A 144,179-nucleotide genomic window follows, 5' to 3' on the forward strand; every position below is an offset into this window, starting at 1 on the left:
GAAGGAGAGGGAGAGAGAGAAGGAGAGGGAAAGAGAGAGAGACAAGAGGTGGGCCTTGTTGGGAGTGGGATGGGGGTCTAAACGCTGCGATGGGGGGGGTTGAGTTTCATCCACCCAGAGAGAGGGGGCGATGGGCCAGGAGATTACCCCATTTACCTGCAACCTTTGAGGGGGAACTGTAGAGGAGGACAGGGTGTTTTATTGCGGAGGTTAGGTTGCGAGGGGGACACAGGGGATTCCACTCCAAAGGTATATCCGTACATATAGTGGTGGGATGGGTGGAAGCCCACCTGCTTTTAGCTGTAAGTGGATTCAGTGTGGCTCAAGTGGCTTACTGTAATGCAGCACGTACTCACTGTTGTTCAAAGAGAGACGGCAGGATTGTGCACCGGGCTATACAAGGATACTAATAATAGGACTGGGGTGATATACCTTTAGACAGGATGAAACAGAAAAAAAGTTTAATTTATTGAACTTTATTGTTTATTGCACATGTTGCGTGTTACCCTACAGAACATGTTGTTCTTGCTTTTATGTAGAATATGAAACAGTGTCACATTTCAGTCAACTATTAGTGTCATGCAGTAACACGACAAGGACTCAAGTCAGACTCAAGTCGTGAACCTGATGAGTTTGACGTGACAGAATTGAAAAAAGACTTTACTTCAACTTTTCATCTAGCGCCAACATCACGTCAAAATTGTATTTCGTCCAAAACTTTGCTGTATGAACAAATAATGAAAAACTAATAGCATTCCCATCAGCCTCAGTTGTACTTTGTGTTAATCGACTGTTAGCATGCTAACACGCTAAACTGTGATGAGGATTTGGCCATGCAGACTCTTAGTCTTGTTATACTGCATCTATCATTTCCACAATCTTCTACATTGAGTTAGGGTTATGTCCTAAATTATTTAATCTGTAAAAGCCTCATTTAGTGCCACTTTAATTGTTTTTGCACATTTGAAAGGTTAATAGACACGTGTTGAATCAAAAAATCTGACTGCAAAAGAACCAAAAAATCCTGATCATATGTAGATGGTACCGCTGCTGTTTGTCAATATTAACATCAGAGATATTCTTTCACATAACAGTTATAAAAAAATAAATTATTTTATGGAGATCATCTCTTGAAATATAATCTCTCCTCACTTTCTCTTCATTTTATTAAGCCATTCCTAACGGAAGTGTGAAAAGCACAATTTTCAAAAACAAAACCCTAATTTTTCTACTAAATGTATGGATCTCCCCTCCATGATCTCCTTCAACACATCTACTGTAGTCTTTCTGCCTCCCAATTCCACAAGACTGAAATGACTTGAAATACCTTCTGTCTTCACAAATGCGCATACATCCCTGTGCAGATAAACCACCCTGGCACACACATACATACTGTCATTCTTTTCCAAATTGGATAGAGACACTACCATGCGATATTTACATAAGTAATAACAGGCGGCTGCTCCGGGGGCCTGCAGCTCCTATCTCACAGCACAGGATGGGTAATTGCTATTTTGGCACAGAGGTGCTACCTGTGTGTGTGCTTAAGTGTGACTGTATGTGTGTGTTTGTGTGTGTGTGTGTGTGTGTGCGTGCTTGCGTGCGTGCGTGCGTGCGTGTATGCGTGTATGCGTGTATGCGTGTATTTGCAAGGAGGGATTATCTGAATAAGAATCAAAGTAAGAGTGGTGAATTTATTAGGGATTTCTGTGTGAATGTTTGCAAACGTGCATATTTGGATTCTGACAGAATAAACCTCTTCTTCTTCTCTTTTTATTTGCAGCACATGTCTGGATGACTGTTTGTGTTAGTTTGGGTCCAGTGGGAGACAGCAGGCTGCATCGGCAGCCCACAGCTCCTCAGCTTGATATTTGGGGTTGGGCTGGCGCAGTTTGTTATCAGCACATATTGTCCCATGCTGCAAGTGTGCTGCTGTGTGTTTTAGATGGTTAGTGTGACTGGATCTGACTTCCTCCCTCGCTTGTTCACTTTCTCCCTCTACCCGTCTGTGTGTTTGAATATGCTTATTTCAAGCAAATATGTGAGCAGCTGTCAGTTGCTCTGGATGACTCTGTTTCTCGGTGAGTATGTTTATTTTGAATAAGTTTGCTTTTGTCTTTGATGCGTTTTTTGGACAGTGTGCCTTGCGTGTCTACTTCTACTTAGTGTGCACATTCTCAGTGTTTATGAAAGTGTGTGTATGTGTCATTATTGTGCTTCTATCCTTATGAGAACCATTTTGATTTAAACACTAATAGACATTTTTAAGAAAAGATACATATTGTGAAGTAATTCAAGGGACTAATTATTAGGTTTAGGGTTAGAAGTCATGTCGGAAGAGTATTCAAACTAATAGAAGGTCTTCACTGCTATAGTAAGTCAAACTGTGTGTATGTGTGTGTGAATATGTGTGTGCGTAATCCTCAGTGGTCTCGACAGCTCGACAGCTCTGGCCTCCTCTGGCCTCCTCTGCGCAACTCAATAAGCTCTCGCTGCTGTCGCTGTTCAGCGGCAGGACGCCATAGCAACCAGCCCACCTTTAGGTGATTACCATGCTCAACCCTACCTCACCCACCACCTCCATCAACACCCATGGTGCAAATACAGCCCAACCCCAGGAGGCGAAAGAGGAGGAGGGGGAGTGAGGAGAGGAAAAGAATAGCTGGTCTAAACAAACATATTTCACTTTAGCATTGCTCCATCTCTGTAGAAGATTAGAGAGGCTCTTGCAATGTGGCTGATACCTTGTAAGATTTAATGATTCTTCTGCTTTCACTGGAAAATAGCGAGCGTAAATCTGTAAGTCTGCAAAGTGCATGAATCCCATTGTAGTGAACTAATAGAGAACATTTAATTGGCTTATCTTGGTAAATAGCAGAGGTTGTAGCATTGACTCACTGTTGCAGGTAATCTCAGTTAAAGGATATTATACACATTTGACAATAAATAAATTCTAATCATATGGCACGGTTGTAAAAAGGAGTTATTAAAAGCTGTAGGGAGGGTGTTACCCAAAACAGAGCATAATATTTTATTGAACATGAGCCCAGAGGTAGCTATATTTAGTATAATGTGATGCTCTAAGCACAACAAACACTACCAAAAGCAAGCACATAGTGTGGCGGTCTTGATGGGGTCTGCGTCCAATAATTTTTTTAACTATCTGAAAGAATAATCCCACAATCATGTTCTCTTTATGCAGCGATTGACCAGGTGTCCAGAGGTGTAAAAGTAATACTAATAGTAAAGTACAGAGATGCCTTATGTTGTGTTCTCTAACAATAGTAAAGTTTTCAATATAGTCCAACACACAGATGGATATGTGTGATTTATTAATTAATGATAAAGCATGATCATTACCAGTGATAACACTGAAGTACATATTTATTTCCTTTTTGTTGTCATTTATTGGTTTGCTTAAAGACTAAGAAGGGTGGGAGTCATATAAAAAAACATCAAACATCACAACCACAAATCAGTTGTGTTAATCCATACATCCAAACATACCACAGTGTTGCTGTTGTGGTCTCAGGTTGTGGATGAAATGTCTTTCCATCCCTCACATTTCTGTCACCTTTATTTTTTTTCCATCATTGGCATCAATCTATGTAATGAATAAGCAGATTTATGAATTCAATCAGTTAAAGACAGCACAGTATGTGTCACCATTTAACATCACTAAATCATTACCTGATTCATTTGCTGGCCTCTTGCCAGTTTTGCTCGCTACTTGTTGTGACACTGGGTTCTATCTGGCAGTAAAGTTAGATTTTTGGTTAGCAACAATGTCTGTACGCCACTGGAAAATGTGGTCTTGTAAACCACTAGTTTAATACCAACAGTGCCATAGGTATGAGATAAATCGACTAACTGACCATGATTTGATTTGTTTACGATAATCACATATTATAACCACAGTTATTTGTACCAGTTTGTCTGAAAGTAATAACAGCTAAAGGGCTAAATGTTCATTGGGTGCTGATAAACTCCCACTACCTTCTGTTCCTTCTCTTGATTCTCACTAAGTTAGGAGATGAGATCAGTTGGAAAACAAACTCCGTCCTCAACTCACAAGTTCGATGGTTCAGCCAAATGTCAGCTTGTGTGTGACTGTGACGCTTGTGTCTACATCTGTGCTCTGAATCGTAAACTCACAATTAAAATGGTATCTCAGACTCAGAGAGGGAATGTCTGTGCACAGCTTTGTTTAATGCAATGTGACCTAAATGTATGCAAGTAAGTACATAAATAATCCATATTTGCATTCGCACATGTGCATTTATACACATACGCCATTAGTAACACACCAAGGTTTAAGGTAATGTCCCTCATACTTACAGTATGTATGCTTGTCGTCACTGCACCACCTCAGTTGTCTTCCTCTAAGTATGATGATTAGGAGGCACTCCGAAGTGCTTGACACCACACCATAAATTAACTTCGAGACACCTTAAATCATCTCCCCTCGAGTGCTTATTCCCTTTTGCTGCTGCCAAATGTCTTTCGTGTGTAATCTTTTACATAACAAATTCTAAAGCTGCCTAAAGTTGGAGCTGATTTGTAGCTTGTGTTGATGCTTTAAGCGTTGAGTGACTGTGCTGCCACAGACATCTACAGTAAATGCATCTAACGGCAGCAGCTTAATCTGGCAGCCAGATGAGAGTTTGCTGGATCGTTACCCAGCCCTGTAACAACTGAAAATGATGCTTCTACAAAAAAACAGTGGGATAAGCGAGTTTTCATGTGGTTACAAAGTGTAATTTGTGACTTTGATATAACTTCGCTACCTTTACGCCTCATAAAAAAAACAACAGTAACTTGTAAATCATACACCTTAGTCACAGCCTGCAAAATAAAGGTTTCCATAAAATGTACATTTTAGTTGCCCTTTCTATTCATTTCTTTTAGACTTGCCAGAGAAAGCCATGCAATCTCGATATGTCTTGATCAGGGAAGTAATATTACAGTGTGGCATTAGAGAAACTCTCTCTGTGTGAGCACATACCTCCTGCTGTCAAGTCTCAAACCAGTGGCATTTCCCAGAATAACAACTCAGGACTGGAAAATGAAGGGTGGTAAACAACAGGGTAGACACAGCAACGGTCCGCTTTGAAAACCCACAGGTAATTCTGAAATGAGACAAAGGGTCTCTTGCAGCTTGGTTCCTTTTCTACTACCACAGAGAGAGCTCGCACCTGCTGGGCTCCACTGGCGGAACTGCCGTGATGCTTATTGACTGACACACTAGCATCAGGGGGTAAAGAGCTGGGTGGCAGGGGCACAAATAGGTCAAATAACAGCCAGCGACGTGGTGCGGGGCATAGAGATAGAGTCAGCATGGTGGACGGAAGGTGGAGGGTTTCAGAGTTAACATGGCTATGCTGAAGAATGCTTTTCCTTTTGAGTGGTGGTATTCTTTTGACTTTTTATTCAGTTGTATCACACTGGCAGAAACATTGCTTGTGTGGTGCTTCATGTAAAACGTCTTCACTATATCTGTAAATGGCAACATTATTCAGAGTGCCAACTGACCATTCACTAATCCTTGCCCCGAATCATAGCTTAGCAACTATAACTACAGAGTAGGCCTGTCAAGCTTTTGGATTATGTTGAGGCGGTGTACACAGTGCTCTAGTAAGAGCGATACTTGGTACAGAGTTTGGAGGGTGGTGTCTTTTCTTTATCACCATTTGAAAGGCAAAAACAGAAGAGCAAATGTGTAAGGAATGGCTTAAACTGTGTGATTATCTGATTTAAACTACAAACATCAACAAGAAACAGAACGTAAATCTTAAATGATAAATTTGCCACCGTTATTATTGTATCATTATGTGCCGTGTGAGAAGGGAAAGCTACAGCAACAGTAACTAAGCATATCGAGCGGTCGGTTGTTGTCCCCCCTGCTCAGACAGCCATGCCTACTGTATTAGTTTATTAGAAATGTCACAGGAAGAGACTGGAGTGAAAGAAGAAACATATTAGACATATTTCTTTATCTTCAAGTCCAAACAGCACACGGTATACTCAGAGAGCAGTACTCTGATTGCCACCAAATGTCTACCTTTAGTTGAACTGATGGTGTCTTAATCATGAGCAGGTTTGTAAATCGCTGTGGGTGACAGTGTCCGCCAAATGCCTTACATTTAAATGTAAATGTAAATAGAAAAGGAAAGTGATGCAGTTCAGTAGCTACACAGACATGATGAGAGTCAGACTTTATGTTTCGGGACCATTTCCAACGGCTGTCCCGTGGAGATAAAGAGTAGACAGTGGACTAAAGTTATGAGTGCTGTAACTGTAAAATAGTTGACAGAGCGTAAAAATAAATGCTAAAAATAGTACAATGTAAGGTATGTATTGCCATGGAGATGAGGATATAGAACTGCATGCAATTGATAGAGAATTCTGGAGATAATATAGTTACACTGATTTAAATGTTTTAAATTGAACATCCACAATTCCTGTTGTCATTTATGGACTTTGAATTAGGTGGCAGAATTAACAGGTGATTTCTGTGACTGCAAAACATCCTCAGGAGATTCTGAAGATCATTGGCAAAGATAAAAACAAGTCCCATCATGTTGCAACACACAAAATAAGTGCATATTGCTTGTGTGCACAAGTGCATCCGTGTGTTTGTGTGAGCAATATTTCCAGTCCAGTGGATTTTATCTCATCTCTGACATTCCTGTTCAGAGCTGCTCTCCTGCTGCTCCTTTGATCTCCTCTTCCCTTTCTGCTCTGGTCTCCTCCGACTCCCACTCATTCTGACCTCCGGGGACTGTCTTCCTGACCGCAGGGCCGAGGAACACTGCATGAAGCTGGGGATCCGAAGGTGGTGGGCAGGGCCTGTAGCCTGGGGGGGTCACAGGCCAGCAGGAGGGACTTTAGGGGCTTTAGTTGAAACAATGGCCCGAACTGTAGTCAGGGAGGTGGGAGAAGATGAGATGGGGACAGGGGTCAGAGTTTTTTTGCTTTGTTGACAATAAATGAGTGCTGCACTTCCTGAAGAGATGTGACAGATTGAGCATGGTTGCCTGAACGGTCTGATGGGGTTTTGACAATAATGTGTGCTGATATTCAAATTATGTTTGTCTCTAAACTTCCAGTCGCCATCGCAAGGTACTGTAAACACAAGCCAAAAGTCTCTGCCCTGATTGGTTCCAATAGCCCATCATAAATGTATCGAAGTTGGGAAAACATGCAACGACACCTGCACTTCCACCACAGACATGGGAGTAAACAAACAATCTTTAGCTTGATGGTTCTGTCATCAAGTGCACTGACACTTAACTTATGTTGCATATAATGGAAATACTTAAACAAAGTTCAAGTACCTCAAATTTGTACTTAAGATCAGTACTTGAGTAATATCCTTATACTTGTATAAGATACTTAGTTACATTTCACCACTGTATATACAATTAACAATTCACTGAGTATACAATTACATCAATCCCAGGAATGTGGACGTGCATTTTTTTTCAAATAGGCTAAATCAAGTTATATTGATGGAATATTCTTATATTGAATGATATTGTCAACACTACGTCTATTTGCAAAATCTCAGTTTACAATCATTTTTATTTCATATTCCTGAATTAGTCTTCTTAGTGTCATAGTCTGAAGTGTAAAGGTGTAAAAACTCTCCCTTTTGGAGAAGAAGGGTATTAATGTCACCTCCTGTTCTTGTTCTAAAATGTTCAATGCCAGTGTCCCTCAGGGAGGACTCCCCTGGACCCCCCTGAAATGCACCGCCACTGGGCTGCGCTGGTTATGGAGCGAATACACAGTATACACACATTAGAAAAACACAAATAATATCACATTATGGCTAGTCACCATGACTATTAACTATAATAACTGGACTTTCTGATCTGGAGAACTGATCTAATTAGCACAGCAACAACTTCTAATAGCAGTGGATGATTGTAGGGCTGCTGTGGAAAGAAAGCCTCTCACTTTCCTTCAGCTAGCAGTCCTCAACGCTAAACATTATAAAATTGGTCAAATATTTGCTAAAGCGCAAACGAAAGGTGATCAAAAGCAGCAATACTTCACAGACTGATACTATGAGTGCAAAAGTTAGAACGTCCGCCATGTCAGAGCAGGACATATAGAAGTCAGAAAATATCAGCAAATCGGTTTATAACAGAAGTTTGTGTGAGTGTATCCTAGTGAGCTTGTGTGTGTGTTTGCATGCACAAGCAAAAGCTTTGGAGTCGGTGTGCATGATTGGCACACAATGCAGATGTGTGGGCAGCAGATGCCATCTGGAGATAGCAGAGTGGGCTGGTAGAGGAAGGGAATGGGGGTGGTGTTGGGGGGGGGGGGGTTGTTCCACCACTTCCCCCTTGGAAAAAAAGCTGATGGTTTGACAGGAAGATAAAGGAAACGATGGGAGTGTAATCAATCAAAAACACTGTGACACAAATAAAGGAAGACAAGAGACACAATCCGCCCACTCGCACCCTGTCCCGACCACCTTCACAGTCCGCCATTGTCGGTCTGCAAAACTTTTTTTTTGCCATTGCTTGAAAAGATCAAAAGCAGCCTTCCAGGTGCCTCTCTGGCTTGTTAAGGTTGCCAGGCTTGTTGTCATGGGAGAAAACAGGGGAAAGTGCCCTTCATCTGGGGATGTGGTATTGCACAATCAATGTTCAGAGGTTAATTAGCCAATTTCGGTGGTGCACCAGTTGCTTTATCTGCTTCATTACGCCGGGTGAGATACTTCTGCAGGAGAGACCCCCAAGGCACAGGCACAGTATCCCATCCCCAGGAGACTCTCATAAACCCACACACACATCTACATCTATTTCCCAAATCAATCTCATTTTTTTTGACCTAACATAATGTCTTTGAGCAATCCAAGATCCGGACTTTGTAGCTGCCCTCTCTAGTTAGAGCCTACATAAAAACACTATACTCTCTTTCTTTGAATGGCATCTGCAAGAATACACAAACAAAGCCACACTATGTCTGTAGAAGCATTTGAGACAATGGCAGGTCTATTTACAGTGAGATCACCCCTATGAGAAAACTCCTAGATGCTTCCTTGTATGGGCAGAAATAAATATATAGTAGCCAAGTCTTGGAAGGTTGGTTTGACAGCTACAAAAGGCATGGGAACTAGAGCACTTGGGATCTGCCAAACATGGATGCTAGAGGCTACAGACAATATTTCCACACAAAGACACATTCATGTTTGTCTTTGTATACAGTATATGTATGACTCTGTAATGAGATGAGAAGAAGAAAATGGGCAATGGAGTTCTGTTTTGACTTACAACCATTTAGAAATGAGCAGGAAGCAGTGCCCTATGGGACTATAAAGAAGATACTATTATAAAGGTGCTGGTTGTGGTTGTGGAGAGCTATGTATTCACTGGCTGCAGTGTGTGGTGATGCAGAACGCCCCAACCTGCCCACACGATGACAATCTCCTCTGCTGATCATTAAAAGGTTGCCTGCCTGTCGCTGCAACGGGCACATCTCATGGGAGCAATAGAAGACCTGTGTAGGAGGGCATAAAAGAGTGAGAGCACCCTAGGCAAAACCCCAAACCTGGACACAGTTGGCTTTTTCTCAAACATGAACAATGCAGCCTTTGTTTGAAGAAAAACTGCAGAAGATACATCAATTCCTGCACATTTAACTTTGCAGCACCACAACACCATGTCTGCTATGTACCCTGTACTGATGGATGAATCCCTGTGCACATTTCATCATAAATGCCCATAAAGCCTTGGTAATATTCGAATAATGGCAACAATAATCCAATACAAGCTTGCCACTTATCACAAAACAGGCATTGTCAATATCACAAAGTGCAATACCATGTAATGGTAGGGAGGTCATGCTCATGCTTGTTCTTTAATCCAATTTTGGAGGCAGAACAGGCGTCACTATGTCCGCTAGGTGGCGACCTTGGTCTGATGCGGCTCACCTCGGACAGCGCTGCGCTTGACTGGAGCCAGACTACATGCAGGATCAGCAGCAGCACAGTGTGAGTGCTGAGGAACACTGAGGACAAAAACTGACGCATCGCATTATACTCATATTAATATATAAATGAGGAGCAGTTTCTCTTTTTCATTTAAAGTTAAGGAAGCAGGGATTGAAGCAGACTTCAACTTCATTTCCTAAACGAACTCAATGCTCTGTCTGAAATCAAGGCAGCGCGCACACACAGACACACTAATCATTTGTTTTAACTGTTGGCCAAAATGACTTTCCCCCCGCAGTTTATTCGTGTAATGTCAATCGGTGACTTACAGAGTCATAAGGACCTTTAATGGGCCTTTGTACCTGCATGGCAAATGTCGTGGAGAAATGCCCACCTCACACTATCACCATCTCCTCGTATCTCTGACTAGATTGCCCACTGGCAAATGAGAGAGTGAGTTGTTTGGGGTGTGCAGTGGGGGTGGTTAATGATTATTCTCCCCATAACACCCCCCCACCACAGTCCACTAAGTTTCCTATGGATTGACGGGGTCCGCGTCAGACCGCACAGAGTAGACCCGCCTCCTGGCTTTGGTGCGCTCGTTGCGTCTCTTTCGCCCTGTCCGCTTCAAACCCATATTCCACTGGGAGAGAGAGACAGAGAGAGAGCGAGAGAGAGAGAGAGAGAGAGAGAGAGACAGACAGAGAGAGAGAGAGAGGTAGAGAGAGAGAGAGAGAGAGAGAGAGAGAGCGCAGGACCTGGGAGAAGAGCAACGAAAGAAAAACAGGAGAGAAAAACGGAACAACGACACAAATGGCACTCATGGCAGGGATTTTGTTCACGGCCGTCTTTCTTGTTTTTGGGATTTCTACATTTGTTTCGCCTGCACGGATATACCCCCCAAATGAAGGTAAGGTTGTTTGGGAGAAAATAACTGCCGGGGACTTCTGACTTTATCCCCGCTCCGTCTCCCTGTGTGTTTGCGCTGCGGAGCCCTTACTTCGTGGCCCCTAGTTGCGAGTGCGTGGAGCCGCGATGAGTTTAATGGTGGGAAACACCGACGGTCACCTTTACGCAGCGACTTTTGCTGGGTTTTGTGAGAACGCAACTGGAATGAGGAGTTGCTGTCCAAATGCGCATCGGCTGTCTTCGCTCGGTCTTGGGTCGTGCCAGCTGCTGAAAGCCTGCGAGCAGGAACACTTGCAGCCCCGATACGTGCTATTCTCTGTTAAGAGAGGTCAAGCCGCTCTCTGCTTAAAACGAAGTTTAATTTAGCGAAGCATCTCGTGAACGGACATGTCTTGTAGAACATAAACGAAGTAGACTATTAACGAGTCAGTGGGAGACTCGCAAAATCCTGCACACATCCGACCGGCCAGGCAGCTCCTTATTTATCCATTTCAGAGTCGCTCACAGTGATCGCTCCTGCTGTAACAGTGGATTTGGGTGGAAGGTGAACATGGGAATGACAAGAAAACCAATTGTAAAAGTTAAACTGTGTCGCTGCTCGGTTTATTATAACCTACATGTCGAATAGTTCCCAGCGATTAATAAGAGGTATTCGATTATTCGGCTCTTACAGGTTTACGTTTACTAAACATCGAAGTGCAAGAATTGAGCATGGTGTATCCGACACAAAACAAGAGCTCGGAAGGTTTCGGGGCAATTGCCTGCTAGGGGTCCCGGTGCGCAGCGTTTCAAAATGTTTGGCCCAATACAGATTCTAGCCTACATTCCACTCCAAACACTAATAAATGATGTACTTTGTTTTATTTTAGACCATCCCATCGGATCGAGTCTGTCCTGCAGAATTATGTTTCCATATCAGACCTGCTCGGCAGAGCAGATCTGTTTGACACAAGTCCACAGCGATGCGTCCCGGGCTCCGGGAAGTTAAATATGAAACAAAATGTTTAACATTTAAAATTGATCAGTCTGTATTGTACCTAATAATTTACACCGCGGACTTAAATAACGGACTTATTTATTAATATATACTGAGCAGCGGATTAAGAATTTTACTCACACAAAATTCAGAACCCTTAAAAATAAATAGTTCTACTCTGCCATTTAATTCAATCGAACATATTTTTTTAAATGAATGCTTCACAGACATACTGTTGTACTTTTTTCTCGAGAAAATGTCGCGCAAGAAAGCCTCTCTGTCCGTCGGAGGCATTTTAAATGCGTTTTGTTCTTCAACGACCAAGTTTATGCACACGGCTCCTTAATTGATTCCAATCATCAAACATGCTTCGGGCCGACGCTGCATGAGCAGAATTAGATAGTATTACTTTAAAGACACTGGGGAAATACATTTGTCGTTTGTAGAAAAGCTTTATCTTAACGAAAATCAATCATAACGACATGCGTTAAGCACAGAAGGGACTTACGCATAACATAACATTTACAAGACTCGTTGGTCTACAGTTTTTATTCTCTCTGTGTACTGACATTCATCATGAAAATATCACTTCGCTTTAACAGTTATTTCTATTCATTAAGCCTTTTTTAAATACCCATTTTCGTTCTTCAGACCGTAGTGGATTATGCTGATGCTGTATGGACGGACTGAGACTTTAAGATCACTTCGCCTATTCTTGTTTTCCAGTCACGTTATTGGACTCCAGATCTGTACAGGGGGAGCTGGGATGGGTCGCCAACCCGACAGAAGGAGGGGTAAGTACTGCAAAGAAGTGTCCCCTTGTTAGGCGCACGGTCCCCTATTGAGCAAAAATGGAGAGATAATATCCATTATTGGCAGGAGCTCTGGAGTGGACCGCCAAACAGATACACAGCCCTCTTTGATAAGATTCAGTCCTGGTGAGCCCTTTGTGGAAATATCATTGTTGATGATTTATTGTGCAGCTATCTGTGCTGTAGGGATATTAGGCTCAGGGTGAGATCAAGGCATCATTTTCAGTATCTTACACTAAATATTGGTAAATTAGAATTTGCCATTTTGTTGTGTATAAAGACCCTTAGGAACAACCTCCAGGCCCCCATGGGGTCCCCGGAATCCACTTTGAGAAATACCGGTCTATAGGCACCCCCCCTCATCCCCTGCTCCCCTTTCTCCTCGCTTCCCTTCTCTCTAACCACTCTGTAATGGTCAGATGCAGGGGCCGATACTGCAGCGGGCGTCAGGTTTCCTGAATAGACGGTGGATTGAATCGGTCTTTGTGGAGAAACTTTATATCCCTTTCCACCATTGAGTCGAGAAGAGAGAGAGAGAGAGAGAGAGAGAGAGAGAGAGAGAGAGAGAGAGAGAGAGAGAGAGATGAACTTGGCAGCTGAGAGAGGGTCCTCTGGAATGGATGAATAAGGGGGAAAGTGCAAAGGGGTTTAGCTCTTGCCGCAGGATGACTGGATCTCACTATAGAGCAACGGGGAATAGGGTCGACCAAATGCGTGATCCCTCAGTCTAACTGGGATATCTACAGTGGCTCTGATAACTGATAAGAGAAAGAATAGGGGCCACACAGTGGCCACGGCGTGCCAAGGGCATTAGATGGTTAAGGAAAGGTAAGGCGCATACCATAACTTAACAGAGTCTCAATTTCATTATACAGAAATGGCCAAAAATGTATTTCACTGGCATATCTTTGAATATCAGTGATGACCTAATTGTTCACATTAAACAAATTACAGTGTTTTGTGAGTCAGCAGTAACTCCTCCATTTGTTCTACTTAGAAATGTGATAATGAGCACATGCTAGAATGTTTTATGAAAATTAATACACATCAGCAACAATCATGTTAACTAATGAATAGCCACCCACGGGAACAGAATTTCACCTAGTGCAGCTGTTGCACGCTCTGCTCGCAAGCTTTTCTCAGTAAACTTGCTGCGCTCAGATCCTCCCCTCAGCCAGTTTATCACAAACAAGTGATTGACAGGGTCCTGGCAGCCCCCGGCAAGCCTGCATTCACCCTCTCATTATGACCAATTGGCCTTATTCTCCCTCTTCCCTGCTATCAGCGAAAGGTGCACCCTTATCTCAGTGCCGCTTAATTTCCACAACAAAAGGGGGCTAAAGGAAGAGAGCAGTGTGGAATGGAACAGCAGGAAATGATAGACATTTTCTCAAATCATACAGCCACAGCTATGTTTAGCATTATCCCACCCTCCTCCAGGGTAATAAGGCTTTAAACCAGATTGTTTATGATAAGGCGTCAAATCAAATCTGGCAGCATAACCCATATCTTCCATTGTTCCATTAAGACTTTTTTTTTATACAGTTTTCTAAATGGTTGAAGCAACGGCAGCCAAAGACCTGTCTGCTCTTGTTTACAGCCCAGCTCAGTCAAAGACTATTTAAAACACACGGTGAAAAACCAAAGGGAACACACCGCTTTCAGCCTCTCAAGACATGCTCGTATTTGCTCAACGGTGATCTGTCGAGAGAGAAACTTTATCATAAGTAAAACAAACATTCCCTCCTGGCAAAAATAAGCTTGGATAACGTAATCCATGCGCCCCACGTCAGCGTCTCTCTCTATTCTATGAGTTTATACTAACAACACAGTGGTGAACATGTGTGCCTTTGTCTCCTAGTCCCTATAATGTATGCTGATGTAAAGCAGGCGCACATTAGATCATTAGCATTGATTCCAGACCCTTAGTTTTTGAATTCACATAATCCCGTTTTCCTTTTTTTCTGATAGCCTGAGTCATACAGGTCTCTCAGTGTGTGTGTGTGTGTGTGTGTGTGTGTCTCTGTGTCTGTGTGTGTTTGTGTTTGTGTGTGTGTGTGTGTGTGTGTGTGTGTGTGTTTGTGTGTGTGTGTGTGAAGACAATTTTGTATACCACTCCCCAAGTTATTTTTTCTTTATTTAAGCTGTTATTGAAGTGTAGGCATTACAGAGGCATATAACTAATAACACATTTCCTTTCTCACAGTTGAGGGGAAGCCATGAATATTAATATCTGTATGATTCTATATTAGGACCTAACAAGTCTATTAGGTGCCATTCATAAAATATGCATTAAGTTTAGCCATCAATTAATTGCGCTGCTGAGACTCTAATATTGACTAATCTTTCTTGCATGTTCTTTTGCACAGTATCTCTCATTCTTGGCACTTGACTCCAGTCATGTGCAATACTTACATAGTCCATTTTAATTAGGAGACAATTTAGTTTTTATATTTCTCTGATGTTCTTAACCTTTAACAATTCTGCCATGATAACGTTATAGCATTTTACTACTGTTTTTTTAATTGTCTTAAACTATGGTTCGGAACTCATCATTAGTAATTCATTTGCAGATTGAAACTAAGAGTTTTAAGAACACCTTTGTAATAATGTTATTGTTTTGTTCTTTCCCCAGTGGGAGGAAGTGAGCATTATGGATGAAAAGAACATTCCCATCCGGACGTATCAGGTGTGTAACGTCATGGAGCCAAACCAGAACAACTGGCTCCGCACTGACTGGATCCCCCGAGGCGGTGCCCAGCGTGTCTACATTGAGATCAAGTTCACCCTCCGGGACTGCAACAGCCTCCCGGGTGTCATGGGAACCTGCAAGGAAACCTTCAATCTTTACTACTACGAGTCCAACAACGACAAGGAGCGCTACATCCGCGAGAACCAGTTTGGGAAGATCGATACCATCGCTGCGGATGAGAGCTTCACTCAGGTGGACATCGGCGATCGCATCATGAAGCTGAACACAGAGGTCCGTGATGTGGGCGCCTTGACCCGCAAGGGCTTCTATTTGGCCTTCCAGGATGTTGGAGCGTGCATTGCGCTTGTGTCCGTCAGGGTCTTCTACAAGAAATGTCCTTTAGCAGTGCGTAACTTGGCCCAGTTTCCTGATACCATCACTGGAGCCGATACCTCCTCACTCGTGGAAATTCGTGGATCATGCGTGGATAATTCAGAGGAGAAAGAGGTTCCAAAGATGTACTGCGGGGCTGATGGAGAGTGGCTGGTGCCCATCGGGAATTGCCTGTGTAACCCTGGATACGAGGAGCGCAATGCAGAATGCCAAGGTAAAGAACTGACATTTGTCTTGTGTTTTCTGGGGCTGGCTGTTTTTTCTCACTATTTATACAGTAGATCCCTTTCTGCCTTCTAACTCTGCCAGTCCCTTCAGTGACCCACCTCTATAATTTCTCCCCATCCTCTTGCTCTGCCTCTTTGTCTTTATCCCCAGTGTTCGTTCTCTTTGTCCTTCCCTCACTTCACCCACCTCGCACTCTGTTGGATATTTTTGACTCTTCTTTCCAGTGTCTCGTTGGGAGATAGAAACAATGATGATTGGATATGGAGTAATTAGCAGGCCCACTGGGAGGTGTTGTGCAATGGGATGCATCCCAGGAGAATTGGTGACACCGGGAGAGGAGGTTCGCACTACCGCTGTGTCTTTCACCCCCACCTGTTCGTTCTTTTATTCCCAATGGAGCTCGAAGCTGGGAAAAAGAGATAGACAGCTTTAGAGGGAGGGAAGTAGAGAAAAAGAGTTTATCATTCCGAGCAGGTATGAGAAGAGTGAAAATAAACAGCAGTGAGATGGGGTTGAAATAGTGCTATTTGGTAGGGGGCGAACAGCCCTTCATGGGGGATTATTGTAGTCTTAGCTTGCAGTGATCCTATACCATGTTGTTTGATGAGGTTTTAAGGTCAGTGTAGAGTGCATCCTTTCAGATAAAAAAATAAAAAAATAAATCGGAAGCAAGATAGAGCTTTTAGCATGTTGCTGAATTCTGACCATGGCCTAGAAATGCCCATTTAACATTGCCAATTGAACTTTGAATTTAGCTCTTACGAGAAATGGCTTTTTTGACTCTTCCCTAATTTAACTTGCTTGTTTCATTGCACACAGTAGATTGTAGTTTATGGTATACAGTGTATTGTGGTTAGCATCTAGTAGTATTCAGTAGCTGTTTTTTGGACCATATGCAGCATTTTGCCAAGCCGAGGCCCAGTTATCAGCTGGCCAGACGAACGTATGCCAATTCTGCCACAATGGTTTATTGGTATACCCCACCCGCCACCCACCACCATTACACAAAAAAAGCAGCGAGTCACAGCAGTGAGGGGTCAAAGGCTGGGCATGGGTGATTAACAAGGGGAACGGACCACTACACCTCTCCTAATTTATGAGGGAGCCTTTATCTTGGAGGACTAATTGCATGGCAAACAGGTCTGGTGATTTAGGGGTACTGTTGGCTGCTTGGGTGGGAAGACTAAGGGTTACAACTGAGCTGAGGGGTTGAGAGAAGGAGACCAGAAAGTAGTAAGTTACAGGCCTTATGTAAATCTGCCTTGGATTTGCTTTTTATCATGCAATTTACTATAATTAACTCTTGTTTCAAATCAGAATGAGACCCTGATCTCATACTGTATATCATAACTTTCATTATCCTGCAACATTGAAATGGACTACTTATCTCTTCTCTTTAATTTCAGTTGAAATAAACAGCTGTTACTCTCTAAAGAACGCAATAAAGGATTTTGAAACTTTGATTTTATATGACTAATGCAGTCTCGTAGTGTCTGCCAGCCTCTGAGCTGGCAGTATTGCTTTTCAAGCCAATAAATCCATTTAGTTCACATATCATTGCATCTGCTTTAGGTTGTTTAAGTTTACAGTGCCAATACATTCACTCTTTTCACTTTAAGCTTCAATTACACTGTTTGAAAACCTTTTTTTCTGGAAACTGGATAACATGCATCATGCATAACAGATCCAGAGACTGAAGGGTTAAAAGGTGCTGGCCACTGTCACTCTTCAAGTGCACTGATGAGCTGGTTAATATTCCCCAATGTGACAGGCTCTGTGGGAGAGAGGTTTCTCTCCTATATGACCATGTTGACCAAGGGAATTAGACAGGAGCTGGTTTTGGGGGAGGGAGGGTGGATATTGAGGTAGAGTCGTGGGGTAAGGTGTGTGTGTTGTTAGTTTTTTTCAGTCATATTAAAAAGTGTATGCGAGTATGTCAGCCTTTGGTCACACTATATGGCTTGATTTGGTTTAAAACCTTTCTTTTTAAAGCTGTTCTATGGTGCACACAAGCCCAATTGTAAGGGTGTGTGTGTGTGTGTTCGCATACTTGTGTGTCTGTGCGTGTCTTGAGTACGTGCAGGGTTACAAGGGCACCTTGGCCCCTGGTTCCCAGCCCAGGATGAATGGGCTCTCCTCCATCATTGTTTGGGGCAGCAGCGGAGCCGACTGAGGCGGGCGATGTTTGGGGGGGAAAAGTGGTAGAGGGGGGGCCGATGGGGCACGTTGGAATTGTATTCTCCACCCCTGTCAAAGGTCGGGGGTCACCCCCTTCTGCATCCATCTTACTGCTGCGTCTGACAGGGTCGTGGATTTAGGATTGATTAAGACGTCAGGATTTTGACAGCTGTGGCAGGGTGTGTGTGTGTATGTGTGTCTGTTCTCGATGTGGGCCAAGGGTGGCCAGGGTGTACACCAAGGGCCAAGGCAAGAGGGCCAACCAGGGCACTGAGGGCCAAGGGGCCCCCTGATCTAAGGAGAGGGGACTCTGTCTGTTTGTATTTGGGATCTCTTTCCCTGTTAACCAACTCCCCCCCCCCCACACTCTGTTGATGAAGGGTGGGGATCAGGGAGTCCCCTCGCTCCTCATCTGGTGAGGGGGTCCCTACTGTTAGAGGAGGGGGGGATGTTGATCAGGACGTGGTAGGGAGAGATTAGTGAGAACTACGTATGTCATTATGGGTAAATGATAATTACCTTAACTGTTGTTTTTTTTTTGTCGAGAAACTTTGAACGGCGGTGTGCTCTGGCAACAGTTTTTCCTGCAGAGCAATCATATGTGTTTTCAGGAAAATCAGCAAATCTCAAGTTGTGTGTTTGTTCCCTTCAAGTTATATTTGTTGGCTTGCGTGGTTGTTGAGGATATGGCTTGTTTGAGGCGTGAAGGTGACAGACACTTTTCACACTGACGAATGCAAGTTCACGGTTGAGCTGTTAACCGGCACCCTGCAACCTATCAACCCCATCAGCAGTCACACACACGCACACACACAACACACACACACACACACACACACACACACACACACACACACACACACACACACACACACACACACACACACACACACACACACACACACACAGGAATTAGGTTAACACCTTTACATTTATAATCACTTTTTAAATTCAAATGGATTTCTTATGGGCTTTTGCACATTTTATTTTTTCATTTTTGTTCTGCTCCTATTACTTTATTACAAAGACAAAATGCATCTCTTCTTTCCGATAAATGCTGTATTAAGCAGTCCTTCCAGAAAAATGCGGAGTTTTTTTGTGAGTGTTGCAGAGGCAAAAATCCTTGATTATGCGGCACGTTTTCTTAAAAAATGCGATGGAATGTGCGGGATATTTATACAATTTTATGCTATGAAATTGCGGGAACTTGCAAAAATTGCGGTTTGATGAAAAAGAGAAAAAAAAGTGATTCCCCCAACACCCTGCTTTTTGATAATGTTCACGTTGCGTAATTACGTCACTTCATAACGTTCCCATGGCAACAGGGGAAAATGGCTGCTCTTGTGTGAAGTAAACGCAACATTTTTCAACTTTCTGCTAAGATATATGTGACTTTTTTGCAACTAAAATGCGGGGATTATGAAATCATGCAAGCCCCGCATATTTTGCGCGGAAATCGATAATTTTTGCGGCGAAAGTGCGGCGTATTTGAAAAAACGCGGCTCCCGCATAAATATGCGGACTTTGGCTGATTATGCATTGAATTATGCGATCGCATAATCACGTTTTTCTGGAGGGACTGATTGAGGCAACACTGAGAAGTGCAAGATCTACAATTGACTACATTATCTTAAACTTCATTTTCACCACTTTGTGTGTTCCCTAAATCTGTTTGCATATGTGTGTGTGTGTGTGTGTGTGTGTGTGTGTGTGTATGGGCTTAGGGTCCCGGTTGCGATGTCAGTGTGTGATCGGAGCATTTTCTCACCTGAGACCCCCACCACCAACCTCTATTCCCAGCAGTCTTTGCTGAGCTGGAAACTCATTCATATTGGATTAAGAGGTTTTAGAGATGAAGTTTCTCTCCTGTGCGTCACTCATTGTGTGTGTGTATCTGGGTTTTCCATTCTCTTTCTCTCCCTCTGTTGACAGTGTTGAATATTTTTCACTTGGGAGCATCATTCTAAATTCACCACGTAATTCTATTTAGCCTGCCAGTCCCCGATGGCTTTAAATACACAGACTCGGTCCCTTACTCCTCCTCTTCCCCCTCGTCCTTCTCCTCCCTCACTTCTGCACACATACAAATTAAGTGTTTGCATCTTCTTCTGGGCCGACTCGTTCGTTTGCTTGTTTTTTCTGTCCATGTCTTCTGTCTCTTCACACTTCCTGTTGCTTTAATGTCTCTTTATGACTACATCTTTTTTCTCTATCTCTTTCCCTCTATTTTCCCACTGTGTTTCTGTTAGCAATTTTCTTGTCTTTTTTATCCTCCTTTCTTTATTTCTCCCTCCCTCTGCTCGTCCGTCGAGGTGGTTAGTGTTCGTCAGCCTGTCTCTGGTGGCAGCAGCAGGAAGTGGGCTGAATAATGAGATTACCTTCACTGTTGGGGAAGGAAGGCAGCTAGGAGCAGCACACAGAACATCATCACCTTTGTTCCCACACACATGCACACTCACTCACATGCACAAGTGTGTGAGTGTGAGCACAATCCTGAATAATAAAAATCCAGACACATGCATGGAAGGATGTCTTAGGTGACAGGAACCAATATTTGCATGAGTACACCCCACGTGTACAGCCGTGCACGCATGCTCACGCTTATACAAACTAACCAGGCAATCCAGGCACACACTCATGTATAAAAGGACATGTTAAGTAATAGACTGAAGTACACACAGACACATTCATAAATATGTATAGCAGATGCACACACACACACACACACACACACACACACACACACACACACACACACACACACACACACACTCAGAGCTGAGCAGAGCGCAGCAGAATAGAGGTGAATGCACTCATCACTCTCCCTGCCACCAGAGAGGTTCATTTTGTACTGCTGAATAGAGACGAGGAATCTATTACCAACGGAGAGCAGGAAAGAACAACAGCTAGAAAGAGAACGAGAGGACTCAATCTCTCAAAATGTCTCATGAGCAATCCTCCGCCACCCTCTCTTCCTGCTGAAATAATAGCTTAAAGCATTTTTAAAATATTCTGTTCTTGTTTTGCTCCTCAAATGATGAAAAAAAGTACTCTCAACACACACAAATCCTCCCTTGACCGAATGGAGGAAGGAGGTCGGGGGGAGGGGGGTAGTGGTAATTCAGCCGTCATTAGCTGAGGTGCTGAAATACTTTTCCTGCTTGGGCTGCCATCCCGCTTCAGTGTTTGCTCCTTTCACAGTTCTCTACACTCATCACCCAACTCTCTTTCCCCTCGCGGGCAGGAAGCCACCGGTGATCGCGCATGACCCGGGGCTGACGGCCGCAGTGCTCCCACAGCGCCAGCGTGTAGGTATACGCTGTCACGAATATCCGAAAATAGTAATTTGTCTCCTAAATGACCGAACTCTGAGTGGCGTGAGACCATTTCACTGGTTTTAGAAGGAGTTAAATGGCAACAAGTGTTATTTAAATTCTTGAAATAGATTGTGAATGATCTTAAATAAAATGTCTTAATTAAAGTTGGCTTTTGTTTTTTTAAAAGAGAATACAAATCCAGCTTCTACTCCCCCTACAAAACCGTTTTTTAGTTTATATAGGTTATTGGGAAAATGAAACATACTCAAAGATGCCAGTATGCAAATGAGCTAGCCTCCGTTTTGTTTGACAATACTTTGAACGTCAACAAGAAGTGACGTCACCCAACATTGCTTAGAGCACCTTTAAAGTAACAATTTGTAAATATAAAAAAACAGTATGACTTCAAGAACAATGTATTCAATACATTTGTTCCAAAAACACAGAAAGGAAAACACCGATTACTAAACATTGAAGTTTTCCAATGTATTATTCTGAGTGGAAAGTTTAACTCAGGAGACAGAGTTATTAATTCCCAATCTGTGTAAATATTTTTTCGCTACCTAGAGGCCATCAGTCCTGGTCATTGTACAACAATTAATTTAGATGAACATGTACACTAAATCAACGATGCACAACTAAAACCCAGGTAACATGAATGCACACCCAAAACATTAACAAAACACACTTTAACTAGGACAGAAACCGTTCAGAACATACGTATAACTTTTACCCATGAGCCTTTGCACTGCTTCATCACAGAACAGTTCAAACGACCCCGCCCCCCCCATACAGAAACTTAAAATCCTTAGTTATCTCTGCTTAATACGATCTGTACTGCTTACTTAAGATGATAATTACAAACAACTAACAGGATTTAGTAATGAATATGGTTTTTAACAAAACATGAACAAATAAGTAGTGGCCACTAAAAAGTTGAATTACAACTAAATCTGGGTTTACAGTGATGGAGCTGGAAAAAAACAAACAACACATTTGAAAAGTGGTGGGAAAGCACCAATACCATCTTAAAAAATCAAAAAACTAATAGTTAAATATTATATCGGTGATATTGTTCTTTCTGTTTCCAAATGTAAAGCTTATCTTAAAAATTCCAACATCACAAAAATTGGTAATATGAACAGTGTGGATACATTACATTCTCACCAGTATAATATGCAGATAATCGCAAAAGTTAGTCTACTATAATTTGGTTATGTGGAGTAAGGACAGCTTATGTGATCTGTTATAGTGCTGCAAACATGGTTGTCAACTGGCATCAGGAACATACTGTATAGCAGTGGAAGTGTCTGAAAGTGGTTAAAGGGATGATAAAATGTCCCTCTCCTCTCCTCTCCTCTCCTCTCCTCTCCTCTCCTCTCCTCTCCTCTCCTCTCCTCTCCTCTCCTCTCCTCTCCTCTCTCATCTTTTTGAAAAAGCATCCTCTCTTTGAAGCCTGCGATGGGAAGAGGGAGCGATTAAAGCAGTCAGCAAGCAAATTAGCATGTCAAAAGGCCCTGAATCAATACCCCAGCTCTCTACCAATACAACCCTGTAGTCCTTTCACCCACCCCCCTTCATTCTATCCATCCCTGACGTTCCCCCATTCTGCCGGCTGTTTCCCTTCTTCTCCCTCCATTTTCTCCTGCACTCATGCACACTCTCCCTCTTGCTCTCTTGCCCCTCTCTTTCTCTACCGCTCACTTAAAATTTTTCTTCCCCCTCTTCCTCCAAAACTCCTTGTTTTCTCCCTCAGCTGACGGACCGAGAGAAGAGGCAGAGTTTGTAAAGAGAGATAGACGGATGTATAGGCAGAGAAAGACAGGCAGAGGGAGAAGTGGACAGCGATCAAGTGGGCATGGGTGGACTGTTTCAGAGAGAGAGGATATGAAAGCGAAAGAGGGCCTCTGCCACCGTCTTTGTGCTGACAGAGAGGGAGAACAGACCTCTCTCGCCAAGAAGAGAGGAGGAGATGGAGATGAGGAGGCAGGGAGGGAGGTAGAGAGAGAAAAAGACACAAAAAACATGGGGAGAAGTGAAGTGGAAAGAGATTTAGTTCCAGTCTGGCAACCGTGCTTTTTCTACACTTCATCGGTCAGTTCACCATTACACGGAAATCTCTTTGATCTTGGGCAATGTGTTACTGATCGCAAGGACTGTGTGTGTGTGTGCGGACAGAAATAGATGGGAGTGTGTGTGTGTGTAGACAGACAGGGTGTGTGTGAGTGTTTGTCTAAACCACTATCTGTCCTATATTTATTCTATGCATCTGTCGTGGCAGACATATCACATGCTGTATCATAAACTTCCATTAACGTTCCAATCGCGTTGCACAATCTGCGCCCGGAGACACAGCAGCCCAGCAGCTCTACAGATGAACGGCCAACTCTCTCTCGGTATCCGACAATGAGAGGCTGATTGCAAACACCTTGCAAATGTTTTATCTCTCCCATTCTCTCTCTCCTGCTGATTTCTATCTCTCTCTCTATCCTGCCAGGTCCATAGTAGGTGGTCGTCTCTTCTCTTTTCTCGTCATCCTTTTTCTCAGGGGCCACAGAGTTCAGTGTCCAAATCAAAGGGTGCTCCGTGGCAATCAGTTAGGGGTTATGACAAAAAAGCCTTGCAATAAAGGGCCACTATGTAATCTGATGTGCCCTGAGACTGGACACAGTGCCCATTTTAATGAGCTGAGATCCCCTTTTCTAATCACGGTGGTGGAGGAAATGGCACACAGGCTCATTCTCCCTGGAAAAACACACACACACACACACACACACACACACACACACACACACACACACTTTGAATGTGTGAATTGTATGCAGGAAGAAGATTGCAAATATAGGCATGTTGTTGCAAACACCCATAGTTTTGTCGACAACATCTGTCAGTTCAATAGAGCTGTGAAGTAGGAGGAGATATTTTGGGTATCCAGGGTTCTAGAAGAAACGTCCTGTTCATTACCTCCATGACAGTGTTAGATGAGTTTGCAGCACTTCCATGGATTAAATGGCCAAAAACCTCTCCATTTAGCATACAGACAAGAGTTTGAAATATTCCCTTAAACGACGTCTTTGAAATGGGAATTTACAGTGGAAACTGCTTGGCAACTCTATTTTTCATTTTACATAAACTCTAACATACATGTACCTATACTGGGTTTCAGCCAAGAATTTTAAGATCAGGTAGCTGACCTCTTGCTGTGAATACATGTGTATGCACACTGGCATGCAAACTACAAATGTATCAAGCACACCATGGGGTTGCCTGGGAGGTGTAGCCTCTCTGTGGGAGAGCTGAAAGGTAATTTGGGCATGTGGAGGTCTCGCAGCACCAGGGATCTGAAGCTGCAGATCTAAAGCCAAAGGCGGAGGTGTGTCCATGCTGGGGCACGTCTCTGGGATTAGAAACCTTGATCTCCCCTTATCCGCGGCGAGCTGTCAAATACTGCTAGAAGGAGGGGAAGAAAAAAAAAAGAGATGCAATCCCTTGAAGGCTCACAATGTGAGGGGATGAAGAAACAGGAGGAGAGACAAAACAAAGAAAGACAGATATGACAGTGATTGAAATGAAGAGAAGGTGCGTAGATATCCAAGTAGAGGGTGAATGTGTGTGACAGAGGGAGTGTGTGTGTAGAGTAGAGCAGAGAGGAAGATGAATTGACTCCTGTCTAGTGGTCCTGATAAACGGCTGGAGATGTGAAAGGTGAAGTGGGGGGTTACGGGTACAGACGGTGATCGCTCTTTGAACAGGCCTAGCGTGGTACTGTCGCGACCTCTGGCAGCTGCGGTTGATGTTACCTTCAATATCATTACCTGTGTGTATTGTAGGGTTGTTCCACCTGAATTTGAACTGTTTTCATTGGAGCTACTTTCTACTGAAGAAATAGCCCCTATGAATGAGCAATTTAAATGTCAAAAAGAGCGCTGGTGTAATGTTGACCCTTAGTGTGTAAAGATACATTATTGGCAGTGTTAAGCAAGAGAATACAGGAAGTCAGAAACCTGTTTTTGGCAGCTCTGCAGGGCATCGTATGCTGCTCGAATCACTGACAAAGCTGCTGCCAAGTATGGAGCATCACTAAGTGGTGAAGGACACCATAAAGATAAGGAGAGATAACAGATAAGTCAGGAAGAGAGCAGTAGACATACTTGGCGTGAAAGAAGGCGAGGAGTCCAAGAAATACAAAACATAACCCAGAAACTCGACTCTGGTGGTGCCCACACACTTACTTCAAAGCTTGCTTTGCATTTGAATCTCTGTGCCCTCTGTTTGCCTCTTCCTATCATCGCTGTGCCTGTGTGTCTGTCCTCACATCAAAGCTAATGGCTAAAACGTTACACATTAGCAGAGTAACCCTGTCTAAGCAGCAGCCATTAACCCCAGGCTCCTGTTACACTCCCTGTAGCCCCCCTATGCAAGGCCAGGTTCAACTAGCCTGGGGTTAGGGAGGGCAAAGCATACACCCAACTGCAAAGTTTGTGGACACGTATATATTCTACTAACTTTGGAATGCACACACACATCATGCAAAGCCATACCGTGCGAACAGGAGCTGACGCAGTTTCAAGTCAGAGGGGGTATCACTTCCATGACAGCAATGACCTGGATTCTGTTTTGAGAGAGAGCGAGAGAGCAAGAGAGAGGAGGGGAAAGTGGTCTGGAGAGAGTGAGGCCTGAGTGACACCAGGAGAGGTCAAAGGTTAAAGCAGTGACAGCCACAGTGGAGACCAGCAGACCGTAATTGGGCTGACATTAGCTGTTGAAAAGCTAGTGACCCAGGAAAGTTTTTATGTTCCCTGACTGAGCACACACACACACACACACACACACACACACACACACACACACACACACAAACAGTGCATATAGCTGCATATATTCACACACACACACACACACACACACGCACACACACACACACACACACACACACACACACACACACACACACACACACACACACACACGCACACACACAGTTCATATAACTGCATGTATTCACACACAATGCAGAGACACGATGGTATGTGCAGTGTTCCTTGGTACACACACCCTCACGCACACACACATGCACAATAGAAGGTGCTTTGAGGCCCCAGACAGGCTGTCGACTGGGAGCTACAAGTAGATTACCTAAACAAACAACCTAAAAATACCTTCCTTTTCACCCATAAGTCAAGCCTTTCCAACCCCTCCTCATAACCCACTAAGCAACTTCTAAGAAACCGGCAAGATGGATGTTAACCTTGCCCCCGAGACTACAGCCAACTAATAGTAATTAAAGTTGTGTGTTTCTGCACACTTGAATGTTGACACGTGTGTGCACCGCAATTTGACGTGCCGTATCTCACCTGTATGTGAGGTCTGTTTGAATGTGTTTTGAATTTATTATTTCATTGACTACAGGGATGTAGCAGCTACACCAAAACTGACTTTGACCAGCAGGCATGCTCTCCAAACTGGTTGTCTTTTGAAAATCCCCATCTGCAGGCAATGGTTTACCCTTTTGTTTCCACATTTTTCTGGATACCAGGCTATGTGATATGGAAGCAAAGTTTTAATTTCCCTTAATGTGATATGGCTTTGTGGTAATGACATACAAAAAGGCGTTTTAGAGCTGGATAATAAACTACACTTTTTATTCAATTGAAAAATAATTATGAATCAACCAAAATTAAATTGTATTTATTATTACTCATCTAAATTTTAAATAAATATCAATAAACTGACACTGTTCAGCAAAACAGCCCAATATCATTAACAGGTCATTCTACAATTAAGTGAGGCAACATGAAAATAGAAATGAAGCATAAAAATGTATGTATACATATTAAGTTGCCAGAACTGTTTAGTTGGTCATGGGGCTGGGCTATATGGCCAAAATCTTCAATCCCAATATACCTGTAGTTCATTACATATCTGGGTAGCGATATATATCACTTTTTTGTGGTTATTCAATAAATAAATAGTCTTTCTGAAATAACCAAATAATGTCTATTTTTGTATACTCCTGTGTAAATTAAAATGAAAGGTAGTATTTAGTATACTAAATAGTATTAAGAAAATAAGTGTATTTTCAGCACAAAATAAACAAAAGGTGCAAGGATCAGAATATATTGTAATTCTAATGTCGTCCAAATGATGTATATTTTGATGTAGTGCAGTTCGGCCGCTGGCTTTTCAGCATCACGATGGAAACGATACAGAAAAATATACAGGAGACATTTTTATATCGTTTGGACGATATGTATCGTCATTATCACCCAGCCCTGGTTGGTTGCTTATCATGATAAAAACGGATAAGTCGATTAAGCCAAGACACTACAGGTGAATAATTTGCATATATTTAAAAAAAACGAAATCTGAGTATTGGATAAAGCCAGGTTAAAAATTATTTTTTCATTGTGTTCACATATTAGATGGGAAAAGAATTATAGAGGGATTTATGGATATCTACTTTTGTTATCCTGTAAATCAGAATATACTGTCAATAGCCTTAAAAAATTGATTTTCGCCATGTTCTTTGGAATAAAATGTTATATAAATCAGGCTAGGAATAATATATTTACAAATCCCTCTGTACATGTCTTCATAATATAACTAGGTACATGACTGGAAAGATTGGTGTATATAGGTGCTACAGAAGTGGAGATTTCGGACTTGGACTATGAGAGAAAAGTCATTTTGGGAAAACGGGCTTCAATCGCTTAAAATAATCAATAATTATTTTTAAATGAATAAATACTTTTCTTAACATACAGTATTATTGTTAGTAAAAACAAAATAGTTTTTTTGTCTTCAATTTGATGACATCCCTTTGGCCATTAGGATATTTCCTTTGTCATTTTTCTATATTTGATATGACATTAGTTGTAGCCCTAATCATGATGCAGATTTTAAATCATATTGTCCAGACCTACTTTACAATTAAATTAAACTTAACACATTAACTTTTGTAAACTATTTTGGGTTGCATTTTTGGGGATTTCAATGATTCGTTATGTTCTACAGTGGGACATGTGGTTTATAGTTGTTTACAAAATTGGATATGAGGCCCCATGCTTCCCTATCGCTTCCTCTTCCTCACCTATTCTTAGTGTGTGTGTTTTCCCTCACACATCCTCCACTTTCCTGCCCCATTCTCCTTGACTCGCTGCAAGTAGAATAGTTCAGCTCTCCCAATTGTTTAGCGGTGTGTGCCGATGTGAGTGTCCCCTTGCACAACATTAGCATACTCCCCCACCTCCCACCTCTCTGCCTCTTTTTCCATAATTGAATTGAAATGCAGCTCTTTTCATTGTAAACAATGTCAGGAAAACATGCTAGATACACTGCCTGCTCACGCGCACACACATGCAGACGCACCAACATGTCCAACATGAGACTCGAGCCCCTGGAGACCTTGGGGAAAAAGGACCAAGACAATACCTTGACTGAGTTTGTTTACCTCCCATTGTCGCTGCTGCTGTGCTCATGTCCCTGTGCTTACCCTGCTAACACAAACCACATTTGGTGTGTGTGTGTTTGTGTGTCTTTGTGTATGTTTGCATGCATGCATGTCATTGCAAAGTGCATCTGTGTAGTCCAGAGGGCCATTGAAGGGCTTTGTGTGCATACATAAGAGTGTGCAGGTGTGCAGAGGTTTGTGAGTCTGTCTTTGTGTATATATATCTCTGTCTTGTTTGCCTTGAATTATAGTTCATTATCCACCTGCTTTGCAAATCTTAAGTCACAAAAGGTCCTTATAGTGGGTTGGTGCCATGCCCGGCTTTAGATGGTGCCACCTTTGAGGACCTGGCATGGGTGCAAAGTTGGAATCTGAGTGGCCCCCACCCAACTTCGCCAAATTAAACAGGGTTTTACCAAACAACGATGGATGTGTTTGCTGCCTGTACCTCCCCCTGTTCTGTCCATTTCTTTAGCTTTCTTTTACTGTCTCATTCTTTTCACTACAATCACCTTCAGTACCCTGGCCTCTTTTTTTTTTAAGGAGTGGTCTTGTCCGTTCTAAAGTGGCTGGGTGGAATACTTTAGATTTCTGCGATATAACCATTGTACTAATATTCCTTCTTAAGGCCAAGCTAGAGGAATTAGGGAGGAAGTTGAGGCCTACGTGTCAATAAGAACGTGGAGACCTTAGTCTGCAGGAAGTCTTCAGAACAATATTACAATTTTCTTAGTTACGCAATCCAAACAGTGACAATATTGGTGGCAACACAGTTCACTCTTAAAAAATTGGAGCAGGAAATTGTTAAAATTGTTAAATTTGTATCAAAATAGCAAGAAATCAGCGTACAGGAACAGTTGGTTGCTCAAACGTTTTGATGGCTTTAAAATGATACTGAATATAACAAATGTCTGCTCTCTGGATCTACTTTTGCTGTAATTTTCATTTTTACAACATGCTTTGCTCATTTGCTTCTTTGACTGGTGCTCCTATGTGTCAGGTACAGACATTTTAATTAGGGCAGTGTCGTGGGTGGCTCTTGTGTGATGGATCGGTGCTGCTGAAAATACAGTTATAAATCATTTGACAGACAAACTGCTGGCAACTCTTGCACCCCCTGGCACTGGCCAACGTTAGCAAAGCTGCAGTGATTGTCAGCAAGGTTGGCTTGTGTGTTATTAACATTGTTAGCCTCGCTGGCTTTTGTTCTTGGCCTTCATTAACACTAGTAAGGATGTCAACCCAGATGTCACTACCCGACCCTTTTTGGTTTTACATTTTAAAGGACGGTACCACTAAGATAGGGACCTTTTCTCTCTAGGTCAAGGTCAAGATGTGTCACGAGTGTATGTCATCAATCATTGTGATCAGTTTCGGTGGCCGTGTGTCCCTCATCCATCATGCTGATGGGTTTCGCTGGCCGTGTGGCTGCGTGTCGCCGTCAGGGCCGGAGGTAATTAACAACCCCCAGTGACGGAATTAATGAGTTAACCTGCTCCACTCTCCTGCTGTTCCAGTGACAGATGCTAACGGCCAGCAGCTAGTTATCCATGCTAATATGCCAGTGGCTCAGGTGTATTGATGTGGCTGGTCTTTTATTATCTATATGTGTGTATGGGTAGGAATAGACAGTCTATACATCTAAGACTAAATCCAGCTGAGGGACTGCAGCTGGGAGGTAAACAAAGCACTCTTGGAATAGTAATCCTTTCTAGCAGGAGTCTCACCTGAGCAACACACTGCCTTCTACAGGGAGAAAAAGGAGATAGAAGAGACACAAAGGCAGAGGGATATGTCAGAAAGGCAGGTTGAATAGAGATCCCTGGCTCTTCAAGGTGCAGGAGAAGGAGAGACTTTCCTTGCCCTCAGGTCTTGAAAGCTGATCGCTTCGTTTTTTGAAAGAGCGCCTTTGTAAGGATGCCTCTGACTGCTCTTCTGAAGAGTGCTCACTGTTTGTTATGACTAAAAAAGAGTGGCCGAGTTTTCATCACCCAAAGAAGATAAAGCGCAGGCTTGAAAGGAGGGAAAATGATGTAGTTCGAACTTAATTCTTTTTTTTCATTATAAGAGAGGCAATTGTTCTGCCTGGGCAGGCCTAGTTATTGTGTGCCGTGTGCTGGGTGTTATATTCCTGTTTTTTTTTGGACGGCTATTGTAGCCCAAGTTTGCATTCAATCCCCGGTGTATTGGATACTTTGTTGTGTAGGCTGCAGAATAGCTTGCCTATCAGGCTTTGCATGCGGGTCACTTAAGGTGGGCTACAGCGGGTGGGTGTGTGGGTAGATGTGGTTTTATTTGGCAGCAGTGTAGGGAGCATCCACGGCTGTTTAAAGCCTTGTGTGTAGGTTGTTGCCACTCAGTGGAAAACTTAGCTGGGCTTTAGTTAGCTCGCGTGTGGGTAGCTATCATTGTATCATTAGCTTTTGTGCACTCCTATTTTTTGCAGATGGCTGCGTCGACGATTTTCCGTTTTGCCCTCCCCTCACGCGGTGCATCCAATTCAGCCAGCAGAATCCCCACCACAAAACTACTCATTAACTCCCACAGCCCTCTCCCTCCACCCTCGTTACCCCCTTTCCTACAAACGTGCTTTAGCTTAGCTGACAACAGGGATGGGGAAGGGGCGGGGGAAAGACTGACAAAAGGGAAAAAAAGACTAAAGCCAGAGAGGAGGATTGAATGAGTGAAAGAGCTACTGGGGGAGAAAAGGCGGAAGAATGTGATGTCCCGGTCTATAAGGGATTCCATTTTTTGCCTTTCCAGAATAGAACAGTAAGTCACCAGTCTCTTTGTCTGCCTTTGATCTCTCAGCTCAGGGATTTGGCACCTGACAAACCCCTCTCTGTCTGAAAGGAGGCCTGCCGAGAGAAAGCCTAGGAGAGTGGGAGAGAGAGATAGAGGGTGAATGAGAGCTAGAAAAAAATAATAGAGAGCGACGGGGCAAAAAAGGAGACAGTATAAAAAAGATGGTGGGGAAAAATTGGGTTTGAGAGCTATATGAGAGGATATGATGAGGTCTTCTCAGCTCACATCCCATAAAAACTAAATACATGTGTGTGTTCATGTGAGTCTGTTTTTGCGTCTGTGTGTGGGTTTGCCAGGGCTGGCCCGGACAGTGATAAATCCAGCAAGTCTTAAGGGAGATTCCTCTCTGAAGCCACGGTCCCTCAGACCACCCACTACTGCGGTCTCTTCCCTCACACACACACAATCACACTGCTAATAGGAAGCAAATTCTCCAGCTTTACATGGATATCAACCTCTCTTTTCCCTTGACTGTTCCTTTCTGTAGGGCAGTCACTGCTATAAACAAGCCCTTATATGTTGACATCACATTTTCAAACTCAGTTTTAAACCACAGATGAAGATGCTAGAGCTTGTCTATGGCAAACGGGGATTTGGAGTTTGGGCAAAGAATTCTGGGACATCCTGTGGGGACTCTGGGGTCAGTCTGTGACAGCTTAATAATTGACGAGCGAAAAACTCATCAACCGTTCACAGTTTGAGGTAGCCCGCTCTTAGATTGTGTGACTTTAAAGAGGCTCAGGCCCAAAGGCTGTGAAGCATGGGACTCAATTAACTCTCCCTACAGCTTTTAGCAAGGGGGCATCGTCCCAAAACAGCTGGTTGACCCCACTTTCAACTCTGGACACTTTCCTGGTCAGCGCACATGTACAAACCTGAACAGCAACTTTGTGTTTTGTCACCTGAAGCGTTCACGACCTCTTAAACAATACCCACAAATCCCAGTGTCCTTCTGTCTCGAGTGATGAGACTGGCCGTTAAAAGATTGCTTTAAAGATAGAGAGATAACACAAAGCACCTCCCGACTAATCCCTCCTTTTTATTTTTTTGCAACCATGAAGAAAAGAAATGGAGGCTTCACGCACCCCTGCAGGCTACAATCAAAGAGACCCTTAGCTTAGCGTCGGCGAGTGAAGCGGCAGGGATTTAGCCCTGATTGACTGAGTGCGAACGGGCAAAGAATGGCTCCGCAGGTAGCAGCTAGCCCGGTTAAAGCCGCACTACCCTAATCCAGCTGCTGGAGAAGAGCGGCTGCGGGGCAAAGAGCCTGACTTTATTACACCTCCAAGAGAGGGATTTCACGACATTTGTTTGTTGATTTCATTTTCTCGTTTGTACTTGTTACTGTGCTTGTGAAGACAGCAAGACTTTGTGTGTGTGCGCGCAGGGGTGGAGGTCGCTTTACCCCTGTAGACTATATCTGATTTATATTGGGTATGAAAATACCCATCTGTCTCCAATGGGTCTTTACATTATAACAAGACAGACAGACACACATATGTACACATTCACACACACTACCAAAACTCAAACCACCGACCCTCCGGCCCCAATACCATTCGCCGCCCACTGCCGAGCACATGGCAGCCTCATTGACTGACAGGTTATTTGGTCCAATCGGTGTTGTGACTGTGTGAGCCGCACCTCTCAGAGAATTGTTCTTTTGTCCTCTTCTGGTTCAGTGCTCAGAGGGTGAAACACAACCCTGCTATGCTTCCCTGGCCATTATAGAAACCGTTAGACGAGGGAGAAACTCCTTGAAACACGAGCCCTCTAATCAAACTGTCACTTAAAAGAAAGGTGAGTACTGTCGCCAAAAGTAGGAAAAGTGTCACTTCGGTTACCATTTCAGACTGAGGTGTGTGTAGCTGTATGTGTGTTAGGCGAAAACAGCCCTGTGAGAGTAACAGAGCTCCTGGTGTGCCAAGTGTGGTGGCATTCATTTGTTAAATGGTCTGAAATGCCAATGGCTCTGGTTTCATTGTGGCTCTGAATCTTGCCAATTGAGCATAGCTTAAATTTGTGAAAAAGACTAGAGGTAGTTATTTGATCTTCTCTTTTTGTCAGAGGAAATAGCACCCTTTACTCCTGTTCTGATGCTTTTGATAACAGATCTGTAGGTTCGTGAGAAAGGAGAAAGGGGAGAAAAGATGGAAAATGAAGACAAAGGGAGGGAGGATAGAAGCCTCTGGCCAACACATTGTTTTCTTGTTGCTAATTGGGTGAAAATGAGCAAGAGCACAAAGATCTCTTCTTGTCTTTCACTGGAAAATATCGCCTTATTACCAAAACCTCAGACAGCCACTTACTGTATGTTAACTTTATGTGTGACGCATATCCTGGATGTAGCTTCCAAATTCATTTCTGGGGATTTTCATTAGAATTGTCAGCCAGTCAATATTATAATCTCAACAACTTGCCATGCTCATTAATGAGGAGAAATGTTATACAATCACTATTTTATATGGCACGAGTGTTTGGGCTGAGCTCAACATTCGACAAGGTGCATTTAGGAGATTGTGTAACAAATCTCTGTTACCACACTGAAAAGACTGTAGTTGACTTTAGCTTGTAATGCATTTGTTTATATACCTATTTTACCTATAGTTTAGTTTACAGTGGAAAGTCAGGTGTTTAATCAGGGTCGAGCCGAAAACTGCTGCCGTGGTTCTTGCTTGGGTCGGGCTTGGACGGTAACTATGCAGGTTAATGTGGAGTCGGGCCTGAAGATAGCTCCACTGTACATGATATACTTGTATTTCATCTTGACGTCACATCTAAAACCCTCCTCTGTGTCCTTGTCTTTCAGCCTGTAAGATCGGTTACTACCGTGCTCTGGCCACGGATGGCTCCTGTGCCAAGTGTCCACTCCACAGCTACTCCGTCAGGGAGGGATCCACCTCCTGTGTCTGCGACAAGGGATACTTCCGCTCTGAAACGGACCCGGCATCCATGCCCTGCAGCCGTAAGTACACCCACATGTAACGTGTACATTGTTGTAATGCATAGCAATACCTAGCATGCAGTTATTATTTGATTGGTAAGCCATGACAAGCTGTGATTTACAGTGTTTCAGATATTTGTTTTTGCTTGGTGCTGTGTACTGTATTAGTAACAAAATACTGTTATGGAAAAGAACAACTTAACACACACACACACCCACACACACACTCACCCCCCCACACACACACACACACACACACAGAGTGATTGCTTTTGCATAAAGATCACCATGGATTCTCTCTCTCTCGCTCTCTCTTGCAATGTCAACCTGAATTACCCCCTCACACACACAGAGACACACATAAAGCAGGCGGCTGCTGGTTTAATAGGTGTCTTTTGATTCCAGGTGGTACTTAGTAATCAGTCACGGTGACAGAGAACTAATGAGGATATAAACCGCTGCATCCCAGATTCTTTCACAGAGAGGCAGCAAAACAACAGAGTAGGGCGAGAATGATAGAGAAAGACAAATAGTGATAAGACATTAGCAGCGACGCAGGGAGGTGACAAAAATGTTGGATAAAAACAAGGGGCAGACGGAAAGCTGGACATGTATGCAGAGAATGAGTAAGATGTGAAAGAGAAAGAGGGTAAGGTGCCAAGGAGAAAGAAACGAGGACCAAATACAGGAATGCATCAAGCTAAAAGCAGAGCTTTTTAATTTCTCAGTGTGTCTGCGCTTTGCTCCATTCGGGCTGTATGAGTCAACCACTGGTGAATTACCCCTGACTAACACATATTGTTAACAATCCTGCTGCCTAATGATGGCTCTTCTCTTTTTAGGCATTCGCTCTCTGAGCCACGAAACTGGGAGTTCATGGTAGAAATATCCACAGAGAACCAACAGAAAAAACCACATAACACACACAGCCCTACACTCTCATTTCCCAGGACAATAAAAGCGTACTTATGACAGACGTTTGTGTTTGAGAGTGTATGTGTCATAAAAACAATTTTAACAACCAAAACATCTGTTTAGTGGCTTAGCTCATAGTTGGCTTGCGTTTTGGCCCAAATGATCTGTCAAGTTCCTGTGGATTCATCACTCGGCGAAACAGTTTATGGAATCAGACGAGCAGGTGAACCCCTCCTGCACAACACGTCACTGTCACTGAGCAGCCTCTAATTATTCCCCTTCTGCACTGCATCTATGCAACATCATAAACAACGTACTATTGTTAAATATTTTCATGATTAAGGATATAAGTTATACTTATAACAAGATGGCAGTCTGCAACATCCTTGATTGTTACATGTTGGCTACATCTTCGGTGCTGATTACTGAGCTATTTTTGCACTTTCTTTTTCCTAGTGTCACTAAACACTAAAAGCGTTTATTTATACCAGTAAGTAGAAAAGCTTTTATGAATCTGTTGTAACTTATATAAACTGGCAATAGAAAGTAGAAAAAATTTGTTCCAGAAACGTGATGGAGCGGCAACATTGCAGACAATTGTCATTTGTCTCATTTTAACCAGGATTTTTATAATGTTTATTCTTTTATACAATTTTTACCTGTTTTTGATATACATCTTCCAATGCCTTTCTGAGATTAAAAATCTATTCTACAAGAGACTGCACATAGAACATGAAACATAGAGGTTACAAAAAAGTATAAACATCACAAACTTTTGTAAAGAAACACGTTACTAATCGATATAGTTACTAACCCTCTTTTAATGCACAATCTTCAAGCTCGTCCCTATTGTCCTGTTAGTCAGCGTGGCATTATATGGCTGCTGCAAGCAACAGCTGTCAAAGCTCATTACTTGGCTTTTTTTTTTTACATAACCACACTATGCCGTCTCTACTACGTTCCCAACTCCACAGTTAGGAACTGAACATTAGCTGGACTCCCTCACCGACCTTTGTTCTCTGCCTCGTCAGCCGGTCAACATTTGATCTTTGAACTCTCACCCTGTCTGTCGTCTGCTGTTTTCCTTCCTCATGCATTTTTTTCTCACCCACATGTTAGAGCTCTGTAATTAGAGCTGTCACTCACACATCCCTCCTCATCCGCATCTTGTTTTCACTCTCTCTCTTTCGCTCAAAACCCACTCAGAGACACGAACAGAGCAGATGAAGGAAAAAAAAAACTCTTAAAGTTATTTCCCATTTTGCCTTGCTGAAGGTCAGGCTGGGAAAGAGCCAGCATATCTGGTAATTGGGTCTATGTGTGTGTGTGTGTGTGTGTGTGTGTGTGTGTGTGTGTGTGTGAGTCTGTGGGGGCGGGGGAGGGGGGTAATTGAAAACGCTTTTCCTCTCTCTTAGCTCGGAGTCTAGCGATGCAAGATGATGATTAAAACTGGATGTTGTGTGATTTCGTCAGTGACTGTTTGTGTGCTGGCCTGTTACTCCTGCTGTATTCCATCCTTCAGCGCCTGTCTTGTATCTTTTCTCGTTTGCGACAATTGTTCTTTTGATTGGCGATTATTGTGTGCTACATTTAATCGAAACACTTGCTTTCCAGATTAGAAACAAGACACACTTACCTCCCACACGTTGGACCAATCTGCCTGCGAAACTGGCAATATAAATGTGTTTTATTACTTTTTAAAAACAGATTTCTTTTTTGCTGTAACAATCTTTTTTGACCACTTTTTTGTGTTTTTTTTTTATGTTTCTTGTCTTGCTTTTGTGTGTCCTGGCTTGTGTCCATTGCTTTTGCTATCAATTTTATCTTACGTTTGTTGTTGGTGCCTTTACACTTCTTTGTAGACCACCTTTGCATGCTGTAAGAAAATACAGATGAAGATATTTCAATTTTTCAATTGTTGCGTATGCCATGAGATCCATAGGCAACTGTACAAAGAACTTTTATTTTTAGTTTCTAGGTATATTTCTAGAACATACATCCCCCTACAGCTCAATCAGTTCAAAAGAGTACAGTTTAGTATACAATATTACAATATGTTCAGGGCAAAAAGGCAATGCACATGAATAAACGTGGGTGAGTATAAATACATACACCTAAGGGCAGTAATGAGGACCAGGGACAGACACCCGTGGGAGCTGGCTGCTCCACTGCGTTCAGGCTATAAGGAGGGGGTGTTCTCCATGTTGGGGTTTCTGTTGGCCCTTGATGTGTTTCTCAGATTTTGCTCAGTTTTCTTAGCGGCGGTTTGGTAGAGGAAGAGGGAGGGATGGAGTCAGGAATGAAGGCAGGTCGGAGAGGACTCGAGGGGGGCACTGAATGAATCCCAGCCGGATGGTAATAGCAGGGTCGATGTTCTGGCCAATTTAGCCTGCTCTCTACCTCGGCCCTGCACAACACTTTGCTAACAGTTACTGATAGAAAGAAACAGAAGAAAAGAGGGATGAAATGACAGAGGAGCGGAAGAGGGTAGAAGCATGCCGAGAGAAAAGATGGAGTATGGGAGTGGAGTAAAAACGACAAGGTTTAAAGAAGGGAGAGATGGAAGCAAAGGAGCGACAGGAAATAAAGAAACAAGGCTCGGAGCCAATTGCAAGGCCACAATTGAACAGAAAAAGAGAGGAGGGAAAACAAAATCACCAACTTTCTTCAGGAGAAACGTCAAAGTCTCCCTCTGGAATCCACCCATAATGAGTGTGGATTTTAAGGCTATGTTGAGCTAACGTTGTATGAAGGTTGTGTGAGCGTTTCGCTCCCATCTCCCCCCACCGTTCTCTCTCTCAGGATTAATTACCGGGTGTCAGTCACAGCTGACGGCTCTCCCACGCTTCCTTGCTCCCACCGGTGCATTCTGGGAGAGCAACAGGTACAGCCAAAGGTACTTTGTGTATGTGTGTGTGTGTTACAGATAAAATAACTTATTTAATCTGTAACATTATACTCATTATAATGTATGCATAGGTGACATCAGTGACGGCCCTGGCATTTGCAACACACCGGCCTTATTTTTGTCAATAACCTAACTTGGAAATTAGTAACTCTGCCTTCCGAGTGACTCTTTCCACACACCTCGCCACAGTACAATCTTGAATATCTGTGGCTGCGTGCATAAAATAACTTATCAAAATGAACCAAAGACATATTACCAGTAGTGTCCCATAGCGGTCCATAGGGGTGCGGCCCTTCTGGCATTTGCCCAAATTCCAGATGGCCAGTCCGTCACTGGGTGACATGATAGAGTTTTTTGCTGTCTGTGTGAGATAATGGTACTAGGTGTTTTTCTATGTGAATTTCTATCTTTCTGTTCGTGTAATGAGGTCCTTTATGTTGCTGTGTGTGTGTGTGTGTGTGTGTGTGTGTGTGTGTGTGTGTGTGTGTGTGTGTGTGTGTGTGTGTGTGTGTGTGTGTGGAATGCAGTGGGGAATACTGACAGTTTAATACTTTATACAGTCATAAAGTTAGATAGCGCTGTTGCAACTCTCGTCATTCTTATCTTTTCTTATCTTTATTAGGATCCCCATTAGCTGATGCAACAAATGCATCCGCTACTCTTCCTGGGGTCCACACATAACACATAACATGAATAAACAAACAATCCTACACCGAGACAGCTAATTCTCATAAAATACAAATATACATATATACACACACTCATAGCAACAATCAAACAAAATAATCTTTCTGAGGGGATTAAACACACACTTGCCGACACACATATCTTTGTACATCTTAAAGGACATTACTGTCACATGAAAGAAATACTTCTGCATATTTAGAAATACAATTTATTTGCTTTCTTGTCAAGAGTTAGATGAGAAAATGAATAACACTCTCATGTCTGTATGCTAACTATGCAGCCAGAGCCAGGAGACGATACGCTTGGCTTAGCATAAGCCTGGCTCTGTCCAAAGGAAATAAAAATCTGCCTACCAACTCCTCTAAAACTCACTTATTAACACATAACTGTTTTTAAAGAGTTAAATTTAACAAATTCACACAAAAACACACAGCAACTCCCATGTTCTGCGAGGTAAAATTACAAAGAGAGCATAGATGGATATAACGGCTTTGTTTCCCATCCGAAAGGGCTGTCTGACAGCAAGGTAAAGTGGTGAAAATATTTTAAATATAGCGTACACTTAACTATATACTGTATATATATACTGTATGTATTGATTTTCTTAGGTCAGCCTTTTTTGGTGGCTTAAATATGTCTTGCTGCTTCCCCCGTCCACAGCAGTATGTTCCTTAGCTCCCGTATCGGTACTCCTGCTTAATCCCCAAACTGGGGGTTTGCCAACCGCCATCTACTGTAGGTATTACACTGAATATGGATAAGAACATCATACAACCCCATTTCCAAATCGGAAAAATCCAAATTATCCCTTTAATTCCCTAAACCTCCTTTATTCAGGTCTGTAAGTGAGAAATAACAAATCTCTTCAGTTGGGAGGACATTTTAATTTTTTCATCCCTTCGCGGACAAGAACAGAAGAACAAGAGCCTTGCCTCTTGCCACATGCCTTCTTAGACATCGACTGGAAACATTCACATTCATATTACCTTTGTACTGCTAAGTTTATCATGCCATAAGTCTAGATAACAGCCATTACTCGGGCTTTATTGTTCAACTCAGATGGTGCGTTATTGAGGGTTGAAAGTGAGTAGAGGTTAGTTGAACCTTGCACACTGACAAAGGCACTATTATAATGACGGTTGGGTGTAGGCACCTTAATTTAGAAACCCCATCTGTAACTTGTTCTCATTGTCTGAGAAGCAAACGGAGAGAATGAGGTAAAAGAGTGAGGGAGTAAAAGTGGCTGCGGAGGAGAAAAATCGGGGGAAAGGCGGGGAGGCAGAGCTTTATCATCATTTTTAATGAGAATTTATTAATAGTAGCGGCTGCGGTTGGTAAGGAGAAGTTAAGCGATGCTAATATTAACACAGTGTACTCTTCATCCTCTCATCTTTGTGCTGTTAGTGACCCTTAAGGTCATTTTCAGTTAAACAGACACTCCTCCACACCCGCCACCATCCTCCCTCCATCGTTCCAGACCCTACTCCTTCCATACTAATCAGTAGCTTTCTGCTTCCTGGATGAACAGACGGTGTTTGTCTTCTCCTTCTGTCCTTCTCCATCTCTTTTCACAGCCTTAGCTTCCCCTAAACATTTACCACTATCTGCCAGATTAATGCTGGCATACAGTTCATACACATACAGCATGAGTGTTTTGTGCATCACAGGTAAAATTGTACTTCATGTCTCCAATAATGTGGCAACAAAGCGTACTTATTCCTCCTTAGGGTGACGGTGTGCACACACTCCCACACACTGTCCCCTCCGCTGCTCTCTGTGTCTCTGTGAAATCACTCATTGCCACTCGGCTCCGCCAAAAATAACACTGATAATTAATTTCCGTTGTGAAATGATTTGTCTGTGGGCTGACTAGCTTTCATATTTCACCCTGCATTGATCCCCCCCAGCCCGCTCGCGTGCGCTTCATTAGTCAGAGAGAGAGCGGGCGAGACAGGCAAAACAGAGACAGGGAGAGAGAGAGAGAGAGAAAAAGGGGGAGAGTTAAGTCAATTACCGTCGCTTATGTTTGAAAGCAATGCAGAAAAACACATTAATTACAATAGTACTGACATGTTAATTGAAACTGATGGGGAGCAGGGGAGTTTGTGTCACATATAGAGCTGCTCCTTATATAAAACCACAGTGGTACATCAAAGCAGGAACTTAATAACAGGGTCCAAAGCAAACTTTGTCGAAAGTTATTGAGTGGGTGCCATGAAGCCCCACTGTTAGCAGCAGGCTCGGGCGCTCTACCACCTCCAGCTGATTCGACATATGAATGGGAAAGAAAGCTGGCGGCCTATTGGATTTCAGTTAACATGCTGAATTAACTGAGGTGAAATTGGATCCTCCCTCGCTGTAATGGACAGGACATTAAAAGGGAATTCAAGAAGACTCAGCTCTCAATAAAGGAACAACTCAGTCAATTATACATGTACATCTACATCATTCTTATGTATGTGGGGAAGGAATCAGTTTATTGTTAAAATTACTATCACCAGTTTGTTCAAATTTTTTTCTTTGTATTGTTTCTTGTGATCACATACATAATGTGTCTCTTTCTACAACCATAATAAATATTAGTGCAACTCTGGACCTGCTTTGGCCTCTTGCCACTACCGGTAATAACATCAACTCTCCTCCACAGGCCCTCCGTCGGCACCCGCCCACCTCATCTCCAATGTGAACGAAACCTCGGTAAACCTGGAGTGGAGCCCGCCCCTCAGCTCAGGAGGACGCCAGGACTTGACGTACAACGTGGTGTGTAAGCGCTGCGGGCCCGACGGCCGGCGCTGTCAGCCCTGCGGCAACGGCATTCACTTCAGCCCCCAGCAGCTGAGCCTGAAGGGAACCAGGGTGTCCATCAACGAGCTGCAGGCCCACACCAACTACACCTTTGAGGTGTGGGCGGTGAACGGGGTGTCGCCTCAGAGCCCTGGGCCGGAACAGGCTGTGTCCGTGACCGTCACCACCAACCAGGCTGGTAAGATGACCAATGATGGTTTGAGTGAGTGGGTCTGAAAAGACTGGGAAAAAGTGGATGTGTGTAGCCATCAGGAAGAATACTGATTTGGACAGCTTTGCCCTGAGGTGTAGCTTTAGGTAGCTAATGTTTTTTTGTTGTTGCAAGAATTCAATAGCTACTGAAAGTGTTAAAGGCTTTGCATAAGTGACCAGTAAAGCATTGATTAATTCAACGATAAATAAGTGCTATGTCGATCTGACTGAAAGTGGGCAACACTGATTGGCCCGATACATTGACATACCAATATATATTTTTAACCCTATTGAACATATGCAAGATTTATGGACTATTTATTTGCCGGGATCTTCAGACCAGGCCAACAATTAGGCTACAATTAGGTACAATGAAAGTTATTGGGAAAGTTACCATAGAAAAATAGTCCACAGAAAGTAGGTGTTTCTGATTGGGTAGCGTGTGCCTATAAGAATTGTTTATTAGGACACCACATCACATCACCATTTTTAGTCAACAGTTCTACATTAGTGCACAATGTATTTAACACTATATGTAACCATAGTAATTATGGTTACCTGTTGCTAATGAGACTAGTCAACTCTTGTAAGTGAGAGAAACCCAGACATGGATTTGCTAGCCAAGTCAGTAACTTGACTTGTCTGTGTGAGCATGCAATGGAAAGTGTAAGTGTATGCAGTCAGAGAAGCTTTGTAGTTTGGGGGTTTATATTTGATACAGAGCACAAGTTTGTTAGACTGAGCGCTTGAAGTACTTTTTTGGGGGCAATCTGCATGTCAAAACATGTTTATTAAAGCTGTTAATAATTTGGGTTAAGGCTGGATGATTGCCGAGGAGGATGATGGATTCTCTGCAGTGGGAAATGATATTCTGCAATATTTCACTTGAGTTTTGCATAATTAGGCATGAGAAGCCTAAGCTGAAGATAGGGGAAATGTGCTATTTTTAGCTCTCAAGCTAATGAATTAGATAAGTTGTATTGATCTGTGGAGGCTTCATTACAAATGTTGTTGGATTGTGTGTGTGTGTGTGTGTGTGTGTAAATATTCTAGTAGAACACACCTATGAATACAGCCTCTCCTTCAGAGCTAGAGAAGAGCCCTCTAGCCTGGGGGTGCGTTCAAAGCCTCCCGTTGTTTTGCCATTTAGCCATTTTGTAACCGGTTGTTGTGCAAATGGATTTTACGACCCTGGCCCTTTCTCTTCATCCCTCCCTGCTCTCCTCCACTTATAGCCGATCATTACCTTCGTCTTCTTTACTGCTCTGCTCTTGGGTGGCAAGCTAAGTGCCTTTTTGTGTCGTTTTTTTTATCACTAATTTCCATTCCTGGGAAAAGTGAATATCTTGAATGGGGCTCTGACTGGCAATCTAAGGACACAGTGGCTTGATTTATCAGCTGGGGTCAGGAAGATGGAGATGAATGGATGTGCTGCCTGTGGGAGAGCTGCGAGTCCTGCCAGACAGGCATGTGTGGGAGCTGTAATGGAGCACACCCTGGAGTCCAGGCCGAGGGCTCGTGATAGCATGTCAGTATGGTCACACTGGAGCAGAGTTGCGCTAAAACTCCAAAGTGCACACTCTCACACATGGATTCAAACAAAGACATAGTAACACACACAGTGACGTCCCCCTGAGATTGCTCCAGGGTAATCTGCTGACTTCAAGTTGTAAGATATAGATGATATTGCCTTTGGCTCGTCACTGGTGCATGTTTCACAACTGTTCCCCAGGATTAGCTGTATGAAGACTGCAGCTGGAAGCTCTATTATGGTGTGTGTTTGTGTGTGTGAGTTTGCACATGTGCAGAACTGACTGCATGCTTGGCTGAAAGTGAGAAAATGTGTTATACAGAATGTTTGTACGCTTATGGATCTACATTTGCCTCTCAAACAATGTGCTATGTGTCTCCGGGTGTGTGTGTCTCTTTTAATTTGTGTATGTGTGCATGTGTGTGCGTGTTAAAGAGAATAGCTCCAGACTGATTGGATTTCTTCCTGCTAATGCTCAGTAGGGGCTTTGGAAGCTCTGGTTTCAGCCGCTGGTAATCCAGCCAGTCATCTGTGGCTGTCCCTCTCTCTGTATCGCCTCCCCTCATCCAGACACCGTGGATTACACATTTATTATGATAGCTTTATTAGGATTTATAAGCGCTGTGGAAAAGACACCCCTGCCACTGCCTTTCCATAAAAGTTCAGATTTCGGCTAGAGAGGAAGAAGTGAGGTAGGCAAGTTGGAAGGGAGGAGCGCTTATGTATTTTTGCGTGTGAGGAAAATCGAGAAATATGCCTGGAGACAAAAATTAAGACATGAGTGTTGCTGATTGCATGCCCATGCATCTGTGACCAGGCATACATTTGTGTGTGTGTACGAAGAGGTCAGATTCCGTGTGTCTCGCCATGAACAATTCCACTGTTGTAAATCAGCCGGGGTGTAACCCTTTCTCCCGGACTGCATGAGGAAAGGGAGGGGAGAGAGGGGGGATGTCCAGGCTTTGAACTGACCCCTGGCTGTAAATTGATGTTTTTTCCCCCCTTCATGGGATCAAGCACTTTGTTCGTGTGTGTATGTGTGAGAAAGAGGGAAAGAGAGAGTCAGAAAGAGAGGTGTTTATGTCTCGATACAAAATACTTGGCAGGCTTAGGTGACTAAAAGTGAATTAGTGCATGAGAGAGTGTGTGTGTGGGCACGTCTGTCAGCGCACATGTGTGTGAGTTTCCATCTCTCTGGCAAATCGGACAGACGTACATGTGGAAATGTGTTTGGGGAGGTGGAAGCAGGCTTTATAGGCGGGGGAAAGGATCTTGTACGCAGGAGCCGTTTTCTCGACACCCTGAAAAACGGCTCCCTCCTCAGCTATTTTTCCCCAGCGGCGGCAAAAACGACAGCTCCAATCTGGCAACCAGGATCCAGTCTGGCAACCACATGTGCACCCCTGCCCCTGTCTCTTTTAATGTCAAACTCTAATCGACCACATATTCGCGCAACTGCTTGTGCCGACCACAGCTGCTCTTCTCAACACAAATACTTTGTGATGAACATACTCGCAGGGACAAACTTGCCCACTTAACAAACTGTGTTCCATGCAGAGACAAAACCCCACAAATGTCTGCAAAAAAACTGACGCACAACCTCCAATTTGTCCCGAGGGACCAAACCAAACCCAGAACTCTATGTGCCTCTGCCAGGTTTTTAGGTGACATCATTGCCGGCCCTGGCATTTGCAACACACCGGCCTTATTTTTGTCAATAACCTAACTTGGAAATTAGTAACTCTGCCTTCCGAGTGACTCTTTCCACACACCTCGCAATCTTGAATATCTGTGGCTGCATGCATAAAATAACTTATCAAAATTAACCAAAGACATATTATCAGTAGTGGCCCACAGCGGTCCATAGGGGTCTGGCATTTGCCCAAATTCCAAATGGCCAGTCCGTCACTGGGTGACATGATAGAGTTTTTTGCTGTCTGTGTGAGATAATGGTACTAGGTGTTTTTCTATGTGCATTTCTATCTTTCTGTTTGTGTAATGAGGTCCTTTATGTTGCTGGGTGTGTGTGTGTGTGTGTGTGCTGTATGTGTGTGTGTGTGTGTACAAGTGTTGCAAGCTATGAAAGTGTTTTTTTGGAGCGCACAATTCAGAAATGAGATCTGAATATTCATTGCGTCTAACACTTATTATTCCACCAGCGTTTTTTGCCCACGCGCTCAGGAGGCAGTAAGAAATTACAGATCTGTCCCACATATTTAAATTCATCGACAGAGGTGCCAGCTTGCCTAGCATGGCCTGCCCAAGTCACAGTTTCAGGTTAGTCTTGTCTTTATTCAAGATAGACATGTCAGGTTAAGTATTGCATCAGCTCTGTACACTTGGTGCATGCATGGTTTGACAATATTTTACATAACATTGCATTTTAGGCATTCCTCGTTCATAATTTATCTTAAAAAAAGAAAAGAAAACTCGGCCTTGATGGATCACCCATCGTGTGTCTGGCTTGCCTCTTGCTTCGGGAATCTCAGAAGGGACCACTCAGGAAATCTCTCATCTTTATCCTCATATTAGTCGGGGGAAAAATAAAAATGCAACAACAGGAGGCGAACACGATTAAATCGCCATATCTGTCATCTTTGGAGGAAAGATGGATGTGTGGATTACCTCGGGGGCACAAAGGCCTGTGACCTCCTAGTGGTTTTCTTTCTGAGTCAATGCGTCCCCGGTCAGCCCCAGGAGGGCCTTCAAATTGGCTCTCGCTGCTGGGTAAGATTGATCGGAGGGATACAAATGGCCACCATCTAATTGTTTAACGGAGACGCAACACATTAGGCCAACAGGATTACACAACCTTCGGTTAATCTATTTACCAAGAGATGTCTGCAATCCCATCCCTCTCCATCTCAACCCCTACCAGTCACAACCCCCCCCCCTCCCACAACTGCTTCTTCACCCTGCTGAAATTCAATCCGAGACTGGTGCTTGAATTCCAGGCCTGTTTGAACTCAATCCCCAGCTAAAAGCAGGGTTTTGTTAGCGTTAGCTTAAAGGTTTGGTTCCCTGGAGGCCCTGCTCAAAGTGATGAGAATGCATATAATGTCATAGATAATGCAATCATAATCGGTGGACCGTGAACCCCTCATTAATCATCCCACTGTAATTTTTTAAAAGACAGATGGTCTGGAACGAGTAAGGTTACAATATCACTGAGGACCAGAGGTCAAAGATTCACTCCTTGTGAACTTGTAAGTGCAGAAGCCACAATGAAGCGCTACCTGGACATCAGTGGAAATGTATTTTTTTTTTTTTGGTGGTGCTTTGTTCTGGCTCTGTGGAGAATAGATGACTGAGGTTGTTTGGTTGTTGAGGATACTAGTTGTTAATGCGAGAGGGGGTTTAATCTCCCAAAGGAAGTGCTGGAGATGTGTGTGTGTGTGTTGTGTGTGTGCGTGTGTGTGTGTGTGTGTGTGTGTGTGTGTGTGTGTGTGTGTGTGTGTGTGTGTTTGTGTCTGAGCTCTTTTCATACCTGAGTTGTGTGTTCATCCGTGTCACCTGTTGTTCCTTAGTCTATAACTCCACCTGCCCGACCATATATGCTCTTCTCTGGTCAAAACTCAATCTGTGCATGAGTCTTTCGCTGTTTACAACACTATCTCTCCTACGCCTATGGATTTTTCTTTGTAGCGTCAAGAGTGTGTATGACCCAATTTTAGCGTTGTCACACTCCCTGAAGATAGGTTTGATTTGTGCAGCAGTGACACACTGGAGGGAGGAGATGAGTGTAAGCCATTATCTGTGCTTTAACCTTCACATGTTAAAGGCGTCTGAACGCAGATAGCGCGGCTGCTTGAAATATGGCCTCATTATCAGCCGCAGCAGAAAGGGCTTGAGATAAGATCGCTCACTGGAGCTTTAATGAAAACCAATTGATTTGCACTCTTGAAGACAAAAAAAGCAAAGGCGTTAAGCTCATTTTGAGCTTTCTGAGGCGTACTTTGTAGCAGCACAAGGTTTCCCAGGGTGACCTGAGTATCTGCAGAAAATGAAGTTAGACATTATTTTGCCAGCTTGTAGGAAAAGTGGCTGAGACGCTAGCATCAGCCGAAAGGAAATTGGATCACTTTTATTGATGCCAACCATTAGTTCAAAAGTAGAGTGTTGCCATACACTCTAGCGTTGGCAATTCAGCTTTGTGGCCATACAGCTCTGTAACGCCTCCGACTTTGAATGGAAGCCAAATTCAAAGACAAATGGAAGTGATTGCCTTGTGGCCTGGCCCACTGTTTGACTTTCCCAGCAGGAGCAAAGAGTGGGGGATTTAGGAGAGCAACACAAAACAGACATGGTGTCTCAAAGGCTGAAATAACATGGAGGACTGGGAGAAAGCATGGGCTAAAATAGCTTTTTCTGTCTTTCTTTGATCATCTCACTAGCTCCTTCTCCAGTGACTTCCATCCAGGCGAAGGATATCACAAGACACACCATCTCACTGGCCTGGCAGCCACCGGATAGAGCCAACGGGGTCATCCTGGAGTATGAGGTCAAGTACTATGAGAAGGTGAGGGTCCTATGGGAGTTTCTGCTGATGAAAGAATTTCCAAAAGAATAGCAATGCGTTTCAAAAGACTGTATGAACATCACACCGCATCTGATTGTTCTCTCTTTGTTTCTGTCTCTGTCTCACCATCTGTCATCCTCAGGACCAAAATGAAAGAAGCTACAGAATCATAAAAACCTCGTCGAGGAACACCGACATTAAAGGTCTCACCCCCCTCACTTCCTATGTGTTCCATGTGCGCGCTCGCACCGCGGCCGGCTATGGGGAATTCAGCGGCCCGTTTGAGTTCATGACTAACTCGGGTGAGTTCAGCCACGCCACTCCTGCTCAGCCTGCCATGATGACATCAGTGCACTGCAGATCCAGAGAGGCTCGATGCCAGCTCTGCGAAATCCTGCAATGATAGCATCTTTTACGAGTTTGTCTCTTTCATTGTAGTCATTAATCAAAATAGCTGACGTCTATAAAAGATAAATGATATTGTGCTCCAGCACCTGACTAGCAACTTGAGTAGGTTACATTATTCAAGTTTCAATGAGTCTCAGTGAATGTGCCAGCTACTGTAGGGTTCAACTTCTATGTGTATTGAAGAATGATACCATTTCTGGTATTTGTAGTTGGAACTGCTGAAAGGGACTTTTGGCTTACTGTTAGTAGCCATGAATGCTATAATTTATTTTGGTGTTCTGTGTTTCCACCAGACACTAACACTTTATAAAACCCTAAGATAACAGTAGCAGCAAGTGGACTGTGATCTGAAAATTTTAAATTAGCTTCTTATACCGCACTGACCCTCCAGTTATTATAGACTCGTGCAGTGCAGCCAAAGAGTTTGAATTATTTTGACTGAAGAGCCTAGACAATTTCAATAATATGTCATCAAACAAACCTAAGCTTACTAAACTTTTTTTTTTTTTTTTACATATCTGATTTCCTCTAGTAAATATTATGCTGTATGATATTAACTTTTAATGGGAAATTATGGCGTAGACTAGAGGGTTACAGAGTTCCACTGTTAGCCCAGGTGTCCTGTTTGTAATGCAGATAGAGACAGCAGCGCATGATAATGACATGGTCAAGCACACATGCTAATGGGCCAGCATTGTCTCAATGGAATAGGAAGAGAGACACAGGCATGAAGTGTGGGGGGGGGGGGGTCAATGACTTTGACAAACACAGAATGTACACAGGCTCTTTCATGTGCGGCGACTCGATCGCGCGCAGTGATATTGACTTTGCTCTTTGTCTCTGTCCAACCGCCCTCCCTTTCTCTTTAATTTCCCTCCCTCTGCTCCTCTCCTTTTCTTTCCCCCATCTTTCTTCTATTTTTCCTCAGTTCCAGCTCCCATTATCGGCGATGGGGCCAACTCCACAGTGTTACTGGTGTCAGTGGTGGGCAGCGTGGTCCTCCTCATCATCCTCATCAGTGCTTTCGTCATCAGCCGAAGGTGAGCTTCATCCCGCTGTCCCTTCTGCTTTCTGTCTGTCCTTCTTTCCTCCCAGATGAGGGATGTCTTGCTTTAGCGCCGGGGTAAAAGTATAGCTGTCAGGAGATGGATGTCACTCGAAAACACACTCGCAAACAGACACACACACACACACACACCACACACACACACACACACACATTGAGCCAGACAGATGAGATGAGTGATGACTCGCCACACCGGAGACGTGATTGACAGCTCCGACAGCTGAAAAGATGTAATCAGCGACCCCTCGCTCCCTGTCCTCTGCATCCATCCCCGCTCCTCCCATCCCTCCATCCCTCTATCTCTCAGCTAGCGGCTGTAATCCTGGCCACCAGTTATTTTCTCCCGCTATGCCTTGCTGATGGCTGCAAAGAGAACGAGAGAGAGAGAGAGAGAGAGAGAGAGAGAGAGAGAGAGAGAGAGAGAGAGAGAGAGGAGAAATGAATAGAGGGAGAGGGATAGGAGGGTGGACAATGAGATAAGCGGGCAATGAAAAGTAGGAGATAGAATACGGAGAGAGTGAGACAGAGAGGCATCAGGTGGATTTGCAGTGACCCAATCTCAGGGTGTTAACCAGTGAGCAGGACAAAGCACCGTCACACAGATGGGATTACATGCAGATGGGGCTGCCTCACCTCAGGGTGTTAACCACACTCCCCCTATCTGTGTGTGTGTGTGTGTGGATGTGTTGGGGGTGTATGTGTATGCACATCCTTATGTGAAAAAAGTATTGTTTTTATGTGTGTGGTAGCACTGTGGGAAGGGGAGTGTTAATTGTTTGTGTGTTGATTCCTGCGCGTGTGTGTAAGTACCTTTTTATGGGCATTCGTTGATCCTTTTTTGTGTGAGTGTGCCTCTTTATATGGAAAGCAAATCATTGTTTGCATGTGTGTATTGGTGTTGAGAATAATGGGGAGTGAAGGGGGCTGTTGATTGTGTGTGTGTGTGTGTGTGTGTGTGTGTGTGTCCTCTCTTTCCATGTGATTGCTTCTCTCCCCAGCCAAGCAGGTGGTTGTCTCAGCCTTTTTTATATGCAATGTGACGGCCACTGTCATTGTGCTGCTGCGGCCATCCTGTGATTGTGGGGAGGGACTGTAATCACGTAGCCGTTTACCATCATTACACAATCATAGAGGAGAACAATGTCCCGCACATCTGGTCATTTCCACCACTGACCCAACACATCAATATAAGCACAGGTGTCAGGCTGCCTGAGGGATTCAGAGGGATTTAAGTGCATCTTCTCTCGGATTGATTTGCTGCTATATGCCCAATGCCCTTCAGAAACCGTCAGTGCAGCAGGATACTTTTGACTTAAAGTAGTAATAGCACAATGTGAAAATAGTCGATTACGAGTAACATTTGTTAAGTTTACTTTAATGTAAGTACTGAATTATTTATGCAAAATATACTTAAAGCCAGTTACGTCAGGCAGAAAGACAGAATAATTTTTTTTTGTCCATAACAAGCCTTCTTTTAGACTAGTGGAAAGAAAACATTTACGGTACTTTCTCCATTTGCGTGTTTTATGTATATTATACAAGGTATAGGATGCTAAGGATTCGATTAGATATTGTGTATGTAAAATGGGGTTTCCAATAAAAATGTATGGAATTTTACAATACGTATATTTATTTTATTCTGAAGGTTTGTACTGAGGGATTTGTTCATATATCACTCATAGCTGTATTTATTTTTTTTATTCCTAAAAACATGGCAAAATGAATACTGCTGACTGTTTTTAGAGAAATGATGGTAAATGAGGAGCTAATTTAAATGAATACATTAATTATAAACAGTATATTCCCTTAATTTATACTTAAGGGAATAATTCGACACTTTGGGCAAAATGCTCAACTACGCTTTTTACATTTTTGTGCTCAGTTAAACAGATCAAATATACCTTGTTAATTAGTGAGCATCAGAGGTGCTTGTAGGAGGACAGAGCCAGGCTAGCCGTTTCTCCCTGCTTACAGTCTTTATGCTAAGCTAAGCTACCCCCCGGTTGTAGCTTCATATTTAACAGACAGAGATAAAATCGTATCAAAGTATTTTCATCCAACATCCTCATAACTAAAAACAATTATTAACTGAGACAAACCAACTCTAAAAATCACGTTAGGCTAGCATTCAAAAGCAGTTTCTGCCTTTCTGTCTAATGAGCTCCCTTTAATGAATAACAAGAATATCAATGTCTGATCAGCAATCAGGGATTGTATTGCCACTTAGTTTACTGTATGTGTGGTTTAGGGGGGTAAGTGGGTTTGGAGTCTCGGTTTAAGTGTTTACCGAATTGACACTTGTGTTCCATTATTATTATTTAGTATTATTTTTTGTTTTTACATGAGATGCTCTGCTTTTTATTGTGACACATTCTCTCTGACGTTTGAAACTTTTGCTGTCACTGTGACTGACCGTCCTGCTGTTTTTGCCCCCAGAAGGAGTAAGTACAGCAAGGCCAAGCAGGACTCTGACGAAGAGAAGCACTTACATCAAGGTAAATCAGAGTTAACACTCCACCTACACACTCTATAATTAAAATAAAACGTTAACGCTGTCAGGTGTTTTCATGTGGATGCACTCTAAACCGCAAATGAAGCCCATAAAATGGGGGGAAAAACAAACTATTTTTGAAATAATGTACTTGCATCCTAACATGCTCCAAACTCCTCATTACCAGGTCATCAGCATTGTTTTTTTTGCATCCAACAAACATTTCAAGTTAATGAGCTCCATCTTTATTGGAGTCAGCCATAGTGACATGAAAAGCAAGGGAGTCAGAGTGTGAAGCGAGGTATGGAGAGAAGAAAGGAGGAGGAGGTTCCACAGAGGAAGGCGGTGTATAGCCTGCAGCATGATGGAAATAAAGAACAGATGGAGTGTACTTGCCAGAATGAATTAACCTTCATTTTTCACTCCCTTCTTTATTTTTCTTTGCAAACTTCTTTCCTCAGGAGTGAGGATCTACGTTGACCCCTTTACCTATGAGGACCCAAACCAAGCCGTCCGCGAGTTCGCCAAAGAGATTGACGCCTCCTGTATCAAGATTGAAAAAGTTATTGGCATTGGTGAGGAGTTTTGCTTTCAATCCAGCAACTTCAGTACATTCTGCCATTTTTCATTAATTATTATAAACGCATTATTATGGACAGCCTTTGCAGTAACGGTAATATTGTAACCCACTTTGGATAAAAGCATCCACCTAATGGGATAATAGTATATTTGGTATTCGTTTCATGCAAATATTCTGCAGCCAGCATATCTTTCTCAGTGATTCATGTCGTTGTTTCTCTGTGTATGCTAACATATGCACTGCTTGTGAACAAAGAAAACATTGTTTTCTCAGACAATATCATTTGGTCTGCCTCTAGAGAGTTCAATGAGTAAAAAAATAAAAACTCAGAGGAGGCTAAATATGTTGTCTGTTCTATTCCTGTGGCCAGAGAAAAGTCAACCAATGACAAAATAATAAAGATAAAGAATCAATACCCATTTCCTCTCTCTCTCTCTCTCTCTCTCTCTGCTCCAGTGGGTGATGGGATGGAGGGGAGTAAGGGATTAGAGACCCTGATCAATGTTTAAAGTGGACCCTTTCTAACCTGCACACACACAAAAACACACACATAGGCACGCACCATCACCCACTCCCTTCTCAATGTGATTTATAGTCCTCGCACTGTACTATCGGAGTGCTTGTGTATCATCATTTCCACATTTTTAACCCGAGCGTGTGTTTTCAGGGGAGTTCGGCGAGGTCTGCAGCGGCCGCCTGAAGATGCCAGGCAAGAGGGAGATCTGCGTGGCCATCAAGACGCTAAAGGCCGGCTACACCGACAAGCAGAGGAGGGACTTCCTGTCTGAGGCCAGCATCATGGGCCAGTTTGACCACCCCAACATCATTCACCTTGAGGGCGTGGTCACCAAATGTATGTCCATCATGTGATTTTGTTTACTTTTTACGTACAGATGCGTGTAGCATGAGAATTGTTCCATTTCGAAATGATGGGAAGAACATAATTTGGTGCATCATTCTATCGCTTTTCGAGTAAGCTTAATCTTTTTTGGAGAAATTAAATTGCTACAGGAAATTGCAATAATACTCAGCTCACATATTTATGCACACAATGACTTTTATAATAACACAGGAAGGACATTCATTTTTGCTGTCCCTGTTCTCCCTTAAAAAATAACGTAACAATAAATCATTACAAACTACGTCTGCGGTTTTGGGTGACTTTGGAAAAGGGTGAGTGTAGGGACAAACCAATCTTGACTAGCCAAAGGTGTGTGTTTGTGTGGCGTTGTGTTAATGCTGGCATATCCAAAGACATACAAGCATTAAAGTTGCATATGTTCTACGAGATCTGTATTCGCACATATACGTGTTGTCCGAACATCCCATCCGTGGGTATCCCCAGGTGGGCTTTGTCCAGATTGAAGGGGTCCAGCATTGGTGGGGAGGGGGAGGTGGAGCCAGAGGTAGCTGGGCAATTGGGAGGGGGTGTAATGGGTCCAGGAACAGGCCCTGTAGCGCTGCACCAAGCTCATTAATCATGGTGTCAGCTGTAAATGTGTTTGGGGTTAGGGAGTGATACCCTATCCCTTCTCTATCTGCTGCTGCATGGCCACAACACACCAGCCAAATCTCCCTCCCTCTGCCCTTGGCACTCTCTCTGTTTCTCCCTACCTTTTACACCTTCCCCCATTGCTTTTTGTTAGGCTAGAGGTGTATGTGTGTGTGTATGTGTTCTTGTCAGCACATGTCGGCATTTGTGCACCCTTGATTGCACGTGTCTGAGCGTGAGTGTTACCATAGCTGATGGCCAGCCTCAGCTCGGGTTAGATGGATGAAGTGCCTTAATGTGTCGTGACACAGCAGCCTGGCCCTATCTGTGCTAGATAACACCGTCTCTTCCACTGTTGTACACACTGTACACACTGTATACACACACACACACACACACACACACACACACACACACACACACACACACACACACACACACACACACACACACACACACACACACACACACACACACACACACACACTGCCAGAGCTGAAAGTGAACATTAGCACAGGCAGAATTGCTTATCACCTATCACACCTCTCACCACGGGGGGGATGACCTCTAAGACCTCACAGAGACGGAGTGAAAAAGACATAAAAAAGGCGGACAGATGGACAGGAGGAAGGAAAAGAAATCTGAGACAAGTAGCAGACAGTGAAGGTACAACTAGAGATGCAGAGAGAAAAAGACAGGAAGGCAGTTAGGAGCTGATGAAGTAAAGGAAAGACAGAGAACAACAGTGGCAATGACAGAGAGAGAAAGCAGAGGGTGGTAGAACTACTGAACCGGAGGCTGAAAAAGAAAGAGACGGAGCGAGACAGAGGGAGAGAGATGAAGGAGAAACAGATGAGCTACGCAGCAGTGACAGAAAGGATGGTGAGCCAAAGCAAGAAGATCAACACGAAAACTACCACTCTACCTCCATCCACTCTTACTTTTGAGAGCTTGACACAAGGTTTGGGCAAATTAGTCCTTTACACTTGAGTGTGTCAGTTGAATCTATTAAAAATCCATTATTTGAATTGCACTCCCCTCTCCATTACAATCAAGTTAAAAGGAATTCTCAATCTGGCCTCAGTTTGCTGGCATGTCCAACAGAGCCAATTAAGCCTTATTAATTATGGAGGAACTCCAAATAGGCACTAAAATACATAAATCTGCAAAAATCTCTCACCAAGGACTGCTGGCTGTAGTCCAGCATCTTGAAGCCTGTATAGACTTAATGTTTCTATCATGCTAGTGTGTAATTAAAATCCAGCCTCTGTTGGAGCTTGAAATGAGACGTGATATGTTTAACAGCTGATTTACATAAAGTAAGAGCGTGCTAATTTAAAAAAAGACCTGCATTTAAAGACAGATCTTTGTTAGCTGCAAACGCCAGGGCCTCCAGAGAGCGTTTGCCCAACGTTCCCCCAATATTGTCCCCCTGTTGCGTTTTTCCCCTTTGCCTGTTTTGTTGGCAGGTGATAATCGGCCCACTGGCGGGGCCCTTGCCCAGAGTTCATTGCCAAAGGCAGCAGGGCGTATTCAGTAAACAAGGAATTAGCATGCAAATGGGAAGGGAGGAAGAGGGCGGGGCTGGGAAGGCGAGAGTTTAAGGTCGCAGGTCAGACGCTCCTCGGACTTGATTGGGGAGCTGTCAATCACCGGTGGCCCCGGGGCAGAGGCGAGCAACAAAGGGAACAAAGATGGCTGACAAAGAGGGCCCCCGCTTTCCCCCAACTTTAACTCTACTTCCTCTTTTTGGGACATCGCCGGAGCGCCCCATAATTAATGGAGTGCCAATCACGCGGTGGGTAAGGCGGTGACTGACAGCCTCTTGGCATGGCGAGAGGCCTGCTGTGGAGTGGAGGAACTTCACCTTCAAGACCTCAGCTGCCACCGCTTGGCTGGCTTTCTGCTGCTTTAGGCATTCTGCTGGAGTGCACGAGAGTTTCAACATAACCTCCCCTCTAGGCATTAGGTTTAAGTCAGCACTTCTCTTTAACACAATACGCTTTTTAGTCCACCTTAACTGTGCCACTTGAAATGGAACGCAAAGAGCTGCGCTGTTCTAGGAGGAATTTCTGGCAGCACTTTTCAGCATGTGTTGTTGGCATGGCTGGTTAGGCACCAGCTTGCTGCCATTTTGGGACAAAAACAAGCCACCCTCTCTTCCTTTTCCTTTTTTCCCTATCTCTTTCTCTCTCCTCCTCATGACCGCAATCCCCCCTCATCAATAAGAGACAAAGACAGACAGAGAACCACAGAGGGATTGTCCCCCATCCCCACCGCCTGCCCTGGCTCAGATAAAGACACAGGCGCTCCCCCAAGAGAGACAGAGAGGGGAAGACAGAGGGATGAGGTGAAAAGGCCAGGGGAGAGAAAAAAGAAAGCAATAGAGAGGAGCTAGCAGGAGAGTGACAGATGCGCTAAAAGTTGGCAGAGGAGAAAGAGGGCAAAGGGACAGTGAGTGACATAAATAGCGAGTCAGAGGGATTCTGGGTGACTGTGATGAGACTTATTATAAGGAGTCCAACGTCGGTTCATATTTGCATAAACACAAGATGGTGTGTGTATGTATGTGTGTGGTGTGTTTCAGTGGAGATGCCTCTGCATGTGAAGGGAAAGAACGGGGATGTCAGGGCAACCGTAACACTGAGCTAATTAAATCACTATGGGACAGAGATGGATGGCCTAACACACACACACACACACACACACACACACACACACACACACACACACACACACACACACACACACACACACACACACACACACACATTCCCCCGAGAAACCCCCTACTGTGTTGGGCTGTGATGTGCATCGTTTACCTCTATAATCATCTGCCTCTCATTCACTCTCTCTCTCTCTCTTTTTCTCTCTCTCTCTCTCTCTCTCTCTCTCTAGGTAAGCCAGTGATGATTATCACAGAGTACATGGAAAACGGATCGCTGGATGCATTCCTGAGGGTCAGTCATGCGTTTCTGTCTGCGCACATGTGTGTGAGCGTGCGATACGACTGTAGCATGCTGATCCAATCTAATCGCTGTAATGTCATCCCCCCGAAATTACAAGCGTTCGTTCACAAACATTCGCCCTAATCTTTATCCTCTCCTTGATCAACTTAGTGTTTTTTCGACAAGGAAGTTGGCGCAGGTTTCACCTCTGTGATTCCAGGGTTCACTACGCTTTGGGTTTTAGATGGTGCTTAGCTACTTTATCCAGTTATTATACACATAGTGTTTAAAAAAGGAATATGCAGCACTTGGAAACCTGTTTCACAATGGTAGTTGTAAGCAAATGGAGTTAAGGTTGTTGAAAAATATATAGGGATGTTTGTATAGTAATATTTCTGCCAACAACCATAACTACATTTGCTTACAGCTACATTATAATGTGGATAAGATACTATTTACTACATTTTATATACAGCCTATGAATGTTAAGGATTTTTACTTTTGAATAAATGCATAAATAAGCACTTAATGTACGTAACAAAACAATCTGAGCTGTAATATAAGTTAACAAATGTCCCCATATTTCATTACAGCTACATTGTAGTGTCTTATTGTGTGTTTAACCATTTATTAAAACTGAGATAGAATTCACTCATGTATAACTGAACAGTATTGGTCACCTTAATTTAACAGAAAAAAATTATTGCCAGTGGAATAAAATTGAAATAAGTATAATCTTTGCAGTTACATGTTGAATGCATTCCAAAACATTTAAGATGACAGTAAAATTATATGATACACAGTGTTTAAACTTTTAGCTTTTTTTTTCTGCAGAAGAACGACGGTCGTTTCACAGTGATTCAGCTGGTCGGCATCCTGCGTGGAATTGCATCGGGCATGAAGTACCTGTCAGACATGAGCTACGTTCACCGCGACCTGGCAGCTCGCAACATCCTGGTCAACAGCAACTTGGTGTGCAAGGTGTCCGACTTTGGCATGTCCCGAGTGCTGGAGGACGACCCCGAGGCTGCTTACACCACCCGGGTGAGTGTGTGTGTGTGTGTGTGTGTATGTGTGTGTGTGTGTGTGTGTGTGTGAAGGTGAACATGTGTCCAGTTACTCAGTGGTCTGTGTGCGTGTCACCTTGCTTGTCGGCTTTTCAACTTTCATTTATCAGCCCATCTTTCAATTATTACAGGGAGGGAAGATCCCCATCCGCTGGACGGCCCCGGAGGCCATCGCTTACAGGAAGTTCACCTCGGCCAGCGACGTGTGGAGCTACGGCATCGTCATGTGGGAGGTGATGTCATATGGCGAGCGACCATACTGGGACATGAGTAACCAAGACGTAAGTCTAGAGAAATGTAATTTACCTGCAGGCAAACATAAATAATAAACAGCTTGAATACGTTTGGGATATTGGAGCTTGAGCAAATAATTCCCAGTTGCATGTGTACTGTCAAACATTTTTAAAAGATACTTCATCATTTTAACTTGGTTATGTAATCAAATTACCTTCAGGGGTGATAAAAAACATTGTTATATACCATTTTCTCATTACACATTGAATTCACAATTCTAGTGGCACTAAAGATGATATAGAATTGAAATTATGCATAAGCAAATGTCTTGCGTAGGTGCCTAGTAAGGTGACTAAAAATAGGTATAAAGTTAGGTGGAAAAAAAGACATAGCTTAGCTGTAATCAAACTGCCTACAGTTTTTTTTTTTTTTCAATTTAACTCTCCACACAAACAAACTCAGAAACAAAGTGACTTACAGCAGCACTGATCTACTGTCTAGGTGATCAAGGCTATTGATGAGGGCTATCGGCTGCCCCCGCCCATGGACTGCCCTGTGGCGCTCCATCAGCTCATGTTGGACTGCTGGCAGCGAGAGAGGGCCGACCGGCCAAAGTTCGGACAGATCGTCAACATGCTGGACAAGCTGATCCGCAACCCAAACACTCTGAAGAGGACTGGGGGAGAGGCCGCTGTCAGGTGAGAGGGCAGGTCACAGACAGATGCTAAATAGATGTGGTGTTAAAGGGTCAGTTCACACAAATCACGGAAACATATTTTCTCACTTGCAGTACCTCTTACCATCTAGCCATGCAGAAATAAATAGTCTCTATAAAACGGTTAACCTCATGGCTATACTACAAGATATTACTACAGTTATGTTGTAAATCTGATTTGATAATTTGTCACATACTTTTATAGAGGGGTTACATTATTTAGGAATATGGATATTATATAAGTTTATCTCACACATTTTTTTGCATTAATTAGTGTGATTTTAGCCTGACTGAACTACTGCAAACTGAGCTAAAAATTAACACTTTCAAACCAAAAATTAGCTGCATAGAAGTATAGAAAAGTTGTAGAATTAAAAAATAAGCTAAACAGAGGCAACCAGCGAATACGTTGTGTTATGAAGCTAATGTGCATAAACACACATATGCAGCTTGTTTACTGCACAATGCATTACGTATGCAATGGTCTACCTATCACACCAACACAATCACACACTCACACACTCCTGTTCTCTCGCTGGTATTTACATTCCCCATTAAACATTATCTACCAGCATGTGTGGCACATTTCAGCACAAACACCCTCCGTAATGGATTTCTCTGCAAACTAGCTTTAATGGTGCTGTACACTCAGGAATGTAGGTACTCTAACAGGGGGGGCGGGGGGGGGAATTACGATGTAACGCTGAGTTAAAAACAAACATGACCCTACAGCTCCGACACCATTACTCTTGAGCGGCTAAATGTGTTAAGAATGACCTACGTGTGTTTACAGACTCGATGCAGGCCAGTGGGAGTCTGTTTGAGTTTAACGAGTGTGTGAGCGCATGCAAGCAATCCGCACACACACACACACACACACACACACACACACAACACACCACACACACACACACAACAAACACACACACACACACATACTCACCTAACGGGACACAGTGAGAGCGAGAGTCCTTGTAGAGTAATTAGCAGAACTGAATCCTATAAATGCAGCTTTTAGAGTAACAAGAGGGAAGGAGAAAGTAGAGTGTGTGTGTGTGTGTGTGTGTTTGTGTGTGTGTGTGTGTGTGTGTGTGTGTGTGTGTGAAAATGGATCCTTCTGCATAATCTTTTCCACCTACTGCGTAGAGATGACGAATTACAGAGTCCGACATCCTGTTCTCACACTTCAACTCAACATCCTTCTTAAAGAAGAGAGAACGATAAAGACAGATAGAGTGTGTGTGAGAGTGAGAGAGTTACCAGAGCAGGACGAGACTGCCTCCGACTCAAACTCACCGGCCCCATGTAAATGTTTCATGGCCGACACCTCTGCTGCAATGCTCAACAGAAAGGAAAGATAGGGGGAAAATAGAAAGTAAGAAGTGAAAAAAGTGGGAGGTAACTCTGCCGATGAATATCTGAACGTGAGGAGGAACTCAACCGTGTGGTAACACTCACAGAGGTGTGCCCAGGTTGTGTTTTCTGTAAAATAAATATTAACTAACTGTGTCAGTCACAACCAGGAGGAACCGTGTTTGGCTTGGCTCGGTTTCCAGTAAGACCCACAAAATAGGGACACGAAAGAGAGCTTAACCCAATAGAGCTGCTGAGTCCATCGAGGAGGAATAGCTAGAAAGAAATGTAGCATGGTGCATTTTACAATTCGTGGGTAGCTATCTGTCATCGCGCAAGGTGTATGCGTCCCACGCTTCTAAAACTACAGTGCAGCATCATAGTCAGGAACGAGGAAACTCTTCCTGTAATTTTGGCGTTTCTGCTGTCGTAAATCAATGGTGTTCCAGACTGTGTACGAAAGTGGATCATTACCTTTCGAGTCAAAAGCACTTAAACAGAATGTAACTTTTATTGTCTGTTTGCACAGACAGTTGCATATATCATGGTTTTGGGATACAGCTTACGTGCTGGACCGAAGTACAGAAGCATCGAACACTGACTGTAAAAAAAGAACTAAACGTCTGTCGATCCTAAGAAACTTAAGTTCATGAAGTTAATTCTCTACTTTTCTCTTCTCCACCCACTAGGCCTAACACCACCCTGCTGGAGCCAGGGAGCCCCGAGGTGTCGACGGCCGTGGGCACAGTGGAAGACTGGCTGCAGGCCATTGGCATGGAGAGATACAGCGACAACTTCACCGCCGCCGGCTACACCACTCCAGAGGCGGTGGTCCACATGACACAAGAGTGAGTATGGAGGGGAGAATATGAGAGAGGAAGGGAAGAAGTAAACAGAAAAAAAGGAAAGAGAAGAAGGTGCAAGCTAGTCACACACATAAACAAACTGTTCTTATAGCAAGTGAGTGCTGTAAATAGAGTGGGACATTTTCTTCAGGCTCTAATTCTCTATATGAGAAAAGGAATGAATGTGTCTACAGCTTTAAGTCATATGTCACAAATGATGGCCTGAATTGTTCAGTTATTGAAGAAGAATGAGATGAAAAATAAGACTCAATAGTTATCAGTCAAAGTTATTCCAGCAGTGAAGAAGAAATTGCAAGAACATGACTCTGCCCTACATATTTAAATAACTGTGGCTTTTTTCAAGAAATAATTGTGAACTAAGAAATAAATCTTTAAGACTAATTTTGAAGTACATAAAAAATGTAATTCACTCTTGAAACAAAGTTAAATTTATCAAAGAAATAATTTAATATTTTGGGAAAGACACTTAATACTTAACTTTCTTGCTGATCGATACCACTGTCATGTCTGTACGATAAATATAAAGCTGCAGCCAGCTGTAAACAGAAGCAACAGCTAGCCCTGGCTCCGTACAATAATACATTATCTGCCTAGCAACATCTCTAAAATTTGACAAATGAAATTTAAGAATGACAAGCAGTGTTTTTTTTCAAAATGGTTAAGTGCTATATAGTTTGTGCATGTAGCTTCATATTTAGAGTACATACATGAGAGTGGTATTAATGTTGCCAGCTAACTCTCAGTAAGAAAGATACTAAATGTATTCCCCCAAATGTCAAACTATTATTACACTTCTTTGTGATTAGAGCAGAATCAATCTGTGACATATATTGCAAAGTCTATATGTGTTAAATGTTTCTCAGTCCCTGTCACTTGTCTGTAATATTTTCATTTTTCAGCTTTTAAGATTACAGAACTAGGATTGCTGAGTTGGCAAGTTAAATTCCTCATACAGCAGTTAAACTGCCAGGCCAGTTTCCACTGGAAGGCTGTAAAATTCATCATGTGGATCAGGCCTACGTGTGTTTGTTATTGCTGCCCCAGGTCCTAAACGGTTCTTTTCCCCATCCTTTGCAGGGACATGGCTCGCATAGGCATCACCTCGGCAGCACACCAGAACAAGATCCTGACCAGCGTCCAGGGAATGCTGTCCCAAATGCAACAGATGCAAGGCAGAATGGTTCCCGTCTGAGAGGTTTAAACAAAGAAAAAGGAAAAGGAAGCAAAGCGACTTCGTTTCTTATGAAAAAAATAAATAAATAACAAAAAAGATGAAATATAAAAAAAAGAGACAAATAAACTATGAAGTAATAGTTTACCTCATCCATGCACTTTAAAATTGGATTTAAACGAAAAGAAACTGTTGATGAAGAAAAAAAAAGTGGTAAAAAATGGCACTTTTTTTTCTTTTTAAATCAGACCTTTTCCTTGCCCTTTTTTGTTGTTTTGGAGAATGGGACACTTCTTTCTGCAGCATTTATGTATAGATGGAGGGACGGCTGGAAAAGTGCTTCCGAAAGGCCAATCTGGAGTGCCTTTAATGGTCTGGATGGAAAAGCAAGGGAGAGGGGAATCGTACCTTTCTTCCTCCTCTTTGGCAGAGTGTTGTTTCTGGAAGTTTTTTCTGGAATATTCCACCGAGCAGATTTTTTTGATTTCCTGTGACTGTGTTTATTGTACATGAATTGTTTCTGTGGGACTCGCAGGCTGCCCCGGCCGCCATTGTTCTCTCTCAGCTGGATCTGTTTGATATCTCGCAAACAAAATGGAGGATCCTGACCGTCATATATAAACAGTGAATCTCTGAGAGGTTGAGGGTTGGATTCCGAGGGGAGATGGCAGTGCAGGGGAGGGCTTATTTTACGGAGCTTTTTGTGTTTTTTTTTTGCTCTGTTCTGGCCTTGTTTTTCTCCCAGAACGCTGTATTTTGTTGCCCTCAGGACATTGTTGAGAATGTCTTTGATCTTCCAGAGGAGCCTTTCCACTCCCCTGTCTTCCCAAAAATGCCCCCCCTACACCTCAGATAAACACACAATTTGGATTCTTTCATTCATCTCCCGATCTGATTTAAAGCCCCAGCCTCCCACTTCTGCCAGGACCCAGCAACTCTTCCTCACCACTTTTGATGGACAGCTGTTTGGACCAGTTGAAGTGGCTTTCAAAATTGGACGCGAGAATGAAGGAAAGCATCGGCAAGATTTATTTTAGACAAAAGAATGCAACAGAGGCAATATGGATGCAGAATGAATCAGAATCATCAGCATCATCATCGCTGCCAAGAAAACAAACAAGAAAATACACGGAGGATTACTCAAATCGTCATCAAGGTGAGGATCAATTATTTGTTTTTTTACTTACTTAGACTCAGCACAAAAAGCCCTATTAAAATAAAACAAAGATATTGGATTACACCTCCCTTTATTATTGCAGTATGCTTCCAATATGAACTATGTCTAGCAACGGAGTGCCTAAAAGATTCATTAGACCCCCCCCCCCTCTCTCTCTCTCTAATCACTGGCCCCTCAGCTCCTTAAGCTGTGTTAATTAACAAGTGGGTCGCGCCACCTCAGGCAGCCAGAGCAGATCAATAGCCACTGGTCTGTGATCAGTCTGCGGCCCTGATGCTGCTGGCACGGTAATGAGAAGAATTAATCAGCGGCTGACTCCCAATCAGCCAAACAGGGCCCACCAGAGCTCCAGAACACATTTCCAGGAGAGAAGAGAAGGTGCTTTCTCTTGAGCCAACACACCAATATGTTGCCATGGTACCAGGAAGGTCTTAAGATAGAAGTCACGCTCATTTTGATTGATTTTAATGTATCAGATACCACATATTGTTCTCTCTTCATGGTCAATTCATGGCCTGGTGGATATTTTGGGAATTTCTGAGTAGAAGATCATTATTGATGCACACAAATGATCACATGCACAAAAGTTAATAAAACATGGCTTTAGCTTAGTAAGCAAGTTGAAGACTTAGTTTAATTTATGTGGCGGAATTGATTTGATTTATTTTATACACAGAGCTAATTAGGTTCTGTAAAACTAGCTAAAACGAATGCAGTCTTTAATACAACAGCCCTGCAATAAATCAATCAAAAATAATGTTCTATTTTTGTTGTTTAGAGAGGTTCAAATTCAATTTTATGGTCATTTTGGAGGATGTAATTTGGGGTGGTGTTAAATAGTACTGCAACTAACAATTTTTCTTATTATAATTTGCCTTATTAATTATGTTCTCGCTTAATTGTTTTGTCCATACACTGTGAGAAATCCCAATTATAATTTTGCAGAGCCATGGGGATGTTTTCAAATAGCTTGTTTTATCTGACCAGCAGTTCCAAACCAAAAGATAATTAATTAACTTTCATAAATGATAAAGAAAAGCATGAAATCCTCATTTTAAGAAGCTAAAACATGCAAATGTTTGGTATTTTTGCTTAAAACACTGACAGGATTAATCTATTATAAAAATTGTTCCAGATTAATTTCATATCAATCAGCTAATTGATTACTCGACTAACAGTTTTAGCTCTACAGTTGAATAGTATTTAATTATACCGAGAGATGTTTCTGATAGTTTGTGCATCCTATTTACACTATTTGTTTGGTATTAAAAAGTATAAACAACAGTATAAAGCAGTACATGTTTCAGTTTAAAAGCATTTATTTCATGTATCAAAAAATCCATGTATACAAAAAAGTGCTGCATAAGGCTTTCTTTGAACATGAAACAATAGCTGTAATAAATAATAAATAAAAAAATAATGAATACATTTTGAAGGCTTTACAAAGGATTTGTTTCAGTTGGCTTTACAAAAAAGCATTCTGCGGTTGCAATGGCTATTGAATCTATACATGGAGAATTCCTCTAATACACAAGTTAGTTAAACGTCTGTTGGTATGCGTTAGATGTGTGCCAATAAGTCAAGGACATGTTTCATATATTATGTACACACAGCAGCATGTGGTGCACACAAGTTAATACATCGTTGCCACAAAATCCATATTTTCCCCCTGTGGGGCGGCCGCCCCCAATCTTAGGATGCTCTGGCTTTGGCATTCGACTTTGTTTAGCAAACGAGTCGAATATTCCATCGAGCTGGAGCTGGAGAGCAGTATTGTTGGGTTGGTCAGGACTGGATGCCAAGCAGAAATTGTTTATATTCAAAACCACCATGACTGATGCAGCCTCTCTTTTCCTCCCCCTTTTCTTTCTCCACAGCTGCTGCCGTCCATCACAAACAGGATCCCGGTCCTGATCGCCCCGACCATAATTCTTCCTCTTTGTCTTCCTTCTCCTGCTTCCCCCTCCTCTCCTTGGAGTGTCCCCGGACACCGAGATGACAAATCCATCGCTGAGCGTCAGGACGTCCACCGTTAACTTTAAAAACTAGCCACCACGCTCTTGTGGCCATCCAGCCATGTACTGGAAATTACTATGAATGATTAAAACAGCTTAAAAAAAAGAGACAATATGAAGAATGTAATATAATCGAGAAGCCCTGCTCCAGCGGATAATGTACTTTTATTTTGAAAGTTTCATTTTATTTTGTGTTTTTTTGTTGTTGTTGCTGTTGTTTTTTTATAGTTTCTTTTTTTCTTTTTCTTTTTTTTTGTTCTGTTTGCATGTAAAGTAACAAACGTTTGATTTGAGCGTGCGAATGTGATGACTTATGTGCACGGATGTGTGTGTGTGCGTGTGTGTGTGTGTGTGTGTGTGTGTCCAGCCGTATGAGTGACGTCTTTGAAGTACCATCAGTAATTTTCATGCCACTGTGGAGGAAGAGAAGATAACAGAGATGTATTGTTTTTGACATGAAAATATTTCTTCTTTTTTTTTGCTTTTGTGTCGTCTACAAAAAAATGATGTAAGGTGTGTTGCTCCTGTCGTGCGAACTCAGCAACAGCATTTATTAAACAGCTTTCTGGAATGCTTTCTGGAACAATTTCTGCTTGGCAGTAACAGCGGCTTGCAAATGGACACACAGAGACACGGACTAAAAGCCTCCCTCGCATAGAAACACACCGAACACAGACGAGAATTTAACCTCTCCGAGCTTCATGAGGAGAAAATGTTGGAAACTTCGCCCTCTGTGGAAAATGGTAGCAGTTTAAAACGAGGCACCTGTACACAACAAAGGATCAGATAAAAGGTGTTTAACAAGGGAAAATTGTTGACTATTTTTTATTTTTTCCAGAGCACATCATACAGCTACAGGTTTAACCCAATGGACAATATTTTTTTTTTATCCTTTAAGTCTTTAAACTATACTTATTCGAATGTTTTTGAACTCGTAAATGACGCTTCATATAATACAACAACACCTCCGTCCTTAATACAGCTCTACTGCTCTTTCCTTTTTTTTTTTTGGCAATGCGTTGTTCTTTTGGGTTTTATCTGTTGAAAAAGGACCTGTTTGGAAATATGCAAGATATGTTGGGAAGGAGAAGGAAACCAGAATGTACTGTATTTTTTTTTTCCTTTACCTAAATGTTGGACAATTTGAGAAAAAAAGAAGAAGAAAAAAATTAACAAAACGCAAGAGTTAATGTTTGTCATTGTATGCCTTCTGATGCCATATGATCTAGCCAGGTAGATCTAACATTCTCTCAATCTTTTTTGTACTTTTTTTTTTACATGATCATATTTTTTTTGGCCTTGTTTTTTTTTTGTCAAGGAGCTCTAGGTACATGTAACTTATGTCATTTATTTATGTCCTTTTATATCTAGTTTGTAAAATAATAGCCTAAAGTGAAGAAAATAAAGGGGTGCCAAAGTGCATTCTTAATAAAGTAGAAACCATATGATGATCTTCTTGCCTCTCATTCATTCACACACACATGCACGCACGCACGCACACACACACACACACACACACACACACACACACACACACACACACACACACACACACACACACACACAGGAGCATCTGATGCAGAGGCCATCAGCATTGTCATCAGTGATAGCAGACATGATGTCTGTAGCTGATGACCTAACTATCACGCATTTATTACTGCTTTATATGATTACAGATAACGGAGGGGTTACTAACAGAAGGAAGAGGCCAAGGTAGCACATCAAGCAGTTTCTTGGCCTTGTTTTTGCTTTCTAATTTTCACTTTCGCTCTTTGTAACCTAAACACACATAATTTTAAAAAACAAGGGCCAGTGAGTTGGCAGTGTGTCCCCTCTGCAGCACATGCTCAGCAGATATCATGACTCTGGACTCCAAGACTTGGCCTTCAACTCCTCTCAGGCCTTGGAGCAGCAGCGAGCGCCACTCACTTGGCGTGGTGCGTTTGTGTGTGTGTTTAATCAGAACAACATCTGCTTCCTGGACTTACTTCCAGCAGCGATAAACCACTGATTATCCTGTGTCTTTGATAAGGGCCCGGGAGAGAGGGGCGAACGAGAGGACGGTTTTAGAAACGGGGCTCGAGCCAACGTTGAGCCAAATGGTGTTTTACACATTTCCTGAGAAATCACCAGCACAAGGCATGCATACATTAAAGCTCTGAAGTTTGCAGTGGGAGATTTTTATCGGCCTCGAAGGGAAAGTGTGCCCCCTTCACAGATTGTTGGCAAGCTTAGAGGGGAAGATGAAAAACGATTAGTGGGGCTGACTTTGATAAATCTGCTCCAAACTGGGAAGACTTTTTTTTTTTTTTTTGATTTTTGACAACTTGGCATGGTGTTTGAATGTTCAAAAGAATGTCATAAATAAATGAAAAAAGAATGCATTTACAAAGCATGCATATATACGCAGGGGTTATTTAAGCAGGCATTTTAAATCTTGTTCTGGGAAACAACCAATTGGTTTTCAAGTTATTTCACTCAGTCAGGGGATCGTCAAAGTTGTTAGGATTGATCATCTGGGAAGAAGATGGAGTGTTGCTGAAAGAAAAGGATGGGGAGTAAAAAAAGTGCTAAATGCAGTCCTGACTGCAAAACAAAAAGGAGGACAGAAAAAGACAAAGTGAGAGGAAGAAACCCAGACAGGGGGAGATTGAAAGTGCAGGTCACATAAGGAAATGCTGGCTGTCTGCTACACTTGGCTAACCAAAGTAAGCGGAGTCTTGTTGAAAGTTCACGTAGTGTCCATGATTCGGCTGGAATGCTACCTCTCTCTTAACACAACCAGCACAATTTAGCACCTCTGTCAGTAAAGCCTCTCTTTTAACTTTGACTTTGAAGGGAGATGGCCCAAGAAAATCTCCCAGGCATTTCAACCCATGATCTTTTTAACGGGTAGAAATACAGCATAGTTGGTGGGAAAAAAAGACCATCCAATAGTTGGATAATTACTGAGTTTATGTAGCACTGATGTGAACTTTCAGATCTACAATACATTACAAAGAAATATTTGCAATGTGGCTTATGCTAGCATGGTTTTACATTCATATTGGACATATAGTCTCGCTTTGCCAGACCTTCCTTCACAGCGCTGTGGAGGAGGGTCTGCTAGTCCACACAGCATTCCAGAATGGGAGAAAAACGTGCTCTGGTTTATTGGGATTTCTTTAAACCAATCCATATCGTCATGGGAGGCACTAAGCTCCGCACGGAGCAACGGTGCCTCTGCAAAATAGCCTCGGGAAGGAACTTGTTTTGGTTCAAAAGTTGTTTTAGTCATTTATTCCTCAGATTGGACAGATAGTCTAGCTAGCTGTCTCAATTTACCATGCAGAGATAATTTTAAGGTTGTAGCTTGAGTGTGCATTGGGCAGCTGTATAATTTTGGTAAAAACTAGTATCGATTGATTGGATTCTGTATTGGCAGACACCCAATATTATAGGACTTGGGTCGAGATCAGGACCAAAAAACCTTGCCAAACTAACTACAACTCAACCATAGGTCATTGTGTTCATGGCCACAATCTTCCCCTTAGCCTTATTCCATAGTGGCCAAGTATAACTAGAAAGCGTGAATTTGAAAAAGATTGGCACTGAGTGTTTTGCAGACTCATCCAATATTTTGTGTTAGTTAGTTAACAAACTTTGGGATTTGTGGGCTCCTTAAACTAACCATACAACTTAATTCAGTGAACCCTCTCACACAAAGGGGCTAAGGTGAAGACCAAGTTAAGAGACAACAATCCTACCACTTTAGAACCTTTTTACACACACGCACGCACGCACGCACGCACGCACGCACGCACGCACGCACGCACACACACACACACACACACACAGTTAGCAGCCACAATGCTTTTGTCAACCAATCTAATAAAGAAAACCTTCATATGAAGTGCCAGCCTTTCAAACTGGCTTAACCCCCGCTGCTCCATACTGTCACCGCAACCCTTTTCATTGGGTCACTTTGTTTCATAATTCAATTTCCTGATTCGAAAGATAGAACCCCTCCTCGCCCGTCCTCTTCTAAGCCAATCACAATGGGGCGCCACCCCTCACACTGACATTATGATTACTCTGTCCTTTGTGTCGTCGTTCTTAAGTACGTCCTTAAATCCACACAATATGACAATCTATAATCCAAACGCTTCAATCTTAATCCCCAGATGCTTCAACCAATTCTCAGACTAGAGTTTTATTTTCTTAACTCTCCAGGTGATTGGTTGGCATTTTTCTTGTGGTGAAGGACGATTTAAGAGGGAAACAGAGTGCTGTCATGACGTATGGGGACGGATGAAAAAAAGAGAAAAGCTAGGGGAAGAAAACAACGAAAGCTAAAAGCTTCAGTGGGAAAATAGCTGGGCAGAGCCTCTCAAACGTCATGAGCATATTGATCGAGAGGCTTCGAGCAGAGAGTTGACCTTGTGTCTGGTCTGCAAGGTATTACTTCTGAGGACTTTTGATGGACAACACATAGCGATACCCATAAAGGGCCTATAAAATGCCTATGTAGTAACAAAACAATAGCAAATTCTGGCAGCATGACAGAAAGTCTCTTAATTTAGTTTGAATTCTCTCAGTTTACAGGCAAACGCAGTCTGTGTAGCCGTCAAACGCAGCTTTGGTTCAGCAAAGACCAGAGCAGAAACTATCACAGACAAACACCGACAACATGAAAAAGCACTTACTACTGAAGCACCCTCATTTGGTTGCATCCCAGCCTAAAGGCAACTTTTTTTTTTTTTACTACCAGAGTCTCCTGTAAGTAATTGGAATAAACTGGAGACGAATGAGTATCAGAGAATAAAACAAACATGGGAAAACAGAGCCCTGAGTCGCACGAAAAAGAAAGAGAGAAAAGGTAGACAGAAGAGAGGAAAGCAAGAGAAGAAAGATGGGTGGCAACTTTTTAAGACAAAGTAATTGGTAGCAGATTTAAGAACATTTACTCAAGGATGCTTAAAAGTAATAAAACAGATGTCTATATGAGAATCTTCAGTGAAGATTTTCAAAGAATGCAGAGGAGAGTTCTGCTTTCTTTCGCAAGGGCTTAAAGAAAAGCAAAAAGCAAAAAATGTTCCCTAAGAGTTTTTTTTTCTGGTACTTATATATGGGATAGGATAGGCAAAAATAAGCCTTGGCTTCAGCCTATTCTTTTTTCGGTTATCTGCGGTGGCAAATTGTGGAAAATAATTGTTTCTTTCATGTATGTTAACTGAAATAAAATGATTCCTCATCGTCATCATCATCGTTAAAAAAAAATATGTCCACGTTTTGTAATTTTCTTGTCTCTTTTCTTGTCTGTCCACAATTCCAAACTGAAATATAATATATATATAATATAATGTATACAGTAACTATTAAATGGATTGCTTTGAGATGAGAATTTTTAATTTGCCCAATACTTTCATTATGAACATATTTCTCAAAACACAACATAGGTACAGATTTGCATAGCTGATGGTAGACTATTATTTTGTAATGGAAGTTGGACATGTAAGGGATGATAAAGGGATTCCATGGGAGACCTGGATGAAGTAAAAGAAAGGTTTCCTCTGTTTATGAACTCACTATTCGGCACCTCATAAAACATGGCTGTTTTCAAACATGCCATGGTCCTGAACATAAATGTGAGTAGGACAAAACTGAATGACATTTGCGGCAAAACCAAACTATGTGCTGGTTGAACACAAAGCATACTGCAGCTGCTTTTCTGGGAAACCCATTGTTTGACAGTGACGACTGCAGCAAACCTAAATTGGTATGTTTTACGTTCAAAGCTACAGTCACCAAACCAACAAGAAGAAGACGTTTAAGTAAGCTGGCTTTGCATCTCTCTCCACCTGCTTTGTGTGGGAAACCTTCCCTCTCCAGGAGCATAATCCTCAGTGATTGTTGGTCTGTTGGGAGAACGTGGAGCTTTATCAGCCCCACCAGACTAATCTCACCTCTGGGCCAAAGAGTGCCGGCGGGTGCCCTGTTTCCAAATGAAGGCGAAGGGAGGTCACCTACTTGACCACTCAATCGCTCCTTATCCAGATCCACCGGCCACACTGCTGGCCCCACCTGATAGGCTGACCTTTGACCTCACTGAACACACACATGCACACCAGAGCCAAATCCACATACACAAACAAATGCTAATCTCTAGAGCAAACCCACTTTCCCTAGCCACTGGGTCTCTGGTCTTGGACTCTTCTGCTCAGACACTAGAAGGTTAAGGAGTGAAAGTGCATGTGCGAGTGGGTGATGGGGATTTGGCTTCCATCTCTGCCAGCAAGATGAAGGTTAATCAAGTCAACCCCCACCCTCTTCTTCAGCGTCCCCCTCTGTGTCTGGATGGCAGCCTGATGAAGGTCCAGCCGTCTATCAGCTCAAGCAGAAACTGATTATCACACTGAAAGCAAAGTTCAAAATCCCCTTGATAACTGCCCGATGGACTGAGATAGACGGACAGCTATGTATATATAGAAAGACAGAGGGAGAAAAGTAGAAAAGAGAAACGAAAAAAAAAAAAAACTGATGAAAGAAGTTAGGAGACGGCCAGGTGATTCAATTCAAACTCAATGCAATTGCCCCCAAACCCCTTTTTTTCAAACTTATTTTATTTAAAAAGTTGGAACAAAAGAGTAAAAAAGAGGGAATGATTGAGTGAAAGAAAGAAGATAAAGGCACCCTGTGACACAACGGCCATCCATCATCTGCTGGTATGAGCCCAACGGTGAGAAAAAGGAGAATAGATTAAAGGAGACAGAGAGCTCGGTAACGCTGCGGAGAGGGTCGGGCTCGGGATTTTCTCTGTTCAGCGCAGCGTTGGCCTTTGGACTGTTGACAGCAATACGATTCCTATCACTGCTCACATTTGGGCCCCAACACATGAAAGCCAGCACACACACACACACACACACACACACACACACACACACACACACACACACACACACACACACACACACACACACACACACACACACACTCATAAAACATGTGGACATGTACACACACACACACACACACACACACACACACACACACACACACACACACACCATCCACATAGTCTTTATCCTCGGTTTTCAGCAAGTTGGAGAATGGAATTAAAATAGCACCCCTGCCAGGGGATCGTGGTACAACATTTTGTGATAAGATCATGAATACAGAAATACAGTATGAAACAGCCTGGCTCATCTGTATGGGGCATTTCTTTCATGCTGGCACGTTTTTCTTAACAAGGGATATGTGTGTTTGGGTGATACAAGATAATGGGGTGTTGTATTTCATATTCAAAATGTATTGCAACTATAACAATAGTACTAATAGAAATTCCAAGACTATTTTTGGTTATGTTTGGTCATAAAACAATATACACATAACACACTTTCTAATACAAATAATAAAAAAAAAAACTCTAAGAAGAAAAACTGATTCAATAGACTATGGAGCATGGATAAATGATGACACAAATAAAATAGATAAAATAAAATATAATAGCATAGAACAAACAAAAGATATTATGCCTAAATCTGAAGCATGACAAATAATAAAAATGCTAAAAAAGGTGAAAATGTATAGTGGTCCTGAAATTGCTACTATGACTACTCCTACAAAGGGCTCTGGTTTTGTGGCAGCGCAACAACCAGCAGAAGCAGCACTCCAACAATTTGGTATTTTCCTAATCTCTATAAACAGATATCTGTATATGAATGCAGAATCTGTTGGCAACAGAACACAATGTTGATGTCAGAAATGTTCTGGTTCCTGTTTGTAGTCTGTTTGTAGTCCAAGCAGTAATGACCAATCGCATTTGAGCGGGCTTTAATTGAATGCAGGTAGAGTGTTTGTGGATAGCACAAGAGGTGGAATGCATTGGCCAAAATACAATCTCAGAACCAGTGGGCTATCATCTAAGGACAATTCTGTTTTTTAAAACTGTTTTTGAAAAGTTGTCTTCCAACTCCAACTCTATTCTTGCGTCTCAAGTTGCTAGTCATACTGTAAACAATGTCGGGCGCGCAGAAGAGGATCTCTTGGCCTGGATATCCGCTGGCTACCCCATCAATATGGGCTGTTGTCCCCAGAGGCTGAATTGTCGTAAGACCAAAAGCCGAAGGGATACGAGATTGCTATTTTCCTGAACTTGAAATTTGCTTTGCCTGTGGTATGTTGATGCCCACTGCAGAGTGCAAGGTGCACAGGTTGGTAGTCCATTCAAATGAGGCAGTGTAAAGCGAGTCGTTGTTATTTTGGTGGGAAATGTTTTTTAGACTTTGCACTGAGAATACGTCCAGAAGCACGTCTCTTTCTGACACACACTGCATTTATATATAAATCAATATTATTTATTCTCACAGTTATTATAGTGTATGTAAAGCTTCTTCTTTAGTTCATCAAACCCCTGCAACCGTCTAAAGGCAGCAGGACACACATGCTTATAAACACATGCCTATTACTTACAGACGTTCACTGACTTTTATTTTATATTTATACATATATACTTATACTAACGTGCTATATTTGTACATTACTAGTGCCCATTAATATATGCTGTTATCATTTTCTATCAGATATTGAAATGCAAAAAGACAATGTTTTCCATTGTTTTTAACTGCAGATTAAGCACATAAAGCACTTTCTTTTGCCTGCGTATGAAATGTACTATATACTTAATAAGCTTGTCTTGCCTTTCCATATCAGGTTGAGCCATCCCACATGTTAATCAGGGGCCTTATTTATATCAATCATTTTATCTCCCCTAATATTAGGCGATGCTGAGTGTTGGCTTTGAAACTACTGGTCACCGTGAAGCAAAAATTTTGCCTGAGGGAGACCATGTCTTGGTTAAATCATTACCAATTAAGCCTATATTTTAATTTAAGATGTGGGTACAATCCATTTTACTGGAGTTTGGATTCTGCTGCTGTTTGGTTTCCTTCATGCACTCCAGAATCCTCCGTAAATCCCAAAACACAGGTTACAATAACTAGAGAGCATGAGTGTCCGTCTTAGTGATGAACTGCTGACCTCGCAGGAGTCTTTCCATTCCTGCTGCATGATGCATGCTGGGATTGGCTCCAGCTCCTTACTGATTCTAAATAAGCATAAGAAAGGATTGAAAATGAAGGGCTTAATAAATTGACATTTCCTTCCATGTTCCGGACCATTTTCTGCTGATTAGCAATCAACAAAAAACACTGAAGTAGCACAGAGTGATATAATTCAGTGTGTAGCAGTAGTGTGTTTTTCAGCAATAACAAAGCTCAGAATGAGTTCTTTGAACAGTGACAATTGAGTAGTTACTGTGATAAAGCTGTGTAATAGGCAGAGCTGGTATTTGCCTGCATATTTATTTGCAGCCCTTTTCGTCCAGCCTCGCTCAGCTTGCCTCCTTAAATGCTATATAAGACATCATTCAATCTCTGAACTCCAGCCGCCCACCGCCGTGGCTCCTCAACCCCCCTCGGAGTGAGGGATTCTGGGGCTGGGCCGGGTTCCTCACCCATACACGACCCCATCGACTGAGCTGCTCTCCACCGGCTAAATGATTGATACTCGCCTTTGCTAACTAGACTCCTGAGTCCAAAAAAACTAAAGCTCACTGGCCAGTCGGCTGCAGCATGTGTGTGTGTATGTGTGTGTGTGTATGCATGTATAATCAACCCAGGAGACTTAGTAAAAATATGTGTGCAGGAATGAGGCAGAATGTGTATGTTTGTGAGAAAATGTGCTTGTGGGTATAAAAGTTTAAAATAGCAAGCCTTTTGAGTAGTTGAGGTGTACTGTATATATTGGGGGAGTGTGTGTTTGTGTAAGGCTTAGCGCAGCGTTGCTTTTTCAATTTCATGTCTGCTATGAAATCCAGGCAGTACTTGTACATTATAATCATGAGCCTCTTTGGTGTGGGAATATGTGTGTGTGTGTGTGTGCGTGTGTGTGTGTGCGTGCGTGCGTGCGTGTGTGTGTGTGTGTGTGTGTGTGTGTGTGTGTGTGTGTACACACTTTGACTGGTTGACTTAAATTGAGTGGGACCACACAGCATGGAGTCAGGGCTTGGTCATAATAAGGTTAAAGTTAGGCTAATTGAATGAAGTGATTCGTGCTTTGGTTCACTGGTCAGCTTGCTAACGCTTTTTGAACTCCTGACACTGATCGTACAGTCCATTAAGTAGCTATAAAAGGCCTATAGCAAACATGGCATGGGTTACACAAGAGCTTTACCTGCAAATATAAGAAGACAAATCATTCAAAGAGGCATTCATGAAATACCACGACGTCCAGCATTCTCTGAAGACTTAAAGTTTGATTATTAGAAGGGAATCCTTTATCTCCAGCTCAGCTCTGTTATTCAGTCCTCGTTAGCCCGAGGCTCTGTACCTATTAATAACTATTATTGCCGTATCCCTACCATCATTACTGGATGGACCGATCTAGGGAACTTATGGCTAGACTATCACCATGGAAACCAAAGTCTTGCCTCTTATTAATTGCCAATTAAACTAGGTCAAATAACCTGTTTTAACAAAAAAAAACGTGGAGGGCCAATAACAACGGACACACTCTGTCTCATGGGTATTTGTGATATTCTAAAAGAAAGAGTCAACTTCTTAAAGTTCAAGAGATGAAAGAAAAGTACAAATTAGAATTTTACCCAACCACATCCTTTTTTTTTTCTCTCTCTCTTTCTCTCTCTCTCTCACACACACACACACACACACACACACACAGTTCATTTTTGAAATTTTTTCATCCTGGAATATGGGATGAATTTAAGGCAACATTTTAGTTTTTTTTACCACCTTGTATTTCCCTTCACCTCCCCCATCCACAATGCTCTCATCCTCCTGCTTTCTCTCTTCCTCTCCCTCCTCCCCTCTTTCTCTCTCTCTCTCTATCTCTCTATCTCTCTCGTCTAAATAAAGTGTCTGTAGGGGTAACTCAGTCCCTGAAACAGTGGACATTAACATGTCCATGGGGGACAACAGTGAGAAGAGGGAGAAAGAGAAGAAGAGAGGAAGTGCGGAATTCAGTTCACTTAAAAATAGACCTCTGGCTTTTCTCTCAGCATTTTTAGTTGAGGGGCACAACAGCCAGAGTAATTTAAGAAGTAGTACTGTATCCTAACAATGAAACTGTCAATTGATAATGTTTGTCCTAATATTATTTATAGAATATTCTGTTGCGTTTCTTGATTCATTGGTTAATTATGTAGTCTATAAAATAAAAAAAATGCCATCTTCAGATTGCTTCTTGTGTCTGACCGACAGCCCAACAACGGAACCAAATTTCTTGCATTGCTAAAATATCAGAAATTCATGTTCCCCACATAATTAACTGTAATAACTTGCTGACTGCTTAACCTTTGATGTAGTGCCATCATCAGGTCAAAATTTCACGTTCTCCAATAATCTGGTTTATGACTAAAAACCTTTAAAACTTGTGTGGTGTGGTCTAGACCTACTCTATCTGTAAAGTGTATACTATATAATTTATACTGAATAATTTATAAACAATCAAACCAAACGGGAGGACAGAAATCAACAGAAATAATTGACGGGAAGCCATTTTTAAGCACTATTCCTCGTGGATGAATATTGTTTGTAACCAGCATTGATTATTAAGCTGGTCTAGAAACACACACATAGTAGACACACTATCAACTATCATCAGGATAATCAGATTTCACTCCTCACATACTCATCGACACGATCACACTTAAGAACTAAGCTGGCGTACATAATGACACTTTCCACATGTCAGGCGTTAAAATGTAACTTCAGTATGAGGGGGGTGTGGGTGGCGGCAGAGATGGCTACATCCAAGCCAAAGACTCCCAGCCATCCGAGGAAATCAAACAGGCGGCCTGACAGACAATCCTCCAATTTATTTGGCTCACAGCGTGCTACCGGCGGAAGGCAAAGCTAAAATGGAAACTCAGTAACTGACCTTTAATGTAATACAGCGCCCATGGCTCACCGACGAAAGCCTCTTGAGTACCGGCCGCTGTGTGACTCTGGGTATGTGTGTGTGTGTGTGTGTGTGTGTGTGAGATGAGTTATGACCAGCTCTCATGTCGACATTTGGAAAGTTGAGAGCCAAAGCCAGGTGGATTAGGACAACTCGCCTCTGTGAGAATGCTCAAAAAGGGTTTAAGGAGGTAGGAGTGTGTCTATGTGTGTGTGTGTGTGTGTGTGTGTGTGTGTGTGTGCGCGTGTGTGTGTGTGTGTGTGCGTATGCGTGTGTAAGAGAACAGGAATGCCAGCAGAAGCAGAGACATAGAAACGCCACCTTAAACAAAAGAAAGCAATAAAAAGAAGGCAAACCACGGCACTAACTAAACTAAACAGCGGCTGCATGGGCTGAGGCTTGCTTCGAAGCACCTCACTCACAGATGCACACTTCCTCTGGCCCTTCACTTGCAGGTCATGACCCTTCTGACTTCCAAAACAGGTGTGTCAGCAAGGCTTTACAGAGTCCCTTTGTGTGGTGGAAACAAATGATACTTATAAACACTCCTTCGATCTCTAAAAGGGGAACGCGAGGCTTTTGGCGGTGGAGTGGAAAAGAATTTTCTGTTGACTGAACTGAAGAAAGATTGATCTCAGAACATTCCAGGAGGAAGACACATTCAACAGAGTGAAGAACATTACTTTCAGATTGAAATGTTTTGATGGATACTTAATGTTAACCAATGAAATATACTATAGACTTGCTAAGTGAACATTTCCTGTTGTCTCCTAATCTAAAACTGTGTCTGCAATTTCAGTCAAAATTGGAAATTCTTTGCTGCAAACATGGTTGATAAAATCCAACAATATTAATTTAAATTCCAGCCGTCCCCTTGTACAGACCCTTATTCTTATTCAGCAATTGAATTAGTGCACTAGTTTGATACATTCAATGCTAATTTAGGAAAGAGTATAGGGGTCAATGTCCAAGTCAAAAGCACATAGACTGAGAAAATGTTTCTGTGATCTTTGAAGGATACATTCAAATTACTTTAGCTAAAAGCCCTGGGCACACCAAGGTGGCACTGATTCATTTGTGCGTCCACTAGATATGGGTGGTGCTTGAAGCTTGGTAAAATAATGACTTGTGGGGCTAGTTTGCAAGCAACTGTTGCTGAAGAGCTTGTCTCACATTGCCAGACCTTCCTCCAAAGCCCTGCGGAGGAGGATCATGGCTAGTCCACACAGCATTCTGGGATGGGAGAAAAAACGTGTTCTGTTTTATTGGCATTTCTTTAAACCAATCGCAATCGTCTTGGGAGGTGCTACGCCTCTGCAAAATAGCCTCGGGTAGGAACTTGTTTGGGTGGAACGTGTATGTTTAAAGGTTGTTTTGGTCGTGCAACAGAAAACTCAGATTCGACTGCTAGCTGTCTGGATTTACCCTGCAGAGATCTGAGTAGCAGTGAACCGTAGTCCTTATAAGTCTGCCAGAGTTTAAAATGCCAACACAAAGAAAGCAGAAGGTAACGGACATCCCGCCGAAATGAGAGATATCCGGCGAAATTTCCGCCGGCACCTGAACAATCGTGGAAGTGGAACGTCGTGGATATAGACTACTGAAGAGCTAACCAGTAACAAGCTAGTGCTACCCAGCTATAAACGCTCACCAGCCAAGCCTGCCACTTACACGGCCAGTTAGTTCGGCGGCTAACCAGACAGTAACACAGTTTACTCAAGCGACGTATGTGTAACATCAGCCCTGTCTGCCCATTAATACAATATAAACTGTTCCACAAAAGTGCAGGATTTAACGGTTATATAAAAGTGGATAGTCTAAAATACACAATTGCAGACAGCTATGCACAGTCTTCCACCCAAGGATTTGACAAGGAGTAACTGAGAATGCATTGAGATTATCAAATTTCTGTACAAACAAAACCCATCAGAATACTTTTAAAGATGCCACATAAAATTACATCAACAATTGACACATGGCTTCAATTGTTCTAAGAGATTCAAGCAAGTGTAAACATGCATGAGGCGAATACTGTGGATCAGAGAGAACTTCCAAGTGTCACTGAGAGCGGTCGGCTGACCAAGAATAACAGAGGTCAATAACTAAAAGAAATGACTATTTAAATATTATTCTAGAAATGATAATGTGTGTGTGCGTTTTACAGTTTATCTTGGATTATGATTAGATTAGCATCTAATGCACAATTTTCAGCCTTTGTTGCCATCCAGAGATTGTTCTGTTGTTACATGCCATTACATCAGTTTCTCCCCTTTCAGAAGAGACACTCTCACACTTTCATAGTGAGAGGAAGGAGAAAAAAGAGCTCCAGTCTACGCGTGTTCCCTTCTTTTTCCCTTTCAGGCAATGAATAGAATTTACTTATTCTTCTGTTTATCCGTTCCGAGCGACACATCAATGCATTCATCAAAGCCACCCTAATCCTGTTTTTTGCTCACATGTGTTTTTGTAAGCGCGAGTGATGTTGCATTGGTAAACAATATTATCCTGGGACGAGGTGTAAAATGACAGCGACGCAAGAAAAGAGAGAGATGAGAGAGCTGCTTAGGGGAGATATCATTTGTGTCAGTCGAAGTGAACACCTATCGATTTACATCCAGCGCTGCTCTGGGCGCCACAATGAAACCTCATGCATAATTCATGCAGAACCTATGAAAGAGCCATAAATACAGTCACTGTGCTCAACAGCATAGCACACTCTCAGCACTTACCGTCACCCAACACGGCTAGCTAGCAGAGGAAGTGGGGAAATGCTGGCATTAGGAGGAAGAGAGGATGCACTTGAAGCAAAGATTTAGGATGATATAATGTTCTTCCTCTGTCTCCACTAGCTTGTATACATGCAGATTCAGTGCTTGTGCACCATGTGCACATGTGATCTGCTCTTTAATACCTGCAGGGGGTCCTTAATGATCTAGACATCTTTTGTTTAGGGACCCCAGAGTCGTGGCTCGAGTCGAGGCTTTTTTTCAGCCCAGCCGGCCGCGCTTTGACGACTCAAAAGGATTTACATCCTGTGTCCCGCCGTAAAACAGCCACTCGCCTTTCATTCCTTCCACCCCGCCTAAAGTTACGACTGGAGTGGAAAGGGTGCCTGAGTTATGGGCTTTGTTTGGAACAGAAGAAAAATAAAAATTCTATACAGCCGCAGCATGTCAGAGATGTCAAGGAGGATTGTCTGCCTCGCATGTGTGGTGAATTTAGAGGGGACTGACCGGGGATGAGGTGGTGTGCGTTTGCAGTGGATGGTGTTGCATGTGTGTGTGTGTTTTTTTTTTTTTTTTTATCAAACCATCATTACATCCAGTTAGATCAACAAATAAATCATGCAGCACATGCACACAACTCTGAATCTCTGAAAATCATCAACAACTTTACTGGAGAAGGGAACACACAGGATGGAGATACTCAAAAGTGAGGTTGCTTGTGCATTTTGGAAAAAAGCAAAGTATGAACCGAGGACTCTTTTTTTCAACACAATACACACTCTGTTTTCCAGTGTAGTGGCGGAATAGGTGCTGTCTAATGACTTGAAATGCACTGCGCTCCATTTGTTAAAAGAGCCCTTATACACTTCTCTAAGACTCCACACTACTGAAGTCATCGCCTCACAACGGTCATCCCTCTCTCGTCATCTCTCTCCTCAAGCTCTGCCTGACTCCCCTTCCGTGAAGTGCACTTTCTCACACACACACACACACACACACACACACACACACACACACACACACACACACTAGTACAAACCTTTCTTTCAGCCCGGCTCCTCTCCACAATAAAGCACGAAATGACTGCTCCGTCCTTGAACGTAAAAATATTAGGCAGACAGACAAGGCGCAGGAGGAGGAGGAGGAGGAGGAGGAGGAGGAGGAGAGAGGAGGCAGTAGAAGGAAAACAAGGTAAAAGAAAGGCCTTTTTCATACTGACAGTCAGCTTAATGAAAATGCAGTTAGGGCTCGTATATCTGCTGGCCCCAAGGTTCAGTCTCCCCCTCTTCCCCGGGTAAGAGCCGCTGGGTCAACACAAGCTGCGTTGTGCCATGCCAGGATGATGGGGTCGGGTTCGGCTGAGGAGAGCCAAGCCAGGCCAGGCCAGGCAGGCGAGGGTCAAGCAGGGTAGGGGAGGGTTCAGGTCTGGCTAATGAGAGCTGAGTCAGGCTAAGGGAGGGTCAGGGAGGGGCGTGGGCAGAGCAGTGACGGCCTTGAGTGTGGTGCACTCGGGCACATCAATCCACACTGGCAGACAGGAAGGACGGGACATTAGTCACCGGAGCTGCAAACCGCAGAATGCAGCACGCTGAACACACAGTTACACACATCGAGGAGCATGTACACACATATTCTCCCTTCCTGTTCTCTGTCTTTCTCTGCAGTTCAGATCTCTGCCAATTCCACTCCCCCTAACACTCAGCTCTTCCAGTAACTGATGCACAGCAGAGTAAAATGCATAACGACTAATTAGCAGCTAACGAACACATCTAGGAGGTCACTAGCATTGAACTACACGTTATAAACCTTTTCGTCCAACACTACTATGGTGTGATTTAACAGTCTGAAACGTTCGGCTATTATCCTGCTACCGAGTTAATGATGTAGTCAGTAATGTTCAACAGCACGTGAAACGGCCTACAAGGCTGCCATGTTGACGTGTATGTGATGAGCTGCATATGAACTGGGCCAAGGGTATCTGCTACAGTCAAATGAAAAGCTATCCTGTACACAAGGGAGCCTATCCACAGAAGAGCAAACTAATTTCTAGGCCAAGAAAGTTATCCATGTGTGCAAGGGAAATTGAAACATAGAAAGCTTTAGCGTGCAAGAGGGATGAGATACTGTAAGGTAAGGATTTGAAATCAATAAAGTGAGCATATGTGTGAGGGTGGGAAGGTCGTAATATGTGGTTAGAGGAGTAATTACCTCATGCAACTGTCAAAACAAATAATGCATTATATTTGAATGTACAATACTTCTCTTTGGCCTTCAAACTTCCAAGGCCTGAATCAATGCAAGATATCTCAAATATATTTCAAGGCTGTGTTGGACTAACTGGTCAAAGAGCTTGGAGGCATCCTTTGATCATTAAGGTGAAAATGCTAAGGCTGGGTGGAAGGGGGAGATGTAGTTTGAGGATCTTTTTGTCTTTCGGAGGCTTAAATGCCTGACTCTATCAAAAGCATACCATACAGGTAATAATAGACATAACAAAATAACAAAAGAGAAGCAGAGTAAATGGTACAGGTATGTCTGGAATGCTCTGGAAAATAAACTATTTGTAAACTAGCTCTACCTTGTTCATTCTCAACATCTCCTCATGAGTAGGAATCGCTTCATTCCTACTCATTCTTTTACTTTCCCTTAAGGCTCAGGCAACCCAAATTACAAAACCATTATGTTACTTAAAGGACAAATCCGGCGCAAAATGAACCTAGGGGTTAATAACACATGTGTACCGAGTCAACCATTCTCTGGGATTTGTTTTCATGCTAATCTAATGTGACCAGTTTTAGCGCGTAACCACTAATTAGCTTATAACGCTAATCGTCGGAGCACAGGTATTTCTATACCACTAACAAGGCTCAAAATTGCACCACACTTCCACGGTAGCATAATGAGGGTCCCTACATGTAAACTGAAGCATTGAGAACTTTGTAAGTGTACAGGCAGTTTATTAAAAAGATAGTTTAGAAAGACAGTACTGTTCACGTATACAGGCGGGCGCCATCTTGGGAAAACAGTCACGACCAGTCGAATGATGAACGCCGTGCTTGAGCTATGTTACTGGTTACCAGACGTGGTCACATTACCGTATTGAGTATTTTTGTGGTGTATTTTGTATTTTTCAAGTAGTTTTTAAAATCGGTAATTTAGAATGTACTTGATTACGTTTTGAGTGATGTATTGTATTTTGCTACATTACCAACATAATCCTAGCCGTTAAAAAAAAAACTTTGACTAACGAAAACCAAAAGGAAGAAAGTCGATTGCAAGTCGCAATTAAAAAGAATTAGAAGAAGAACTGCAATGTGTCGGACCCATGGATGTATTAAGAGAACGGTCGGACCCCTGTGTCGGCGAGCCGCGAACTGAGTGGGAGACGTTAGCATGGACGTGAGTGAGCTGTTATCCCTCAAAAATGTCAGCTCATGGTAAAGAAAGAAAGGTCGATACAGAGTGCCAAGTTTTTAACCAAACATGGACTTCTAAGTATTTATTTACTGAAGTCAAAGGTAAAGCTGTGTGCTTAGTTTGCAGAGAACAGATCGCTGTGTTAAAAGGATTATAATTTGAATCGCCACTACAATTCTAAACGCCACACAGAGAAATACAACTTGACTGATGCAGAGCGGGCATGGACATCTGAAGCTTTGCTAGTTAAGCTGCAAAAGCAACAAGGCATCCAGGGACGCAGCAGTCAAGACCAGCTTTGTGATATCCCACAAAATCACCAAAAACAGTAAGCCATTTTCTGAAGGGGAGTTTATTAGAGAGTGTTTAGTGGACACTGCTGCGCTAATATGCCCAGAGAAAAAACAAGACGTTTGAGAACGTGCCGCCTGACATAAAATTAATATTGAGCAGAAATTAGTTTAGCCTATTTGTCTGCGGCCCTCCACAACAGTCCCTGTTTGTCATGTGGCCTCTTGGGAAAATGAATTATCCACCCCTTCTGTAGGACAACGTATGTAGGACACTGGCTAAAATCAATTCACATACATCTAATTAGCTCATACGGGCTACTTAGGTGTGTAGAAGCTAGCTGCTAGTCTGGGCTGTGAACATTAGGGTCTAACCCATTTATGGAGTCAAAACACGTGATTTGGCCTTGGTTTGCACTGTTGTTTATGTTTGTGAAGAAAAGAAAGATGGCCCTCAGAACTAAAAATGTTTGGTACTTTCACTTTCAACTGATTATTTGAAAACATTTTATGGGATGGTCTGAACTTAAATTGAACATTATACCTTTCTAAGGGTCTTAAATAACATGTGTGACATGTGTTATGTTGTTATTACATGTGTATACATTTGTATAGATGTTTATACATTTGTCTAGATTTTTATGACCGGGAGAGATCCCCCCGCCCTGTTTTACAGTTATTTTTTTTTTTTTATGTAACTAAGTAACTTTTACTTAAAGTACATTTTCAATGAACTACTTATTACTTTTACTTGAGTAATTTTTCAGGTAGGTATTTTTACTTGTACTTTAGTAATATTTCATCAAAGTATTGGTACTTTTACTTGAGTACAATATTTTAGTAATGTTTCCACCTCTGCTGGTTACTGGTTACACGGCGTTCATCGTTTGACTGATTGTGACTGTTTTCCCAAGATGGCGCCTGCCCATATACGTGAACGGTAGTGTCTTTATAAACTATCTTTTTGGAAAGAGACACTATGTGTTGTTTCTTTTGTGTGTAGTTTGGTTGAAAAGACACTTTTCATTTTTACTACTACTTTTCTCCTGCTTTTCTCTCTCTGCTCTGCTTTACTTCTGTTTATGCACTGAGCATTTTAGCAATGAGTTTTCCATGCAGACTCCTGCATAGCAGCCCATTTAATAAACACTGAATTTCAGAATGGGCCTTTGCCCCGCACGCGAGTTATGAAAATGTAGGAGGGTAATAAATGTAAGTGCACAATAATAAACATTGAGTACATGTGTGGGTTTATGCTTGACTACTGACCCTGAAACCTGAATGTGTGATAAGACGTAATGAATTTCTCTGGTCTAACATAAAACATAGCATTGACTCATGTTTACCCTGCAGTGAAATGCCAGATACATGGAGCCGCTCTCTCCCTGAGTCTGTGCCGCTGCTTATATCGGATGACTGCCATCTCACACCAACACACACACACACTCACAGCAATAAGAGCTTTTAAATTCATCACATTTTACTTATTATCTTTACAAGGCTGTAAAACTAAGGACAAGGCGTCTGAGCATGTGTGTGTACATATGGGAGTGTTATTGCACTGTACATACAGTACTGTATATGCCTGTACTTTCTGCTTCCTTCTCTGGAAATATGTGGTTCAACGTTTATCTTTATCGGTCTTTTTGTATGCTATTGTGTCTAAATCAATTAGCCTGTGAGCCAACCTTTAGAACTAACTGTATGTACACAGTTTTCCCCTGGTGCCAAGATTGATAACTGGATTAGAGGCTCAATAATAAGTACACAATGGCCTTCTTTGATAAGAGGAACGCAGTCAGAACGAGAGGCTGAGAGGGGAAACTGTGCCTCATAGAAACCGCTGTGGATTACTAAATAAAAGAGCAATAAAACACAGCCCTTTGGCTCTGGCAAAGGAAAGCTTATGCTAACACACAGCGGTAATGATTTTAATATCTGCGATTAGAGCAAGAGACCACACGCTGTAAATTTCAAATGCACCTAGTGCTGTGAGATACACCCCATCACTCCTATGTGACTCCCTTTTCTCCATCTGCCTGGCTCTGCCTTCCATCACCTCCCTTCTGGGTCTTTTCCTTCACTTTTTAGAGGGGGAATATGCAGAATCAGCTCCTGTGTTTCTCTTCATTTACACAGCAGCAGATTTGTTATTTATTTATTTTTTATCTTTGACTCTCTTTTTGACCTTTTCGTCTTTGGACCAGTTTTGAAAACATAGCCGTGTAAAGAAGAAGATAAGATTACATTTTCTGTTTCTATATTAATGAGACATTTTCCCCCATCTTCTCTGATCAGAGTAGGCCTATGAAAATGAATCTTTTTAAGTCTAACCCACACAATGAAAAAAAAAACTAAGGTTCCACTTTAAAGGCCATTCAGGCATCTGGCAAGTCACATCAAACGCACTTCAAGTGGTCCAAATGTTTTGTTCCAAGCCGTATTCTATTAGCCTCCAATTTTGCCAGAATATGATAAGAAGTGAAATCACGAATGTAAGTACAGTGCCTCAGCTCTCTGCCCTCTTGCTCTGCATCTGTTCACTGTTAGGAAGATAATGAGTTCAGTATTCCTCTGCTTTATGCTAAAATTCTTAGCCAGTGTTGTTCCTATCCAACTATGTAGGAAATTTGGCAGGTTTTACACAAATAAATATAAATTCCAAAGAACACATTCAGATATAAATGGAATCCTTGAATTATCAGTTAGCGCTAACATATTATTGTTCATCAGTCTGTTAACAGCATTTCATGACTTATACATCATAGCTGATAAAGATTGTGAAACATGGTTGAAAGTTCTGGAAAAGCAAATAAGTGACATGGAGTACTATTGCCAAGGTCAAGAATGGACTTTCAGGCTCAACAATGATATTTTGGGGAAAATACTTGTATGACAATGCGTACTGTATGTTCCTTTAACTCATAATATTCAACCGTACAGCTACTGTACAATTTTCTATTTGTTTCCCTTTCTGCCGATGTATCATGCACATGCAAACATGCAACAATGCAAACCGACTAACAAAGACACAATCCCACTCACACAGCGCAGCCGTCCTCTGGCTATATCTGTCCATAGTGGTTTATAGTGGAAGCCAGGCACTTCATTAGTGGACAGCTGCTGCTGCTCCTGCACCTCCTTCCATACCTTCACTTCCTCCATCTCTCCCTCTTTCAGCTGCCCTTACCCTGAACCTGTCCTGAGGGGGGAAGACAGGGAATGAGGGAGGAAAGAATGGGAGAGGGAGGAAAGAAAAGAAGAGGGGGAGGGAAGGAGCTATAACTCTGCATGGTCAGATTGTTTCACTTGTGGAGGGAGTGTGTGTTTGCGTATGCGTGGGGAGACATTCCCTTTTTATCTATGTGGGTGAAGGTCCATTGAAGTATGATGATTAAGTATCTGATCTCTGTGTGTATTTTATACTGTACTGATCACAGTGCAAGTTAGATGAGTCAAACTGAATGTTGTCACCAAGCTGCCATTCCTTAAAACCATGACACACACAAAGGAAAGAAAGGATAGACACAGAAGCCGCCAGTATCTGAAAGTTATATGCCGTAAAAGAGAGAAATAAACATAAACTTTCTGATATGAAATATTATATCAGCCGAGTATCATGTTTTCAGCTACATCCATCTGAGAAAACATTTATCTATCCCATCTTGCGTATCTTTTTCACCACTAGAATAAATCCAAGCTGTTCTGCTCTAAGAGCCTTTCACCAAAATCCTACCCCGAAGGGCCGGCATCAATCCCAGTTCCTCTTTCATGTCTAATCGACTTTTACAAGCCCCTTCCCTCATAGGCTGACTTTTACAACTTTTGCTCCTTATTGGCTGGATGAGTGAGTGTCGCCGAGTGACACAGGTGCAAAACATTACTTCCCTAATAAGAGCCAATTACAAACAGGTGTGTCAGCAGCGCAGGCAGGAAAGGTGACTTTCTCCAAACGGGAGAAGGAGCTTCTGAGGCCGGGGAACCGTTACATGACTGAACACACGAGGGGGTGCTTCATGAAGCGAACTGAATCATTTTAATAAGTTCTGCATATTTCCGTTTTACAAAGTGAGTTTGGGTGGACGCCAGTTCCAGTATGGTCGGGGCAGATTTAAGGTGGCTGAGCGAGACTGAGTCACTCTGCTCTTCCTGCAACTCAACATTATATATGAGCAATCCAATCCAAATATATTTATACAGATAATTTAAAACAACAAGAGTTGACTGATCACTCCTGTCAGCTGATAAAACCAGTAGCATTTCAGATATGCTTTTTTTCTTTAATTTATGAAAACATTTCAACTTTTGTGTCTATGCAATTAGAGATCTGTGAAGACAAAGGAGTATCCAGCATTCACTTCAGAATATCTTTCTTGTAGTTTGTTACATTTAAAAATGTTACCAATAAAAAGAAAATCAAGATTGAATAACAAAGTAACTATTTGACAATTTTTTTTTTTTTTTAAGATTATTTTATGGGTATTTTCAGCCTTTATTTTGATAGGACAGCAGAATACATAAAAGGGGAGAGAGAGGGGGGAATGACATGCAGCAAAGGGCTAGCCTAGAAATCTAGACGCACCCTAGTGGCAGCAAATTTATTTTGCAGCCGGGGGGGTCTAGGCACTCAAACCAAATTCTGGTCAGGCCAATCACATCGTGTACAGAGTCAGTGGGCGGGCTTATGGCTGCTGCTGCTGCTGGGAACAGCGGTCTTCTGGAAGACTTGGAGTTAAGCTTTTCTTTGAGAAAAGAACAAAGAACGGCACAGAAATCATTCTTAAAAAAGGAAGATGTGTTCGGAGTTTTTCCGACCGGATACGGCAAAAGTTTAATCTATCAACTAGCTTCGCTACCTTCTTCGTTGTTCTGCCTGGTTGTAGCGCTATCCTATTGCGTGCAGAGGGAATTTGAAAGACGACCGTTTAACCTGCCACTCGGATTGAGCCCTCTCAATGGTGAGTTCCCAGACCCAACATCTTGATGTGGGTCTGGCTTGTCAGGCGAGCAAAGGGCCGCAGGTCGGAGTCAAACCTGCGGCCTGCTGTGTTGAAGAGTAACCCTCTATATATATGGGCGCCCGCTCCACCAACTGAGCTATCCGGGTGCCCACTATTTGACAATTTAACAAAAGAAGAGTCAGGATCCTTAAAAGATCGCATCTAAATATTTGGCTCCAAAACAGGGGTTGACAATATCAATGTTTAAAACTTACGCAAACTAACAGGTGTAAGTTGAAGTATCCCACCATCCATAAAGATGTGTTCCCTGTTTAGTGCTCCGTACAAGACAAATTGGCCCTCTGTAAACAAGTCGGAAGAGAATTCTCTACAAGGATTCAAATGTCAATAAAATAAAGACAACAACCAAACAAAACACTAATCTTTAAAAACAAGCATGTCTCCCTCCTCACGTTTTCCTTGTCAAGCTGTATTTTCATTGGTTGCATTATCTTGACAAAATTAATGCTTTCAAATGTCCACTGCAACCGGTCCAAAATAGCACTATCGTTGTCTAATCTGGAAAAGGTTTATTGTGATGGACAAATTGTGGCATTAGGCTGCCAAAATGATGTAAAGTGTGTTCCTTTTTAACACTCCCAGCCAGGAATGAGACATTTACAGCTTAAGAATGGAAAAACTGTTTATTTTGGATTTGGACTGCAGACTTAAAGACAAACATGGCATGAAATCCAGATGTAAATACTCAAGATCCACCCAACATCTCATCAACCCAAGCAGCTGTTGAAGAGAACATTGATGCATTTTGTGTCATATAAATAGAAATAAGCTTTTTATCGTGCGGATCCAACCAGGTGACAGGCAGCTTAGTAATCAAAACATCCTAGTTAGTAAAGGATTGTTGAGATAATTCAACAATCAAGACAAGGTGTTTACTGGCACTTTTACAGCATGTAAATATTAGGAGAGGGAAAGACATACAGAGCAATCTGTGTTTTGGCGAAGGAAGGAAAACTCAAATTTGACTGTATTGAATTTGATGTTGGAGGCAGATTTGAATGTCAAGTGAAAGTGTAATGCAGCTTAACTAGACACTGTCCAGATACAGTACAAGATGTGTGTTCATGCCAGATAGAGAGGGGGCCACTTCTCAGGAAGGAACCTAAAGTGTTTTGAGTCAGGAGCTCGAGTTCAGTCAATACACATATATGAAGGCCTTGTTTTAAAGTTTAAGATCAATAATAGAGACAGAGAACAGTGTAGTTCTATAAGCAAGGACGTTATTTCCACACGGGATGGGGCGACATGACCCAATCACTTTTGAAAATCTTGACCGTTTTATGTTCACCTTCCAGGTTACAGTACATGCGTGTGGCCTCTGATTGGTGGAACTTGCTGGGGCCAAAGACAGCCTGAGAGCAACATTTGCAAGCACTACATAGTCCTGAAAAAAACGTATTCAACCTCTGCATGTTTTTTGGTGAAATTAATATTGACTCAATATTTTGATTTAAAGTTGACAATGTGTTAGTATAATATGCCCGTATTTAACACACAAAAAAACAGCATGTGCTCCAATCTGTAAAGAAACATAACTGATGGTTTAACCCCTTAACACTCCTGTAAAATTAGCCAAAAACGCCTATCCAAGGCATACCCATAGTAAATTGGAAGCTGTTCTTGAACCATTTGTTCTACATGCATGTTTATGGTTTCTTTTGAAAGGTAACACTCTGAGGCTTCTTTCCCAACAGTTAGAATTAATGTAAGTGCTATTGGCTTTGAGTAATAGAAGTTTGAATATACTGGAAAATATTTTTTTTATGTCCGTCTGCATTATTTTTTATAGCAAAATGCCTGTAGATGACTTTTGCTGGGACCTATTAGTCTGAAAACACAATGGGGCTATAGCATGAAGTCTTACACAGTCCCAGTTGAAATTTCATATCAATATCTCATAAAATGAATATTCTACACCCGTTTTTGTAGGGGTATATGTCTAGGCGTTCACGAAAACGGACATTTTAGTGACTCTAAAAAGGACCCTTGGTAATGATGGTCACATACCTAGACTAAAAAGACTGCTACCCATGAACATTTGACATTACAGTCATCATTCAGGGCTCTATTGAAAGGTTACCTCAATTTTGTAGTTGTTTGTTACTCAGACAGAGGGGATGCTTGTACCTGCTGTTGTTATCGTGTCTTGGAATAGATTGTATCAGTGAAATCACAAGAGTTTTAGCTTTCTAAAGATGTGTGGCATGAGTAACTACTTAAATATAGGAGCTGTATACATAGCATCACGTGGGCGGGCCGTCGGAACGTTAAGGGGTTAAAGGCATCAATAGGCCTACATATTCCTAAACTGTGATATTTCATTAGTTGCCTAAAAGCAACATTGTGTAATTAGGCTACTTGTTTGGACAATCCCATGCTCAATAATGGAGATGCATTATGATGTAAAATGAGTGCCCTGAACAGTATTTTGCTGTCTACTAGTACGTGGACTAGTACTGACAATAAAAAACAACAACTTGACCATTACTTAATTAGTTAGGCACAATACTGTAATTTATTATGCAGCAGATGTTATATTGTTTTCCAGCTCCAGTCTTTCAGTAAAGCTTACGTGGAATCAAACAAACAATGGAGTGACTCAATCGCTGACTAAGGCCTGCGGCTGTGTGAAGCATAAGCAGTTTACGAGATTGATTGATTCTAATTCCTTCACCCTGATCCGACTAGCTTTTAACTCAGGGTTTTCAGCAGATTCTGACAATGGTGAACGATGTGAAAATGAAAGCTACAGAGGAGTGTCTATGTGTATGCTGCTGTTTGTAAGGCCAGAGGAGGACGGTATGCTTTACACAAAGACCATGCCAAAAATTTGTATAAACAGAGCAGCGGCCACAATGGCTCCCCTGCCAAACACTGGGTTTCTCATCAACCTCAACTAACCACACACAAACACAAGTGCTCTAACACAAAACCATACACACAGGGATAGGGACACAAAGTGGGAAAGCAATGCAAACATGTAAAAACAAACACATAAGATACACAGAGAAGAAAAAAACACACACACACATGCCCTTACAAATTGACCTTGTGACTCACATCTCATTACAATACAACAATGTGAGATTTAGCAGAAGCCGAGAAAATCACTGTCAAAGTGGATCCAAACTAAACATGAAACCACAGCTCTCTCTGACCTTCTGCAGAGCCATCCGAAAAAAACAGACGCTAATATTATACGGATCCAAATGTCAAAATGATCCAACGTCCTCTACATTTTGGACATAGAGATTGAGATAAAATGGACCACAAACACCACAACGCTAACAGGAGAAAGCAGGTCCTACAGAGATGAGGGTTCTGGGTGGGAGATGGAGGGATTTCCCACATGTGAGAAGTGAAATACGAGGACAAAGCGAGGGAGGAAGAGAAAAAGAGAAAGGGAGGATGAGGAAGAGGGAGTTGTTTGGGAGCTGATATGCATCCAGTGAGTTCCTGGGACAGGAGAGAGGAGCAGGGAGTTCGAGGCTGGCCTTTCTCCATCTTGACATGCATCCAACTGCATCCTGGCTTGGAGATCAGAGTGAAAAGTGAGGTCGGAGGCCCACAGGCAAGGCCTGAGTGAGCATGGCCAACGTTAGGTCAGTCCCTCTGGGCCTGACAACTGGAAAAAATGGGGGTGTCTGGAGGTGGAGGTAAATAAGGTGAGGTGACGATAGTTTGTGGAGGGTCCATGTCTTGCATTGTTAACTTTTACGTTCTGGGGAGGGAGAACAATTGGCAAGTGTGTGTTCATACATATGTATAGGAGTGTGTGTGTGTGTGTGTGTGTGTGTGTGTGCATCAAGTGTGTGAACACTTGTATTTGGACTTTCCCAGCACATTTTCTTGATGTTCAATATACATTATGTAATACCAAAATGAAAGTTATACTTATGGTGTATTATAACTTTGGTATTGTTTCCATACATGTACGTAGTTTCAGGCATCATTCCAATTAAATATGATAAAATGTTACTCACCAAAATATTTGCGGACATCGGGGACACCGATACATCACAATGGAGTCTGACAGGCCAAAATATGACTCATATGTTTTCCATGTAAAATCTTAATTTGTAACAAGTAAAAGTAAACTAGTAACAATAGCTCTTAGGTAAATGTAGTGCAGTAAAAAATACAATATTACTCTCTGTAATATTGTATTGTAAAATTGTAGTGTAGTATAAAGTAGCATAAAATGGAAATACCTTTAAATTGTACTTAAGTACAGTACTTGAGTAAATGCACTTACTTTCCATTCTACCACTGATCTTGTTAATGCTTCTTGTCCCATCAGCTTTTTTTTCTTTAACAATGTCACAGTAATCCTACATTTCAGTATGTAACTTGGTGATAACAGTGGTATTAGAAACTATAGAAATGTATAGTCTATAGCGTTATTAGGAATGGTGCACGGAATGCAAATAAGACCCAAGTTATAATAAACTGGAATTACCATAATGTCCATTATTGCTGTATACTTCTGCCTATTTCAATTATAAGAAACCAACACCATCTGATATCAATTTGTGTTTAAATGTTTCTTATGATGTTTTCAGTGTTGATGCCATAAAGTCATGTTTGTGAAAATCTACTTTTTGGAGGGTCTGTGTTGAACTTGGCCACCTCCTGCACGTCACTGTTCGTCATCTTTGGCATCTTGCAGGGTTGTGATGTAAAATGGTAAACTGTCCAGCGATCTTCTCTCTTCCTTCCCCTGACAAGCACGGCTCTCTCTTGCTTTTCTGTCTGTCTTCCCGTCTTTCTCTCCCACTTTGAGCAGCCGCAGGCGGCTCTCAGAGGAAGTGATGTGGTCCATCTGGGGTGGTCGTTAACGTGCTCAGCGGAGAGTGAGCGTTTGGCAGGGGACACATGAAAACATCTTACGCACTGAATCCACAGCAGAACCCAGGGGTGCATTATAATGGGGAAAATTATTTTGGGGGAAAACGTCTGGAAAGACAACAAAGCTGTGGGAAATGTTTCTGAGACAAGCGCGAGACCACTTTATTTTCTTCTGGTTAGTTTCAGCAATCTGGGATGGAATTGTTCAGGGGAAAAAATCAAATCATTCATAACGTATTATTTCTCAAATGTCTTTCCTTTGTGAAAATAAATGGCTCAGCCGTTTACTTGTCTCTCCTTCTCTATCGTTCCCCTTGATCCAGTTAAAGTTTGCAACAGATGGACTCAGCATGACATTTTGGTACAGTAGCGCTACGTCATTGGCCTGCAATAGAACTCCTACAGACTTTTAACACTGTCCCACTGTACCATTCAAGATCATATAAAATAATGATGACCATGTTGCACTGACAATTATAGAGGCACACATAATGACATTTAGATGACTAAATCCAGTCAGATGCTCCTGGAAAGGTGATATATAACGAGGTCATACAAGTAAAGTTTCCTTTAACTCGTATGCAGATTTATGCTTATTACATGGAGGTTTGCCTAGTTAATGAGCTCAGTCGTGCGTCATGCTGGGTGCCGGAATTTGCCGTCGTAAATCTAGTGCTGCTCTAAAATGTCGCTTTCAAGGAGAGATGATGATCTAATGCTAGGGTCCCGACGGGCTCGGTTCGGGTATCCATCCTCTAGTAGACATGTTGTTACGCTGTTTGTATGCATAAAAAACAGCATAATGCATTGATATAAACTGGTATTGCTAACAATGGCTAACCTGGCTAAAGCTAATGACATCAATGGAAATCCGACTTGTAAATGGAACGCATTAAACTCGGGTGTGACGTCATTCCAGGCATCGGCTTCAGAGTTCCGAGGTAAATGGAACGCACTATTAGCAGCCAGTTAGCTTACCTTAACACAATAAATAGTACTAAAATAATAGTAGAAAATAATCCCCTGTAAAACAACAAATTATTGTTTTTACAATTCAATGTTTGTACAGGTTAAATAAATGACGTGTTAGTAAGTAAATAAGTGAGCTTTAGAGATGCTGGTAGGCAGATTATGTAAACTTTGGGCAGAGCCAGGCTAGCTGTTTCCAGTCTGTATGCTAAGCTAAGCTAACCAGCTGTTTCATATTTACCGTACAAATATAGGAGTGCATCGATCTTCTCATCTAACTCTCTGCAAAAAAGTGAATACATGTATTTCTCTTCTTGACTATTTTATCTGTATTCATCTTTCGGTTACACTTTACTTGAAGGTATCTACATAAGAGTGACATGACACTGTCATGAACGTGTCATAAACATTATAAACAAGTCATAAACGTTTATGACAACGCTTGTTTTAGTAAGTGTCATTTTTTTGTCATGACAAGTTATGGTTATGGTTATGGTTAGGTTATGGTTATGGTTATGGTTAGGGTAGGGTTCATGTGTCATGACAGTGTCATGTCACTCTTATGTAGATACCTTGAAGTAAAGTGTTACCCATCTTTCTTTGTCTGATATATGTGAAATAATTTAAGTGAATGAAATTTCCACATATCCATTTCCAGTACATGCAAGACACTTTTTGTGGAACATATGCTGAGTCATGAAGCTAAAATGATGTCTGATCCCCACTAATTTGCACCTAATGGGGGGGGGGGGGTTCTTATGTGCTTTCATGCCAGTGTAGGGTAGGTAAAAGAAGGCTAAATGATGCGTATTACAATGGAAAACAGGCTACAGTATCTATTTATATGGGCTAAAGCGGCTGCAACTGCAAGCTAAGTGATTCATTAATACCTCCATAGGAAGGGCACTTTGTTAACCCAGGGGAGTGCAGTAAATGTAACATAAGCAAGTGTGTGTACGCACACCCACATCAGCACGCACACACACAAACACATTCTCATTCCACAGAGACACATTTGGAGGTGTACAAATTAACCTCAAACTATCATTAGTCACAAACAGCACATTTGCACTGTGCTACAGAGAGCACTTGCTGATTAATTTGTTACTTCCGTCAGAGTAAAATATATAGGTAAACACTAAAGAGCGAGGTTGTGGGCCGCAGGGCTGGTAGAACAAGAAGAATCATCCTCCATACTGTGTACTCCCTGAGGAATCTGGTCGAGGCTAACATTAATGGGCCAAGCTATCAGTGTCTACTCAAGGATTACACTGCTACTACTGAGGATGTTAAGAGGCACGCATGACTTTTCTGTACATTTAGTGAATACACCCACACACACACACACACACACACACACACACACACACACACACACACACACACACACACACACACACACACACAGTACACATCAGCAACATACCAGTGACACCCTTCTGGGGCAGTGAGATTCTTGACCTTTGACAGAGGTCTGGAACATTGTTGGTGCAAATCCCTGGAGCAGGTGCAGGGCTGGTTAAACCCGCAAGAAGCCCTGGGGCATCTATTCACAGGCCCTTGCATTTACACCTGGTATTAATAAGCAATTATTGGATCTCAGTATGCAATTTTGGTAGGCAAAGCTGCAATGTGCCTGTTTACGGCAAGGAATAACATCCTGAAGGAGAAAACCCTTTTCTCCCCTTCCTTTTTCCTGTGCTGTCCCATTTTTTCTTCTTCAGGGTTTCTTTTTCCTCAACATCGGACCCAACATCTCTATACCACACTGGATTAAACAGAAGAAATGGAGAGGAAAAACTTCAGCCTTAATTTGCCACTTCGGTTTTGTCACATATCCTCAGCCAAATCCTTCTCAGTCTCAACTTTTTCTTCCCCTTGCACTTCGGTCCACTCACAGCTCCCTCCCCTAATGGCTCAATATCATTTTGTAAATCCATATTAAAGCTATAATTAGTCTGTCTCCGTTTCAAGCAGGAACATGACAATTTGAATTAAATCATCGACAAACCTCCTCCCATTCTCACTCCCTTTCCCTCAAATGTCTTTGTTGGCTTTTTCCTCAGTGTTTATTACTTTCCGCACACCCCGCCTCCACCGGTTTCGCCGCGGGTTTGATAATCTTCTTAAAAACCTCTGCGCTGTGCTGTCTTTGCAGTGCGACCAGCCATGGCCAAACGCTTCAAGACAAGGGAGAGGGGGGCGATGAGAGACTAACAGGGGTGTCTGAAATGAATCTGGATTTGTGCAGTGGGGGGAGGGGGGTGGGGGAATGCAGATAGATTTCCTTTTAAATACGTCTCACTCACAGGATTTGGCAGGTTGTTCCCATGACAACAGAAGCCCATCTTCTGAATGTGTGTGTGTGTGTGTGTGTGTGCTTGTGTTGGTCTTATTGTATGTGTATGTGAGTGAGTCGTGACCTCTTAGCTTGACACCTTTAGCCGGTTAGTTTCGCTGCAGAGGCTGGGGCCGACCAGTCGCTCTCATTTCAGAGGAGATTTTGTGTTGCTCCCTTCTCCAACATTAAACATTACTTCTACTCTGCTGAGCTCTGAGGTCTTCTCTCAAATACTTACTACACTGCAGTTAGAGAAAGTTCTTACTGCTCTCAATTTTTACTATACCTGAAAAATACATGGGATTTTCATCTGGTATCAGACCACGGGTTAGAACTGACAAGTGTGAATACTGCTGGATAGCTAGACAGTGAACAAAGGCACATGTGTATCATACATGGATGGATGATGACAGATGTACTTTTTAAAAGTATCAACTACTGTATATGGAATTAATACTGAATTAGGTTGTTTGTGTGTATGTATGTGTGACAAGGTTAGGAAGTTGCACACTGTTCATTTGCAAGAAAACATTTTTAATAACATGTCATTTATTTTATACCTGGAAAAACCAAAAGACACCAAGTGATTCAACAAGCAAATGTAAAATCTCTACTGTAACATTATTTTTCCTGTCATCAATCTAATGAAAATAAGCAACCCTGAAAATTTTTTACGAAGACATATGTTGAAAACAAGACATACACATATCTCAAAACATAGACATCGAGAGTAGAAAGCAAATAAAAAAATATGTACTGTGATCATGCTGCAACAACTCCTAATTTGAATACCATATTTGGAGCATATTATACACATTCCAAGAATAACAATCCAATCCAGCAGATGTCGGAGCATGTAACAGAGATCGACCTGGCTTATTCACAAGCCTGACTGAAAAGGCTAAACCAGCCGTGCGCTGATCAGTTCAGCCCTGACGCCTCTTAAACCCCACGGCTGCAAAACCATGAGACACTGCAACGAGGGCAAGCAGGAGGGCTGCATTGTGATAAAAGCGCTAAAATGGAGCCCGCGTGCACAAGCTAAATGGATTACTTCCCCTCAAATTGAGAGATCATTTTGTGTCTGGAAACTCTGGACCCCATGCTGGCTTTCGCGCCAGGAGGTGCATTGAGAGTTGGGGTGCGGGCGAGTGGTTAGGTTCACTGATTTGCAGACTGAGCAGGGATACAGATGGAGCAGGATCTGACAGACTGCAGGAAGACAGAGCTAGATGGGAGCAACCTGACACAATAGCTCAAACAGAGGAGAAGCTCATAGAGTCGGTGCTGATTGAAAAATCCACAGACCCCCACCCCCCTGCTGTGTGGGTAAATGTTAAAAGACTGGGGCGAATGGGGTGGGATGGGATGAATTTAGGTGTCAAAGGGAATGTGAGACAAGTGTGTGTGTGTGTGTGTGTGTGTGTGTGTGTGTGTGTGTGTGTGTGTGTGTGTGTGTGTGTGTGTGTGCGTGAGCTCACAGTTCCTTTAAAAAGAACTAGTGCAGCAGACAATTATTTTTTCAGAAATTACATTAGTTTTAGATTTATACCATGTGTGAGAAACATTTGTCCTTCCTGGGAACAGCGAGAGGAATTACATTTTAATCACTGGTTTACACTGTTGCTAATGGTTTCCAACATTGCCTTTATGTAGCCATGTAATATTTATATTAAACAATACATTACTTTATTATCACTTTTAACAAGATATGACAAAATAGGCCCACCCAATGTTTAGAACAGTTTTTTAAGATACTTATAATTACTCACAAAGCACTACATGGCAGTGCCCCACCATACAGTACTGCCCTTACTGGTTCTTCTACTCTACTTCAAAGTGTCTCAGCCAACTGACAGCGACCTTTTAGCCTTTCCCTAAACTACACGGCAAACTAAAGGTAACCAAACATTTGCAGCTCTGGCCCAAAATGTCAGGAATAAGATGAATTAACTTCTTTATACTATGTTATAATCAGTGTTATGCAATATACTTAAAAAATCAACTACTCATTACACATTACTTGTTGAAAAGGTAATTACATACCAGTTTGGAGCTAATTAAGAATATGAAATCTATCTTTAAAGGTCCCATGAGCTCATTTTTTTAGCTTAAAACTTTTTTTTATATCTATATATTTTTTTTATATTTTCAAGATATGTCAAAAACACCTGTACTTCCTTCGAAATCAACGACGACTGCAGGTCAACAAGCTGCTTTGTTCAATCCACCCTCACCTTCCACCCAGCATACTGGCATGGTTTGGTTCCTTGACTGAGGTGAACAAATGTCCCCTCAACAGAAACATAAAGATGAGTGGGAAGATCATTGGACAGCCACCAGACCACTCTAACAACCATATTTGACAAACAGGCCAGTCTCATCTTATACCACAACCTCAGCCATAACCTCAAAAACCAGTACTATCTGTTACCTTCAGGGAGGAGATTTCGTTCCCTGCCCCTAAGATTCAAACGAGCCATGTCCAGCTTCGTGCCAGCCTCCATCAGACTGTTGAGCAAACAATAATCCTCCCCCCCCACCCCCCATCTCTCCAGACTTCACCCTATTCTCCCTATCCACCCGTCTACGCCTACCCACAGGGTTTTTAGTTGTTAGTATTTTTAAGTATTTATTTATTCTCGTGTATGATTATTGACTATGTATTGTTTGTTATTTGTTTGTTATTGTATGTTGTGTCTAAATGTGCCTGGCCACAAATTAAGTTTCCTCATGGGAAAAATAAAGTTCTTTTGATTTGATTTGATGCTTTAATGTTCAAAAACACTTTTTTATCTAATAGTCTGTCTGAATATACTTGTATTCCTCCTCCTGCTTGAAATGCTTAATTTTAGTGCCTGTCTCTTTAAGCCCACCTCCCGAAAAAAAACGCAGTATTGCTTTTAAATCAAAAATACATGGAAATCTCACTTTTTTTACAATATGGGACCTTTAACGTTAGTCCTGGTGACTGCTCGCAACTAAACCTAGCTAGCCAGCAAGCCAGCTAACAGCACAAAACATGTACAGAGTGTTAGTAACTGTAATGCGATTACTGAATTTTAAATGATAATCCCTTACCCTACTCATTACTGAGAAATATAATCACATTATTGTAACGGGCCACTACGTAATATGTTACACTGTATAGATGTCTCTCTTTACGTTGTTTGTCTTTCCCCAGTTCCTTCCCAGTAGTATTACATCATCACTTTCTGACAACAGAACCTGTTACCTCAGGTGATTGACAGCTGTGAACATCTTGGAGACAATAGGGCTCCAGATAAACTGTGTATGTCCTTAGGGATCACAGGGTCAGATCGGGGGCCACCTGTGCAGGCTGGGTGTGCCATTTTAGTGCTTTGCCCCGACACACAAGAGCACATGCAGCGGCACTGAATGACATGGTTCTCTTCCTCCCTGGAATGGCAGCAGACAGCTGTAAATTAAAAAGCTCTTATCCTAATAATTAGCCCCACGGCAGGGGCGACCTTTGTGTCTCCCTCAGCAGGAGAAGCACACAGGTAATTAATGCCCCCAACCCAACCCTCTTCTCCTTAATATGACACACACACATACCCTGCCCTGTGGGGCGAGGTCTACACGGGCCAGTGGGTCCCTTCTGAAAATGATACCCTGTCCTCCATGCCCCCTTCAGGGCATCTCGCTTGGGCATCCATGGGCAATGGCGAGGAAACAAGGTGTGTATGTGTGTGAATGAGTGTGTACTTAGGTTGTGTTTGTGCAAGAAAAAAATGAAAGATTACTTGCATGAAGGGGTTATTGTAGAAATGACTCTGTGTGTGTGTGTGTGTGTGTGTGTGTGTGTGTGTGTGTGTGTGTGTGTGTGTGTGTGTGTGTGTGTGTGTGTGTGTGTGTGTTGCATTTGTGTCTATTCATGCATGCATGAGTTGTGTATGCGTATAGAATTTGTCTTTGTATGCTCAAGCAAATCATTTCAAGCATGCATCCATATGGGCTGTGTGTAAGTCTATATGCTTTGTGTGTGTGTGTGTGTGTGTGTGTAATGGTGGGTTTTAGGCTGTCAGAATAGCTGTGTAATGGTGCGTAGTCCCTTTTGATAAGTCTTACAGTTGTGACTGCGGCCCCATCCTCTTATCTCCAGAGGACAATGTTGCACTCAGAGCAGCTGCCACCACCGGCACAACACACACCACCTCACACACTCCTGCCGCTTCACAGGCTTCCATTCATCTCCACATGCTCAACTTCACACAGACATGCAGACACACACACACACACACACACACACACACACACACACACACAAGAAAAGTGCACACACATTCACATAAAGTATTATGAGTACACAATGCAACAGACGCACAAATGCACATGTGCACTCTATCACAGAACACACACATCTTCACAGTCTAAACAACTTAGTTCTTATCTCTTCAACTCTTTCTGACTTCAAATTACTGCGTCATTATCTAGCATTCACCTCCTTAAACGGTAATAATTGATGAAATGAGATTGATTAAGCATGCTATTAGTCCAGGATAATTGGCTAGATAATGAGCAGATTGCCTGCTAATTGCTGAACAGATAATAGGCCTCAAATTTGCCTTAGGCAAAAACAGTGAAATAGCAGATATGCACGTTCTGAAAACTATCAAGAAAAACATGCCCAGATTTTTGTTGTAGATTACCCCTTTGCCTTCAAACAACCACCAACATTACACCTTAATGGATAAACATGGAAATGACTGTGTTGCCACTGGTCTTTGCATCCCTATGTTCAATGTACAAAAAATGGCAGCATCTTTGGGAATGTCGTCAAATGTCTTAACAATCCATCAACATCAATTACTGACGTATGGCAGTGTTCAGAACAAACATTAGCACTAGTGAAAACACAGTCAAGACAATGGAGAAAATCACTGCTGCACTGTAGCATCTTATAAGCCTTTATTACTCCTTTGTTTGTACTGTATTTCATCTTTTCACTGTAACTGTAGCAACAACTCTATAACAACGCAGCCCTGTGCTGCCTAAACCAAACCTCAAATAATTCTGATGAGAATGAAAGTGTCATGCTTAATTCTATTTTTTTTTAAATGGTTCACATGAATTGGGTGTTATACAGGTGGCAAAACATGAGCCATCTAAACTCCTCCCCATACCTTCAATCCATTCTCTCTTCTGGATGTTTTTTTTCCCAGACTAATATCTTGGAGCTTGGAAGGTTTAGATTTGGTATGCAAGGCCAAATTTTGCACAAGCGTTCCCTTAAACTGATAATAATTTTATTCCCATAAACTTAAGTCTGTATGTAGATCTATTCAGAAGTTTTGGTGACGCCACTGCAAGCAATTTCCCTTGGCTTAGTGTTTAGTGAATTAATGCCCATGCAGCATCCATTTCTTTATTCTCCCTTTCGTTTCTTTTTTCCCTCCGTCCATCAGAGGTGTCTTTCAGGATCCCTGTCAATATGCTGGCCATCAATGGCTCTCTGTCCTCCTGCCGGGGCCTCTGTTTGCCTTAGGGCTTCCCCCTTACTCTGAGCAGACTCCCTTTGTGTGGGAGAGTCACAGGGAAAGAAAGCAAAGACGACGGAGAAGGGAGAACAGAGGGAGAGTTTTGGTAAACAGTAGCCTGTCACAGCTCAGCGGGATATGTTATATAGCCACTGCTTCTCTGCTGCCACCAGGGAGATTTTTTAATCGCCGGCGCGTCTTAAATAGCCAATTAGACAAAGGAGGTTTTTGTGTCGTATCTGCAGAGCGGGCTGGACATTATAACAAACAACTGTGTGAGAACAGAGGGATGTCTGGGGGTGCTGAGATGGGGTCTGTCATGGTCAAGAGCTGCCTGATTAATGCCTTCTTGTATACAGTACTGACAGATGGGCCGGGTAGTCTCGACGAGCCTGCTGAGAAGGGTTTGGGTAGGAGTCACCTATAGAAAGTCTGAATATTTCAGGCTTGAGACCGTGTTCTGTTTTGGTATCAGGTAAGCAGCAGGCAAAGGTATGTGAACTCACACAGCCTTCATCTAGCTCTATTAGCCATGGCGTTTCAAAGTCACAAAGAAAATAGGGCACTTAGGAGGACTTTTTTTCCAGGTTTGTCCAGCTTAAAACAGGATCATATGAGGATAAAGTTGCTCAGAGCTCATCAGTGCATACTGTAAGAGGATGTCAGATGTCCTAGTCTGGATTCCAGGCGTGTTCCCAGACAGCAGGCCACTGTGGCCGATGCAAGTCTCTGCTGTCATTAACCTACATCGCTCTAAATTACCTCCTATTCCCAATGAGGGGAGAAAGAGAAGTGTGTGGGGGTGCAGGAGAAATAAAGAAAGAAAGAAGAAAACAGAGGACAAAGGAGTAGGGAAAAGAGGTAGAAGAAGTAATGTTGGCAGGAAAGTCAGGAGGTGGAGGCAGGAGAAAGGAGCCCAGGATAGATGAGGACAGTGATGGAATTTGACAAGGAAGAAAAAAAGGGATGAATGAGAGAGGTAAGGCCTAAACCATTAGGAAATGAAAACCCAGTGTAAAACCTTGTCATATTTTGTCACCGGATCCTGCATTAAATGTGAAGAGTGTGATTTATTAGTGTTGTGTTTTCAGCATGAAAATGTAATTCATCGGACTGTAAATACTGCAGCTGTCTGTGTGTGTCATTTTCACGACATTTGGGAGTTCTGGCTTTTAATTAAAATGCTGGAGATGGAGACAGTGTGTCTGTGTGTGTTTCTGTACGTGCACATCTTCCATGTATGTGTGTGCTCTTTGTCGTGTTTTTATCAAGTGTAATTAATGTGGCGTTCTATTGGCTACCATGCTCAAGCTGTGCACAGTTTCGCCATTGCGGTCACACAATACACATACACACAATGTAAAGAGAGAATAGGAGACAGACAAATAGAGTTGACTAGACTGAGAAGAAAAACACACTCACACACTCCACTGCCTCAATTACCAAGCAGAAAAGAAAGAAAATTATTATTGAATACCAAGACAATTGCAACTGAGGCAAACAGTAATAAGTAATGGGCATGTTGTGCAAATTGATTATGGGGAAGAAATGGCCATGAAATTGAAAAACAACAGTAATCAGAGAACATAAAAAGCTATGACAAAAGGGGGCCTGTTGAAAGGCAATGAAAGGAGAAACAAAAAGGTGGAGAAAGGTGGAGATAGTGGAGGGGCAGAGTGATGTGATTGGCAGCTATTGACAGGTAATGAATGGCCTGATAAACCTGAAGCCTCAGGGCAAGTGGGCGGGGACAAAGAGCATCTCAGGTGACACTGCGAAGTGGGAGAGAAAGATCCCAACCATGATATAAGTCCTATAGATAGCGACCACACATGAGGGGGTCACACATGCTCACAGAGTTCAGTCCACTCATGCATGTAGACACATAAACACCCACACACACACACTCCACATGCTGACAATGACGCTGTGTTTACGGTAGCACTGAGAAGATTAGTTGATTCAATGAACGGTCAACTTTTGAGTTGCCTGAAATACTGGTTACCCTGTTTTTCTTACCTCCCAGATATCCTTCCTCATTTAAAACCGACATCGTCGTATATGACATAAAACAACGTTGTATAATGTAATATTTAATATCTCCAGATGATAACAGTGTACAGACATACTTTTTTTTGTTTAGAAGCAGAGAAATGTGCCGTTTTAACGAGGTCCTCTAACGATTGTCAACAATCCATCGTGGAATTACAGTGTCTTTTTAACATAAATCAATAATTATCAATCCAAAAATCAACTCACAAATCTCTGTTTTGCTCTGCAGCCTTTCAACCCAGCATCAAGTCTGTTTGTAGCTTCGGTAGCCATTAGCTCCAGCTTTCCAGGAATGTAGTATAGTATAGCCCTACCAGAAGCGTAGTACCGAGAATACAGTAACTTTTCGGTGACTCTGGCGAGTAGCTAATTCCAGAGCGATAAATCCATCTGAACGGCTATCGTTCTGTATCAAAATAATAATAATCCTCCCTTGGTTCGGCCAGGTTCCAAGATGGCACTGACTGATCAGTGCATCGACCAATCACATGTAGTTTTGTCAACTAAAAGGGTGTTTAGTCAGCCGATAGGAAATCCTAGCGGGGTGGGTCTTGTCTCCAGTGTGTGTGTATGTGTCTTGGAAAATAGTGGTTACTGGATTTAAACCCAGTTCTTTGAGTGTGTGCAAAGGCCAGAATAAAGCCTGAGGGCTCAAATGAGTGTTATTTGGCCTGCTGATGTCTTATAGCAGATACAAAATGAAATGAGATGAGAAAACTAACGTTTTTGGATAAAAGCGTATGGACTTTTATGGGAAAAAAAACCTAAATACTTTGATATTTTTGTTAGTTACAGAGTTTAATTTTGTTTCCCCTGATTGCTAAGACTTGGCAGAACAATTTTCAAAAGCCAAAAGGAATAGTTATTATTGTTCTCTGTGTGATTGCAATGCATTTCTGTGAGATTTCATTTCCGTTTAGTCTTTTCTTTTGTCTTTATAGTCATATAACAATTTATGCATTTATGTGACATCCCTGCAGCATGCATATCCTGATAGCCCAGGTTCTCCTGAAAGAAATGATGTTCATAACTTGATTGTGCATCACAGGGTTGAGGTAATGAAAGCATTATTACACAAGGAGACCAGGTGAACCAAATATTGGAAGAAAAGAAATGGCTTAGACCTGAGAGGGTTTAAGTTTGTGACCTTTGATGTAAAATGTGGAATGTGTTGTGGAACGTCTACAATGATAATGTTTGGGGGTGATGTCCCAGCTTGTCCATAAAGTTCAAGCTGGAATATCCAGACCTTACCTTGCAAGGAAGGCTTAATTCTCACGAAACCAACCTGTCCGGTGATAAGCCACTGGCAGCTTCGGGCGTGGTTTACGTGTGTGTGACGGCCGCGAGTCCCGCGAATGTTCGTATAAAACAACAATGGCAAACGTGATGGACAGATGGATCATCCAATCACCTGCCAGGAAAGTGCCTCCCCTTTTCCAAAGTTTCCAATGATGGCTTCTCAGATGGTTCTGAGTAACAAACCATGTGGCTCGTGAGGTTACTCCAGACCTGCAGTCAACCAGCAAGCAATCGACCAAGTGGATTCAGATGATGGCAAGAAAGTGGAAAAGCTGCCAGGTCTGCTCTCCTCAACAAGACAAAGAAAACAGCACTATGTGTGTTTTGTACAGGAAATACATGTGCGGGAAGCTATCAATTACATTGCCCTCATCATGTGGAGAATAAAGTAAAAGTGAGGTGAATATATGCTGACAAAAAATATGGAATCATATCTACGGTGAGTGTATGTGGACCTACCTTTACAAAATATATAAACATTATATTTAGGACTATTTACAGAAGGTCAAAATCCTTGTATTACTTTTATTAGGTGTTACCAAAATGTCATAATTGTGAAAAAGCAAATGTTTATTAAATCATTGTTAAATATATATATATATATATATATATATATATATATATATATATATATAATTTAATGTTCTTAATTTTCTTCTTTCTGAATTCTATGACAAGCCATGATACATACATTTTTACTGATTTGAATTGATTATTTGCCTGTTCATTGACCCATAACAATAAAGGTATTTTTGTTTCAACATACAGTAATAGGAGAGTTAAGTTTTTTTTTTTTAAATGTGTCATTGTAAAAATTAAACATATTTGGGTTTTAGACTCTTGGTCAGAAAAGAAGGGCTTCTTTTATACACAAAATTATTAATTGAGGAAATAATTGATTTTGAAATGAAGTGTTAGCTGCAGCTCTAGTTCAGAGTGCATCTGATTCTATCTCATTTTCCCTCACATGTGACACAGAGATTATGTTTTATAATCAGTGTGAACAGCCAAAAAAGTTTTTGGACTTTTGCTTTTTTTTTACCAAAAAATGGAAGAATGGCAATTAGATTAGCTCTATTTCAAAGGCTCCTATCACATTTAAACTGTGTTGGAAACAAGCAGCAGTAATAGCTTAAGAACAGATGTGACATCTTTTGTTCTTGTTGTTCGAGCGTGTCTTTTCCGCACTGCCAGTTTGCACTGAAATGGGATACAAACAGTTATCAGAAACTGATACGAGCAGAATGTGGAAATGAACATGAAGGCCTGCAGTGTGAACACGGCTTCAGCACACATTTCAAAACACATGGGATGGACACACCGACAGAATGCACCTAGACATAACATACATTTGCACATGCAAATAGCAAATCAGGCCCAGATTCAAAACCTGATATTTAAACAAATCGTACAGTTTTATATGAGCAGCACCTTCTCCTTCTCTCCCCGCCTGTTTGGGAGCTTGTGTATGCTGTTGGACTTATATCAACACACTGCTAAATGTGCTATAGCGCATGTCTGTCAGCGCTTCAAGAGCCAAGGCCTCAAAGCTAGCAAACACCCCTCTGGAGGATAACTCCATATCCTCACATCTCTTTCCCTCCAAACAACATCCTTGAAAAACAACTTCTCATCCTTATCCATCCCTTCTTTCCCTTCCTTTTCCATCCTCTCTCATGCCTCGCACTTTACTCAGGGATGCAAATGAAAAACAGTTCTCGCCCCGACACTGGTTCTAAAGTTACACTGAAGTTCTTTCAACCTCCCCTGCCAGCGTTTTGTTCCAGGCTGGCACGGGAACTCAGCAGGACAACTATTCTTACTAATCCTCAGTAGTTAGCTCATGCTGAGGGTTTTGGGAAATACTAATGCAGTTTATTTTATTGTTTTTTTTGCCAAGTGTAGTTGTGTTTGTGTACGGTTCAAGCTGAGGCAGAAATGCAAATAACATACTGAGGAATGTTGATTACAAAAATGTCATGCACTCCAACACACAACATTTATGTTTGATTTCACATCTATATCAGCTTCACAGAACCGAAACAAAGAACAGGCAGCCATCATCTCAGCTGTGAATAAAAAAAAAGGTGCATGTGTCGAGCCATTACTCACATATCACAAGGCATTTGTGCATAGGAGGGCAATATCAGCACCCTGGTGAACAAAAATAGGAAGGTTGACAGGAACTTTTTAAACAGGGCAACACACATCAAAGAAAACCCCAAGTGTCCTGTATCAGTCACATAAATGAATTTGTAAGCTCTTTGGCGCACAGGTGGAGATATGTTTGTGTGGATGGTGTACAAGCTCTTATTTGGACTGTTCTTTAAAAAGGGGGTCATTGGAGTTGACGGCTGGGGTCTGTAAAAATTCCATAAGGAAATGAAGAGCTGGGAGGAGGGATTTCTCCTTGATAGGTGACTGTTAGGCAAACATACCTCCTGTAAAAGCACTCATAAATCATGTCTACGGTGGTATGGGCCTTGGCAAAGCACTGTATACACTAAACAGGCACAATGGGACTCACTTGGAAAGTTAAAGTATAAGGTGATGAGGACAAGTGTGATAGCAGTGACAGGGAAGGAAAGATAAAGAGAGAGAGGAATGAAATACATGGGCAAAGATAAAAGCAAGACAAGGACAATGGAGGACAGTCAGAAACATATAAAAAAGTGTATAAGGATACCAGTAATAGAGAGCATAGAGGGGAGAAGAGACACCTACTAAAAAAACAATGGCCAGCTAGTTTCATTGAGGAATGTGGCAGAAGCAGGGTGAGAGAGAATTCAAGGAGTGAGAGGATAGCAAAGGAAGGAAGGGGAGCAAGTGATTGATGAAAAACCTGTGTTAAAGGCCTTGGAGAAGGATAGGACACCTCATCACAATCACACATGCGCACGCACGCACACACACACACACACACACACACGTCTGTCAGTGCCGAACTCCTGAGAACACCCTTGGCACTCTTTGATCTCACACAGACACCTCAAAAATCACTCATCGGTCAGCCAAAGCCATCCATGCCCATAAATTTCAGTTTACTGACTGACCGCAGGTTAACCTCTGTCCACATTTACATAGCCTTCAGAAAACTATGGTATTGACAAAACATTTTGGTCAATATGAAAGCATCATACCATGTTAAAATTGCTCTGTCATGGTATTAAATATTAAAAATGACACTAACTGCTAACGACACTGCTAACCGCTATCGGCCACAACATGGTCTCATCAGTTGATCTGCAACAGCTGATCTGCATCAGCGCATCAGCTGGTCAACTCCCCTCGCTGCTAAGTGGCTATGCTCAAACAGGGAGCCTTACTTAAAGCTGCTTTAGTTGTTCCCAACTGCTTGCTGCTCGCATCTATGCAACCCACCTCCTCCCCAGCTCCACCTTGTCGTGTATAACGTGGCATTTGCTTCTATGTCATTGTTACTGCTCTGTTTATATGGGGAAATAGTTTAGCTCTCGCAGTCCTAAACTGCGTGAGCGTCCCCTAATGCTGCTGCTGCTGCTGTCAGGGGACTCCTCTGAACAGAGCCATACCGCCAAATTGAATTCGTAATTTATTAAATAAAGATTTCCTCAGCATTTTTATTGTCTGTGTGTTCTTGACTTAATGGACCTGACAGAACTGGCTTTTGCCATGTTAAAAAAAAGGCATTAGACATCTTTATAAATGTGGTGTAGCTTGACAACAGGTTGACAGGGAAAGCCCTCTGTCCTTGTTTTTTTGGTAACGCTGATGCTGGCACACAGCAAAAACATATTATAAAATCCCCTAAAGTATATACCAAGGTTTTCAGCCTACCAAATTGAGCATGTAGCCATGAAAGCATGTTCCCATATACTTTGCATTCCTATGACAATCCTCTACTTTGATTCTTGTAAATGTAACTCAAGTAAGGCACACAATTGTGAATATTCTGCTTACAATGGTGACTTGTGGATTGATTTGCCTTTTAGACAAGGACAATGCCTTAGTGTATAGACGCAAACACACGCACACGCTGTTTGCTGATGCTCCACATCAAACATTGTCTGCATACAGGTAATGTGTGTGCAGAAAAAACACAAAAAAAGGAGAGCGAGAGCATAAAGGAGAGAAAGCATCAGAGGTAAACAGCATTTGGGCTTTGATGTCGTTTGATGTCTGGTGCATATTGCCCCATTCTCTTTATTAGATGAGAGTGGGATGGAGCCAGAGACAGAAAGAGAGATGAAGAGACAGACAACATGAAAGCATCATTAGGCAGCGGTGGATTTAACCTCTCACAAAAGGCATATCCACGAACACAAATCAATGCCAGCAGATGTGAATGCCACACACTTTTGTACCTGTGGTAATGGAAAAGATGCCTCCTCTATCCGCTTACATGCTGTCTCCTCTTGTCACCCTTAAAACAAAAATCCACACTGGAAAACTGGGTAAACTCATATGTGCAGTGGGTTTAAAATCTATGAAATAGAAATCATAAAGTGGATACTTGATCCTCAACAAATAAGCAGCACTCAGCACTGTGAAGCCACAGGAACAGATATTATTTCTCTAACCTTTACCCAGAAATTAGTCGCAAAACATTTGTTTAATTAAAGCCACTGGACATCTCACACACCCTCCTCTATGCACACACACACACACACACACACACAGACACATATGCACACAGCGACCCTTTGATCCCTGCGTCAATCCATCTGTTAACAGACCCCGTTGACCTCCACCTGACTGTTGATGCATACACAAGCACAGAGATTCTCAAGCCACTGACTGTGCCCTCTTCCACACAAACACACACACACACACACACACACACACACACACACACACACACGCACACACACACACACACACACACACACACACACACACACACACACACACACACACACACACACACACACACACACACACAGTTTTTCGTAACAGTGTAGGATTAGAAGGCCGCTAGTGGTGTAGAACATTCCTGGCCTCTATTCTAAAATAAGGGACCTCGGGGCTGGACCATAATCCTCTACAGGGTTTCTACTCAGGCCCTCTAAGCTTTAAGCTCACTGAGGTTTTGGCTAAACTGACTGTATTGTACTGTATGAGAATCTGGTGGTGGGAAGTGTATTATGTTAATCCAAGTGCAAAACTGATTATGAAACAAGGGCCAAGACCACAATTAAGAGCGTGGGCACACACACACACACACACACACACACACACACACACACACACACACACACACACACACACACACACACACACACACACACACACAGTGTTGTAATGTAACGGAGTACAAATTCTTCGTTAAGTAGAAATTTCACGTATCTGTACTTTACTTCGCTATTTAAATTTATGTCAACTTTCACTTTTACTCCACTACATTTCCTAGATTAAATGTATACTTTTACTCCGTTATATTTCAACTAAGCATCTTCGTTACTCGTTACTAAAAAATAAAATTAGAAGAAATGTGTGCGACTGCAATAAGGGAGGTTTGGCGAATCACTGCTCCTAGATTGCATTACGCACGCTCCGCACGCCGCACGCTCTATTTCAGCGCTTGTTTGTTGCTAAAGGAGGAAGAGGACGCACAACTGAAACCGCCACGGAAGCCCGAGCACCTACTGGAGGACCTCCCGTTATCGTAGACGACACCCCGACGATAGTGGTGAACTCGGTGAACAGGGTAGTGGTGAAGATAACGTCATACACCAGTGGCCGTATTTGCAAGAAATGTTTCTGTACATTGATGTCAGCTCTAAAAATATGCTGTTTGTTCTTTGAATTTAAAAGAATTGTGCCTGAAAAGTCCTAGAAAAGAATGTGATTTTGATTTGATGAGTGAGATTAAGAAGATATGGGAACCCTGAATATGCTTTATGCTTTACTATAAGAAAGCCACAATAAAAGTTCTAACTGCTTGCATTTAAAAAAAAAAAAACTTTTACTTTTACTTCAAATACTTAAGTACATTAAATATCAGAAAATTACTTTTGATACTTAAGCACAGTATATATCAGATACTTTAAGACTTTTACTTAAGTAATATTTTAAAAGGTAACTTTCACTTCTACCAAAGTCTTTTTCTAGTACGATACTTGTACTTTTACTCAAGTATTGCTTTCTAGTACTTTATACAACACTGCACACACACACACACACACACACACACACACACACACACACACACACACACACACACACACACACACACACACACACACACACACACGTATGGAAGCAAATAATGACTGTAAAGATTATAATTTTAAGCAACTGAATATCTACTACCACTCCTGAATTATTTATGTTGAAATAAATACCGCTGAATTTACACCACTGAAATTTAGGGATGACCTGAGCAAGTTTATTTTGCCTCTACCCTCCTAGTATATTAATACCAAGTCCGATACAATACTTATTTACCTAAATGTTGATTAAACGCTGTAGCCTAATACACGTGAGTGGCAACAATGTCTGTGGTGTGATGAAGTTGATCCAACCTTGCAAAGAATTTTTTCTGACAAATTTATACTTTATAACCCCAATCTCAGAAAATATCTGAGTTTTTACGACCCCCCTACCTAGACTCCCTAATATTGCGTTGTACAATTAGGTATTCCATACCTCCATACACATGCATATTATCTATGGCACAGCACCACACATACACACACCACTTGACAGCCCCCTTGAGGTCTGCAAACTCTTCTCCTTATCAGCAGTAGATTATCAGTGCCTACTGTATTATTGCGAATGTGCACACCATCCCAGGCCTAATAGGCTGCCTAAGTGATTTTGTCTTTGTCCTTTTGTGTCCTTGCCTTTCAATCAACCCCCACTGATTGCAATCTAGCCAACCAGGTGAGTGGATTCGTCAGGAAAGTGACAATTGGCTGCCCAGATGGGGCAGATCTTTTATCTCAGAGGGACTTCCTGGATTAATTGAGACCGGTTATGTGGAACAGGTGAGTGAAACATTGCAGGGAGTTGAAGATTGCACTGTTAGAGGATGGTGCTGATACAAGAGTGTGTGGTTTATGTAGAGGGAAGGAGATGTCATGTTTCAGCAGTTCTCAAAGAGGAATCCTTGAAGGGCTTCCAGGACAGGGAACAGTTTTGTTATGTTTGGATTTGATATTATAGTATTATTATATAGTATTATTATTATTATTAGTATTATATTTTGGTATTCAATTACTAAAATAACTGTTGTAATAATAGATCCCCTTACACTATCTTCACCTTAACTGCCTGTTGGTGGCTCTCAGCAGCGAATTTATGCATTCCTTCTGAAGACATACATCTTAAAAACACAGTCACAAATATGTAGTCTACTTACATTTTTAAAGGCTAAATAATATCCTAAAACAGCCGTGCACTGTAGTTTTTAGCAAATTTTTCTCAAACTGGGGTAAAGAGGACTATTTGAAATTGCAGATTTACGAGACCAGATCGAAAGGGGACCCGTGGAAAATTAGACCTGATCTACCCAAACAGACCCTATGGTAAAATAGAGAGAATGTCACCAGCTAGATGTTAACAAGCATCCATGACATATTAATGCCCTAAGAACGAATATAAAGTAATTTCAAAAATAAGTTATTTAATTCATTTAAAAATCTTTCTAACCAATCAGTGAATCAAAGTCCCAAACGTTATTCTAATTGAGCATAAGTCTTTCACATAGGTTTCTGATGTTTCCCAGTTATTACGACGTTATATGATCAGAACTACTGAGTACACTTGACATGATTTCGGCACACTCAGGCATTAGGCATATTAACCCACAGACTGGAAACTTGGGGTGGTAAAACAAGAGTCTACCTTTCCCAATTAGGTAGTATAATAGTATAAATTGGGAACTGGCCTGAATTGGGCCCTGGGTCGGAACTAGTTGGACCCTTAAGACCTCTAATTTGTGGCAGCAGGACGGTGTATGTGGGATTGACTGAAAGTAAACTGCCTCCCAACTGTAGAGCCGTGCCCCCTCCCAGCTGCCTTGGTGTTTTTAAAACTGTATGTTTTTAAAGCTTCCCAAAGCATTGACATAAACAATAAATTGACCAAAAGTGGGTATTCCCGCATACTTCCCATGCCACCCTGCACAGAATGTCCTGGAGTAGCAGATGAGGCTGCCTGAGCAGGAACGACTGGGAGAAGAATTGTTTTTTTTCTTCTTGAGGAATTGGACAACGACTTGCTACTGCTAACAGAAACTGGAAAATTTGCCATTTGCGATAATTCACGCTGAAATGAGAGCTGACAGCAACTGAGAGAACATTTAAATATTGACAGCAATGATGTGATTGGCTGATAGAGATTGTGGCTAAATCTGGTTGATTTAACTAAAAGAATAAATGCCCCTAATCAGCTGATGAGGGGAGAGGGAGAGTTAGGTGAATGAGAATCAGTGTGTAACATTAGATAGTCTTCCTGGCTGAACTTACTTATTGGGACCTGGCCCGACTTGGGCCCTGGGTCGGAGCTCGGTGCCTCAGAACTACGATGACCTCTAATGACGACCTCAAAATTTTTGGCAGCAGGATGGTGTATGTGGGACTGACTGAAAGTAAACTACAGTGGCCATGTTCATGGAACTGAAAGGACACATAACCCAGTGCAACAGTGTGGCTCATTGATGTGTAGTGGAATCAATTTATTGTTGGTTTTGGTCTTTCCATAGGATTTATTGAAAATAAAAAAAAATGTATATAGAATATCACCAGACTTACTCATTAGGTGTAGTAAGCTACTCTAACTCAATAACAAAATCAAAAACAATCAATGGGGGTCCAGTGGGGCAACCTCTTCAAAAGTTGGTTTATAGGGCCTAATTGGAGATCTGTAATGTAAAAATGTCAGATGCCTGTCACATGATGTGTGTGTGTGTGTGTGTGTGTGTGTGTGTGTGTGTGTGTCAGGGGGTTGGGTTGTGGGAGAGTAAATGCTTTGTATGTTAGTGTGTGTGTACCTCGAGAGTCAGCCTAGACAGCAGCAGCAACGGAAGGGGAGTGTGTTCTGAAATAGCGTGCGGAAAAGTCATTTCTAGAGTCTCCTCTCCCCTATGTGGCCTGTTTGCCCTTAGGCTCAGCATGGCCTGGCATTTACATACTGTTCAGCATGGGTTCTGGGACACAGTCCTAGGTAAAGAAATACCCCCCCATCCCCAACCCCCACCCCGCACACACACACACACACACACACACACACACACACACACACACACACACACACACACACACACACACACACACACACACACACACACACACTACCAAACATGCCAAAGTATATTTATCAAGGGAAATAAAAGCTTCCACATCTGCCACAGCACACACATTCAAGTATGCTACCATATGATACATCCGGGGAAATGAGCCCATGCACATCTGCTGACGCGCACACAACATGCACGCACATAGCCTAAACAGACAAACTGAAAGCAGAGGGAAGAGAAGCAGAATGACAGCCCAGAGTGAATGAAGGAGAAAAGAGATCAAATTGCGGTTTCCTCTGTTGCTCCCTCTCTGTCATTCTTGACTCATGACAAATGGTATGTCACAAGCCACAAGTTAGCACATGCAGACTTCCCTTCCCAGTCCCAAATGTCTGGCAGTCTCTCTTCATTTCTTTCTTTTTATTTCTCTCTTCTTTATGTCTGCGTTCATCCGTCTCTGGTTCTGTTTTGGTTTCTCTCCTCCTCTTTGCTCCCTGATCTTTCTCCACCTCTTTCTCCACCTCCCTGACCCTCCTTAAACCCTGTAAAACCTTTCATACAAAAACAACACGTCCCCTGCTCACATCACCCTGCAACGTTAGATCAACTTTCCTCTGACATTGATCCAATGTTTCCCCAGCGTTTCCACAGCCCTTGTTAAATCCCTGGCTGGCTTTACGGGGCCCTTCTGCTTGGCCTTTCATTACACCCTGTGCCCCATTGTGATCCACCTCAGCAGCTTACGGTAAAGACAAGCCAGAGACCCTAAATGCTTTGGTACTTTTTCATAGCCAAATCAGTTGGTTGATTAAGTATGTTTAGGTTATTGTCCTGGAAACAAGGTTGCAATAAAATTATTTGCGTGTTTATGAATGTGTGTCCTGAATACGTATGAGCTCACTGTGCGGCACATTCTTTTAAAAGTAAACGTCACCGTTGACTCACAATCAATGGTGTGTGACAGTCAGGATCTCACGTCTTCCGTTTTTAGGCAAACCGCGACGCCTCAGCTCGGCCTCTGTCTCCCTGGCTCATCCCAAAGTACAGGCACAGTTCTGACCTTAAAGCAATAAAAAAACACCACTGACATCTGTTACAGCGCGCCCATGGCTCTGTTACCAGCATTTTATGTGGCAAGGTTCAGACACAAAAGACTGTATCCATGACTGAAGCTACGTGCATAAAGGATGGGATATTATATCTCACAGAGGAGTCTTAAATGATGCCTGTTCTTTTATCGAGTGAATTATCACAGTTAATAATGTTCTATCCTGTCCTAGCCGAGCAGGACACATTCGTAAATGCGAAATAGAAGTCAGTCACACGCTTCTGTCAGAAATCTTTGCCCTAAAATAGGAACATCGTGCAATAAAAAATTTCTATATGGTGTTTTGCAATAAGTTAACAATTATTATGAATTATTAGTTATTTTATAAAGTACAAAATAGCCTCGGGAAGGAATTTGTTTTGGTGGAACGTGTACGTTCAAAAGTTGTTTTAGTCGTGCAACAAAAAACTCAGATTGGACAGATCTGCTAGCTGATAGCTAGCTGTCTGGATTTACCCTGCAGAGATCTGAGGAGCAGTTAACCATAGTCCTCATAAATCCATTGGAGTTTAAAATGTCAACACAAAGAAAGCGGAAGATAATGGACATCCGGCTGAAAAGAGTGAAATCCGGCGGAATTTCCGACAGCAACGGAGCAATCCCGGAAGAGGAACATCGTGGATATAGATAATATCTGTAATAAACCAAACACTGCTAACTGCCATCATAACATAATTTTAATAAATTCGTGGCTGCCAGACAAAGCAGCTCAGCATAACACCTAATTCATGGAGAGAACAATAGAACAAAATGTTCTCACGCCGTGCCTGATTAACAGCAGGGAGGGACAAAGGTAGCAGAGCAGCTGAAACCAGTCAACGCCAGCTCCAGCACACCTGGTCCTTGCGACCTTACACCTACTGCTCCAGACATCACAGCCAAAGCTAGAGGAGGAACAGGAAGTGCAGAAATTACGACTGGCAGGAGAAGGATGAGATGCAGAGAAGAAGGGAGCAGCAGAATGTGGGTTTGATCTGGAGCAAAAAAAGGAGCAAGAAGCATAAAGAAGAAAAACAGTGCAAACGATGTCAACCACATCGGTGCACACACACACGCACACACACACACACACACACACACACACACACACACACACACACACACACACGCACACACACACAAACACACACTGTATTTTATTGTGTAATGTTTGCCAAAGCATGGCCTATTTCTAGAAACCTCCACATACCGAGAGGGATGATGTATCGGAAAACAAGCTGCGATAATCAAATGAGTGCAGCAACACTTGTAAACAAATTCAATGCATTTAAGATGGGTGAGAAATCTTCCCTGAGCCCTAAGCCAACATGTGCCTCGGCTAAAGCAAACATACTGTACAACTCCTACACAAACACACACACACACACGCACACGCACACACACACACACACACACACACACACACATCGGCTCTGATTTATCACTGGTTAAGTCAATATACAGATGGATGACATGGAGCTGGTGAGAAAAAAAGAGAAGAATGGAAGGATAACAGGTGGAGGAACGGTCCCTCTGGCTACATTCAACACACAGAGAATGCCCTAGGTAAACACTGGCACCATGCCAAGGCACGAACATGAGCACGTGCATACACACACACACACACCCACAATACCCATGCTTGTGCAAAAGGCCGGGACGCATACTGTCATGCACACACAGAGTCCAACACAGACAAACACACTTGTATAGGAGAGCCAGGATACACACACACACACACACACACACACAGACCCCACTGTAAAGCTGTCATATGCTCAGCTCTGCCGCAGTGCTGAACCCAGCAGCCCTCTCTTCTTTGGGCCCATCTGTCATTCTCCCCTATCTCTCCTTCTCACTTTCTCTCTCTCCCTTCTTCGCTCTCCCTTCTCTTTGTATTCCTCTTTGCCTTTCATACATTCCTCTTTCTATTTATTTATTTTTCTCCATCATCGTCTTTTTCCTTGCTCTCCTTTGACTGAAGTAAAAATCCCAAACTCAGATAAAAGAGACATGAGGAGAGAGGGAGAGAGGGGGAGCGATAGAGAGTCTCAGAGCTCATGTCAAACAATGAGATTCAGAACTACTGTTGGAAAGAAACCCCAAATCTTGACACCCTTGACATCAGACACACAGACGCCCTCATACACATTCAGTGGGAATACTGTGCTTGTGAGGAACTAACTGCATTATGCCCTATATCGCTATAAAGCGTCCTTTGATTTTGCTGTTGAGCTGACTGCACATCACGAGTAGTTAAAATAAAGTCTGGACAGTACTGCAAGGCTATTTCTGTTTCATTTTTCTAAAAACAAAATCTGAGTTGTTGAGGTGTTGCTCTTTGTCTCTTTAGTCAGGGTGGATTCTGCTCAAACTAAACAATTCCTATTTTTTCCAAACAAACAACAAACTAAAACCACAACACTTTTACAAGGTTGTAGCCAAGGTAACGCTCACCCAGACACCTGATGAGGAAACTATAATCTACTGGCATACATTTAATGTCCATGATTGGGATTTTTATTTCTCTGGAGTGGAGGGATGTCAGATCAAAAGAGCAGCCGCATAGTCGACCCTCAAAGCAGTTGAGGGTTTGATGCTCAAGGGCACCGCTCCAGCTCCAGTGGTCCGTGCTGTACTTGAACAAGCCAAGCCATGTCCCTACAGACTCAACTACTGCTGCCCCAGTGCTGTTTAATGCTTTTACAGTAAGGGCATAAGACAAATTTCAGCCACTTACCATGTTAAAATAGGCCTATCACCATTACTTATCAGCTCTCCTTCCTACTGCCATTGGAAGGCAAACACTTGAAAGAGTGAGCAACATAGCAGCGTTAGTCATTTTGATATATCTGGGCAAAGGTAGCCTGAATACATCATGTTGAACACCAGAAACGAGATGTTAGGAGGAACAGATGGAGATGGAATTTTGCACTGCAAAACCATGCTGACTGGGATAACCTGATTGTCACATAATTGTGTAATTGTTTGTCCTTTATGCAACTTGGTTGATGAAGGCATACAAACTTAATCAGTTAGTTTAGCTGTGAAAGAATGTGAGTGAACTTTTCTCTGAAATCTAACCCCCAACATGCTTGAAATCCAAGTGAGAAGCAAAATGTACTTTCCTCTCCTTTCTACTCCTGTGAGGACATTCAGCCCTTTTAAAGAGAGAAAAACAAGAATGCACTCACACAGACACACTCAATTTACCTCCCTGTCAGATACAGTATCCCAGATAAGGCATAAGGTACATGAGAGGGGGTGACTGTCCATCCAGATAAAGTCCTTCTATTGATGACATGAGGAAGTCCCGGTGACAGGCCGCTGACAGGAGGGTCAATAAGGGAAGGAAGGGGGAGGGAGGGGTAGGTGGAAATGGGAGGACATTGTCAATCATTAGGGCTAATGATAGGGGCAAACACTCGCACACACAGACACGGGGACACATTAACATACTTTTACATCATGACATGAACACACATGAGACATAACCTACACAGACATCAGAGGTTGTCCGACTGGCTGGACAAATTATTGATTGCCAGTTGGAGAAAATAATGTGGTTAAACCCGAGGTCACATCTAAACATGACTGTATTGGAAAGCTAAACCCATCCTGGGGTGGGGGCTCATGTAGCTGACACGAGCTACAGTATATTTCCATCCAACTGTCAACTGGTTTCAAAAATTTTGTTTGTAAAGTCAACATTTTATAACTTGATTGTCAATCAATTGGTTTAAACTAAATAATCTAATTGATTGAGTTGATGGAACAATATAAATGGAAACATTTTATATTTATATATTTATAGATACTAAAAATAGTACACACACAGATACATTACAAACACATTCAATTCAAATATCTGTCGTTATGGATACCCTGTATTCATACATTATTGCATGTATGTTTTTCAATCACTTGCACACTTATACCTTCTTAAATTGTTCTCTGCACAATCATTACTTTTACAGCTGCAAATCCCTAATATTCTCATGATGAACCTTATTTTAGCTAATCTAAAAATAGACTCCAAGCATCTCATGTAAATGAAAAACCAATAGTAATCAAAGATAGAATATTTGAAATGTTAAATATTGGCTTGGTTGTATTGCTTATTGATATGGGGACCCCTTTGAAAATGAGATGCTACATCTCAAGGGGCTATCCTTTCAATAAATGCATATGTCAGATTCCAGTGATTTAGTATTGCAATTGTTAAGTACTGATAAAAGAAATCGTCGAAATCAAAACAGCTGATATATTACTGTAAGTGCGTTTTCACCTGTTTAAACATTTTCCCATTTGTCGAAAAAAAGACATTCAAAAAAAGGTGAAATATCACAAGAAGCTTTTTAAGCTTGGCTGAAGTGGAAAAGTGAACGAATCATGACCTTTATGAAGTATGTGACTTATTTTTCACTCAAGTTTCCAAAACTCTGATCTGAGTGGAGAGAAGAGTAGGCTGTAATGTTCCTCACATTTATAAACAAAAATAAAATAAAATAAGTCATATTTCCATCCCGTTTCATCTCAAGTTTGAGGTTTGAATGGCTCTTTTCATTATGTTATGCCTCTTCTTCTGCAATAGTTTACTGCCATCTGATTGGAATTAAAAGCATTAATTCACATTTTCTTTTGCCAAATTTCTAGAAAATTCTGCTAAACATTGCAGTAAAATTAGATGGAAACTTGACTATAGTGACTTTAATAAGGTGTCAAGAACCAACAATGGGTCCGATACCTTCCTAAATGCAACTTGACAACAGCTTTCTTTAGACGTCCTCAGCTTTGTAAACAGCTATGTCATTCAAACTCTTAAAGCTGAGATAACCCTGATGACATCACTGTGACATCAACACAAGACTTTAGTTCCTCCAGAGTCACAAGACACAAGACTCCCTTTGACAAGTTACCTGCATTTGATGTGTAAAATCTGTGGACTACCCCTTTAAGTTGTAGAATTGTTGTAGGCTGTATCCTGTTTTATGTGCTGAGATAAGAATGCATCAACAAGTGATGGTGACAAATGAAGGTAAAGAGAAGTAATGAAGACAGTAAGAGTAATGGAAGGGAGATGGAGTGCATTAGTTCTAACAGGATATGGGGGGGGGAGAGCAAAAAGAACTAAAGAGAGCAAAGGTAGAAGGTGCTGACAAGGAAAGATAAGGAGCTAGGGAACGAGGTATAGGGAGGGAAAGAAAGAGGTGGAGAATTGGTAGTGACAGCGAGGTGAAAAAGGACAGGGGTGGAGAAACTGCAGAATGAAAGAGGGTGATATGTTGGAGGGGAGGAAGCAAACTGTGCGGATAGAGTGGCATGGAGAGAGGGAAAGCAGAAAAGCCCAAAAGTCAGAAGCAAAACTAATTGTGACAGGTGAGGGGAGAAAGTGTGTGTGTGTGTGTGTGTGTGTGTGTGTGTGTGTGTGTGTGTGTGTGTGTGTGTGTGTGTGTGTGTGTGTGTGTGTGTGAGTGTGTGTATATAGGTGCAAAGGTGTGTATAGGCCTGAGTTTCTGAGTGTGTCTTTGTAGTAAATTGGTCCTGACACGGCTAGCAGGTTGTGACATTAATTAGCAAGCCTCAGTGATGGCTGCAACCCAATCTTCCAGAGAAAGGAGACACCAGGGGGGGACACATCAAAACACACACACAGACACACACACACACACACACACACACACACACACTGTCTCTCTGCTGACCTCACTTCCTGTGACTGGAGATGAGGGGTAGACTTGGGTAGAGTTTCTGTCTTAATATGGACAAGATGTGTGTGTGTTTGTGTAGACTATCTGCATTGGGGTCTGAGAGTGTCTGTCTTTTGCAACTTTTGAAACTTCAGTTCAATTCACATCATTTCATTATCATAATCAAAAACAGCACTTTCAACGAATTTGGAACAAATCTTCAGCATTTTATGGATCTGTTTTCCCTTTTCTTTGTGTGTGCGTGTGTGTGCGTGTGTGTGTGTGTATTAATTTGATTTCCTGCATAATCACATCATCTTCCAGTTATTCTAGTCTTTTCTGTCCCTATGAGGGAAACTTGGGTGACAGCGACATATATCAAAACAAAGCAAAACAAATTCACAAAATTAGAGGGCTAAAAATCAAAGAATAGAAACACTGAAACCCCCTAAATATCATATAACTGCCTTCCCTCCCAATTCCAACCCTACACTGAATATTAATAGCGAATCTGGAAGTTTTTAGTAAGTTGTTTGGAAGCAACAAACTAAAAATGTGAGTGTTGTTTCTCAGTCTCTCATTTACAGAAGGATGGTATTTGTCAACCTGGATCTTATTCATATATTTTTGTACTTCATGAATATTGGTCATTGTCTCAGTACCGATAGTAGGCTAATAGTAAAATCACTTGTTTTTACGTCTCTGGGATTTAATTTCCACTGTGCCTTTTGGCTGTACCTGCTGCTAACAGACCACGACATATCTGAATGGTTGGTTGTTTGTCCTACCTGACTGTGCTCAGTATAGACCATTGGTCAGGGGATAGGACCTGAACAAATCGGGATTCCAGTACATATTGGGTAGTGAGCGCCTTTTAAATATTTGTAGCTCAGTGGGCATCGCCACATTTAAGCACCAGTTCCATTTACAATGAATAGCACCCCATTGCTCTCTCAATTTTTTATTCCGTGTGAATGGCCTGTTAAAGACAAAGTTCAAGTGTTCTTTTTGGAAATTTGAAGAAAGATCACATGCCATGTGTTTGCATTTTCCAAATAGTAAGATAGTCAATAAAATGCTATCATGACCAAAAGTCAGAATGGACAAAAATATGAGAATAAGAGTTTTCCTTTAAAAAAGTAGCAGCTCACAATTTAATACATGTCTCTGTCTCATTGAACACGATTCAATTCAAGAACAAGATTAAGCTTTCAATCACAAAATTCCACAAAGTGATGCATTTAAGATAGGGACTGACATGTAATGCAGGAAAGCAAGGCCAAACTTAATGGGCACACACACAAACACCACACACACACACACACACACACACACACACACACACACACACACACACACACATCCCCAACCGACTTACAATAAACAGTAGTGGACGGTATTGAATGTGTGTAACCCTTGGCCTGCAGGATCACATGTCACAGACTTACCTAAACACGCATGACAAGAGCACACGCTTGTGACAGCCCATAGGGTAAAACAGGTCAGAGGCCAACAAAGAGACAGAGAGCGACATAGAGACAGAGGGAGAAAAAGAGAGGGACACAGAGAGATAGAGGTAGCCTTTCATTCAGAAGTCTGAGAACTTGCAGGACTCAGACATACACAAGCAGTTAGCGCTGTTTACAAAAGCCAGCAGCAGAACCAATGCAAACCATACGCACTGCAGAGACACCGGGGAGAAAGTTGGAGCATGTGTGTGTGTGTGTTTGTGTGTGTGTGTGTGTGTGTGGGTGGGTGGGTGTGCCATGCCAAAGCAGCAGGTCTTAATGCAGCAAAAGCAAAACAGAGCTGATGTTTTTTTTTTTTAAATGTGCATTCCTCTCAGAGAGCAGAATCCAGTTCCCTCCCCGGTTTCTCTCATAAGCACGTCTGGTTTTGGTTCTCATCTATTCAGCCTTCCTGTGGGTCCAAAACTCTGTCCCCGCCATAGATGAAGTTGTTTTTAGTTGCCTTTCATCATGTCCAAACATAGCCAGAACAGAATCGGATGGAGGAAGAGTAGTGATGCACAGAACCAGAGTGTTTAAGAGCTAAATATGATATGTGACAACACGGGTGTCTTAAATTTACCCACAGATGCGCACAGTGTGAATGCAGATGGGAGCTGGCGTGGATGACAATAGACACATACAGCCCATACTGTAAAAACATGTGCTCACAGACAGAATCAAAGCCACATGTTGTAGCCTTCATCAGCGAATGTTTGCTCAATTTGCTCAGTTTGCTCAGTTGTCATGGAGATGGTTCAGTTGTTATCACATGATCTAAGTATGGAATTTCAGTCATGTGATAACAGATGGTATGGACAGCTCTGTCTCCTCGTTCCAATACAATTATGTTTCGAGGGAAACGTATTTGTGTTTGACAAATCAAAGTCCACAAAAGTCAGCACAGGGATGAAGTCGTGGTAGATGGATGGGTCAAACTTTCAGCTAGGAGACCGCTGTTCATGGCCCGTGTGAAATCAAAAGTCAACGTTGACGTTAACCTACATCACGTACCTAACTTACGTACCTAACCTAACTAAATTACGTTCCATAACTTACGATGCACTGGGCTGAGCGGCTGCCTGTGGAGGCTCGATGCAGAAGGATTTGGCGTCACCTTTGACCTTTTTAACTTTTGGTTGACTTAAGTACCTACCTAACTTAAGTACCTAACTTAACAAAATATGCAATATGCGATAACATTGTTAAATATCACAATACTGATATTACTTGCGATAAATAAAACATATAAGTGTACCCAGTTATGGCTTTCTGCTGCTTTCAGTATAATGCTTAAACACAACTATTTGCTTGTTGAATTCAAAAAGCTGAAAGGAAATCATTTCAAACATTATTTCATTGATCAACTAAACATTCAAAGGAACACAAAAGGCACCATTAAAAAAAGAATAATAGTTTTATTTTGAAGTGCTGTTTTCTACTGATACTCTCTTTCAACTAAATCGAGTGTCTTTTACAATGTATTTATTGCTCAAGTTGATATAACAATGACGATGAAAAAAGTTATTGTGCAGCATTATTGTCAAGTAAAAAAAAAAATCTTAAATCTACTGGTCATCATCAGCCTAACTAAATGAACCCACTTTCATTTGACACACATCCTCTTACTTTTGAACCCCAAAAAAGCATGATCCAAAATGAAACACGAGCCTCATGAAGAATTTAAAGGGTGAAACACAAACTCTGTCCCAGATCACAACATCAGAATCACATTGGATAAATAGATACTGCCTCTGGTACGATGGCAGAAAATCAGCTTTGCTCAGGCTGCAGCTTTGACTTGGTCAATTTCACGCTTTTCTTTTTTGGGGAGAGGAGAGCGAGACCTAATTCAAAAGTGTTTGGGAATGGCCTACATTGGGTGTAGCCGCTGGTTCAAACGCAGGGCTGAGTTCGGCTCCATTTCAAATTGTGTATGTGTGTGGAAAGTGTCTTTGGCTCTTTCTGTGCCTGGCAGTTCATTTCAGGGGTACTTGGCACAATTGTTTTTTCTTCTCTCCGTCCCACTCCCAAAACTCTCAAACAATGCTTTTTATGGTCTGTACCCTCTTGGCCCCGCTTACTGAAATTCCTCCACCCTTTCACCACTTTCACTGTCTCATTCTTTCCTGTTGTCTCAGCCCAGTACATGTTACATATCTTACCTGCCAACTAATGAGATATGAGATGTGCATTTGCCTCGGTGTGTGTATATTTTACATGTATACAGTAAACGTATAAAATGTATTATTTATGTAGTTTACTGTGTATGCATCTGTATATGTACAAGTGCGTATACATCTGTATTGGCTAACCCCCCCGGCTGTTTGCAGCCGCATAGCAGTATTTTAGCTAACAAACGCATATGGAGGGAGAGAGAGACATCTCACTTCTCTGTCTGACACTTCAGCCTGGAGGCAAGACAGAAGGAAGCTGACACACACACACACACACACACACACACACACACACACACACACACACACACACACACATGAACAACCACATCCTAACTAGACCCAAGAGACAGAAAATGGGAGGGATGAAGTTACAGACAGTGAAATGAGGACATGGAGATAAATATTTTAGATACAAGCAAGGACAGATAGATTACATTATCATGATGACATACTGTACAAGTCATTGTGCTATTCATTGTAAAAGCCTGATGTCGGGCGCTTGGGTAGCTCACCTGGCAGAGCGCACGCCCATATACAGATGCTCAGTCCTCAATGCAGATGCCACAGGTTCAATTTCAACCTGCGGCCCTTTGCTGCATAGCATTCCCCCTCTCTCTCTCCCCTTTCATGTCTAAGCTGTCCTGTCACAAATAAAGGCCTAAAATGCCAAATGTTGTTAGCCAATGTAGTTACCACATTAAGAAAGCTGCATACAGATATATATGTTTTATCTTGGAATAGACTCCCTACATTATTTCCGTCAGTTTATTTAGTTTAGTATTTCTTCTAAAATGTTTCTTTTGGTGAATCTTAGTGAGGCATCTCACCACTGTGATGTGATATTTTGGAAATGGCTGATCTCCCCACAGAGGTTGGGCGTCTGTGTGGGTGCTACAATTACAGATCAAAACAGGGTGACATGTTTGTCATTGATTGGCACAGATGCAGGGTAAGGGAAGAGGGAACATCATTTGTGAGGAAAAATACTTTTCTTTCCTTATACTTCGTTTTATACCACTCGATCTAGAACGGTTTATTATATCATATTGAATTAAGTATTCTAGAGTATAATATTATATTAATAGTACAATAATAGTCCAATATGCGTCTTGGTTCTGAGTTTAGACAACAAGAAATGTACCACCTTAATAATCCCATGTATTACAATAGGTAACATTCCTGCTGGAAACGCTTAAATCAACAGCTGTCATCACATTGTGTATGCCACGTAAAATAGTCTAATTTTTGTGACAATACAATGAATTCTGTTTCGTTTAATATAAATGTACATATCTACATGAATCAATTCATGTGGTTGTATAATGCTCCTTCAAGCACGAAGTGGAGTACAAGCAGTACATCATTATAATAGCGTTAATCATATTTGCCCTTAATATGCCCTCCTTAGTATCTTCACAAAGCTTGCTGCATAATCTATCATCAACCTAGCTCTTACCTTTTGTTCTTCTTGCTGTACTTTTCCTATTCCCTCTATTTTTGCCCTCACCTTCAGCCATGTCTTCTGCTCGTCCCGATGTCCCACCGCTTATCCAATCTGTCCAATCCTCTGTCCCGGCTCTGCTCTGCCAGCTGGCCATGGACAGCGCCTCCCTGAGGGGAGAACAGGTGTGGCGACTCACACTCCACTGAGCACACAGCTACCTGTGGCATCGGGCAGGCAAGCGCCCAACTATGAGCAAATGTGCACACACAAACACAAAGGCATATAGGGATGCACATAAGCACAAGCCGATATTCATGGGGATAAACAATGCACACACACACACACACACTTACAGATACACCTGATATGGATATGGAAACTAAGCAGTTTTCTCACTATGGAACACACTTTGGTTGGCACATTTTGGCTTGACTAACCAACCCACTGAGATAAATACAGGCTTGCATGACACACACTGATAAGAACATGTAATCATAAACACAGGTAGAAATAACGAAAGAGTCTTCCACTTCTTCTATACCTACTGTGCAATTGCAGGTCTTGTTATGAAGCTTCATTTGCTCCTTCCCAAGGCAAGCAGATGTGGAGAATGCCAAACACCTTGAGTGATTTAAATGATTGCAACTAAAATGCTGATAACATGGCAACACTTTCTCCCGCTGCCTTCACATATTAATAATCAGCTCCATCGTGGTCTATCACAAAAACTATCACTCCTCCTGCTGTGAGGGAAGATCATTGTTTGTGATTCATTTACATTCAATCATTCGAGAAGGAGAGAGTGGAAGAAACGGGCAGCTTTGTAGGATCAATGTGTCTGTGTTTACACTGTCATCAGGATTCCTGTTTTAAAATGGAGAATAACAGCAACAGAGAAGGGAGAGGGATGGAGAGAGAGTTTGATGTGAATAATCACATACAGGCTATGTAGACGCAGAGGGCCTTGCTGGAAGGAGCTCCTCGAGTTGTTCCAACAGCAAGGATTTTTGTTGTGGATATTTTTTTAAGGCAAAGACAGTAAACACAGGCAAGGGCATACAGTAACTACTTTTCTCAATCCTTATAGAAAAAGTGCCCTTTTCCATTTTTAAAAACTATTGAATTTTATATTTTGTTTATCCCTCCATTTCAGACTTGGAAAAACATGAAGGTTTGTGTGCATCCAGATAATCAATCTTGATCTCTAGCTAGAAGGAGAAAGATTGATTTGTTGTGTCTTGGAGACGCCCTTTGATTTTCCTTTTTTTTCCAAAGGCGGAGAGAAATGCTTGTTTTGTCTCGCCTGTCTCCTTAGCTCAAAGGGACATTGACCCTTAACAAGTCGAGTCAGCAACCTTTGACCCTGCTGAACTGGGAAGACACTGATCATTCTAACACAGGGATTAGCAATGCACCATGGGATTTGAAGTACCTGATATGTACAGGTCCCTTTTCTGTATGTTTGCAGGCTTAATAGCTGGCCATATGGATATTGTAGGAATGGGAGAGCTAATCTAGAACAAATTAGTGTCGTGTAGCGATAGCCACCACGTTTGAAGCCTGCGCTAATGATATTTGCTGTGGTAAAATTAACGATACGATAAAGGGAATCTGCTGTTTGGGAATAAATGTTATCTTAATTGCAGGGCAGGATCCACTTTGGGTTTCAGTTTGATGTGGATCACTGAAGTCCGCAGGTTTTTGCGGATGCATAATGAGATCTAAGCAGTTGGCTGAAGCAAGCTTTGTTTTTGTAAAGGCGGTAATATGATCGGAGTAGTTAAGGCAGGCGAGGCTTATGGTTCTTTTCAATCCAAAGTTAGTATGTGCTGTCATGAGGAAGGGGGGGGGGGATCATTGAAATGGATGTGACGTGAATCCACTCGAAGTCTCTGGGGGGCTGAAAGAGGGAAGAATTAGATTAGTGGGAGAATGCAATCAGTGTGACTACATTACCGAGTATGATGAGAGAGGAAGGGAGGGGAGATGTGAGTGACAAGATGCTGGACGGCAAAAACTTTTCAAGACTGCGCTGCGAATGCCAAAAGGCGGGGAGAAGAAGGAGGGTGGGTACAATCCATAACCACGAATGTGAAATATCTCAAAAACCAAAGCCAGGAAATCGATTAAAAGGTTCTTTGAATATATATATATATATCATCCCTTCTCCCGCTCCCTTTCCTGCGCCCTTATTTTCTCAAAAATCAAATTACCCAAATACCAGAGCAGCAAAAACTCACGGTCCAACCAAACAACATTATGGAAATTACATATGACTTTGAGGGGGAAAGAAAGCCTTTTTATAACAGTGGATCAGAGGAATAAAGGGGAGGAAAAAAATACCCGGCAGAAGTTTCAACATTTTGTCCTCCTGGTTAAATAAAAGAATGAAGTTGGAGTGAACAGATGAGGTGGCTGTGAGAGGGGAAAAGATCCTGCTGAATGTGCGAGCGGTTTCCTTTTACACTATTTACCCTGACTACAAACCCAATTAGCTCAAATCAGATTCAGTGTTTACACTAGCATCAGGAGATGATTAAGTGAAACCTAGCATTCCAGTCTCACGTTCCCTCTCGTCGTTTCTGGATTGTGGGTCTCTCTCACACACACACACATACACACACACACTCTCATGCAATAACATCCCAACCAGCCAAGCAGCCCCCCGAAAAAACACACTTTTTATAAAATGGCCTATAAGGTTCTAGAAAATGGGAAGATATAGTTGTAAAAATACATATTATTGGTTTGTACTGCTGTATGAAGCATCCCATTCCCACATTATTGAAACTATTTGTCCAACTGAAATTCTGGTATTGTTGCCCTGGAAGTGACACATTAAACCTCCAGAGCAAAATAAAAATAAAAATAAAGTTTCTTCTGTGTGATTCAGACGTATTATATATATTTTTGGTCACCAATGTGTAAATGCCTTGTGTATCTCTAAAGTGATAGTCCAAGTGTATCTAAGGTAGCTACAAAACATGTATTCACCATATTTTGGCATATTCTGGCCTGAATAGACAGGAAAGAGTTGTATTTCGTGGCAGAAGTGGTTTGAAGTAGTGTTTTTTGCTGTAGACACAACCATTGTTCTCTTGAAACAGCCACAGTAAAAAGCTAGTTTGGTTTGAGCATTGCTTTAAAGCTGCTATAATGATTATTTTTTTCATCAGATCAAATGACTATGTGTAGGCTAATGTTAAAGGTCCAATGTGTAATATATTTACTGTAATAAATCAAAAAATTACCCCAATGCGTCATCAGATATTAAGGAAAAATATTACTATCTTTTCTGACAACAATGCTAATGCCATTATTTTCTCCTTTTGAAATTGCCATTCCGTGACGGAATTTCTGTTTGTGTTTTGGCCTGTGTGTTGTTATCAACTGCCCAGTTTGACAGCCAGACCGGGTTGCCAGATATACCTGTAAAAACGTAAACCCAGCGAGCTACAGCTGTAATGGTAGTACAGCCATGAAAGCAGCAAACAAATGAACAGGATCAACGGAGATAGATTCTATCCGACCTAAAAAAACCCGGCATGTTTCTAATAGTTGCATGACCACATGACCCGGTGTAAATATTGGAGATGTATTTGAAAGATGGAGACAGCTTAGAGCCTAAAAGGACGCAGAGTTGGCTAATTTCCTCCTGAACAGGTAAGCATTAGCTTTAGGCTTTTTTTCAACATTTGTGTACTTACATTGAATTATATAGCTAGAGTACCCGAGTTGGTTACTCGCAAAAACAATTGAGACACAACCAGTCAAGTGATACTGACTGGTCCTGGCTAGTCCTGGCTAATGCCGCCATGCTAACCCTGCTAACTCTGCTAACCCTGCTAACGTCAACCGGAGGACCAGGCAAGTGGGCCACGGCTGTTAACAACGTGTAGTTCGGCGACATTAGCCAATAACGGTGACCGTGAGTTTACAGTGTGTTTAGCAATCGTTGCCGTAATTCTATGCCAATAAAGTGCATATTTCAGTCGAATTTGAATTTGTACTGCAGTAACTATTTTAAACACTAGCTGTCAGTATTACACATTGCACCTTTAAGGAGGTTGTTTGTAGTGACGACCCACAGAAAGTTATGGCAACTTTACTATTTTGATTTACTCGCAGTTTAATCAGCTCCATTGTTGCAGTGAATAATACCGTTGGATAGCCTATGATGTTGGACATCTGCTAGATGTGTAAATAGGTGACTATTTTCTTCACCGTGTCTGTTAAGAGGGGATAACAGGCATGTGTTGCTTTTTTTTGCTGCCCTCAAGTGGCCAAGAAAAACCAGTTAATGCAGGCTTAAGAACAATAGTATTAAAAATACCCTTTATCCTACTTTGGGGGTTTGTCTCTTTATTATAAAGGAGAGGTTTCTGTGAATCATAACATGTAGAACCACCACCCTGACCAAAATCCCTTTAAAAAAAACAACTCTGTTCTTTATGTACAGCTTAACTCTCCCAGCTCAAAATCCAACCCTCTCGTTTAATCCCAACATCTGTCCTTTCTACCCCCAACTCCCCACTTCTCTATGCCTACATATATATTCCACCGACAAGTACAACCCTCACATTTATGTTACACAGGCCCAGCAGAGAAAGCAAACAAAATGGAAGCAAACAGGCAAACATGGATCTAAACACACAATGTTTTGTGTCTCAACCTTTTTCCGCCTGTGTTTTTGATTTTCCACGGCGGATCAGGTTTAGCTGTTTGCCTCTCCTAGAAACGAGAAATCATAACAAATCTCCCCTAAAGTACATGCATGAAACTATACATGTGCAAAATATGTTAACAAATGTGAGCATGAATTCGATTGATGTTCACATATTTTGGGTTAAACGAATGCCATTTGGATTAAATGAACCGTTAAGATAACACTACATGGAATACATTTTCCAATGCCGCTGTTCATCCTGTGAAGTTATCCCATCAACAGCCACCATTCAGAAAACTTCCCATAATGCCCACAAACTGAATATAAACACATAATACATTCTCAGCTAATTTGTCCTCTTATCTTTTCAAATTACACCCTGCGAGCTCCTCAGGGAGCATAATGACAGCTTCCTCTTGTGGTTTACATGGTTTACAAGGATCAGAGGGTCTATGCCTGTGTATGTTTGTGCAACATGTGTGTGTACACATGGTGGGATGGATGTTGTGTATGTAAGTGAGTAGGATACTGTACTGTGAAAACTCCTTTGCACTTTCAGTAGGGAATGTAGAGGGGGGAATGGTGTAAGAACAACAAACCTGCCGTTATTTTACCAACATCAGCACCTTCTCTATGACACACACACAGCTTTGGTTCCAGGCTTGTGTGAATTTGTGGGGGGTTTGGGGTTGGAGAAAGAAGAGAACCATTCAAAATGAAGACATTCTGTGCATTTTCTACAAAGAGCTAGATTAGGGTTACAATGTATATGTATTAGGTCAGGGGTGTCCTCAATGCTCTGATTACTGTGTGGGTGGGTTTTCATGTTATTCTGGCATCTCCGTGTGCCTTTACTCTCTTCTTCTTCCTTCTTTTTGCTGGCACTCCAATTGCCCAAAGGTCTTCGAAGCACTTACATTGTTAGAGTTATTAGATTTTTATATGCTGTAAAAGGCAGCTCTGATAACGTTTGTGTAATATTTTGGAATCAGAATCAAATTTATTGGCCAAGTATGTGTGTACACACACAAGACATTGTTTTTGCTCTCAATCTTCAAAAATAGACATACAGCAAGAAACAAAGCAGAGCAAAGGTAAAAAATAAACATTTATGTCAGATATAGAATTAAAATGATTTATGCATGTCAGGTTCAAGTAGGTTTTTAATTGGTATGGACAAAAGCGAGGGGACTCATAGCAGAAGAAAAGCAAGGAATAATCGGGAATTATGATTTTACCTATTTATTCATTTATTTGTTTGCAATGTTTAAAACTAGTTTTGTTAGGGAGTTTAATGTGGAAACATACCTAGAAAGCAGAAATTAGGGGTAGTACTGATCATCACCAGCTTTTTAACAGGGTCAGCAGACCTGTAGACGAACAAAGTCTAAAGCTTTTTTTATATGAACAAACTCGATGCCAGGTGTTGTTTTCTTTTTGTTCTTGTGGTGTGTTTACTAATTGTGTGAATGTAAATTCAGGGTCAGTACAGGAAGCTTTAATAGGAATCACATGTAACCTCTGTAATCACAGTTAAAGCTTTATTGTGTAACTTTTTGATATTATTGAACAAAGCAAATTAAGACTATCAGCTCCACACAACTCTCTCTGTATTTCTCAGTATGGCTATGTTCAGAAGATTGTGTCGTCCGGTGACTTTCCCACGCAGAAGCTTGAGTGAAGATAATTACCTCTTCTGAAGAGTCCATCATGTTTTTTTAATCCTCTGTATCGTCTTTGGCTACTAGCAACTGCGTGGAGGAGGGGTGGGGGCACGTGCGCAATCACTGAAGGCTTGTATCATGTGGACGCGCCGACAGTTTAGTTGTCATTACTTAGAATTCCTAATGGGGGCGACAGAAACTACGCACTATAGCTTTAAAGACACCTAGCATATTTAGATTGAATGTAAAAATTCAGGCATATTGAATAAATGGGAAAAGGACATGCCAAAGTGCTATTTAAACTATCTATGATTGAATATGTTTAGGTTGACTTTGTAAAATGGATGCAAGTTGCATAATAAATTAGGTGCTGTCTTAAAGCCACCGTTTGTTGAAATAGGGTTATTCAGCGTCTCCTCTATATTTATACAGGTGGGAAAACGCATTTTTGTATCAGTGCATGCATTATCTTAGTCTGACAGCGCAGCCACTAGCTTAGTTTAGCGTAGTGAATGGAATCCCCCAACTTCCATCAACATACTGGCTCACAACATGCTAACTGGCAACATAGGATTCCTTTCACTACGCTAAGCTAAGCTAGCAGCGGCGCTGCCGGACTAAGACAATGCATGCACTGACACAAAAATGCGTTTGCCCACCTATATAAATATAGAGGAGACGGTGACTAACCCTATTTCAACAAACGGTGGCGTATTCCTTTAAAAAGTATTTTACGCGTTAGGTTTAATGGTGCTATAATCAATATTTTCACATGTGTGTATAGTAATGTGAAAGCTGTCATTTGTGGAAATTAAACCACAGTTCACCTAAACTCTATGAGGAGTTTTTGCGTCTTATAAATATCATATAACTATATCTAAATATATTATAGAAGATAATTTGGTCTCTATTGCTATGCATTTCTTTCCTCTCCCCTGGTACCTCTATTTTCTCCTGACCCCTCTCTGTCTTGCCCTGCCCTTCATCCCTCCATGTCTTACTCTCATCTTACTGGGTCTAACAACCTGCATTCTCCCCCTGACACAGGAGCAGCATTGGCGGTCTGATCATCTCTGTTTCTCTCTCTCTGATCTCTCTCTGCTGCTCTAGTTGTTATCCGCACACCTGCTCCCAGCACGAGCTCCGACCTGCAATCAGACCTAAACCTAAAAATAACTTTACATCCTAAAATGACAATCGCAAACCATGTACATTTTACGTGAAATTAAGATTTACCAAGCAGTGGAAGTAAAGTGAATGAGACAAACAAAGTATAAATGAAATTGAGCAATTGAGAATAATGGAAAAGTACAGTATGAAATAGGATGCATATGTGGTTTAGCCCATGGAAGCCAAAATCCCCCACGGCAGAAAGCAAAATGTGAACATGTCAGCAAATGTCTTTTGCTTAATTATCATTCGCCTTGCTTGCTGGAACATGGGTCAGTATGGCTGGTGTCTGATCTTATGAACACACACACACACACACACACACACACATCATAGCGAAGTGCAACACTCACTGAATACAAGGGCTTTGATGTTCCTGCTTCGTGGACAGCTTTATTCTCTTCTCTTCTCTATCCTCCATCCCTCCATTTGAAGAGAGGAGAGAGCAGAAATGGAGGGTCCTGACAGATTTGTCTAATTGAACTGTTGGCTATGTTATATGAAAATAAATATGAACATGCAAGGTCTGTGTGTATGTGTGTGTGTGTGTGTGTGTGTGTGTGTGTGTGTGTGTGTGTGTGTGTGTGTGTGTGTGTGTGTGTGTGTGTGTGTGTCGGAGAGCGGAGAAAGGGAGACACACACTGAGAGATTAAGGAAAGCACACAGGGATATAAATACAGAGAGATACACTCCAGCTCTCGCTTATATCTCAATCCAGCCAAGGTGTTCACATCTCCTTCACTTCTCTTCCACTTCTGCTCCCTCTTTTTTCTCTCTCTCTCTTTCTATGACCTCTACCTTTGTTGATCCGCCTCCCTGAGATTTTCCCACTCCACCTCCTCTCTCCCCCTCTATCCATCTTCCTCTCATCTCCTCTTTGATGTGTTGATGCAGGGTTATCTGGGGCTCTCGTCTAAGGGGAGAAGGTAGGGGTTGAGCGAGATCGGCTGGAGAAAAGAGAGAGAATGAGAAAAAAAGAAGAGTGCAAAGCAGCAGGGGGAGGGGATGTGGAGATGATGAGGATTTTCTTTTTTCCTCTCTGCGACAATAACATCTCCTTCAACTCACCCTCCACCTTCTCCTATGAAAAAAAATAAGTGAATGAAAAGACATGGCTTGATTTAAGACAACAAAAACAAAAAAAAAACATCCCACTGTCCTCTCCAGATGAAAATCGGAATCTAATACTGGTCCAAAAATCCCATTGCCACGGATTATGTGGGCGGCGAAGTGTGGCAGAAAACCAGCACAACCTCAGTCAGCATGCGGTACTGAAGATGTCTCTTTTTCTGTTTATTTATAGATGTTTCTTCCTAGATGAAGGGCTTTGCTATGTCTTTTTAGCAAACTCAACCTATGTGCTTTCACATCCAACTCGGGTGGAAAATACACAAGAGGAGTATTTTTGAATTTAAAACAAATTGAATTGAAAGCACATTGTCCTGATAGAATAATATTCATATGGAGGCAGAGAGGAGAAATGCAGAGATTTCAGTTTTTTTGTTTGTTGAGCTGTTTTTAAAAGAACATGAGTGCGCCTGCTGGGAGGAGGGAGAGTATTTTCTCTGCCAGCTTTCTCTCCTTTGGGGCCACCAGGTCACGATCCTGCCAGCCAGCCCACCATGTAGCCTGCCAACTCTATTTAAACACACACAGACATATACAAACAGTCACCCACACCCACCCACACACACACACACACACTTATGCTGCTGCTGCTGCAAATGCACATGCATACACTTTACCTCCATACACACACACACACACACACACACAAGTCCAGTGTTGTGTATGCCTGGAGAGTACTGCTAATTAAGAATCACTTAGCTCCGTGCATGGCGTCAAAGCGACTCTGAGGACTGAGAGTTGACTGGTTAATGAATTGATCAAAGGCTTACAGGCATCTGATGGATGCCAATACCTCTTCTCACATGTGATGTCCATAATGTAATTAACACACTTACTGCACTCATGACAAGTAAGCTGCCTCAAATGATAATTTATTCATTGATCATTTGGGCTCTGATTAGTACAGACTCTAAAGAAAACGAACAGGCAAAACCTGTTTACTACTTTGGTCTAGACCTAACAAGTCCCCAAACCATATGCCAATATAGGTTGTTCATTCCAAGCTTCTAATACCTGTACGACCTACAGGAGCGTTTCACAGTAATAAATTAGTGCCCCTAGCGGTGTCAGGATATACGACACACAGGGGCGTTTTCTGTCCTCATATCTGAACCAGAGAATGTAACACAGATGTAACAGAATTTTAAACACATTTTAACGTTGTGAAACGTTCAAAGGTTGGTTAGGAAGTCCTGATAAATATACACAAGGCACTGAAACAAGTAGAGAGAGAGAGAGAGAGAGAGACAGAGAAATAGAGAGAGAGAGAGAGAGAGAGAGAGAGAGAGAGAGAGAGAGAGAGAGAGAGAGAGAGAAAGAGAGCAGCAGGTCCAGCAGCAGCTCAGAGGGGAGCAGGTGGAGGTGGTGGCGTCTATGTGGATGTTAATCAGTAAATGCAGCCAGATTTTACAGTTCATTGATTCAGGTTTGAAGAACAAACACCACAACATCTGTCCACTATGTGTAAATATTGTGTTTATTAACAATAGTCTAATTGCTTCATTTTTGTTTCTAATGATATACTGTTTAAGCTCATATTTAATGCACTTTTCACCACTACACCCTTCCTTTTGGATACTGAATCGCTGTGTGATCTGGTCAATTTGCAAGACAGGCACACCTTGCAAACACTCACTCAAATCACATGCAAACTGCCTGGTGGGTCAGTTTGATAAATACAGTACACTGCATGTGTCTGGGGCAAAACGTGTCACATTTGTACCTGAAAAGCCGGTGAAAAAGCTGCAATATATCTGTCTCTTTTTTTTCTTCCAAATAAAGGATTTTTTCACAGTTTTAGGGAGTGTGTGTGAGTGTATGAGTGTGTAATGGAAAGATCAATGTGTTTGTATCAAACTCTTCTGAGGTGACAGTGAAGCCACATTGTTTAACCTCACACTCACAGCAGCTCCTCTGGTGTGGTCGCACCAGGCCAATGCCATCCTAACCGGTCCACTGAGAGGTTGATGTCACATGGAGAAGTCCACTGTGTGACACGGTGAGCCATTTACAGTCAGCCAACACACACGCATGTAATTCTGTAGATGTAAGGACCTTTTATTAGCTGCTCTCACTCCCTGGAACCCCTTCAGAAGCCATGACCAGCAAAATGGACTTCAGGATTTCCGTCATTTTTCTCTCCTGCTGAGGATATCTATTCCACATGCAAACGCTCTCGGGCTCTTTCAATGTACCAACAGGCAGTGCACTGTTTGCACAGCCTTAAATCTGTTTGAATGCACTTGAGTGTATCCATGTGGAGTGCCTCATGCCCACTTGGCTGAGCTCAGGTGCACGGTCTTCCTGTGTGTGTGTGTGTGTGTGTGTGTGTGTGTGTTAGGGGGGGTGCAAGATGCGTTGATTAGCTTGGCCCAGGTTGAGCCAACAGGCCTGCCGGGTGCTCAGCAGGCTGAACCAAATTGACGTGGGGGTGGTTGTGTTGTCAGAACATGTGTTAGCAGAACATGGAGACCTGCTGTTAAACAACACACGGACACTACTAGAGGGGCTACACTTTGAGCAAAAAGTAAGTATTTGGTTCTGTGTCTTCAGCTTGGCCAAATGCATCTACAAATATAAAAAAAATTATTATTATATTATATAAATATTTAGCACCGGAAAAACTGTGAAAAATTAAAACAGACAGATTTATAGTGGTAAACAGTGTTGGGAAAGTTCACTTTCTACATGAACTAGTTCAAAGTTCAGTTCACAAATTATGAACTAGTTCATAGTTCTTTTTTTCCATATGTTGCTGCGAGCGCTAATGGATCCAAGAGTGTATCATGTACATTACCCTACTAATAATGCCCGAAATGATACCAAACTTCTACACTAGTACATATAGGTTATGTACTCATAAAACGATGGATTGGAAAGTTTGTAAGTACACCAGGAGTTTATTTAAATAACACTTGCCTGCTGGCTTCTGCTCTCTGCTGTAGTAAGACGAGTGCTTAGGGACGTCTACAAATTACAACACTGAAAAGAGATATAACAAAAATATTTATTAATTTAACTTATTTTTTAAAAGTGCTGTAGTACAACTAGCAGGAGATAAGTTATAATTGAGGTAGGTTTGGAGACACTACCTTATTTAATCATTAAATTAATAACTATTTGTTGTATCTCTTTTCCGTGTTGTAATTTGTAGACGTCCCTAAGCACTCGTCTTACTGCAGTAGCAGTAGCAGCAGAGAGCAGAAGCCAGCAGGCAAGTGTTATTTAAAATAAACTCCTGGTGTACTTACAAACTTTCCAATCCATCGTTTTATGAGTACATAACCTATATGTACTAGTGTAAAAGTTTGGTATCATTTCAGGCATTATTAGTAGGGTAATGTACAAGATGCACTCTTGGATCCATTAGCGCCTGCACTAAGCTATTCAGCTGATAACACTAAATCGCCCAATGTTCGACCCAGGTGAAAAAAGCTTCTGGGGGGTTGTTTGGCTCGAGGTCATGGTGTAAAGGACCCTAGGGTGAAATTACTCCGAACCATCACTTTAAAAGTGCATTGCAATGAGCTGTAAACACAATATTGACATATTATTGTTATTAAAATGACACGTAACGTAATACTATTATCATCAAACAGTTAGCAAACATTTGGCTATTTATACATTAGGCAGACAGAGCAACATTAGCTATCCATTTGGTGAAAATAGGGCTAATATTCACTCATACAGTACAGGTAAAGTTTGATCTAAAAATCTGAAAGTATCTATAGCTCCGTGCTTAACTAATAATTTAATCATTAATGTAATTATTTTATTAATATTCCAACCAATCACTTTTGTATATAGAACCATATGTAGAGGTGTACCCAAGAGAGGGATGGAGAGACTGGCTGAACAGAATGGGATGGAGTGAGCATATTTAAGACAGATCTGGACAGATAGGCAGTGAGAAAAAACGAGAGCCTTGAAAGAAGAGAAAGGTAGGAATGGGAGAGAAGGACAGAGAAATATAGGAATGGAAGGATGGATGGAGGGAAGAAGAGAGCGACCGATGGAGGGATCTTGCAGCACCTGTGATGGATGAGCTTTAGCTCAGGTGTGACGGCGCGACCAAATTAAATCACTGAGCAGACAGCAATGAACGAGAGACAAGGTTATCACTTTCGCTCCCTCCTCTCTCTGTCTATACCACCCTCAGTCTAAGTCTCAGCAGTCTGTCCTCACTTTACCAACTCCAGATCTCTGCTGCTCTGCTCTCAGTCTGGAGGGAGTGATGTTAGACACATTTCAATCATGCACCTGGTTTATGACATCACTCAGTGACTTGATGGGTACAGCTGTCCATGAGAAACAATATTCCTTAAGGGATACAAAAACAATAGTTCATATGTGGGTATGTGGACACCCCTTTCCAAATATTTTTGTGGACATTTGTTTTTGAATTTGTTTGTTTTTGGATGTTTTAGGTCCCTTAGTTCCAATTAAGGGAGATCTTTTGAACAGTAGTTCCAACTCTGCGTCAACATTTTGAGGGCAACACTTTCCTGTTCAATGTATACAACAGTTTGTATATCTTACAATGGGTAATCCTACGAATGTCCAGCAACATGAGCGATCAGATGGCCTGTACATGCCCCTGAACACCAACAACAAGCCCTCACTAATAACTACTAACTAAATGGGAGCAAATCCCGGCAGTCAGCGGAAAGTCTGAAAAAGCAGTTTAATTCCCATGGTATTAAAATGAGATGTTCAACAATCACAAACGTACAGGTGTGCTGTGATGCAATGTGTCCATGTTCTATTGTACTGTATTTCAAACAATACACAACCATCATACCTACACACTTTCAAAATGAGTTACAGTATGCGTAGTTGTGCAAATGCTAATCAATAATAAATATGTCTTTTAGTCCTTATGAATGATTAGTAGTCTATGCATGTATTCATAGATTAAGATTTACACTTCCTTCACTCTTTGGCCAACATTAGATTTTGCTTTGTGATAATTTGACTGAACACATTAACTAAAGCTTATGGAATATATAAGCACAAAGTGAAACACTAAAAATCAAACACAGAAACGAAGGGCTCCTCTTTAAGATAGGGTCCTTAAGATCATGTACAGTAATCAAGGAGGATCCACCTTCAGGCCCTTCATCATGTCAGTGGATATTAGTTAGTGGTGTATAGTCCCAAACTAAGTTTCAGTTAAATTAGCACAAAGCCTGTAGTAACAGACTAAAGGCCCCAAGAGTTGTCTGCTTTGCGTACTCGGTAATCCTGCTGTGGTCAAGCACAACAGTTGTCATGGAAAGTTCCATGACAACTGAAGATATTCCATCTGACGATGATGACTGTATATGGTTGATAACTTCCAGAACAAGTGAGTAGGTGGACCTTGAGTGGAGATTGTTTTGACAAGTGCTGTTTCCAAGGTCAAAAATGAACTGTCAAACTCAACTATTAACCTGACATGACTGAGAAACTAGAAGGGCACACGGAGAGCGCAGACCTCCGCCAAGGACATGCCTTATCTCGCAATCAGGATTCAGATCCGCTCCAAAATGTTTCATGAAATTCAGGCCGGTAGTTATTCGGTAATCCTAGGACAAACAAACAAACAAACAAACAAACCTTGTTGGCAGAGATAATATTGGAAAATTATAAAATTTAGATTTCAATGTGTGCAAACTTTATCTGCTGAAGAAGATAATGTAACATGGTTAAAAGGTTAAGAATTAATGAGTAAGTGAACCTTGACTGGAGATATATAGTGCTTATTATATAAGTATATATTTTAAGTACAATGTGTGAGGTGCTATATGAGACATGCGAGGGATTAGAGGAAACAGTGTACAGTATGTACTGTAGTTCATATCCATCATCATCATCATCATCTTCATGCCATTTCCATTAAGTTCTCTCCATATGATTAACATCAACCATTCACCACATGACATGACAAAGTGATGGGAGTACTGATAGGAAACACTCTGTCTCTTCCTGTTATATACAAACGTGTTGACAGAGGAGGCTCCTTTAATGGCCACTGTTCCCTAACCTCTAACCTTTCCCCTTTGACCGACCTCATGGCCAGACATAATGATCCGCTGCCATACTGTTGGTGTTGACATCGAGGTCCCCTTGTCACTGTGTCACACAGACAATGACTGACTTGTATGGGAGGACAATGGAGAATGCTGTAGATTGTAAGGGGTTGTGACTTGAAAGATGGATGATGTAGATGGAGGGACTAAACAAGGGCGAAGGAAAGGATAATGTTGGAGTAGCAACACATTTAGAATCATTGCATGTGAAAGCTGTTCATTTACTTCAATCCAGCTGCAGGAAATGAACCTATTAGTCTTGTATTTTTGGGACATTTCGAAAGTTTGCATAGTTTTCTTCACTGTGACATCGAAAAATTTAACTCATATCCTTTTCTCAGACAAAAATACAACATTATACAAGAATCCACCAGTTTATTCCTGGCTTAGACAGCGGGGATCATGTTCCCATCAAACACAACATCTCTACCCGCCCAAATATCTTATGCAACTCTTCCACATGTCTTCCATTGCAACTAATAAACAAGTTCGGAATATGTTTTACTTCATAATATGTTTTTTTGCAGTGAGTTTCTCATGCCATCCCAAGTCTATACTAGCTCTCTTGAGTCAGGGCTAATTCAAACCCTGATCTGAGCAAGCAGATTCCAAGAAAATCATTTAAACCACATGTACACACACACACACACATAACACACAGACACACACACACCCCCACACACACACACCCACACCCACACACACAAACTCACACACACACACACACACACACACACACAACATATACACACAAACACCAAGCTCATCATGAGCAGTCTCATTATGTTGTTGATTCTTCGTCTCCCCACAGACAGTGCTATTTACCCAGTGTCTCCGAGTAGGGGGAGATGGGTAATGAGACTGATGCGTGCAGGGTAGCGTTTTGGGTAATTTGTTTGATATGAGACCTGATGGGAAGTGAAGGGATGAAAAGAACATAACGGCCCACCCCCCCTCATCTTCCCTTCATCTTTTCCAATCTCTTTTCTCAGTGTAAAAATGTCGACAGTAGCTGTCTCCGTCTCATTTTCTCCCTGACCTGTTTTAATATTCATGATTAAATCCTAACCTGACTGTGGTGTGACGGTGCATATTCCCACACATGCACATCCAATCACAGTGAAACAGAAACAATAGCTTCCTCAGGGTCTGTTTCCCACCTATGACCTTCTGCTCCTGCATAAGAACATTCTGACCCTTGAACTCATAATATGAATCCCTGAGGGTGTCAACGATTCCTCAACAGGTGGACTCAGGTGACAAACAGGTGTGGCTTCCTGACTTCAGCCCAACCTTTACACAGGTTAACATTATTTTAACCTGAAGGTACACATGATTTACACAGTGTCTAGACAACCCTCGTAGCGAAACACAGCAGCAGCTTTAGCTCTCTCTATGTGTCTGCACAGGTTTGATTCAGACACAGTGCATTAGTTCACCTGCGATGTGGCAGTGTTCAGAGCCCAACAAACAATCACTGTAGTTAAGTGCATAAAACAGAATAGAAAAATAGACTTCAAGCAGAAAAATTGGAGTGGAACACGCCTATTTAGACAACTGTATTAATTAACATAACACTGCTGAATCGCCTCGATAGTTACATCAAAGAGATAGCTTTTGTGTGCACCACAGGTAATACAGCTGTGATTTGGCCATATGCAGATGACAACAGTCTTGTTGGTTTAATTTGTCTCATCACAATCAGCAGCATGTTCAAGGGTCAGTCATCTGGTGGTTACAATACACATTTATTTATCAGCTCTTTATGCCATTGTGTTCTGTCCACCATATACTGTTTCGAGATATGCAGTTGCTTTTTGTAGGTTCATTCTTTAAATGAAAGATTCAGCCCCCCCATCCATCATGCTTCACTACACTGGTGATCATACCTTACTCATCTATGATAGATCATTTGTGTCATTCTCAGCGTTAAAAATGTGACGGCAAGAGGTCCTGACCAAGTGTCCGTATATGACGAGTTGGGAGTGAGAATGTGTTGAGCCAGACGGTTCATTCATCACCTTGGAAAAAAGCAGTTGAAAAAAGGTCCACTTTTGACTGTGTCACATGGAGTTCATCAGCAGATGGAGTATTGAATTAATGATTTGGGAGGTAAGATGCTAAAAAAAAAGAAAT

General features: G+C 42.0%; 1 protein-coding gene across 4 annotated transcripts; it reads left to right on the forward strand.

The window, feature by feature from the left end:
- Positions 1-10,504: 10,504 nt before the first annotated feature.
- Positions 10,505-67,238, forward strand: epha4l (eph receptor A4, like). Of its 4 annotated transcripts, none has more exons than XM_039782807.1 (18): positions 10,505-10,856; positions 12,558-12,625; positions 15,279-15,942; positions 34,516-34,671; positions 41,808-42,143; positions 48,083-48,207; positions 48,350-48,509; positions 49,550-49,655; positions 52,121-52,176; positions 52,634-52,747; positions 53,420-53,605; positions 57,143-57,204; positions 58,027-58,236; positions 58,391-58,540; positions 58,995-59,191; positions 61,251-61,409; positions 62,505-63,754; positions 65,653-67,238. In XM_039782807.1, exons 1-17 carry the CDS (start codon positions 10,760-10,762, stop codon positions 62,617-62,619), a joined length of 2,961 nt encoding a protein of 986 aa, XP_039638741.1. In that variant the 5' UTR covers positions 10,505-10,759; the 3' UTR covers positions 62,620-63,754; positions 65,653-67,238. The 4 variants fall into 4 exon arrangements, with proteins under 4 accessions (XP_039638741.1, XP_039638721.1, XP_039638728.1 ...); XM_039782787.1 differs by having other exon boundaries at positions 10,506-10,856; positions 49,544-49,655; positions 52,118-52,176; XM_039782794.1 differs by having other exon boundaries at positions 10,506-10,856; positions 49,544-49,655.
- The last annotated feature ends 76,941 nt before the right edge of the window (positions 67,239-144,179 follow it).

Source organism: Perca fluviatilis, chromosome 2, assembly GCF_010015445.1.
Source record: "Perca fluviatilis chromosome 2, GENO_Pfluv_1.0, whole genome shotgun sequence".
Classification (NCBI taxonomy): domain Eukaryota; kingdom Metazoa; phylum Chordata; class Actinopteri; order Perciformes; family Percidae; genus Perca; species Perca fluviatilis.

Coding starts and splice junctions, on each gene's coding strand:
- epha4l (XM_039782787.1), top strand. CDS start 10,760: ATGGCACTCATGGCAGGGATTTTGTTCACGGCCGTCTTTCTTGTTTTT. Junction 48,208..48,349: donor AGGTCAAGTACTATGAGAAG/GTGAGGGTCCTA, acceptor TGTCATCCTCAG/GACCAAAATGAAAGAAGCTA. Junction 58,237..58,390: donor AGGCTGCTTACACCACCCGG/GTGAGTGTGTGT, acceptor CAATTATTACAG/GGAGGGAAGATCCCCATCCG.